General features: G+C 39.2%; 6 protein-coding genes across 11 annotated transcripts; 5 read left to right on the top strand and 1 right to left on the bottom strand.

Moving 5' to 3' along the window:
* Nucleotides 1-39,720: 39,720 nt before the first annotated feature.
* Nucleotides 39,721-66,420, top strand: LOC127411541 (tau-tubulin kinase 2-like). Of its 2 annotated transcripts, XM_051647205.1 has the most exons (16): nt 39,721-39,932; nt 42,636-42,786; nt 48,588-48,735; nt 55,783-55,856; nt 56,368-56,508; nt 56,665-56,769; nt 56,874-56,939; nt 57,055-57,147; nt 57,236-57,361; nt 57,473-57,630; nt 57,748-57,952; nt 58,045-58,256; nt 58,380-58,926; nt 60,708-61,037; nt 62,078-62,976; nt 63,769-66,420. In XM_051647205.1, exons 2-16 carry the CDS (start codon nt 42,718-42,720, stop codon nt 64,214-64,216), a joined length of 3,621 nt encoding a protein of 1,206 aa, XP_051503165.1. In that variant the 5' UTR covers nt 39,721-39,932; nt 42,636-42,717; the 3' UTR covers nt 64,217-66,420. The 2 variants fall into 2 exon arrangements, with proteins under 2 accessions (XP_051503165.1, XP_051503166.1); XM_051647206.1 differs by lacking the exon at nt 60,708-61,037.
* A 2,730-nt stretch (nt 66,421-69,150) lies between these two features.
* LOC127411140 (NADP-dependent oxidoreductase domain-containing protein 1-like) lies at nt 69,151-75,771 on the top strand. The gene is made up of 6 exons (XM_051646486.1): nt 69,151-69,406; nt 69,499-69,662; nt 73,090-73,270; nt 73,387-73,544; nt 73,649-73,838; nt 73,938-75,771. Exons 1-6 carry the CDS (start codon nt 69,225-69,227, stop codon nt 74,083-74,085), a joined length of 1,023 nt encoding a protein of 340 aa, XP_051502446.1. The 5' UTR covers nt 69,151-69,224; the 3' UTR covers nt 74,086-75,771.
* A 1,858-nt stretch (nt 75,772-77,629) lies between these two features.
* On the top strand, nt 77,630-85,198 carry LOC127411351 (protein TMED8-like). 2 transcript variants are annotated; one of them, XM_051646871.1, is made up of 7 exons: nt 77,630-77,708; nt 78,163-78,271; nt 78,376-78,475; nt 80,408-80,498; nt 82,049-82,339; nt 83,735-83,979; nt 84,567-85,198. In XM_051646871.1, exons 2-6 carry the CDS (start codon nt 78,165-78,167, stop codon nt 83,950-83,952), a joined length of 807 nt encoding a protein of 268 aa, XP_051502831.1. In that variant the 5' UTR covers nt 77,630-77,708; nt 78,163-78,164; the 3' UTR covers nt 83,953-83,979; nt 84,567-85,198. The 2 variants fall into 2 exon arrangements, with proteins under 2 accessions (XP_051502831.1, XP_051502830.1); XM_051646870.1 differs by having other exon boundaries at nt 83,735-85,198.
* Nucleotides 85,199-86,238: 1,040 nt separating this feature from the next.
* Nucleotides 86,239-98,587, top strand: zgc:163014 (uncharacterized protein LOC100038766 homolog). Its single transcript, XM_051646468.1, has 12 exons — nt 86,239-86,399; nt 88,207-88,312; nt 88,481-88,591; nt 91,623-91,733; nt 91,855-92,035; nt 92,930-93,052; nt 95,184-95,371; nt 95,515-95,711; nt 95,791-95,882; nt 96,025-96,079; nt 97,640-97,737; nt 98,352-98,587. Exons 1-12 carry the CDS (start codon nt 86,239-86,241, stop codon nt 98,585-98,587), a joined length of 1,659 nt encoding a protein of 552 aa, XP_051502428.1.
* An 18-nt stretch (nt 98,588-98,605) lies between these two features.
* LOC127411363 (maleylacetoacetate isomerase-like) lies at nt 98,606-109,492 on the bottom strand. 3 transcript variants are annotated; one of them, XM_051646888.1, is made up of 9 exons: nt 109,350-109,492; nt 106,633-106,799; nt 105,091-105,559; nt 103,575-103,626; nt 103,388-103,440; nt 103,203-103,274; nt 103,016-103,117; nt 101,319-101,394; nt 98,606-99,280 (listed from the first exon to the last, which is right to left on the bottom strand). In XM_051646888.1, the coding sequence occupies exons 3-9, from the start codon at nt 105,130-105,132 to the stop codon at nt 99,270-99,272; spliced, it is 408 nt and encodes a 135-aa protein (XP_051502848.1). In that variant the 5' UTR covers nt 105,133-105,559; nt 106,633-106,799; nt 109,350-109,492; the 3' UTR covers nt 98,606-99,269. The 3 variants fall into 3 exon arrangements, with proteins under 3 accessions (XP_051502848.1, XP_051502847.1, XP_051502846.1); XM_051646887.1 differs by having other exon boundaries at nt 98,608-101,394; nt 105,091-105,398; XM_051646886.1 differs by having other exon boundaries at nt 98,608-101,394; nt 105,091-105,400; nt 106,687-106,799.
* A 271-nt stretch (nt 109,493-109,763) lies between these two features.
* LOC127411326 (methylmalonate-semialdehyde dehydrogenase [acylating], mitochondrial) lies at nt 109,764-143,376 on the top strand. 2 transcript variants are annotated; one of them, XM_051646835.1, is made up of 13 exons: nt 109,798-109,901; nt 120,544-120,582; nt 121,894-122,038; nt 122,559-122,633; nt 123,169-123,330; nt 128,943-129,021; nt 129,647-129,949; nt 130,096-130,217; nt 130,918-131,107; nt 135,573-135,754; nt 135,934-136,113; nt 140,162-140,260; nt 142,422-143,376. In XM_051646835.1, exons 4-13 carry the CDS (start codon nt 122,571-122,573, stop codon nt 142,524-142,526), a joined length of 1,485 nt encoding a protein of 494 aa, XP_051502795.1. In that variant the 5' UTR covers nt 109,798-109,901; nt 120,544-120,582; nt 121,894-122,038; nt 122,559-122,570; the 3' UTR covers nt 142,527-143,376. The 2 variants fall into 2 exon arrangements, with proteins under 2 accessions (XP_051502794.1, XP_051502795.1); XM_051646834.1 differs by lacking the exon at nt 121,894-122,038 and having other exon boundaries at nt 109,764-109,901.
* The last annotated feature ends 803 nt before the right edge of the window (nt 143,377-144,179 follow it).

The raw sequence follows: 144,179 nt of genomic DNA, 5'->3' as shown, positions 1-144,179 counted from the left end.
CAATACTCGACAAAAGACAATGGCAAATATGAGGGCTTAAATACATGAACATGGGAACCACAAGACAGAGACAACCAATGACGAGACTAAACTAATAAATATTATAACAAGGCAATGAAACAAGAACAATGATAAAACAGAACTGATAACAAGACTCATAAACAGACCAATGAAGAGACAGGACTAATAAACATAGTGGAAAAAGAGGGTCACATGACAGTCACATTACAAGGAACCAATAAGAACAAAATGCATGAAACATGGTGGGAACAGGAAATCACATAACAAGAAAGAGGAAACAGGAACAAGGAACTAAATTTTCAAAATATAAGACATGAACACAAAACATGAACAAAAACACATTAAAACATGACATATCCCCCACAAGGGGGGGCTCCCAATGCCCAAACTAACAGAGTTCAATAGGGAGCTGGGGGGGGTGGGGTCCTTGAGGCATGGCCTGGCGAGACAGAGCGTGGAGCATGGCCTGGTGAGACAGGGCGTAGAGCAGGAGACCAGGGCAGAGCTGGTGGTGGGTTTGGTAGCGGCTCCAGGAAGGGAGCAGGGTCCGGCGGTTTGGGGGGTGACCACAGGGCAGGGACAGGATGCCTGGGAGGTGGCCACAGGACAGGGCCAGGAGGCATGTGAGGTGGCCACAGGCAGAGGGGACTCTGGGCTGCGGCCGCTGGACAGGGTTCCGGAGGGAGCGGCTCAGAGGGCTGAGCCGTGGAAGACTTGGGCACTGGCCATGACAGGGGAACAGACTTAGTAGCTGTGAGCACAGACAGTGACGAGGGAACAACCTCCATGGTCATGGGCACTGGCATTGATGGGGGAACAGCCTTTGTGGCTGTGAACACTGGCAGTGACAATCTTCCGTGGTCATGAGCACAGGCAGTGAAGGGAACTGTCTCCGTGGCCATGAACACAGGCAGTGCCTAGGTTGTAGGAGTCCTCCTCCTCCTCTTCCGGACAGCTGTGAGCACAGCTGTGGGAGAATCGGAAGGCGGAGCCATCGGAGGCTCGATGAAGGAAGGTGGAGCTGTGGGAGACTCAGGGGACAGAGCCGTGGTGGGCTCAGGGGACAGTGATGTGGCAATATGGCAAGGCAGGGCCTCTTGACTAGGCATAGCAGGCGTGGTAACATGGCATGATGTGGCAGATGTGGCAACATGGCATGATGAGGTAGGAATGGCAGGCATGGCAACATGGCATGACGAGGTAGGAATGGCAGGCATGGCAGCATGGCATGACGAGGTAGGTATGGCAGGTGTGGCAACATGGCATGATGTGGCAGACATGGCAACATGGCATGATGAGGCAGACGTGGATGGACGAGGCTTGCAACGCTGGCTCCGGGACGGACGAGGCTTGCAACGCTGGCTCCTGGAACGTGGCGGCCATGACGGGGGACTCAGGTGTGGCGGCCATGACAGGGAACTCTGGCGTGGTGGCCATGATGGGGGACACTGGCATGGTGGCAACTGTAGGAGTGCATAGTTCTCTTTCATCATCTCATGTTCGAGATCCACCTATAGGAAGGGCATCTGTACCTGACCTCTGCAGAAGCATCCAATTGCACCAAGTCTGGCTAGACAGACAGAAGGGTGTGACCTATGCCCGGTAAGGACCCGTCCCCTTACCTAAGAGCATATAAGGACCTGCACGCGCTGCTGTTCCTCAGTTGACATTTGCTTCTCTTTGTTTCTCTCAGCTGGGTTGGAATTGGACTTTCACAATTTTGTCTACAGGAGGACATATCATTCAATTCAGCCTCCGCCAGACGTGACTATCTTGCTTCAGCCAGGTTAGCTGTTTCTGTTTGCTGCAAGCCACTCACGCTTGCTCAAACTGCCAGTCAGGCTGCCCGCCTTTCTCTCTCACCACTTCCCCTGCTCCACGGCTGCTCGCCACGGATTTGACGGAGTTCTTCTCTAATATGGCACTTTCCAAACCTATGGCTACACCCGGGGACAACCTATCACATGCCAGCCTGGCCGCGTGCAACACACTCATCGCCGCCAGAGACCCTCATCCTTTCTGTGTTGTTTGCATGAGTCTCAAACATGCAGAGGAGGCTCTAGAATTCCCGGAAAACTGTAGCCATTGCCTGGCGCTGCCCAAAAAACTCCGGTGCTGGAGGCTCAAGGTTGCCGCTACCCAGTGTGCTGACCCTGAACTTTCCGACTCTGACGGGGGAAATGGTGATGACAACGCACTCCTGGGTGCCTCCCGGGGCGTGGTCTCTCTCAGCTGGACCGATCAAAGCAACCCAGCGTTCCCTGAGGACATTTTCTCAGGGGATCCCTCATTCGCCAATGAGCCAGCTGGTTCTGGTGACGAGGACGATGCGGGCCTTCTTGAGGGTTTGGAGGATGAGGAGGCCATCCCGTCTTCCATGACTCTCCAGGCTAACACCCCCACGGCCTTGCCCCAGTCTGTCCTCATCGAGGTTTGTGAGTGAGCGGCCGCTCACCTCGATATCGAATGGCCAGCCCTACAAAGTGCCACTGACCAAGAGAGTGATGTGTATGACGGGAAACTCCTGGGACCCCCTCCCGGTCTGAGAAAACAACTTCTCCCTGTCCTCCCTGCATGTGCTAAGCATATGAGGCATTGTTGGGGAGACCCGCTCAACCTCAAACACGGTCTCGCTGGCCTCGAAGTGAAGGATATGACGGCCCTTGGCATGGGTGACCCCCTCACCATCGAGCCCTCTGTCGCCAGACACCTTAATCCCTCTCAAGATGGCCTACTTGCCCCCCCCCAAGCCTGTTCTCCCCAACAAAATGGACCGCTTTTCTGCCTCCATCCACCAGGCCTCTTACAAAGCCCCAGCCTTGGCTGTCAGGGCCCTCAACGTCTCCTCCCTCCTCTCTGCATACCAAGCTGAACTCCTGATCAACATGGGGCAGCAAATAGAGAAAGGGACCCCCACGTCCTCTCTGTGGAAGGAGATTGTCACAGTTAATGACCTTGTCCTTCATAACGCCAGTCAGGCCGTCCAAGCCTGCGGCCATTCCATGGCTCTCAGTGGCTGGAGAATGTGTGCTCTGGCTTAATCTGTCGGGCCTCCCTGACAGTGAGAAGTGACGCATCACGGGTGCCCCAAGGCTCTCTTTGGCACTGCTGTCGCCTTGATGCAACAACGTTGTGACGACAAGAAAAAGAGGATGAAGTGCTAAAATTATGCCTTCCTAGGAAAGCAGCACCGCGCCTGGCACCCCCGCGCAGCCACCCAACCCTCCTGCCACGGGGCGTCCTTTCCAGCACCCTGGTAAGGCAAAGACATGCAACAAATCATCTCCTCAGCTGAGTAACCCACCCTCCGCTAAGCCCTGGGGGAGAATGTCTTTCGCTGCAGCTGCAGCCAAGAAACTCCCCAACACTACCACCTCTGACTCTAAACTTAAACGGCCGGCCTGATGCATGGCCTCAGGGGGCTTTGAGTCCACGTTCTCGGGCCGCCAGCCCCCCGGACTCCTATCCTGCCTCCAAGTTCACCCGTTCAAAAAAAGGAGGTTTTCTCTCAGTGGGGTCAGCCCCCCCCAACCAGTGGGTTCCCACCCTGTGTATTCAGTGCAGAACAATGTGTGTTCCCCCATCCAGCTCATGTCAGGGAGCCTTCCTGTGCTGGAGGTGTTTACAGTGAGAAAAAGTACACAAGCAGTGTCACCATAACGCCCCTATTACATTTCTCTCACCCATTCAATAAAGGCTTCGGCCCCAGTGTTTCCCAACACACACACACAAAAAAATGAATTTGTTACAGAGAGAATATCTCTCTGCAACCCCACATGTCACCCCTAAGTTGTCCACTAGATGGCGCTATTGCATCACAAATGAGCAAATCGGGCATAAACACAGCTATGAGCACTTCCCCGGTTAATGTGGGGTCACTTGCGAGTCACACAAAAGCTTGGCAGGCTGTGTCGGCTCCGGAGTGGGTGATTTGAACCATAATGAATGGGTACAGACTCCAGTTTGGAGTGCGCTGCTCACATTCTGAAAGAGGAAATCTCCCTCCTCGGAAAGGGGGCGATTCATGTAGTACCCCTAGATCAATGCAATCAGGGGTTTTACTCCCATTATTTCCTAGTTCCAAAGAAAGATGGCTTTCTCCATCCTCTTCTGGATCTCAGAGTGTTGAACAAACATTTGAGCAAATACAATTTCAGAATGTTAACACACATGTTAACACACGGCACGCTCGCTCTATTCATCAGAACGACTGGTTCACATCAGTCGATCTGAAAGATTCTTTTTTCCACATCAACATTTACCCCCCGCACAAGAAATTTCTTCATTTCGCCTATCAGGGCATATGTTACAAATTCACAGTCCTTCATTTCGACCTCTCACTGAGTCCGAGGGTGTTCTGTCTATGTGCGGAGGCGGGCTTAGCGCCGCTGAGAATAACGGGTCTGAAGATCCTAACATACATAAACGATTGGTTAATCATAGCCAATTCCAAGGAGAAAGTGGTGCAAGACACTCGGTGTGTGCTCGCGCACATCATATCGCTCGGGTTCAGAGTGAATGTGAACGAGCAATTTTACACCCGCTCAGAATGTTATATTCCTGGGTCTGGAGCTGAATTCAATCTCCATGCGCGTGCACCTCTCACAAGAGTGCGTTCTCTCTCTAATGAATTGTCTATCACAATTCAAGGAGGGGGCGAAAGTGCAGGCAAAGTGCAATTTCGCACATGTCTCATATTACAGGGTCTTATGGCATCAGCTATTCAGGTTTTGCCTTTGGGCCTTCTGCGAATGAGGGCATTCATGAAATGGGTTTTATAACTCCACTTCAGCCAGGTACGCAATCACCGTCACTCTGTTACAGTGACGTGCTTGTGCACAGCAGCCTTGCGCCACTGGAGGAGCGCAGAGTTTTACGCACATGGGACCCCTCTTGGGGCTATTATGTTGTGAAAAGTGGTAACGACAGACAGGGTGGGGAGCCACTCAGGAGGGCGGGATGGTGAACGGTTCATGGCCGAGTGAACTTCGTTCAGCCCACATAAATTATTTGGAGCTCATGACTGTATGGAAAGCTCTGAATCATTTTCTGCCCCGCTTGCAGGGGCATCATGTGCTCGTTTGCTGCGACAATACCACAGCATTGGCACATATCAATCGCCAGGGCGGAATGTGCTCGCCCAAGCTTCATGCTCTAGCTCATAGGCTTTTAGTGTGGAGCAGGCGGCACTTCCTGTCGTTACACGCGACCCATGTTCCAGGCATTTTAAATAGGGGTGCGGACCTTCTGTCGAGGGGGAACCTGCTCTACGGAGACTGGCGCCTCCACCCTCAGATAGTGGGCATGTTGTGGGAGAGATTCGGACAGGCGACCGTAGATCTCTTCACCTTGCGCAAAACTCCCATTGTCCTATGTTCTTCTCGCTAAAGGATCAGGACGCGCCCCTCAGCGTGGACACACTAGCCCACCCGTGGCCCAAAGTTCTGCTCTACGCATTCCCTCCCCTGTGCCTGTTAATACCCACCCTGATCAGGGTGAGAGAGCAGGGCCTGTCCCTCATTTTGATAGCACCCAGATGGCCCCTCCCTCTGCGCACAGACCTGTTGTCTCAAGCAAATGGGGAGATACATCACCCCCACCTGGACAGGGTGGCTCTTTGGGCTTGGCACCTGAGAGGACAAACTTAAGCTCGATGGGGCTCCCCCCACGTGTGGTTGCCACTATACAGAACGCTAGGGCCTCCTCCACAAGTGTTTGAAGGGTGGTGTGATGAGCGCGGTTCCACATCATATCAGTGTTCAGTCTCTGATATTTTGTGTTTTTTACAAGACCTTATGAATAAGGGCAGGTCTTTTTCCATCATTAAGGTCTACTTGGCGGCTATTTCTGCTTGTCATTTTGGGTTTGATGGCTCAACGGCAGGGCAGCACCCCCTCATTCGTAGATTTATGAAGGGCACCCACCGTTCTCTCCCAGTTACTAGGAGAACTGTTCCTGAGTGGGACCTCTCTATGGTGCTGGAGGCTTTATCTCAGCAGCCTTTTGAGCCCCTGGGAAGCATTTCCCTAAAATTGCTGTCTTTAAAGACAGCTTTGCTCCTGGCCTTAGCATTAGCTAAACGTGTCAACTTGCATGCACTCTCTGTTCATTCCTCGTGCACTATATTCTCTCTTAGTGGAGATGAGGTTTTCCTTAGGCCCAACCTGGCCTTTGTGCCTAAATGCTTCCCAGCGTTCTCATGTGAGGTAATGGAGCTTTCCGCTTTTCACCTTCCTCCTTTTTCCTCTGCGGAGGATCAGAGGCTGATTGTTCTGTGTCCTGTCCGTGCCCTGCGGGCATACTTGGATAGGACCAGTGCTTTTCGGAAGAGTGATCAGCTCTTCATCTCTTGGGCCCCCCCCTCACACGGGAAATCCCATTTCTAAGCAACGCCTCTCGCATTGGCTTGTGGATGCTATAATCTTGGCATATTAATCTAGGGGAGTGCAGCCTCCAGGAGGCCTCAGAGCCCACTCCACGAGGGGCATGGCCGCCTCTTGGGCTCTGTTTAGGGGAGTTTCATTGCAGGACATCTGTTCTGCTGCCAGCTGGGCTTCTCCCCATACTTCTGTACGTTACTACCAGCTGGATGTTACCAGGACCCCGGTAGCTCATTCTGTCTTGGGGGTGGGTTCTTCATAGCCCTTCTCCTGTTAGCTCCTTTTCTTTCTTTATATATATATGTGCCACTAACATGTTATTCATGCTCTGCCTGTGCACAGTTCTCACTTGTGTGCTTTAGGGTTGCCAGGTGTGTGATTATGGAATGTGTCAAGCACCACCTCTTTGAGGTGACCATTCACTTAATGGCTTGCAGGGCCTCACTGTGAGTGTATTGGGCAATCGGGGAGCACAAGATGATGAAAGAGAACAATAGGTTACTAGCGTAACCCCGGTTCTCTGAAACATCGAGTGGAGAAATCCACCAAGCTTGCCCCGCTTGCTGCACGAGAAGCGAATATACTTGAACAGCAGCGCTTGCAGGTCCTTATATGCTCTTAGGTAAGGGGGCGGGTCCTTACCGGGCATAGATCACGCGCTTCCGTCTGTCTAGCCAGACTTGGTGCAATTGAATGCTTCTGCAGAGGTCAGGTACGGATGCCCTTCCCATAGGTGGATCTCTCCACTCGATGTTTCAGAGAACTGTGGTTACGCTAGTAACCTATTGTTCCTCATCAGCCACTTCTACAGTGAAAGATGAACCGCTCAGTTGCAGGGCAAAATCGATGTATTGAGCCAGATTGAAAGTTATCCAACTGCCAGGCATCATGGAGTAGACAGGCTCATTCAAGCCTGCCCGAAAAAAGTCCTTGAGGGCGATCCCATTAAAATCCACCTTGCTGGCCAGAGCGCAGAAGTCTTCCACATATTCCTCTATGGAACGGTTTCCCTGGCGTAAACGCAGTAGCTGAACTGCTGGGTTAATTTTGTGGTTGAGTATTCTGTAACATTGAGACAGGCTGAAGACAGGAACAGACGATGAAGAGTGAACCCAAGTGCAGTATTTATTAACAACATGAAATCCAAAACGAAACAAACATAAATTACTTGACTTGACAACATTATACCAAATCAATACTCGACAAAAGACAATGGCAAACATGAGGGCTTAAATACATGAACATGGGTAACCACATGACAGAGACAACCAATGACGAGACTAAACTAATGAACATTATGATAAGGCAATGAAACAAGAACCAATGATAAAACAGAACTGATAACAAGACTCATAAACATAGACCAATGAAGAGACAGGACTAATAAACATGGTGGAAAATGTTTAAAACACATTAAAACATGACAATATTATTACTGTGATAATTCCCAGTAACAAATAAGTAGGACATCTGTGGTATTTATTTTTTCAAAAAACTCTATTATAATGATCCCCAAGTTATGTTAATGCTGTCATAAATTGTTTTCTAAACTTAGGTATATTCACTACATTTCCATTAACAAAATTTATGACAAATTCATAACAAATTGTCCAACAAGAAAGTTTATTGCTATTATTCTATATTTGTATTCCTTCTGTAAGACTATTTTAAACTAATTTGGGATTTTCTTTAAAGAATGTGACAGGCAAGTCAGTTTACAGTGTTTTTCATTTTATTTCAGTAAATAACTGAATAAGTTGTTGCTAATGAATTGGCTTTGAGTGACATTGGAGATTTTAAGGGATACAGTGGTTTTAATCGATGGTTGTTTCAGTCAGGACAATTTGCATCAAGTGTATAAATTTTACTTTCGTTTGAAGTAATAATTTCATTGTATGCTCCTTTTCTAGGCTCTCACTGCCCAGACATTCATGGGTAGAGCAGGGAGAACAGAACTGAATTTATAGTGAAAGTCCAATCAGAGAGCAAATTCATTAAATCAGGGCAAGGAAAACGTAAAGTAGCATTGGTCGCAACAGGCAGGGAGACAGAAAAACAGATGAAAAAGCCTTAATTTAGAGACACACAAGGAACATACAAAACTCCCTGAACAAGTAGCAGGAACAGACAGAAAGCTGATGGTCTAACACATGATAATCTAGCAAAAAGCTAAATAACAGGCAGAGTATAAATTCATAGGGGAAAAGAAGACACTAGCACAATAATTATGTGTTGTTAGGGGCAGTGGCCGCTCAGCGGTTAAGGCTCTGGGTTACTGATCAGAAGGTTTGGGGTTCAAGCCCCAGCACTGCCAAGATGCCACTGTTGGGCCCTTGAGCAAGGCCCTTGACCCTATTCGCTCCAGGGGCGCCGTATCATGGCTGACCCTGCACTCTGACCCCAGCTTAGCTGGGATATGTGAAAAAAATTAATTATTTTTATAAAATTAATTATAATTATGGGTGGAGGTGGAAAAGCACAACTATTTATTTTGTTCTAAAATAATTCATTATTGTACTCATATTGTTATAAATAGTGTAATAATCTCACCTGTAGTAAGTCCGTCTATCCTCTGGGAAGTTACTACACCCTTTAGAATGAGAAAATATCATTTTGGTGAATTTTAGTGATTTTTTTTAGTTTTTTCAAAATAATTGATTACTGTACTAATATAATTGATCATACTGTAATAATCTCGTTACTACAACATTCTGAATGTGAAAATATAATTTTGGTGAATTTTAGTGAATATTTTTCTAAAATAATTGATTACTGTACTTATATAATTGATCATACTGTAATAATCTCACCTGTAGTAAATCCATCTATCCTCTGGGAAGTTACTACAGCCTTTAGAATGTGAAAATATCATTTTGGTGAATTTTAGTGAGTATTTTTCTAAAATAATTGATTACTGTACTTATAATAATTGATCATACTGTAATAATCTCGTTACTACAACATTCTGAATGTGAAAATATAATTTTGGTAAATTTTAGTGAATATTTTTCTAAAATAATTTATTACTGTACTTATATAATTGATGATACTGTAATAATCTCACTTGTAGTAAATTCATCTATCCTCTATGAAGTTACTACAGCCTTTAGAATGTTAAAATAGAATTTTTGTGAATTTTAGTGATTTTTTTTTCTAAAATAATTGATTACTGTACTTATATAATTGATGATGCTGTAATAATCTCACCTGTAGTAAGTCCATACATCCTCTGGGAAGTTATTAGAACAATCTGAATGTGAAAATGTATTTTACTGTTTTTTTTTTTTTTGTTTTGTTTTGTTTTGTTTAAACTTGCACGTCAATTGAATGAATGAGTGTACATCTCCTATGTTTTAGCGTAGTGGGTGGAGTTTTCAGACGGTCCCTTACATATGCTAGGCAGTCAAAGCGCATCGGAGCATTTAAGGCATAATTTTGCAGCCACACCAAGCGTTACATATCCAATTTTTATGCCCATATAGTATAGTTGTACTCCCTTTAAACCAACTGTGTTAATGACATCTTTGTAAGATTGTCGACTGAAGAGATCGCGGGTGAGCGAAACCGAATATCTACCGAATGTCGAACGTCAAACTAACTTTACAGCGGTAAGGTACGTTGTCTTCTGGTTCGGGATCAGACTTTGGCTCAAACATGTATGGCTGAATTTCACCGGCTGCCATTTCTCAACATCGGAAGTTTTCAAAACAATTCCACACGTGGACTGACGGCGTTGAACATTTTTAAATATGCAAAACTGTTAGCCAATCATACCAGTGGGCGTTTACTTCTGCGTCTACAATCCGCCACGCCTATTCAAACGGTGTGTTACTTTGAGGGGGGTCAAAACACGACACAAAATAGCCTATTACTTCTAAATTATGATGTTTTTTGATGTAAAAATATAAATGATAAGTGGACCTCAGAGAACAGTACAAAATAAAAAAGGCAGTTCATGACCCCTTTAAGTTTGTGTAAATGTACTTGGGGTTCGATGTATTTTTCTTTTTTCAAATTAATTTCACACGTGTCTATTACACATATGTGGTCTTGTTTCATGAATTCAGCTTATACTTTTTCGCAATCTACCTCGAAAAAAAGAAAGTAAATTGTTACAACGTGAGGGGCACATTGGACCATATAACAGCTTAAAATCCCCCTCTAACAACTGTATCTGATATAATTAAAAATCCTAGAAGATAAACAAAATTTTCATGTCAATAAAAGCCATTTATTAACTTTGTGGCTCCTGGTGTAATAGATGGAGAAAAGATGAACTCCATACAAAGTAAAAGCAGGAGCAGTAGATCCCAGTTCCTGTTGCCAAGTGGAATAAGATCGGCAATCATTACAGGCAGCAATCTTAACAAGCACCACATTTAAGAAGCAGACTGGTGCATACCCCTGTCAGGGTTACGGAGCACACTTTTGCTGATGGGGGTGGGTTGACTGCACTTATCGCAAAAGCCGTAATCAAAGCTGGTGATCCTGTAGTTCAAGGTATAAAGGGAGAGATGTTTTTCCTCAATTAGAGAATTTAGAACTAGCTTAACCTCAAGTGGCCCTACTCCTTCCAGGATGTCATGCATGATGTCAGGTGTAAAATGATCAGTGACATAAAAGAAGTGCAAGGAATTTAGTGCACTTTCCTCTCTCACACCTGTACCTGAAGGATTACATTCACAGAGATCAGCTTTGTAATTTTCTGCATTACAAAGTAGTGACTGGTCCTCACTTGTCTGTACCCGTAACACATCTCTGTGAGCCCTGCACTACCGGCACACATAGATGCCCGAAAAACTCTGTGTGTAGCCAAGAATGCCATTCAAGCCCAAGTTATCTCCACACACCTGAGCAACTCCAAACTTTACTGTGCCTTGGAAATGAGTTATGCCTATATAAGCTCAGCAAAAAAAAGAAACGTCCTCTCACTTTCAACTGCTTTTATTTTCAGCAAACTTAACATGTAAATATTTGTATGAACATAAAAAGATTCAACAACTAAGACATAAACTGAACAAATTTCACAGACATGTGACTAACAGAAATGGAATAATGGGTCCCTGAACAAAGGGGGGGTCAAAATCAAAAGTAACAGTCAGTCAACTGCATTAAGTACTGCAGTGCATCTCCTCCTCATGGACTGCACCAGATTTGCCAGTTCTTGCTGTGAGATGTTACCCCACTCTTCCACTAAAGCACTTGCAAGTTCCCGGACATTTCTGGGGGGAATGGCCCTAGCCCTCACCCTCCGATCCAACAGGTCCCAGACTTGCTCAATGGGATTGAGATCCGGGCTCTTTGCTGGCCATGGCAGAACACTGACATTCCTGTCTTACAGGAAATCATGCACAGAATGAGCAGTATGGCTGGTGGCATTGTCATGCTGGAGGGTCATGTCAGGATGAGCCTGCAGGAAGGGTACCACGTGAGGGAGGAGGATGTCTTCCCTGTAACACACAGCGTTTAGATTGCCTGCAGTGACAACAAGCTCAGTCCGATGATGCTGTGACACACCGCCCCAGACCATGACGGACCCTCCACCTCCAAATCGATCCCGCTCCAGAGTACAGGCCTCAGTGTAACGCTCATTCCTTCGACAATATACGCGAGTCCGACCATCACCCCTGGTGAGACAAAACCGCGACTCCAGTGAAGAGCACTTTTTGCCAGTCCTGTCTGGTCCAGCGAAGGTGGGTTTGCACCCATAGGTGACTTTGTTGCCGGTGATGTCTGGTAAGGACCTGCTTTACAACAGGCCTACAAGCCCTCAGTCCAGCCTCTCTCAGCCTATTGTGGACAGTCTGAGCACTGATGGAGGGATTGTGCATTCCTGGTGTAATTCAGGCAGTTGTTGTTGCCATCCTGTACCTGTCCCGCAGGTGTGATTTTTGGATGTACCGATCCTGTGCAGGTGTTGTTACATATGGTCTGCCACTGTGAGGTCAATCAGCTGTCCTTCCTGTCTCCCTGTAGTGCTGTCTTAGGCATCTCACAGTACAGACTTTGCAATTTATTGCCCTGGCCACATCTGCAGTCCTCATGCCTCCATGCAGCATGCCTAAGGCACCTTCACGCAGATGAGCAGGGACCCTGGGCATCTTTCTTTTGGTGTTTTTCAGAGTCAGTAGAAAGGTGTCTTTAGTGTCCTAAGTGTTTATAACTGTGACCTTAATTGCCGTCTGTAAGCTGTTAGTGTCTTAACGACCATTCCACAGGTGCATGTTCATTAATTGCTTATGGTTCATTGAACAAGCATGGAAAACATTGTTTAAACCCTTTACAATAAAGATCTGTAAATTTATTTGGATTTTTACAAAATTATCTTTAAAATACAGTGTCCTGAAAAGGGGACATTTCATTTTTTGCTGAGTTTATATGCCTTCTGTCTCAAGGGACTTTAACTCATCAATGATGGGATTCAGCACTGCACCAAGACCGTAAGTTTTGGCATCATCAACCTTATAAACTGCCATCAGAAAATGAGAATATAAACTCGACAACATCTCTGGAGGTAAGCTCTTGTGAAGTAAAGGAAACCAAGTTTGTGGACTACAGTTTTGGATCCTAAAGGATTGACTGTTTCACAATCATCATTGTACAATACCAAAGGAATGGTAAACTCTTTGGAGAATAGTGCATGTACACGGCAAATCTCCCCATCATAAAAATCTTGTAGGACATCGGCGTTGTACCTTTGCTGCCACTGGATCGCTCCTTGTAGTATGCCTAGACATTCAATGATTTTTGTCAAAAGGGGCATGAGGGGCACCCTTTGAAAAGTATCCAGCACTGTCGTACTGTGCCTGTGTTTGAGGCCCTTTCATGTATATACGACACACCAGGAAATGCTTCTTCAATTGGCTCAATGAAATTGCCTGACTGAGTAAAGTATGCCATCTGTTTTGTATGAGACTCAAGACCTTTAAATGGTTCAGATGCAGTATTAAATTCCTCCCTGAGAATTTTTACCTCAGGTATTTCCTCCTGCTCTAATCTCTGAAAAACAGACATTGTTTTATAAATCAGTGACAATGTCGTAAATCAAAGATGATGTTTCTTGAACCACATAATTGACCTGGCCCTCAAACAGACCAAGAATAGGGCAACCCTGTTGGTGACCTCCTCAGGCCCAAGGTCATCGCAATCATCATTTGAACCCTCCTCATCTGGTTCCAGAACAGCAGCAACAGCCGTAGTTCTGGGCTGTTCCATTTCAGGAGCACTAGGCCCATCTCTTTCATTACACTGCTCATGCTGTAGAAGGAGCCGTTTATAGGACCTCGTGTAATAAATGTCCTACAGCCGTGTTCACGACACTTAAAATGTGTACTCGCTGATGTTATGTTATACACTGCTCCTTAGATGTGTGAAAATACTTTTTAAATCACCCAGTATGAACAAATCACGTTTAAAACATGTGTACCCCATATTTGTTCATAAGATCTTGGTGGTACTTCATAAACTTCAGGCAAACACCAATTTTTGGTATGAGATTTGCAATTGCAGGCTCGTCAAGAAGTATTAAACTTTCCTCATCTATTTCCTCATCTGCAAATCAAAATAGAAAAAATACACATTAACAGGGATGGTTTACATAAAAATGCTTATTCATCTACTCTAATCATCTGGTCACTAAGTAGCATTTCACATTTATCCTCTATATTGTGTGACCCCTACTACTCGCCCTCATGTGGAACATAAAATGTTTTTTTAGCAGAACATTTTATCAGAAAGTAATGTTAGAACAAATTAAGCTTTAATTTAATTTCCAAAATATTCTGGAGTCATCTTTAAGCTGTTCAAAAGAGTATCGTGTTTTTACGTTCTTTTTTTTTTTTTTTTTTAGAGAAAAAGTTTAATTGTCTTTAGGCCCCTAGTGAGCAAGCCAAAGGCGACTGTGGTAAGGAACACAAAACTCCATTAGATGATTATAGTTCATGGTTTCTGATTCGTGGTTTATGGAGAAAAAAACCATGGGAGAAAACAGGCTCACCGGGGGAGCCAGTTCCCCTCTGATGAACAGCATGGATAAAATGCTGATGTTAGTTTTCTGTCTCTGAAAGTCATGGATTATGTGAGTAAATTCTGTTTAAATTTGAGATTAAATAAAATTATTTTAGTATGAACTGTAAGATTGATGATTAAGTCTTTTAGTCAATTTTGAATTAATTGCAGCAGTGCAGATAGATGAAGTATACTTTGATGTTTGGATGGTGAAGGCTTTAGTTGACAGCAATTTAAAGTGCAGGTTCTCCATTTTATCAGAGAGTAGTAAGGTGTTGTAATGTAAAAGTTTATAATAGTGGCAGAGGTCAGCAGCGTGTCGCCATTCTAACAGGGTGCTTTCTTCCATACAAGTTGTTTCTGAAGCTTGACAATCTCTGGTCACTGTTTGCCTTATACAGTGACTAGAGACTGTCAAGCACCAGAAACAATAAGAAAAGCACCGTAAAGTGGTTCACTTGACTTATGTGCAATATTTGTAGTCTTCTCAAACCTAAAAATAGCTTTGTATGAAAAACAGATCCAAATTTAATTAAAAAAATGTGGTAATCAACATTATGCCACGAATGCTGTCGATTGACCTTAATTTGTAGTGAACCTGCAATATCCCTTTAAGAACTTAGATTTTACTCTGTTCCACACACAAAGCTATCTTATGACTTAAATACACTATATTGCCAAAAGTATTCGCTCACCCATCCAAATAATTGAATTCAGGTGTTCCAATCACTTCCATGGCCACAGGTGTATAAAATGAAGCACCTAGGAATGCAGACTGCTTCTACAAACATTTGTGAAAGAATGAGCCGCTCTCGGGAGCTCAGTGAATTCCAGCGTGGTACTGTGATAGGATGCCACCTGTGCAACAAGTCCAGTCGTGAAATTTCCTCGCTACTAAATATTCCACAGTCAACTGTCAGTGGTATTATAACAAAGTGGAAGCGATTGGGAATGACAGCAACTCAGCCACGAAGTGGTAGGCCACGTAAAATGACAGAGCGGGGTCAGCGGATGCTGAGGCACATAGTGCGCAGAGGTCGCCAACTTTCTGCAGAGTCAATCGCTACAGACCTCCAAAGTTCATGTGGCCTTCAGATTAGCTCAAGAACAGTGCGTAGAGAGCTTCATGGAATGGGTTTCCATGGCCGAGCAGCTGCATCCAAGCCATACCTCACCAAGTGCAATGCAAAGCGTCGGACGCAGTGGTGTAAAGCACGCCGCCACTGGACTCTAGAGCAGTGGAGACGCGTTCTCTGGAGTGACAAATCACGCTTCTCCATCTGGCAATCTGATGGACGAGTCTGGGTTTGGCGGTTGCCAGGAGAACGGTACTTGTCTGACTGCATTGTGCCAACTGTGAAGTTTGGTGGAGGGGGGATTATGGTGTGGGGTTGTTTTCCAGGAGCTGGGCTTGGCCCCTTAGTTCCAGTGAAAGGAACTCTGAATGCTTCAGCATACCAAGAGATTTTGGACGATTCCATGCTCCCAACTTTGTGGGAACAGTTTGGGGATGGCCCCTTCCTGTTCCAACATGACTGCGCACCAGTGCACAAAGCAAGGTCCATAAAGACATGGATGAGCGAGTTTGGTGTGGAAGAACTTGACTGGCCTGCACAGAGTCCTGACCTCAACCCGACAGAGCACCTTTGGGATGAATTAGAGCGAAGACTGCAAGCCAGGCCTTCTCGTCCAACATCAGTGTCTGACCTCACAAATGCGCTTCTGGAAGAATGGTCAAAAATTCCTATAAACACACTCCTAAACCTTGTGGAAAGCCTTCCCAGAAGAGTTGAAGCTGTTATAGCTGCAAAGGGTGGGCCGACGTCATATTAAACCCTATGGATTAAGAATGGGATGTCACTTAACTTCATATGCGTCTAAAGGCAGATGAGCGAATACTTTTGGCAATATAGTTTAGATAAAGAACAGGTTTCATTGTAATTCTTTTACAGTCAGTTTTCATAGTGTGGAAAAGGGTAGTGTAACTATTATGCAAAAGCTCTTGTGTGCTCCATAGTCAACAGTCAAACGTGTTTCATGAGGATGAGTAGAATAAAAGTTTTAGTTTATAATTGTGTATAATAAACCTGAACTTACCATTAAACCTGTCCACAAGACTGGGTAACTGCCACTCTATAAGTTTTCCCCTCACAAACTCATCCATGAGATGTTCTGACTTGAAAAGACATTTTGAATTACACTTCTTACCTAAAACCTTAATTAATGTATGTAAAGAAACCACTCTTGGTTACAACAAGTGAAGCATGCATACCGGTCCTGTCACACTCAAGCAGCGGCGCACATTTTAAGAGTCGGTGCGTGAGCGATCTTCTCTGTAACAACCCAGCAGTTGGCTAAAACAACCCAATGAAGTGATCCAGCAGATTTCACCCAACACCTGTTAAAATGTATCTACCCAAACAGTGTTTAACATGTGCTAAAATAACCCAACAAAATGACCCAGCAGACTCAACCCAGCGATGTGCATCATAAGGGGCTCTCACGTAGCCTAAAGTTTTGTTTCTTTGGCTGGGACCTGAACAGATGCACAAAGAACAGGATTAAAATGACGGACATCAGTAGGCTGAACTATAGACCAGAACATGTGAGCGGAGCTGAGAGTGGCTTTTTGAAGATTCCGCTCCGCTTGCTCAGGCCGCTCAGCGCCGCTCGCTCAACCCAGAATGCGCTTCGTGATATGCTGGTTTGGGAATCTGCGAAATAAGCAATAGGCCTGAGGTTATGGAGTTCAAACATTGTTTTAGTGAAGTTATAAAGAAATAATTTATGTTTAGAAGTTATGAAATAAATGCAAAGTATAAATCACAGCTATGAACAAGGAAATCAAAAGGGAGTGTGGAGAGACCGTGAGAATTAGCAAATATTCCTTTTGGAGTCGTATGTGTCACATTGCCAGAGAGCATGAGGATGTGCTACGTGAACATAGTAGCGCAGCAAAAGGTGAGCTAGTAGACTACGCTACTCTTCGATAATATATTAATAGATAGTAAGGTATCTTGTTGTTTTGCAACCATGTCAGTGCAGCTGCCAGCTAGATGCAAGCCCGATTCTGCAGGGGTGCGAAAGTTAGAGCACCCTCAATTGAATATGTATAAGCTTAATAATACTGTTCATTGGCAAAGCATATTTCCTTGATTCCCGGCGAACACACACACACAAAATCCCTGCATCAAAACTAATAAACATGTATAATCTTGCGTATAAGTGTGTCCTAATTTGCATGTGCAGCATTTTGCTTTCATGCCTCCATTGTACAATTGAGCATTTGATTGGTAAAGATTTCTGCTCTCACATAGAGAATTTCATAGAAGAATTATCTCACTTAATCGACCGCCCATTGCTATCGATTTCTGCTCCAAGATAAAGTGACACATAAATGCTGATCAATTTCCCAAAGCCAAATCCACACCTTAATGATTAGTGAAACGTAAAAAATCTTCGACATCGCTTGCTGCATTCATGCGAAGAAAAAAAAAAGCTATAAATGATTGTACATTAGAAAAGGCAGTGTAATTTGTGAATTAAATAATAAAAGAAATTGTTTTAGGATCATTAAACATGAAACATGGAAACATTTAATCTAATATATACATATATTGTACAAAATCTCACTTTATGCAGGACGAATATTTTTTATTTGTTAAATCCATGGTTAAATCTTGCTGTACATATAAAAAACACATGATCGTTTGATGCAAATAAAATCCAGATTCACTTTATAATGCTTTAAAAATATCAAGGAAAAACAAAGGGGGCACATGGTATTGTAAATTACTCTTACAATTTGAAAAAATGTTCAGAACTTCTTAAACTACTTCAAAGAGTTCTCATCAAAAAATCCTCCACGTGCAGCAATGACAGCTTTGCAGATCCTTGGCATTCTAGCTGTCAATTTGTCCAGATACTCAGGTGACATCTCACCCCACACTTCCTGTAGTACTTGCCATAGATGTGGCTGTCTCGTCAGGCACTTCTCAGGCACCTTACACTCTAGCTGATTCCACAAAAGCTCAATGGGGTTAAGATCCATAACACCCTTTTCCAATTATCTGTTGTCCAATGTCTGTGTTTCTTTGCCCACTATAACCTTTTCTTTTTCTTTTTCTGTTTCAAAAGTGGCTTTTTCTTTGCAATTCTTCCCATAAGGCCTGCACCCCTGAGTCTTCTCTTTACTGTTGTACATGAAACTGGTGTTGAGCGGGTAGAATTCAATGAAGCTGTCAGTTGAGGACATGTGAGGTGTCTATTTCTCAAACTAGAGACTCTGATGTACTTGTCCTCTTGTTTAGTTGTACATCTGGCCTTCCACATCTCTTTCTGTCCTTGTTAGAGCCAGTTATCCTTTGTCTTTGAAGACTCTAGTGTACACCTTTGTATGAAATCTTGACCTAATATTGACCTTAAGACATCCCAGTCTATTACATACTGTGGCAACTCAAATGTTAAGCTTCATTTAATGAACCTAATAGCTTTCAACTGTGTTTGATATAATGGCAAGTGATTTTCTAGTACCAAATTAGCAATTTAGCTTGATTAGTCAAGGATACGGTGTTAGAGTGATGGCTGCTGGAAATGGGGCCTGTCTAGATTTGATAAAAAATGAAAAAAATTAAATAAATAAAAATAAATGTCCTGACACTAGTGAATTAAAGTACCAATTTCCTTCCGAAACAGCAAAATCTGTGCATTATTCCAAACTTTTGGCTGCCAGTGTATTTCTTTCATATCGCCCAGCTCTACTGTGCACTTGTAGCCTTACTGCCATTATGCAGCATGCAATTTGTGACTGCCATGTAAACAGACTAGGGCATGGATCAACAACCTATGGCACGCATGCCAGCATTGGCACGCGGAGGGGTAATCACTGGCACGCCAGCAACGGCGAGAGAGGAATAGATTATTTTATTTATATAAATTCTGCACCTGCACTCCAATCTACATCTTGATGTAATCCTACCTCATGATCACGCTGCGTGTTTTTATGAGCTGAATGGGAGGCTAAACAAAATGTTAAAATGTGACGACAATGCAGCATACCCAACAGACTCGTGCAGCGCGTGCAAGCCATTTGCGCATCACGAGCAGGTAGCGCTTCACTTTTTGTTAATCGCACGAATAAACGCGCCCGCTTTGCTTCAGTCAGTCTGTGTGGATGACAGCCTACATTCTGTGTTTCATTTGTTTCTTTTTGCTTTCAGAACAACATGTGATATAACAAGGAAAACACCACTATTAATCCTTGAGATTTCCAACCCAGCATACAGGCACACCCTCCTTAAACCATGGTCACACTCAAAATTACGTTAAACGATTAAAAGAAAAACATAAACCCACATGGTGGGGTTCAAAAATCTGAGTCTATTAAAAATATAAATAAAACCTGGAAATAAAGTTTTAGGATTTTGCAGGTGCGATTACCTGAAAAGGGCTAAATAGTTGATCGGCTAATGAAAAATAAACGATTAAATTAGAAAAATGCAAAATAGAAACATTTTCACAAGGGGAAAATGGCATACATGTGCATGTGTCGGCATAGCTATTGACCAGGAAAATATAAAATGGCACTCCATGTCTAAAAAAGTTGCCGACCCCTGTACTAGGGCCTCGTTTCCCAAAAGCATCATAAGCCTAAGTAGATCGTAGAATCCATTTTACGATTCATTTTAGTTTTGCGGCCCATTTTCCAAAAGCATCGTAATTTAAGTAGTACTTCAAAATGCTCGTATATTCACGAGTGCTCTGGAGTTATCATACAGCGTTAAGAACATTGTAAGGACACAGACTTATGCAGACACCTTCAACAATTTACACCTAATACAATTTAAACACCCATAGCTACACTTTATGCTCATTTAATATCAGTATAACTACACTACCGTTCAAAAGTTTAGGGTCACTTAGTCATTCTTTATTTTATTTTTTTCACATTTTTGAATAATAGTAAAGTCACGACAACTATGGAATAATAGAAATGGAAATATGGGAATTATGTTGTTACTAAAAAAATCCAAAATAAATCCAAAATAAATCAAAACTGTGTTATATTTTAGCATCTTCAATGTAGTCACACTTTGCCTAGAATTTGCAGACATGTACTCGACATTTTCTCAACCAACTTCTTGAGGTATCACCCTGGGATGCTTTTTAAACAGTATTGAAGGAGTTCCCATCTATGTTGGGCACTTATTGGCTGCTTTTCTTTATTATTCAGTCCAAGTCAAAGTCCAAGTTCAAAAACGTTTTTTTTTTTTTAAATAAAATTTTAGTTTTGTAATTAAATAAATTAATATGTTGGCACAATTATATTTTTGTCTACAAAACTAATTTAAAACATTTAAGCATATGCCTTCAGATCAAAATGTTTTTAAGATCATGAGAAACATTTCAGTCAAGTGACCCCAAACTTTTGAATGGTAGTGCATGTGTTATTTTATTTATTTTTTAACTGAAAAGGCTAATAATAATAATAATAATGATAATAATAATTAATGCATAAAATGGTTAGTCAATATTGGATGAACAGATAAATTAATAAGTAAACAAATAAAAATTATTTGTGGACTAGTTGGTAACAACAAAGTGGTGGCATGATTGTTGCAGAGAACTGTAAAAATTACAATCAGAGAGAGAAGGAAAAAAGTCAATAACTTGCTGCCATGCATGAAAATCGTCCGTACAGTATATTGGATCCTCATCCTCGTCTCCTCTTCCTCTCTGACACCTAAGGGCGCTCTCGCCCACGCCACGCGTTGTGCAGTGCCGCACATGTTGTGAAGCATTGCTGTTACCATTATCACTTTTTGGAGTAAAGAGCAGACCTCCCATCGATTGGTGAATGTCCCTAAAGCGCAGCTTCCATGTGTCTCCTTATTTTGTGCTGTGTGATAACACTGTGCACCTCGTTATATTCAATGAATGCTTGTTGTCATTAGCAGGACCATACACAGGGCCTCCGCTGTCTTCATCTTAATCTCAACCCACAGAGCAATTTTTTAAAACAAAATATTAAAATGCACATCTGATGAACGAAGCAGTGATTGTGTAAAAGAAAAATATACTTCTGCACAAAACAAAAATGTAATTAGGCCTATGCAAAACAAAATGCAATTATGTGGTGAATTAAGTTGTACATTTAAGAAAATATTTTTTAATATTTCCAGCGAGGTAAATTACAAACGTTTTTAAAGTTACGCAACAAATATAATGAAGTTGCAATGACGAACAGCACTGTATGGTCACATTTCAGCACTTCACGTTTATGGAGCAGGTGGCGCAGCTGTAAATACCTAAAGAACTGAGATCTGGGAATCCTGAAACGTTGGACCAAAGTTTCAAACAATCTCAACACTCCACTGTCATATAGGTCACAGAGCATATTAACCTCCCTCACAATCCACTCTGACCAGCAGAAAGGGTACTTATTAATATGTAATTTAGGGTTCAGCCACATGCTTGAGGCAACATTTAAATAAATGTCCGAATTAAACACTCTGGACACTTTTGTCCATACTGCGTGCAAATGCGAGATAACGGGGTGTGATTTAACTTCTCGGGTTAGTTTAATAGAAAGACTTTGCAGTGGCAAAATAGGGGCAAGGACTTCCTGTTCAATACCAAACCAGGGAGGGGCTCTCTCAGGTGGAAGCGACCAAATGCAAATTAATAAAACAAAATCTTGGGTAAGCCTAGACCACCTTTGTCAACTGGCCTATGTAACCTATTGAAATATAATCTGGGACGCTTACCATTCCAGATGAAGGACTTCGCTATGCTATCAAATTGCTTGAAGTAAGAGAGGGGGTCATCTACAGGGAGAGATTGTAACAGGTAGTTGAATTTTGGAATACAATTTTAATAACATTTTAATAACATTAACCTTCCCAATCATAGATAAATGTAATGAAGCCCACCTGCCCACATCGCTCAAAAACCTTTTTATTAAGAGGTCAAAATTAACTAACTAAATCACACAAATTTGCTGGGAATAAAATGGCCAAATATTTAATGCCCTGTTTGGGCCATTGGAAAGTGCCCGGCTGAAAAGCCATTACTGGGCAGTACGCTGTCAGAGCCAATGCTTCGGATTTAGACCAATTGACTCTGTATCCTGAGAACTTAGAAAAGGAATTAATAATTCTGTGCAAGGCATAGATCTAGTGGGGTCGGAGACGAATAATAATATATCATCTGCGTAAAGCAAAAGCTTATGTGCCATACCTCCTGCCATCACCCCTGGAAAATCATCTTCCCTTCTTATCGTGGCAGCTAATGGTTCCAGGACAAAACAGAACAATAATGGGGAAAGAGGGCAACCCTGCTAGGTGCCCCTGTCCAGAGTAAAATAATCTGAAATTAATCCATTTGTTTGTACCACCGCTACCGGGTGTAGCTTAATCCATCCAATAAAAGTCTTCCTGAACCCATATATTTCCAAAATCTTAAAAAGATAATCCCATTCTACCATATCAAATGCCTTTTCAGCGTCAAGTGAGATGGCAGTGACCGGAGCCTGCTCATTCGCCATTGACCACATGATATTATTTAGATGCCTGATGTTATCAGAAGAGCTGTGGGCCCGAATAAACCCCACCTGATCTATATGTATAAGAGATGTCATAACTTTACTTAATCGGTTAGCCAAAATTTTGTACAAAATATTAACATCTAGCTGGATCAGGGAAATTGGACAGTAGCTCTTATACTCGCTTGGATCTTTGTCCTTTTTAAGAATCAGACTGGTACAGGCTTGTGTCATGGTTGGTGGTGCTTTCCATTCTTTAATGATTCCGTATAAACTTCTAGCAAAAGTGGAGCCAGTACTGTAGCATAAGATCTAAAAAACTCAGTGGCAAAGCCATCTGGCCCCAGAGCCTTGCCTGTAGGCAAGGCCTTGATTACCTCACCAAACTCCTCCAAGCTTATCTCAGAATCAAGATAATTTTTTTGCTCAGTCATCAGTTTAGGGAGTTCTAATGGTTCCTCAAAGTTTCTAATATCTTCATCGGTGGACGAAGATGTGGAACTATAAAGATCAAGATAGAAATCTTGATCTTTATAGTTAAAAGCATTATTAAAATCAATGGCTGAGGTAAATATTTCACCACCAGCAGATTTCACTGAGGGAATGGTAGAAAAAGACTCTCTCTGCTTTATATAACTAGCCAAATGCTTCCCTGCTTTGTCCCCAACTCAAAATATGACTGTCTTACCCTGAATAGCCAAAACTCCACCTTCCATGACAAAATAGTATTATATCTGTATTTCAGTCGGGTCAATTCTCTGAGGCCATCAGACGACATTCGATGCTTCAGCTCTGCCTCAGCATTTTTAATATTCCCTTCCAACTCCACAAGTTCTCGTGCTTTGGATTTTTTTATGAATGCGGCATACTGTATGATCCGGCCCCTAAGAACTGCCTTAAGTGCCTCCCAAGCCATGCCCACAGAGGATACTGAGGACCAGTTGGTCTCCATATAAACATTGATTTCAGCCTTTAACATTTGTTGGAAATCAGAATTTTGCAAAAGGGATACATTAAAGCGGCAACTATATGATTTCTTTTTCTCCGTATGTGGCAACACCTCTAAACACACCAGGGTGTGATTTGAGACTAAGATGTTTTCAATTGAGCAATCAACAGCTGATGAAATGTGGGACTTAGATATATAAAAAAAAATCTATTCTAGAATAAATCTTATGGATGAAAAAAATGTATAGTCCCTCCCAGATGGGTTTAAATGTCTCCAGATATCTGTAAGACCAAGATTTTTTACACATCCTGTGGAGCGTCAATGTTGCTCTAGGGGGCTTACACACTTTTGCTTCACTATGATCAAGAACTGAGTCCATCAAAAGATTAAAGTCTCCTCCCAATATTATATCATGAGGGGTGCCAGTGGCTTGCAACATCCCTTCAAGATCTATAAAAAAGCCCTGATCATCAGCGTTAGGTGCATAAATATTAGACAAAATCAACCTTTGCCCCAGAATTTCTGCTAAAACAATAATGACTCTTCCTAATTTGTCTTTAATCTGTTTGAGACATTTGAATTGTAGATGTTTACTTATCAATGCTCTTACTCGAGCCAGTGCTAAAGAAAACATGTCCACCCCATATCTTCCCAAATTTTTCAGCTTCCTGCGGGGGAAGATGTGTTTCTTGAAGAAACACTTTATCAAGTTTCTTACGTTTAAGAAAAGAAATAACCTTCCTTCTTTTTATGGGGTGCCCCAACCCATTTACATTCCACGTGGAGAGAGATAATCCACTCATATTAACATTTGACATTTTGACATACACTATATTGCCAAAAGTATTCGCTCATCTGCCTTTAGACGCATATGAACTTAAGTGACATCCCATTCTTAATCCATAGGGTTTAATATGATGTCGGCCCACCCTTTGCAGCTATAACAGCTTCAACTCTTCTGGGAAGGCTTTCCACAAGGTTTAGGAGTGTGTTTATGGGAATTTTTGACCATTCTTCCAGAAGCACATTTGTGAGGTCAGACACTGATGTTGGACGAGAAGGCCTGGCTCGCAGTCTTCGCTCTAATTCATCCCAAAGGTGCTCTATCGGGCTGAGGTCAGGACTCTGTGCAGGCCAGTCAAGTTCTTCCACACCAAACTCGCTCATCCATGTCTTTATGGACCTTGCTTTGTGCACTGGTGCGCAGTCATGTTGGAACAGGAAGGGGCCATCCCCAAACTGTTCCCACAAAGTTGGGAGCATGGAATTTCCAAAATCTCTTGGTATGCTGAAGCATTCAGAGTTCCTTTCACTGGAACTAAGGGGCCAAGCCCAGCTCCTGAAAAACAACCCCACACCATAATCCCCCCTCCACCAAACTTCACAGTTGGCACAATGCAGTCAGACAAGTACCGTTCTCCTGGCAACCGCCAAACCCAGACTCGTTCATCAGATTGCCAGATGGAGAAGCGTGATTCGTCACTCCAGAGAACACGTCTCCACTGCTCTAGAGTCCAGTGGCGGTGTGCTTTACACCACTGCATCCGACGCTTTGCATTGCACTTGGTGATGTATGGCTTGGATGCAGCTGCTCGGCCATGGAAACCCATTCCATGAAGCTCTCTACGCACTGTTCTTGAGCTAATCTGAAGGCCACATGAACTTTGGAGGTCTGTAGCGATTGACTCTGCAGAAAGTTGGCGACCTCTGCGCACTACCCGCTCTGTCATTTTACGTGGCCTACCACTTCGTGGCTGAGTTGCTGTCATTCCCAATCGCTTCCACTTTGTTGTAATACCACTGACTGTTGACTGTGGAATATTTAGTAGCGTGAAAATTTCACGACTGGACTTGTTGCACAGGTGGCATCCTATCACAGTACCACGCTGGAATTCACTGAGCTCCTGAGAGCGGCCCATTCTTTCACAAATGTTTGTAGAAGCAGTCTGCATGCCTAGGTGCTTCATTTTATACACCTGTGGCCATGGAAGTGATTGGAACACCTGAATTCAATTATTTGGATGGGTGAGCAAATACTTTTGGCAATATAGTGTATCAGAAAAAATAGATTGTGTGTCAAAAATTAAATTATAAAACCACATTCCAACATAAGTGCAACAGTCAGACCCCGAACTTCCCCCCGAACCAAACAAACAGAAAAAAGAAAAACATGCGCATTAACCCTGCGCACGACAGCGCCAAACAGCGTCCATCCTTCTAAACTCAAAAAGTCCATGTACGCCTATGAGAGTCCCTGCAACAACTTTGCCGTCGGATTGCTCAAGTCTGGTGTTTCTATACAAATTCTGCGAGACAGAATTACATAACAGAAAATAATCTATAAAACAAACTCCAGCCAATAGGCAGAATAAACACAAAGAACATATAAAAAAACTGTATCAAAGGTGTGTTCCTCCACAAAACAAACTCCAGCCACTAGCGGAACCAGCACAAAAAAATAAATAAAAGAAATTCTGTTCCATTTCCTCGGGCAGTCAAACGAATGTTTAGTAAGCCGGCTGTTTCATAAGTGCAGCAGATGACCTAATCCTTCCAATGTCCTGCAAAAACTGCTCCACAAAACAAACTCCAGCCAACAGGAGGCACAAGCACAAAGAACGAGCAGATTCATCCACAAATGTTTCGAAGGAGTGTTATTTCACAAAACAAACTCCAGCCACCAGGCGGAACCAGCACAAAAAGAAACATAACATGTGCCCAGATTCCTCGGACGGTCAAGTGTATGTTCAGCGAGACAAGCTCACTTGGAGGCAATGTGAGAAACACACTATGACTTCCTCAGTCCGTTGATTTTATGAAAAACATCGCTTGTTGTGGGCATGTAAATATTTTGCAGCCATCCTTAGTATCTATTCTCAATTTGACCAGAAACATCAGTGCAAAAGCGATCCTCCGTCGATGCAAGAGACTCTTGAAGGAGTTTTACTACACAAAACAAACTCCAGCTGCTAGGCAGAACCAACACAAAAAGAAACAAAGTGGCGCCCAGCCTCCTCAGACAGTCGAGTGTATGATCAGTGAGTCAATTCACTCGGGGGCCACATGAAAATCACCAAATGGCTTACTCACCCCATTGTCTCTATGAAAGACAATGCTTGCTGTGGGCATTTAAATATTTTGCAGCCATCCTTAGTATCTATTCTCAGTTTGGCCGGAAACATCAGTGCAAAAGCGATCTTCCTTTGATGTAAGAGTTTCTTGCATTCTTTGAATCAATCACATTTCTCTCGTCGAATTCGCAAAGTCTGGGAAGAAGAAAATGCTGTGATTCTTCCAAGAAAGCTTTCCTTTGCTCCTCGTGCAACATGAGATCATTATTGGATGATCTCAGAAATTTGGCCAGAATTGATCGGGGCCTGTCTCCCTCAGCAGATCTCCGAGCCAGGACTCTGTGAGCTCGCTCAATTTCCAGCTTATGGCCTGTTATGTTGAGCAGACTCAGGAAGAGCTCATCTAGGAATTTCAACATATCTCGACCTTCTTCATGCTCAAGAATTCCAACAATTCGGACGTTGTTTCACCGGCTACGATTCTCCAAATCCTCCAGTTTTTCCAAAACACATTCCAAGTCTATCTTGGTCGCTAGCGGATTTGCAGCTAATTCCCTCTCCAATGACTCCAGATAATCAATCCGTCTCTTGACGTCCATGATTCTTGTAACCAACTCTGAGAATTTTGTTTCCATCGCAGTAATCGATCGACGTATTACAGCAAGATCCTCTAAGTCAGCAACAACCTTTGTCAGCATCACAGATGCTGCCAGTTGCTGCTGAATTTCTCCCACCGCACCGTCCAAACCAAGACCCTGGTCCGTGGGCCTATCCGAGGTATCAGCTTGAGCACATAAGTGTCATTTAATATCTCCAGAGCCCGAGGATTTTGAATTCTTTGCCATGTTGACTTCAAAGAACAGATATGTAGCAGGGTGTATCGAATCTCACCGGTTTATGACATAAAAATAATTAAAAACTAGCAATGTGCACAGAGCTTGCCATTTCCATATCCACCCCTTGCATGGTGTCACCCCCGACAAGTAGAAAATGTTCTTAACCGTTAAGATCAATTGTTATTGGGAAACGAGACCTAGCCTATGACTATTTGAATCATCCACTGGAGGGAGGAAGAAGAGGAGGAGGAAGAGAGAGAATGAATCACTCATTGCACACTCTCACCCTCCTTTGTTAATCATATTTTACTTATTTATTTTGGCCTATTTAAGTTTTAAAAGGCAGCATCACATTACACATCTTCTAAGCAAATCTCTTCAATAAGAACATATCTTTCTGTTGCCATTACAATTATGCTTATCAAAGAAGGCAAATAAAACGTTATACTGTATTATGTGTCATGTAAATTTAGATCTAAATTTAGACCTAACACCTATCACGTGGCATGCACAGACTGCAGAGACTGCAGAGACTTAATTCTTCCCTTACTACCTGTTTCTTGTGTCTGCAGAGACACATACACAGTTCAGTTCAGAGAAGTACACAGAAGTATTTCAGTGAATTTCAGTGTCTTGATTTTGATTTAAAAAAATATTTTGTAGTTCAAATTTATTGTAATAATTAACCAAAACATGGTTGTTACTTGTTACTTGAAAATATGTTTTTCCTTTTACTAGTCTTTGTCTTTAGACAGTTAATTTAACTTAGTGAAGACCCTGTCTGTGCACAAATAAAATAAAGAAATTGCAAAATGATATTAAAGAATGATTTTTATTACATTTTAATGAATGTTGCAACTGTCCCTGTGGACTGTTGCAACCGTCCCCTCTTATGGGGTCAGTTGCAACATTTGACTTTGTCTATTCAAGTATAAATTGTATGTATATTATCATATGTACGCATGTTACAGCAGTGTGGGTGGGTAGCTGAGAGATGTGGGTTTAATGTATTACAATTTTGGCTTTCCAACACAAACAGTCACTGAGAAACTGAAGGAAATGCAAAAAGTGTTGCAACCATCCCTGCCTCCCCAGCTATACTTCACGGAGAGATTTGGTACATCTTGATTGAGGCATGCTTACTTATTAATGCCATTATGGAATCGGCAATAAGTGACTGCCATGCTATAGACTACTGGACCAGATTTGAACCTGCCATTGAGGAGGATGAGAAGGAAGAGAGGGAGCGGAGAGGCGTGGATTAAACACATTCACTCAAAAGTTCTTTGTAAAATTAACTTATTTAAATGTGCAAAACAAGAGTCACATATTTGTGTGAAATATAGTTATAATATTGTTATTAAGAATATATCATTGTCCGCAATTAGCAATTATCAAATTAAGCCTACATGAACTTGTTACTTGCATGCACATATTGCGTAGTCATTTTAAAGGGGTTTAAAAACTTTTTTATTTTAATTTCTTAAATATATTGTAGGATACACTGACTGTGCAATAATGAAAATCCATTAATATTGTTTATTTTGTGTCCCTTTTGTCTCCAATAAACAGTGAAATAAAAGACAATGATCTTACCATTTGGAGCAATGCTCTTATTAAATTACAAACGGTTCTACAGAACGTTCTACTTATGATTTTAAGAAAACAGACCGTAGACTCTGAACAATTTACGTGCTTCTAACGTTCTGCTACGTGCTTTGGTAAACACAGAAATTATACTTTACAATAACATGCCATTAAAAGTATAACATATTGTAACAATATAAAGGATGGGCAAGGAGGAGGTGGCCCCGCCCTCCTCCTCTTCACACATATATATAACATATATAACATAATGTATAGCCTACTCATAAATGTATTACATTTGCCCGTTTGCCTTTGCCCAGCAGCTCCATGACGCCTGCCGGTGGTGGGTGCTGACCAAGGAGGACAGCGACGCCGAGGTTGTCATCAACCTGGTGGTGCTGGAGCAGTTTGTCTCCTCTTTGCCGAAGGGGATGGCCGAGTGGGTCCAGTGCCACCGACCAGCGTCGCTGGATGAATCGATCCAGCTGACGTGTTCTCGCCTCTCCCCAGTGGCACTAATCTCATAAAACACCACATCGAGAAAACCCTAGGGGTAGTGGTATGTGGTCATCCCTACCAACTACCCGAACACAAGAAACAGGTAGTAAGGGAAGAATTAAAGGCCTTGCTCGATATGGGGGTAATAGAAGTATCCCACAGTGATTGGACCAGTCTGGTGGTCCTGGTACCTAAGAGTGATGGCTCGGTTCGGTTCTGTGTAGATTATAGGAAAGTCAATGCGGTGACGAAATTTGATGTTTATCCAATGCCTCGTGCTGACGAACTGCTCAATTGGTTAGGCACGGCTCGCTTTTATTCGACATTGGATTTAACAAAAGAATATTGGCAGATCCCCTTAACGCTGATGTCTCATGAAAAAAACAGCCTTCTCCACACCGTTTGGTTTACACCAATTCGTGACCCTTTCATTTGGTTTGTTTTGGGCCCTGGCTATGTTTCAGCCTCTTATGGACAGGGTCCTCAGACCGCACGCTGCGTATGCCGCTGCCTATTTGGATGATATCATTATTTATAGTAATAATTGGCAGCGGCACATGCAGCATCTGGGGGCCGTTCTGAAGTTGCTGCGACAAGCGGGGCTCACAGCAAACGTAGAGGTACAGTATCTGGGTTTCCACTTGGGTCATGGTCAGGTGCGGCCCCAAAATGATAAAACCGCAGAGATTATTGACCTGCCCGAGACCCAAGACTTAAAACCAGGTGAGACAGTTCCTGGGCCTGGCTGGCTATTATCGAAGGTTTGAACATAATTATTCGGACGTCACCAGCCCACTGACTGATCTCACTAAAAAGGGAGCTCTGGACCCGGTTTGTGTTTCTTTGCATATTAAAGAGTACTCCCAATTAGTTCCACACAATAATGTAAAGATATTCTAAACTGATTATGCACAAAAACAACACTGGTATCGGCTTGGGATCGGTATCGGGCGATCAGAGGCAGTTTAACAGAGACCGACCACTGGTGTTAAAATTAATGGGAGAAACTGGAATGCCCAATGGCCAACGGATTCAGAAAAGAAAGTCCTGCCTTACAGGTAAAATAACCAATCATATATTAGATACAGACATCACCTGTCCATCAACTCGAGAACACGCATGCGCATTAGCTGAACCAGCCTGGAAAATAGTGTTCCTTTATGATTCAGTTCACTCAACATTGCGTCATGCTGACGCATAAAGGAAATTCCTTATCTGACGACCTAGTTGAAACCCTTCTAAAATAAATGCAATTCTAAGATTGGCCATGGTGTTTAAGCCCCGCCCTTTTATGGCATGCAAACACCATTTCTCAGAATTTTTTTCCTTTAAGACAACGATTCGTCTCTCGTCTTAGATGCCCATTCTACAGCTCGCCATTAGATGCTTTGTTGGTGAACGGGTCCTCGCTTCAGTGACACACATACTCCACGCAGCACTTCAAGTATCCTTCATTGCTATATCTGCTATATTTATATATATATATTATATATTATATTATATAAAAGAGCCGCTTGCATGTTAACGTCTTTTTAAAGATGTCATTCTGTAAGTGTTCCTTATGCAAGGGGCACATCCTGCCGTCAGATCAACATGAGAGCTTTGTTCGCTGTCTGGTCGAGAAGGATAAATTTGAGGTGGACCTCGTGCCGGCACACACCTGCGAGCCCCTCAATCTCCATGTACTGCGTCTGTGCAGGTACACTATATGTGTGATGAGATTCACCCTCTGCAGGAGCACACAACCTCGTCACATTCGGTGGTTCTGATGATGGGGATGATGCTATGTCTCTCACTGCATCTAACACTGGCAAGTGGTCAATGGAGGACGTTGCTGCCCTTTCCCCCAGCGAGGGTGAGAAGCGTGCATGCGCCACTGACAAAGAGATGCTTTGTGTCCTTTCAAGGGTGGTCGAAGAGCTCGGTGTCGTGTGGTCTCCTCCAGAGGAACTGGAAAAATCTCACCTTGATGAATGGTTCCTGCAGTCCGGACATCGAAAATGACAATGTCCCGCAGATCTGCCCCGTTCTTCCCGGAGGTTCATAACGAACTGACAAGAACCTGGCATGCACCCTATTCAGCTCGCTCGAACAGCGATTCCAATCTCCTCACTTATGTGGACCACGGGGAAGACAAAGATTATGCCCAACTACCCCCTGTGGAAGAGGCAGTAGCAGCACATCTCTGCCTGGCGAGTAGCAGGGCGTTGAATCATGCCACACTCATCCTTCCAAGCTGTGTTGACTAATGTCCACACTGGCTGGAAAAGCATACTCAGAGTGGGCCAAGCTTGTTCAGCACTCCATGTGATGGTGGTACTCCAAGTTTTCCAAGCTAAGCTCATCAAGCAAATGGACGAGCAAGGCTATGATCCAGATATATTTAAAGAGCTCCACACCGCTACGGACTTAGCGCTGTGGGCCACTAAAGTCACTGCACAGGCCATTGGCAAATCAATGGGCAACCTTTTGGTCCTGGATCGTCACATCTGGCTGACCCTCACAGAAATGCTTGACATGGAAAAAGCCACCCTCTTTGATGCTCCGGTGTTTCCTGTCGGTCTATTTGGCAGCTCTGTGGATGGGTTCGAAAACCCCATGCCTGCTGCCTCAGTGTCGCCAAAAGTCACTGCCGAGCCACTGGTAAATCCGCACAAGCCGTGGCCCAAACATAGGCAGCCACTTCAGCGCAAGCCCTACACCGATGGGAAACCCCCCCCCCACGCAGCAAAAGTGCTCCTGACAAGCACAGCCCTATGAAGCGGAATTCAGAGCTTGCCATTCCTTCTGGACCTGTCCCGAAGAAGGCTCGATTAGAGACACACAACGTTGTTTCCCTCTTACCCACTGCTGTTTGCCAGGAAAGGAATATTGTTGTTCAAAATGTTCAAAATGTTGTTTCTGTGTCTCACATTCAAAGAAAGAATGTAAAAAAAAAGAGTACAGCGCTCGTTGCACATGCGCGACACGCTCACACTTCATCAGTAAAGAGCTCTTTTCCACTTCAAAGCCTACACATTATGCACAACCGCTTCCCAATGGCATTATATCATATAATGAACGAACCAAATCGCCCTCTGTGCTGTTACGCGGATGCGTGGCGAGCTCTTACGGGCATTTCCGACTGGGTGCTAAAAATGATCGAACATGGTTCTATGATCAAATTTGCATGTTGGCTGCACCGTTTCAATGGTGTTCTGTCTTCCACGGTTCCGTCTGAAAATGCCAGTGTTACGAGCCGAAATACACAATCTTCTTGCAAAGAACGCAATAGAGGTTGTTCTAGATTGCCAAGCCCAAAAAGGGTTTTACAGCCGCTATTTTCTCCAGAGAAAGATGGCAGGCTTTGGCCAATTTTAGATCTGAGACATTTTAATCATGCACTTGCAAAGCGTCCATTCAGAATGATTACTCAAAAAAGGATCTTATAGCATGTCCGCCCATGTAACTGGTTTGTGTCGATAGATCTGAAAGACATGTACTTTCACGTACAAATTGTACCACATCACAGGATGTTTTTGATATTCGCGTTCAAGGGAACTGCGTATCAATTTAAAGTCCTGCCCTTTAGATTATCCCTGGCTCCTCGCACGTTCACAAAGTGCATCGATGCAGCACTCACCCCTCTGAAACTGAGCGGGCATGCGCATTTTGAACCACCTCGATGATTGGCTGTTATTGGCCCAATCAGAGATTCTATTATACCAGCACAGGGACTTATTGCTCCAACATCTTAACAGCCTGGGCCTCAATGTCAACTGGGCGAAGAGCATGCTCTACACCAGCCAACAAATCTCCTTTTTGTGAGTCCGTCTTGACTCCATGAGTGAGCGTGTGCATCTTATGAGTGAGCGCGTTCAGCCCTTTCTGCAGTGTCTGTCTCAGTACAAACTGGGGAGAACACATCCACTGAAGCTGTTTCAAAAAGCATTGGGGTATCTGCCATCATTCCAGTCCAGTCATTTACACATGAGACCTCTTCAGTACTGGCTCAAGCACCATGTGCTATATCTCGCCGCTGTCTAGCTGCTAAAGCACCTTGGACAGCTCCTGCTTTCTACCAGCAAGGAGTCATGCTGGGGCTGGTTTTCGGGTGGAAAGTGGTGACCATGGACATTCCAACACAGGTCAGGGTGCATTGTGTGACGGATGCCCGGCCTTTGGCACCTGGACAGGTGCAAGGAGGGCGTGGCACATCAACCGCCTGGAGCTGTCGGCTGTTTTCCTAGCCTTGAAGGAACCGACTCAGTCGGTTATGAACACCATTTTACAGGCTACAGTGCCGTCTACGAGACGCCTTTACGCACTGAAATGGAATGTGTTCACTAATTGGTACTTTTCATGCAGCAAAGACCCAGTGAACTGCCCCATACCTGAAATTCTTACATTTCTTTAAGAGCGACTGGACGCAGGGCTCACTCTGTCAACGCTCAAAGTCTATGTAGCGACTATCTCTACGAATCACGCACCTGAAGCCGGCACCTATACAGGCAAACATGATTTAATCATAAAGATCCTTAGGGGAGTGAGGCGGCCAAATCCCCCTTGCCCGGCTACAGTCCCGACTTGGGACCTAACTTTGGTTCTAAAAGCGCTCATGCGGCCCCCCTTCGAGCCTTCGGACTCTGTTGAATTGCGTGTGCTTTCTCTTAAGACCACATTACTGCTGGCTCTAGCATCAGTAAAACGGGTTGGTGATTTGCACCATTGTTGTCAGTCAACAATTCATGTCTTGAGTTTGGTCAAGGTCTTTCAAAAGCCACCGTCAAACCCAGAAAAGGCTTTGAGCCTAAGGTTTTATCCATGCCTTTCAGAGCTCAGGTGGTTCACCTTCAGGCCTTTTTCCCTCCTCCATTTAATTCGGATGAGGAACAGTTCTTGCATTTGTTATGCCCTGTGCGAGTGCTACACACATACGTTGAGTGCACCCGCCAGTTCAGACTGTCTGACCAGCTGTTTGTGTGCTATGGAAGATGCACAAAAGGAATGTCCGTCTCCAAGCTAAGACTTTCATACTGAATCGTTGATGCGCCCTGGCTTATGAGTTGCAGGGTGCGAACTGCCCAATTGGTGTTAAAGCACACTCAACTAGAAACATGGCTTCTTCATGGGCATGGATGAATGGTGTGTCCTTACAAGACTTGCTGCAAGTTGGTCTGCAAGGTTTCGCAAGGTTTTACACATTACGTCTGTCTAGAGCGCTTGCTATTTCGTTGGCCAGCTTATGCCCCCCTTTTTAAGTACGGGCTCCCTCTTCATTTTACACAACCCCCTGCATTCAGGCCATTGTAATTCCAATAAAGTCACAAGCACTTTCATTATTAATAAAACTTCCTTCCCAACTGGGTTAGTGAAAGGGTTAATTCATACTATATGACTATAGTTCATATATCCATTCTAAGTGCTCCCCTCTTGGTCAGTATGAGGGTTATATACTTGCGGCATACTCATGTAGGTAGCCGTCCCGCTGGACTGCGATGTCATGTTCTTTTGAGCATCATGCTTCGGTATACCTCTCTGGGAGGGTTATGTTGTGTAGTGCGGAGTGATGGGACTCTGTTTCCCATATGCGTCAGTATGACGCAATGTCGAGTGAACTGAATCGTAAGGGAACGTCTCAGTTACGGATCTAACCTTGGTTCCCCGAGATGAAGGGAACGAGACATTATGAAAGCTGGCCGCACTACAGACTCAGAGTTTTTTTAGTTGTGTGCAAAGCGCTCTTTGTCCCTCAGTCAGAAAATTCTGAGAAATGGTGTGTGCGTGCCCAATTATATACCGGAAAGCTTCGTGCCTAAAAGAGCGGGGCTTAAACACCATGGCCAGTCTTAGAATTGCATTGTTGTAGAAGGGTTTCAACTAGGTTGTCAGAAAAGGAATTTCCCGTATCCATCAGCATGACACAATGTCTCATGGAACCGAGGTTACATATGTAACCGAGATGTTTTTTTAGTGTGATCCAAGCTATAGAAATACAATTCATGATACCATTGTTGTCAGATTTAAAGGAATATGCCGGGTTCAATACAAGTTAAGCTCAACCAACAACATTTGTGGCATAATGTTGATTACCATAAACATTTATTTTGACTTATCCCTCCTTTTCTTTAAAAAGAGCAAAAATTGTGGTTACAGTGAGGCACTTACAATGGAAGTGAATGGGACCAATTTTTGGAAGGTATAAATGCGGAAATGTGAAGCTTTAATTTTATAAAAGCACTTACATTTATTCTTCTGTTAAAACTCATGTATTGTTTGAGCTTTAAAATTGTTAAAATTGTAATTTTTACAGTTGTTTAAGGGCAGGGGTGGGTAACCTTTTTCCTATTAAGGGCCATTTAAATATTTACAAAATAATTTGCGGGCCATAAAATAGCTTGTTAGATTGTGGATTGAAATTAATGCACACATTCTGTTACGTGCTCACGGACCAAGAAAAAAAATATCAAAAGGTCTTTCTATTATACAATAAATTATTTTTAATCTTTTTTTTTTTTTTAACAGTTAATGGAATCATCTTTTTTTTTTTTTTTTTTTTTTTTTTTGCTTTTAAAATTATTAAATGGCTTTAGGGACTGGGTAAGATGATCTCATGGGCCTTATATGGCCCTGAGGCCTGACTTTCCCCACCCCATTTTAGGATTTGTTGACATTACATCATCATGGCAACAAAGTTGTAAAATTGGCTATAAATTTACACAGAAAAGGTTAGTAAGCTATTTTATCACACAAAAATCATGTTAACACGCATATTGTTTATGTCTTGTGGTTATACCTTTGAAACAGTTTAACGTTTACAGATTTAGTTCCATAAACCTTATTCACACTAGCACCATCTTTGATATTTAATGGGAATTTATAGGCTGTGAGGGATAGTCTTATAGTCTCTTCAATGGACTGCACTGCAGTTTAAAATGTTTATGGCTCGTTCCGCGGACAAAACATTGATAACATATCTGTCCAAAAACATTAAGTATACAAAGAATTCCAGACAACATGAGCTGTGGAATATCACATGTGATCTAGGAGATTTATACAGCTTTATACCATTCGTGCCATTGAAGAGACTGTAAGTCTATCCCTCACAGCCTCATTGTCATTCCCATTAAAAATCAAAGATGGCACTAGCATGTAAATCAGAATCAGAATCAGAATGAGCTTTATTGTCAAGTATGCTTACACATACAAGGAATATGTCTTGGTGACAGGAGCTTCCAGTGTTCAACAAAACAAAAACAATACAAAAACAGCAGCAAGACATAGATAATAATAAAAAATAAAAAATAATTATACACATACGTACAGACACACATACATACATACACACATACACATGGGTAGTGCAAATCTAATACAATCTGTTATGTACAGTGTAAATACAAATCTGTTATGTACAGTGCAAATGTTTTTTTTTTTTTTTTCAGAGGAATGAAATGGCAGAAGAGGTTGGATGTGTTGGATAAATATAAGAAAGACTAAACTGTGTATTGCACATAGTTATTGCTCAGTGGGGCAGTTTAACTGTTCATGAGATGGATAGCCTTAGGGAAAAAACTGTTCCTGTGCCTGACGGTTCTGGTGCTCAGAGCTCTGAAGTGTCGGCCAGAAGGCAACAGTTCAAAAGGTAGTGGGCAGGGTGAGTGGGGTCCAGAGTGATTTTTCCAGCCTTTTTCCTCACTCTGGAAGTGTATAGTTCTTGAAGGGAGGGCAGGGGGCAACCAATAATCCTCTCAGCAGTCCGAACTGTCCTTTGTAGTCTTCTGATGACTGATTTCATAGCTGAACCAAACCAGACAGTTATTGAAGTACAGAGGACAGACTCAATTACTGCTGAGTAGACCTGTATCAGCAGTGCCTGTGGCAGGTTGAATTTCCTCAGCTGGCGAAGGAAGTACAACCTCTGCTGGGCCTTTTTCACAATGGAGTCAATGTGGGTCTCCCACTTCAGGTCCTGTGAGATGGTAGTGCCCAGGAACCTGAATGACTCCACTGCTGCCACAGTGCTGTTTAGAATGGTGAGGGGAGTCAGTGTTGGAGTGTTCCTCCTAAAGTCCACAATCATCTCCACCGTTTTGAGCGTGTTCAGCTCAAGGATGTTTTGACTGCACCAGACAGACAGCTGTTTAAACTCCCTTCTGTATGCAAACTCATCGTCATCTTGGATGAGGCCGATGACAGTGGTGTCATCTACAAACTTCAGGAGCTTGACAGAGGGGTCCTTGGCGATGCAGTCACTGGTGTAGAGGAAGAAGAATAGTGGGGAGAGCACACATCCCTGGGGGGCACCAGTGCTGATTGTACAGGTGCTGGAAGTGAGTTTCCCCTGTCTCACAAACTGCTGCCTGTCCGTCAGAAAGCTGGTAATCCACTGACAGATAGACATGGGAACAGAGAGTTGGTGTAATTTATTCTGGAGAATAGTTGGGATGATGGTGTTGAAAGCTGAACTGAAGTCCACAAAAAGGATCCTTGCATATGTCCCTGGTCTGTCCAGATGTTGCAGGATATGATGCAATCCCATGTTGACTGCATCATCCACAGACCTGTTTGTACGATAAGCAAATTGATGGGGATCTAGAAAGGGTCCAGTGATGTTTTTCAGGTGGGCCAACACCAGTCTCTCAAATGATTCCATTTCAATGATTTTCTTTACAGTCCTTAATACAGGCTTAGCAGATTTTAATTTCTGCCTGTAGGTTGGAAGAAGATGAACCAGACAGTGATCAGAGAGTCCCAAAGCTGCTCTAGGAACAGAGCGATATGCATCCTTTTTTGTTGTGTAGCAGTGATCCAGTATATTTCTGTCTCTGGTGGGGTATGTAATGTGCTGTTCGTATTTGGGCAGTTCACGTGTGAGGTTTGCTTTGTTAAAATCCCCAAGAATAATAATAACTGAGTCCGGGTATTGTTGTTCCGTGTCTGTGATTTGATCAGTCAGCTGTTGCCTCACTGGAACCCAGATTTTTACTTTTTTATTCATTCAAAATTAATTTTTGTTGTAATCAATATTATGCCACTAATGCTGTTGATTAAGCTTAACTCGTACTGACCCTGTAATATTCCTTTAACAGCTGATTTGAAATATTTTCTTTGATTGTAATTTTGACCAACCGTTTTGGAGATTTCTATCTTTCCCCATTCAAGTAGATAGAGGCTGTACTTTTATGCCACTCGTTTACATAGAAAATCACTACCCGGGGCGTTCCACATATGGACTGACTTGCCTTGAAAAACACTTTAGACATTCTACTCATTCTACCAGTCCGTGATTTTTTTAAGCCGAAAATGTTCGAATTTTCTGTTTTAAAAATCATATATATTTTTAATGTTAATATTGAGATAATATTTGTCCCAGAAGGAAAATAGAAGGGACATTTGAAGTATTATATGATTTGTTTTACTGCTGCGTTACCTTCCAAATATACGTGTATATATATATATATATATATATATATATATATATATATATATATATATATATATATATATATATATATATATATATTTATATATATTTTCTTATTAATGGCTTCAGATGGACAAATTTCTACATTTCAATCTTTTTGTCTAGTCAGTTTCCTAGCTACAACAAACAAGAAACCAGACCAACTGTACCATTTGAGTTGATAAAATCCCGCTCCCCAAGGGTTGAACAGCAGAGGGCACCATTCTCTCAGATTTGACCAGCTCTCAGGCACGCGCTCGGACAGAAGTTCCACGAGTACACGCAGAATGGAATGCTCGTTCACGCGCGTTCTGTTGCGAAGGGCAATAGCGTCGCGAACGAGCGCGCATGCAGCAGGCAGACGGATTAGAGGCACGTCACGAATCTGCAGAGATGCTGAAGGAGCCGCGAGAATAAAGGGACATTTTCAAAAACACGCTGCTGTTTGAGCGTATGTCAGAGAAAAGGATACCTCTCCTCGTCCTCATGGATGGACAGTCCGCGTATTTATACCATTTGACGTCTTTAACATGATTTTAAATCGTATTTTGTGAGATTTAACAACCACACCCGGCGCTGAGAGGATCTGGATTGAGGTGAGAAACATGGATACAGACGCACGGCTCTATGACATGCCGTCACTGACAGCTGCTCTAATAGTAATGCAGTTAAATGTGAAGGATGGGGTCTGTTTTCCAAGCTCGTTTCCTGTGAAAATAATATGTAAAGTGTATGGTGTGTGTGGAGCTGATTGTTGTGTTTGTGTGTGTTGACTGTAGCAACACAACATCATCGAGCCGAGCTGCACGGATCACATTTCAGCACAGCAGGCCGCTGCCATTAAACCAGATCGGCCTTTAACAGACCAAATGTTCATATTTACTCTGAGGAGTAAAGGGCTGTGCTATTTATTAAGAAGGAAAAGTCGTCTGCCCTGAAAGCAGCATTTGCAGTGCTCAGTTTCCAGGTGCAATGACCTGATAATTAAAAAAATTGCTCGCACTCAAAAACATACAGCTCTTAAAAACCTTTAATACATTGGCTTCGTAGATTTCACTCATGATCGGCCGTCAGTTAGGCCTGCCTTAACGTGTTAAGCATTACTGACGGCTGTCAATCACTATAAGCTCTTTAAACGCAAGAAGGCTTTATCTCACTTTCTTCTTATGCAAAAATGCGCCGAGAGAAAAATAACACGCTTATTCATTTAGTATACGCTTATATCCAAAGCGCTTGTAACTGTCATTTAAGTACATGATCATACGATTTGCTAAGTATCATTTACTCACCCTCATGCCATCCCAGATATGTATGACTTTCTTTCTTCTGCAGAACACAAATGAAGATTTTTAGAAGAACATTTCAGCTCTGTAGGTACATACAATGCAAGTGAATGGTGATCAAAACTTTGAAGCTGCAAAAAGTCACATAAAGGCGGCATAAAAGTAATCCATAAGACTTTAGGGGTTTAATCTGTGTCTTCTAAAGCGAATCAATTGGTTTGTGGGTGAGAACAGACCAAAATCGAACTCCTTTTTCACAGTAAATCTTGCCGTTGCAGTCTCTAGGCACGATCATGATTTCAAGTTCTAATACACTTCTTAGCGCCTTCTAGCGCTCTGCACATGCGTCAAGCACTAGGAAGTGTAATCAAGCTTGAAATCATGATCGTGCCTAGAGACCCACGTTTGTGTTCGGGAGAAGAAAGTTATATACATCTGGGATGGCATGAGGGTGAGTAAATAGACCTTATTCACGCTAGCTCCATCTTTGATCTTTAATGGGAATGACAACGAGGCTGTGAGGGATAGACTTACTGTCTCTTCAGTGGGCTGTACTGCAGTTTAAAGTGTTTTTGGATCGTTCCACAGACAAAATATTGATACAATATCTGTCAAAGAACATTCAGTATACAAAGAACTCCAGACAACATGAGTTGTGGAAAATCAGATGTGATCTAGGAGCTTTATTCAGCTTTATACCGTTCGTGCCATTGAAAAGACTAGGTCTATCCCTCACAGCCTCATTGTCATTCCCATTAAAAATCAAAGATGGCACTAGTGTGAATAAGTTCTATGACGAGAGAATTTTCATTTTGGGGTGAACTATCCCTTTAATAGAATTCTGTGGCGGAAATGGCAGCGATGGAAATTTTTTATGTTTAAAGTATCCTAAATACACACACAAAAAAAAAAAAAAATTCACACTTTTTGCATTTGTCAAAGTTATGTCTTATTAGTCTCATATTTCATTTTAAGCATGTTCTACACTTGGATTAGTATACTTATTTAAAATAAATATTTGGGGAAAAATTGTTTGCTGTAGTGGAAATGACACCACAGCTGTGGGACAGTTGTAATTTTTGAAAGAATTGATAGAAATCATTTTCACAAAATAAATATTAAAATGGTTTGTTTATTACACTTTTTTCTTAGATTATCATAGTTTTAAACATGTAGTAATTTGTATTTTTATAATGAATTTTCATAATTTAATATTGAAAGTCTGGGTCTGGCACAAGGCTAAAACATAAAATAAAAAGAAAAACATTGAAATCTGTTTATTTTATATATATATATATATAACTATTAAACACAACAACAACAACCCCTGGGACATGAAAGTGCGATGACTATTATCACATCACTAACTAGTTTCTTTGCGTGCCCAATGAAACTAGTTAGTGATTTAGTGAACCCAGTCACAGTGTAATTTTATGCCATTAATCTAATATAACTTGTAGAAGCTTTCACTAGAAAGGCCATCATTTGAAAGTGTACTAATACTTTGAACATGAGCTACTGTTCTGTAATGTTCAAGGAAATCAAACTCCTCGTAAAACAGGCCAGCCCCTCTTGACGGGATGTGTTGTCAAGCATCAGCATTTCCTTGTTTGTGTTTGACTGGATATTGAGTTATACATATTGTTGTGTCTATTCAGTTGAGTGTAGTGTCCCATTAAATGAGGCCTCCCTTAATAATGTTGTATGCATGGGACAGCGGCAAGCATCAGGCCTGACAACTGCATCTCGGTCACTCAACAAATCAACTGCTGCTCTCTCAGTGATCAGCCTCCATCTTTCCATTTAACTTCCATTAGTCCACAATGCTGCTTTACAATCGCTCACGACACCAGGTTTTAACATGCGCAAGCATATTTTGGGTTGAGGTATTCCTTTAAATACTATCTGACATAAGTCGTTTGAATTTAGGCTTTGGGGACAACTAAATTCATGTTTTCATATCTCACTCCACAGTTTTGATTGATGAATTGTTCATCTTCTGGGTTTATGTTTCAGCGGGAACCTTAAGGCTCCAATGCCTTATCCAGGCCCCTGTCGCTGGTGTTAGGGCACAGGCTCGGAGCAGACCACAGACAGGATGAGTGCAGGGCTGGAGCAGACAGACATCCTGTCCACAGGCATCCTGGTGAAGGAACGATGGAAAGTAGTAAGTCTGCTGTTCTCACTTTATCTAAAATGCTTCACTGTAGGACAGCCCTACTGGAAAAACTAGCTTCGACAATTAATTTCTCTGCTGGTCCAGGCAGTTTATGCTGGTTTGGTGCTGGTCTAGAAGGTGGACAGGGAAAACTTGGCTGTCGGATCTGGATAACCATAGAAGTCTTGCTGGTTAAGCTAGTTAAGAAGCCTGGTTGAGACACCAGCATACAAAACACAACATATGTTGGTGACCAGTTATGCTGGTCTCTTCAGCTTGTTAAAGGGTTCACTCAAAAGTGAAAATTCTGTTAACATTTACTGTGTTTTCCAGAATATAAATCTTTTTTTTTTTTTTTTTTTTTTTCATAATCCGAAGATACTGGAATTCTGGTCAAATACATCCTATTTTCTATGTGTAAATATAGCTGTCTGAGCAGGGGTCCTCCTGGAGTATTTTGCGGTAGCCAGTGCGCAAGAGTCATTCACTATAGAAACCGTTCTCTCCTCTGCCAAGTTGAATATTTATATCTCCTTCCAACATCGAAACTCCTGTAAAAGTAAAGTAAATGTTTTTGATAACTTTGTCTGTTGTTTCTCTCTCTCTGTTGTGCTGTGATAAGCTTTAATGCTGAAACTGTTAGTTTAACTATATTTCCCAGCTGTAATGTAGTAGTAGTAGTAATCTGAGCGATCATGGAGTGAGAGACAATGGCGATGACTTCAAAGAAACCGCTTGCTGACTGAAGTGTGCTTACTCAACGCACATCAAACTCAACTGGCTCAAGACACATAAAAATGGTCTTTTTTTGCCACCTGTTGGCTAAAATCTTTAATGTCACTTGGAAAAGTGAAAGATACACGTCTAGCTCTTTTACACATCTGTGCCGCTCTTACAATTTAGTTTAGAACGCCACGAACACAAGCAAAGTGATACAAACCAGGGCTGGGTGATACATCGAACACCCACGATATAATCGCGCTGATTTTGCTGATGATATAAAATTCAACAATATCGTGAATATCGCGATGATTTTAATGAGCCTTTTATTTGGCCATTAAGTTTCATAGAGTGCATCAGTAGACTAATTTCACGATCCTTCAAGGCTGTATAATTAATTAAAAAAAACATCAAAATGGAGATATGATCATATGTGATTATTTAATAAGTGAAGTAGTTTTTGCACACCTTGTTCATTCACAAAGAAATATGTTTTAATAAAATATATGAAGGTAAATAAGATTTGTATTAAGCTTCCATAAATGATTGTATGTTAAATATATCCTAGGTGTAAACATGCAAATCAATGAAAATTATTACATTTTACTCTCCCTTGTCTTAATTTAGTGAAAAACTGCAGGAAACATGCCTTCATCATTTTTAAATAGATTTTTATTGAATACCTTTGAAATATTAATTCTACATGGCTACATGGCAGTTTAGATGAAATGATGGTTCCTCTGATTAAAAAAAAAAAAAAAAAAAAAACACATACTATTTCAGAGCAAAAACATAATTATCGAGATATATATCGAATATCGTCAATTTGCTGAAAAATATTGAGACAAGTTGTTAAGTCGTATCGCCCAGCCCTAATACAAAATGGTGTGAGACATCAGTACTCATGGAACGAATCTCATCCAATCAGATTCGAGGACCGGAACTAACTGTTGTATAATTTGAGTTATTTTATCCTTGCAGTAAAATAGCAGCGGGGTTCGGCAGTTTGTTTGTCTACACTCTTAATAAATTATTGCATGTAAAGAGTTTTTTATGTGATATTTTATTTCGAGCTTAGTCCAAACAAATTGCCGAACCTCACTGCTATTTTTAATGCCTGGATAATAAAACAGTAGCCTGTAGTCACCCTGTAGCTCTGGGCTGGTTGACCACTGAAGCTAAGCAGGGTTTAGCCTGGTCAGTACCTGGATGGGAGACCTACTGGGGGAAACTTACGGGGCTTTTCCACTGCACGGTACACCTCGACTCTGCTCGTTTTCTGGGGGGGTTTTCCACTGTGGATAGTACCTGGTACTTGTTTTAGTACCACCTCGGTCGAGGTTCCAAGTGAGCCGAGCCAGTACTATATGTGACGTCAAAACCCTGCAGATCACTGATTGGTCAGAGAGAATCGTCACTACCAATGTCACTGGATTTGTGACACGGGACATCAACCCGCTAGTTTTAAAGTTAGCAACAGCGACAGCAATATAATTTGTAATTTGTAATTTGCTGTGCGCAAAAACCACGCCGTGGTCCATAACGAGGTGCAGACGTTCCTCTCGTTAGCGACGAACGAAACGACGCAAAACGAAAAAGTCTTTCAGGAAGTGTCTCAGCTGTTGGCCGCACACGGCTACTACCGGACCTACCAACAGTGTAGGGAAAAGTTTAAAAAACTTAAAAGTGACTACAGAACCATCAAGGACCACAACAGCCGGAGTGGTTCAAACAGAAGAAAGTGGAAGTGGTTCGACCAAATGGATGCTATCTATGGCAATAGACCGGCGAGCAATGGGAGGGAGAGTGCCCTGGACTCTGCGTTGTTGAAGTCCACGATGGAGGATGGTACGTTTTGTTACGTTAATCCTATATTCTGCTTGAAAGCTTTACTTTATTTAGTTGACCAGCTACTGGAAAGCTTGCTTCTAAAACAACCAGGCAAAATCACCATGCAATATGCTTTGTGCAGCACAATGAGCTAGTAGCTAACAGCTGGCGGTCGTGTTATTGTTTATGGTCAGTAATGTTTGTCGCGTTTAAGATGATGTTACAGTAGTAGAGGCGGCGCAACTATGACGATCAGCCTATAATCCCACCCATGTTGAGGCGGCACTAAACTGCAGTGGAAAAGCAAGCTCAGAAAAGTAAAGCGAGCAGATTCGAGTCAAGTCGAACCGTAACATGCAGTGGAAAAGTGCCATTAGATTGCTGCTGGAAGAGGTGTTTGGGAAGCCAGCAGGGGGTGCTCCCCCTGCAGTCTGCGTGGGTCCTAATGCCCCAGTATAGTGATGGAGACAGTCTACTGTAAAGAGGCACCGTCCTTTGGTTGAGATGTAAAATCGAGGTCGTGTCTCTCTGTGGTCAATAAAAATCCCAGGGCAATTCTCGAAAAGAGTAGGGGTGTAACCCCCCCCATTGGCCCTTATCAATCATGGCCCCCTAATAATCCCTGTCCATGAACTGGCTGTATCACTCTACTTTCTCATCTCCACCAACAGCTGGTGTGTGTTGAGCATACTGGCATGCTATGACTGCCGTCACATCATCCAGGTGGACGCTGCACACTGGTGGTGGTTGAGGAGAGTCCCCTGTACACTGTGTAGTGTCACAAAAGCACTATATAAATGTAACGTTCATTAATTCAAATATTCTAAAAGTAAGAAACTATACTATTTTTTTTTCTTGAATAAAGAGTTTTGTGCGGGAGACGATTAAAAAAAAGCACAACACTTGTGTGTGGTTCTTGAATCATTTTTCGTGATTAGCGCCCCCTCTCGGCCTGGTTGTTTTTCCATACAGTGAAAGTGAATAGTGACTGAGACTAACATTCTGCCTAATATCTCTTGTTGTGTTCCACTGAAGAAATTCATACAGGTTTGGAACAACATGAGGGTGAGTAAATAATGACAGAATTTTCATTACTGGGTGAATCAACCCTTTAAATGACCAAACATCTCAGTTATGGTCTTGGGTAGCTTTTAATTGAATGATTTATGCCACCATATAAAGTGAAAGCATATAAATATGCTTTCTTGAAAGCTACGCTTTGAGACTTAAACTGATCAGCTGTGTGTGACTGTGTTCAGCAACTGTGCAGTGAATAGTGACAGGTAGTGACTCACTCCTCATGCTGCTCTCATAGTGCCATGTATGTATGTCTATGGATGTGTTCTGCTGTGTGTGTGCAGTAGTGCGATGCTTCCTTTGATGACACTGCTTGTATAATCCCACTGCTGATTCTATAATGTAGGCCTAGAACCCCCAGGGAAAGCCAGATCAGCCTCTGTACAGAGAGATGTGAGGGAAATGGAAGTGACGAGGGAGCAGAAGAGTTAGTGGCACAAAAGCAGATGTGACGACAAGAGAAATAAGTTACGGAATTTGAAAAAAGGAATCAGATGCCAAAGGAAGTTTATTGTATATAGAGTAAACAATATGCTGGGATGATACTACAGATGGTACATGCATGCCTTCATTTATCCATTTTCATTTTTAGATCTAAACGCAGCTTTTATTTTGAACAGTGATTATTAATTAACTTTATTTTTACATTTTCTGAGGACCAGTGAGTGAGTATCCATCCAAAGTATCCATTATTTTTAATCCTAAAACGAAAGTGGTTAATTTAGGGTTTAAAATCAACATCGAGTGTCCCTGTACTATAGTGCATCATCGCGTCATCAGTGTCTCATAAATATTAATGAGATTGCGTGGCCTTGTCCTAATGAGAACGGGCTGTCTCATGATTATTCATTAAACCAAGTGACCAGCGCTTCAAACTCTCAAGAGCCTCGGGGTCAGTTGACAGAATTGATAGTACCGACTTGAGTGCACCGCATGGTGCTGATAGACGGACAGGTTAGTCTTTCAATCATTGCCAAAACCTTTTAAATGCTCGTGCAGCACACATTTATTAACATGAGTGTTTTGAGATATGCGTTGAGGTGGACTATCTCTGACTGGGGCTCATTTGAAACGCAGTATACATTGATTGTCCCAGACACACAAACCCTGTCCATCCATCCGAGACATGTTATATGTCGAATGTTAATACTTAGGGTTAGGGATTTACACAACCTGGGTAGGGTTGCTCCAGCTGTGCGTAAGTTCTCACGTAAGTTAGGACATTAAGTTCACACTAAGGGCTTAGTAACTACTAGTTAGTTTGTAACTAAGTCAGTGCTTAATTTGGTTGCACCACCTGTTCTTAAGGCAAGACTTAACTAGGTCATAAGCTCTCTGTAAAGTGATGCGTAGTCACATAATATGACGTTCACCTGTATTGATCCAATAAGCAGCCTTCAGAAGTATTAAAAAGCCGTGCATTTTAGCTTTATCTTGTTACGGTTGGTGTTCAAACCTTGTAACCCGTAACTGTCAGCTGTAATAAATTATATCCCCTTTAATATACGATATGTAATAAAAGAAGCTACATTCGATAAATAGTAGATTTGCCCTGTGTAAATAACAATAAATAGGAACTGTATCTAAAATAAATAAGGGGTGATAAATAAATACTAATACAACAGGCTGGAAAAATAGACATTTATTCATTTTAATATCTTATATATATTATATATATATATATATATATATATGTTGAAACTTGACACCGGGCGACACATCCTGAAAACCGCACCATTATCGATCAGTTTCATGCTGAATAGCTGCTTAAAAGTACGTTTTTTTTTCTCTCTCTCTCTCGTAAATGAACTGAGTGTAAATGTCAACATTATCATGTGTCGAAAGGATTGAAGCCTGTCACGCAAAACATGAGCTCACTGATGTCATTAAATGAGTCTGCTTCTTTATTCCATCCGTTACTCCTGGTCAGAGGCTTCCATAAATATTTAGTTTGTACGTAGGGTTACGTCCTACCTAAGATTAATGATGCAACTCTCAAATATTTAGTTGTGACTTAGTGCCCATTTACGCCACAACTAGGCTAAGTTGTAACGTACGTATAGCTGGTGCAACCGGCCCCTGCTAACCCGAGGTATGACTGATAGTAATAGTGATGCAATTAACCAACAAAATGTACACATAATGGATGCAACTCTGATATTCGGTTGCTTTTGACTTTACAGCTGAAAAAAATTGGTGGCGGTGGATTTGGAGAGATCTACGAGGCACTGGACCTGATGAACCGGACCAGTGTAGCTCTGAAAGCAGAGTCCGCCCAACAGCCCAAGCAGGTTCTGAAGATGGAGGTGGCGGTTCTGAAGAAACTTCAAGGCAAGTTGTTAAGTAGAGCAGATAAACTCTTTATAGTGTGAATTGTATAAATTCACCTCCTTCCTGATTGCTTGCACACATAGACACCAGTGTTGAGAAGTACCTAGAAATAATAAAACCATAGCAATGATACTAATTTACCTCAACATTTTTTCATACTATCATGGCATTAGCATAGCTGTCCAGTAACAGACTATTTTTCCAACAAATAGTGAAGGAGTATGATGACACATTACATAGCATATTTTTTTTGTCACATTGCAATGCGCAAGCAAACCCTTCACACTACTGATTTAAATGGCTTTAATGTTGTTAGCTACATTTTCAGCACCTTTATATAGAATTGAGATATGTTTGAGGACCCAGTGAGGGAATATGCAAACAGCAGTTTCAAATTGAGAAGAGCATGGCTATGTTTGCAAAACAACTCCTTGCTCTGTAAGAATCTGTTGGTAAGCTTGAAACCAAACCATGTCTTCTAGAGATGAACCGATGTATCGGCCACCAATTTAGATTGGCCGATTGTTGTATTAAATCTGTGATCATGCCTAGATTCAGGGCCGATCTTTTTTTAATTGCAGCACATACAATATCACATACTGCTACCATAATGAATGAGCTCTTGCTCAGCAGTAACTGGAGGAGTAGTTATTGGCAATTCTAAGAATTCACAAATTGACACTTTCGGACATGCTGTAATTTAGATGAATATGCTGGTTTGTTTTAAAAATGTGTATGATTTACATGTGTATAAATATTAAGGTGCCCATTTTAAAGAGTCATTACCGTAGTCATTCTGACTCATTTACATCAGATAAATTACATCAGAAAGCAGATACACATCTGTCTGATTTTATTGAATGTAATTCTTACTCACTGAAAGCTGCATATGGACATACGCGTTCTACGGCAATCCTCGAATGGATAACTACACTATCATGCACTTTCACAAGGTATGTTACTCGATGAATCACACACCTGGCTCGTTTGCAGTATTTGTTTCAGAACCTGCTGCGTTTTCTCCACTGGTTTGTTTCGTATCGGCATATATGAACACGTCAATTACACTCAACTCGGCACCAAAACAATCGGTCCGAGACCACCTGGACGGAGAAGAAATCTGTAGGTCAGCTCGTCACTATAATTCATCATCAAAACGCAGATATAGCTTTTGGCGGCTTTATTTTAAAGGTCGATCTTTACGATCGCTTCTCTCTTTTGGATAGTGGCAGAACAGACACCGGTAAAAACATGGCTTCACTCTTTCTGTGTATGTGTATGTTTGTATGCGGGCGTGGGAGGGAGAGAGAGAGAGAGCTCCATGACCGTGAGAGCAGGTACTTTTCAATGCAGAAATAATGCAAAATCAACTAATGTTGTATAAAAATAACGACAACTGAATTTTTACAGTTTTAGTCCATTTTAAAATATAACCTTTTGAAAACCATGAAGAAAATGCACCATTGTAACCATTTTAGCCCCTGTTTCGGAACAAATCAAGAAAGTTACAGGTCTGAAAACACTCTATATAACTCTATTACAATTGTTTATGCTCATACGGTACTCCTGTTGTTATTTCAGTGAGCTTCACGTGACAGGGATTATGAGAGAGAAAGAGAGTTGCGGTGAATTGATATGTTTGTCACCACTCCACCATTTTGCAAGTGTGTCATACCTCCAACTGAAGAGAGCGAGATCTTAGCAAAACCGAGTTGTTTGGAGTCTGCTAGTGTGGCGCAGATGGTGTGTGGAGTGATAGAGACAGTTTGAGCGATTATGCATGCTATCAGTGTCACTCCTTCCAACATGCGCATTCTCTTTGTCAATCAAACATGCGCACTGTCAATCTCTCATCAGTCACTCATCCCAGCACTATTTTGTGAGAACCCAGATTTAAATCAGATAATGTACACGTATTTGTCACAATACCATTAATAACAGCAATAACAGTTTAACCTTCAATAACGGCACTGTGTCTTCATGTAGTTGCTTAATAATTAGTCATTTGCGTTACAACAAAACATCAAAGATGGTAAACCCATCATATATACTTATGATTTCTCACTGGAGCAGTTTTAAAGCTTGTAATTGATATATCTGTCTTCAATTCAAATAACTGTCAGCATTTCACAATAAATGTACATTTAATGTAATTGTACAGTATGGGGCATTAACATATAACTGCAGCATATAACATGTAAAAGTGTGGCAAAAGGCGTTTTTAAAAGAAAGATCGGTGATCGGATTAGTATCGGCTGATCACAGTGTTAAAATATCGGTGATCGTATCTGCCTCAATTTTCCTGAAAGGTGCACCAGTAGTGTCTACACTTGTACTGGGAAAAGAATCAACAAATCAATTAGCAGGCCTGCAATGACATTGTCATTATCCTCTTTCCCTCCCTTTACAGTCTTCCTCCATAATATCTTCAACTTCTCCCCTCTGCTTCAGAAAAATTAAATGCACTTGTATCGTGTTGCCGGTGATATGGCTGTATGATGGAACGGAGTGGTTTTTATCTCTTCCTGAGGGAAAAAGCTTAGTACCAGAGAGCTTTTATCTGTATTACCCTCACCCAAGAAAAATAAACAAACTTACTGTTCATTATTTCTCATTTAAAGAGGCCATTGTCAACATTGTTGTAGCATTTTTGTAAACTTTTTTGTAGCATTTTATTTTAGATATAATTCATTATTAATGTGATAAACAGTGATTTAGTATTATGTAAAAATTGTTTGAGCGTTAAACATGCTTTTTTGCTACTGTACCTTTAAGATCTTTGGCTAACCTGAGTAACAATGCCCCACCAAGTCAGTCAGTCAGTACATTGACATGCACAGTTATAATCGAGCTAGAGTGGATTTTGCATAGTTAAGCTAGTCTTTATATGTCTGTCTAATGACACAATGTATAATATAGCTGCAAGCAGCGATGACGGGCCCAAGCTCAACTGGTCCATTTCCACCCGGTGGCTTTCGGAAAACAATGCAAGGTGGACACATGCATTTGACATTATTCTAAGCAATTTTGAAGCAATTTGGGTAAATATAAGAGAACTATTTTAAAGTCTGTTGTAAGAGCCACACTTCCTGCTGCCAGGTGGTGGCGCTATGACCATGATTCCAAATAGTCAAATCCATGTGATTAGCCCCCAAGACTAAACATACATCTCAATTTTGATCTAAATCACACATTGTACAGAAGATATTAGACACTTCCTGTTTCCCATTTCTCGCCTTTAATTTAATACCTCGCCATGGCAACACCATTGGATATATCAAAATCTGTTCACAATTTAACATCTTCAATGTCTCTGCATAATGTTGTCTAAATATTGTGACAGTCTCATGAATCACCTAGGAGGAGTATTTAAAAGTTCAGAGACTGCAATATTCAACAAATCCAAAATGGCCAGCTTCCTGTTGGGTGGACCTAATGACTATAATTATGAAAGTTGTCCGGCTACAGAGCCCTCCCTGCAACTTTGCCCAGCCCTAATGGCAGATGACTCTGATGTGTATGCAAAATTTCAAGAGTTTTCACACATGTTAAGTACCCCAAATGTACCGAAAACCTTGAAAAGAATAATAATAATAATAATCCTTAGAAGAACAATAGGGCCTCTGCACTTTCAGTGCTTGGGCCCTAATAATCCTTAGAAGAACAATAGGGCCTCGCACTTTCAGTGCTTGGGCGCTAATAATCCTTAGAAGAACAATAGGGCCTCGCACTTTCAGTGCTTGGGCCCGAACAATATTTGAAGGAAGCTCAGCAGCTGAGGAACTGTACAATTTTTCATGTCATGTGTGTCTTTCCTCCGAACACAAAAAATGGCAATGCCAGTTGTGGCATTAACTACAGTAAAAATACATTATCTGTTAGTATGAGAGAGAAAAAGCAGACTGGTATGATTTTAGTCTGGACTAAAGTACATGACATTTTAAGTAGAGGTAGACCGTTATATCTGTTTTACTGATTAATCGTGCTGATAACTTTTTAGAACTATTGTTATCAGCAAAAAATCTATGCCAGTAGTTGCAGATATTTTTCTTTATTCCTTTGTGTTCCTCAGTTTGGCACTGGAGGACTCTACAGTTAAAATGGCTTGGCTTGGTTCTGCAGTATAACAGTGGCCTTTAGAGGTAATAAACATTATGGGTTTTATGTACAGTATATATAATATATTTAAAACCCACCATGTGGTGAATATATATGCTATAAAATGCTTAATTTAGTAATTGATTATGCATGAAATCTTTATTTTTTCAGTTTTTATTAGGATTTTGTTTGGACAATTAACTACATCTGGGATTTTATTAATTTTGGACTCTTGGGTCTGTGGCCATAGTAAGGAAGGCCTAAGATTTTTTTTTTTAACATTCTATAAATCAATTTTAGAAACTATCAGCCGATTAATCACGTATCAGCCTTTTACACCACCTTAGTTATCGGCAGGGTTGGGGAGTAACAGAATACCTGTAACGGGATTACGTATTTAAAATAGAAAATATAAGTAACTGTATTCCACTATAGTTACAATTTATATAATTGGTAATTAGGATACAGTTACATTTCAAATAGTATTTTGATTACTGAAGAGATTACTTTGCATTTTATTGTCATTTGTTTCATTTAATATTTAGTCCTTTCAGATGGAAAACATTTATACATATAAATGATGCGATCCAAAGTGCATTTGAACAGCAGTGAAACACTTTCTTTTGTGTGTACTATACGAACAGACAGATAAGTACGTTTGGAGCAGAAGAAATAGAAATAAACCTTGTGTAAATTGTCAGCTTTACGCTAAGCTAAAATGCTATTTCTAGCCATTTTATATGCACGTTACCAGGCACGATCATATTTTTTTATCAAGAAAATACACGTTGGATCATAATTTCTCTTTTCTAGTAAGACTTTTGATATTAGGACAAAAATCTTATTCTTGATAATTATTTTGTATTGTTTTCCTGTAAAAATATCTAAAAATCCTTAAAACAAGATCAATTTGATTGATCTTGTTTTAGAAATAACACTGCATAAGATATTTAGGTTTTTCAGAGAATGTATTTTTAACATGTGTATTGTGTCTTACTGTACTGGCAGAGTTTTTATAGTCAAAACAAGTGAAAAAATTTACCAGTGCTGAAGAAGTAATCCAAAGTATTTAGAATATGTTACTGACCTTGAGTAATCTAATGGAATACGTTACAAATTACATTTTACAGCATGTATTCTGTAATCTGTAGTGGAATACATTTCAAAAGTAACCCTCCCAACCCTGGTTATTGGTATTGGCAAAATCCTCTTTCGGTCGACCTCTTATTTAAAAAGACAAATTATTGTTTTGGTTTGACTGACATCAGACTTTTAAAGTGCACGTGAACACACTGAATGAAAACTGAATAGGCATTTATATATGATATAGATATTCGGAATGACCGGTTTTTGCTGCTTAAGCTGGCTCCAAACTAGCAAACTCAGAACATCTCGATTTGGGTGAGGGGTGTCACACTTAGTGACTGTTTTTGCTGATCTTGCCCTCCTAGTCAGTGAGCCTGTCACACTTACCAATTAAAAATGGAGGGAAGGTGTCACACTTAACGACGGCCTTTGACTTTCTCAACGCATCAATATCAAGGCCCATTTTCACAGCCAATCAACCTGAAGCTTTTGAATGCACAGTATTTTTCAGTATTACTCCATGAGACTGCAGCATCTGCTATGTTTGGCTGTTTGTTAAAGACATGTCCTATTGAGAATGAATAGCAAAAATAAATTGCATCCTTTTCTTTCACACATTTATTGTCACATTGTGCAAAGAGCTGGGCAACAAATGTGTGTCATTTGTGAGAAAGTGAACTATTCAAAAGTATATTAAAGCACCATGAACTAAAATAAAACAAAAGTACAAACTTGTAAGGAATGCATATTTATACATAATGTTATATAAATGTAGACTACAATATATTTATGTAATCTAAAGCTGTATACAAATATAAAGCTTATGTTTACGTTATTAAATGTAAAAGGTTTTACACATTTATAGTCACGTTGTACAAAGATCTGGGCAGCAGAAATATTTTTCTTTTAAGAGTATGTCATGATATGACATTAGATATGTCATACAAACATACTTGTTGACTCCAAAGAGCAATAAGGTTCGGTCGGCTTTCGCAAGGTTAGATTTTAAAACTGACAAAAACTGGAAACTTTACGTTGTGGTTATTTTTATCTGTCATTAGTTGCTTATGCATTATACTGTATCTGCACTGAAAAGTACCTGTTTTTACAGCCACGGAGCACTATTTCTCTCTCTCTTCTTGTTTCTGTTATGCCACAATACAAAAGAAGTGATTGTGAAGATGGAGTCACTTTTCCTAGTGAAAGTGCGTGATTGTTTATTTATCCAATCGAGGCTTGTTGTAGAACGCATGTCCACATGCAGCTTTCAGTGAGTAAAGAAATGCATCCAATAAAAACAGACAGTTGTGGCTCATTTTAGTGTAAAAAAAAAAAAAAAAAAAAAAAAAGAGCTTGGTGACAGAATCTGAGTGCGATGAAAACATTCATATCAGCTTGACGTCTTGTCTGTCAGAGCAAGTGACAGAATGATTTTTTCAAACAAAACGGATGTCTTTTTTTAAGCCATTAACTCAGTCAAGTGATTAACACCTCCTGCTGAGAGATGCTAATGGACACTCTGTCTCCCTCTGCCTGGCCGGTGATTGTTAATGAAGCTAACACCTGAAAGTCATTGGAAAAATCAGCTAGTGAGATGCCGCCTTTAGTTTCCATAATTGTTCTGGGTGTACCGGGAAGGGAGCATTACACTGTGAACATCATTCATAATATGTTAGTAGTAGTTTTATATTAACTATTTTGTTTCAGAAGAGCAAGGAAAATCTTCTTTTCCATGATATGACATCTATGTATTATTTTGCAATCAGTCCTCACTATTTTTGTAAATGTATATTTTTGTAGAACTTGTATATGACAGTATGTGGATAAGTAGTCCAGTAAAGTACAATATACTCAAACTTTCAGGAAAAGATCACGTTTGCCGATTTGTCGGATGTGGCCGCAATGATCGATTCAACTATGTTGTCATGGAGCTTCAGGTAATGGGGTTATTCAGCATTATGATCTTGATATGTCTTTTACTCTATGGCTCTAATATTAGAGAGCATTTGTGATAATGATCTGGTACAGTGAATATTTCTATTTAATATGAGAGTATAGTAACATGTATAGAAATCTATTAAAATAATATATTGACAATGCCGACTGTAAAAAAAAAAAAAAAAAAAACACTTTCCTAGTACAATAAACAAACGATAGCAATTAAATTATTTTTACTGCCTTAAAGTGTCTTAATTTTTACAATAGCATTTTTGCATTAAATATTTATGAGCCACATAATTTAAGCAAGCAAGCATGCATTCAAAACACACAAAGTAAATATACCACTAATTGTATACAATAACTATTTATTGTGCATTATGATATGCATTTGGATGACTCCAGGTTTTGCAGCAGTGATGGATTTATTTATGGCTGTATTTTAAACCTGCCTTTCAATCATATATTTGCAGCCCTAATTGTTAACTGTTATCTTTTTGGCTCTTTCAGGGCCGTAATTTAGCGGAACTGAGGAGGAGTATGAACCGCGGTACTTTCACAGTCAGCACTACACTCAGACTAGGGCTGCAGATACTGGAAGCCATTGAGAGCATCCATTCTGTGGGCTTTTTACACCGTGATATCAAACCAGTGAGAAGTGTCTAATATTAACACAATTAACAGTTTTTCACTGACTGACTAGGTTTTTAATAATTATAGACCATCTAAAAAAAAGGTTGTAAAAAATGTATAGGTCTATTTTTGTGTTCCTCGTTGTAATGCATGGCTTGTCAACTCTGTCTTTAGTCCAATTTTGCGATGGGCCGATTCCCCAGCACATGTCGGACCTGCTACATGTTAGATTTTGGTTTGGCACGCCAGTTTACCAATTCATGCCAAGAAGTCAGACCGGTTAGTATCAAAACTCCTTTTTTTATGCTGTGTGTGTGCGCATATACACTTGCATTTGTTAATCTGAAGTCCTTGTGTCACTGGGTGTCTCTTCTCTCTCTTAGCCCCGTCCTGTTGCAGGGTTTAGGGGTACAGTAAGATATGCCTCAATCAATGCTCATAAGAACAAGGTAAGACTCCCTCATCTTCATTCAGTTTTTCTAGCACAGTCTGTTTTATCTGTAATGTTTTAATTATCCAGATGTTTCGGTTCTGAATAGTTTTGTTTTGGTCTTACTGTTACAGGAGATGGGAAGACATGATGACTTATGGTCTCTGTTCTACATGCTGGTGGAGTTCTTGGTCGGGCAACTACCCTGGAGAAAGATAAAAGACAAGGTGCTGATCAGGCTGTATGAAGAAATGCAATGAAAAGCCTTTTCTTGCCTGTTGGGAAATTATGATGATATTTGTATTTATTCATTAGGAGCAAGTAGGGAAGTTAAAAGAGACATACGATCATCGGCTCATGTTGAAGCACCTGCCCCCAGACTTCAGTGTCTTTCTTGACCACATTAGCAATGTGGACTATTTTACCAAACCAGACTATCAGGTAAGAATTCTGTACTTTGTGCCTTTCTTTGAGTTATTTTTGATAGAGCCATAGAATATGTAAAAGTTATTGTTCAACCTGACTTATTTGTTACATATCTTCCCATTGTAGCTATTGAGGACCATTTTTGAGAATAGCATGAGGACCTATAACGTAGTAGAGAATGACCCATATGACTGGGAAAGGATGAGCTCAGACAACTCGCTTATGATCAATACTGCGGCAAACACTCCACAGCACCACACACGCCTCACGCCAGCTCACATGGGGTAAATCAATGTCACTACCTAAGTTTATTTGTTGAACTTATAGTAGAAAAATCTACCTTTTGGTAGTAGTAGTAGTTTTAGGATAAATAGTTCACCTGTTCTTTTGTTGTCTTGCAGCATTGCAAATGCCTCCTTGGTGCCTGGAGATCTTCTGAAGGAGAACACAGATGAAGTTCTGCAGGATGAGCAGCTCAGTGATGGGGAAAACGCCCAGCCGGAGCACCTTCCTGGATCTCCCAAACTTCCTCACAGGAACCAGGAGACTGATGTCTGGGAGGACTTGGACTGTAACCGCAATCGAATCTGTCCTGCTGTCTGGAAGGTACCAGAACGTTGTACCAAGTGTTGCCTTATTCATAAACATCTTTGTTCTTTGTGTTGGGTTTCATATTTTATGTTCTCCTTTCCTTCAAGCTGGGAACAGAGGAGGAGCATATTAACCAAGGCAATCAGAGCCCTCATGCTGGGCCAAGCATGGGTTCCCCAGTGCGAGTCCAATCAGAGGTGGTGCCCTCAGATAGAGACACTCCTCTTTTGAGGAAACTGCGCAACATCCACAGCTTTGAGCTAGAAAAGAGACTAACTTTGGAGCCTAAACCTAACACGGAGCGCTTCGTGGAGGCCTGGTAAGTCTCTTCATAATCCCAGTGCTCAGCATTGCCTTCCTTTATCTCTGACTTACCATTTTAACATTTGTTTTTATTCTGTACAAGTATGTTCTGCAGCTTTTAAATCTGTTTTTGAAACAGTTCTGGTAAGCAGCCACCTGGTCCAATGAAGGAAGGGAATGGTGATGGTGTCCCGGGCCTGGCCATGTTCAATGCAAGTCACACCGAACGTGTTTGGCACTATGATGAGGAGTTCCGTTCTGGTGGTGGCTCACCCAAGCCTGCCTCCCCGGGCGACGGTGCTGCTAACAGTGGCTTTGTTGCTCTAAACCTGAGCTCAGGGCTGCAAGATATTGAATTGCATGAATGGGTGATGGTAGAGAAGGGCTCTGACCTGCAGGACTTCAGAGAGGCAGCAGGAAGTAGTCCTGGTCGTGAAGCCAAACTCACTAGTAGCCCATCAGATGAATGTGAAGAGGAGCCAGAGATTTTGCAGCCAATGGATGAATCACCGGATAAAGAATTCACTCCTAGTCCAGTACAAGGAAACACTCCCACAGCTCTGCATACCGTGCAGGGCCCCGAAAGAATGGACCAATTGGAGCTGAGTGTGATCCCTTCTGCTGGTGGACCTCCTGTTACCCCCACCAGTCCTGGTGAGGCACTGGCTGAAGGAGCACTCACACAGGTAACTACCTCTAACTCAGAAAACAATTGTTTTTATTATTCCTCCTTAATAACCAAAATTAGGTCAGATGATCTTCAGACCAAACTTCACAAAGGTTCTCCAATGGATTGTTGATTTTCAAAAACATTCCCCAGTAATGCCCTAACAAATTTGTCGGCAAAGACGTCAGACAAGAACTTGGTGTGTACCTTTGCAACACTTTAGACTATTGAAAACAAAATGTGCGTATCTTTGGCGTAATGCCCTGATGGTACGTGAGGGTTTAGTGACAGTGTCACTAAAGTTTAGGCTTAAATCTGATCATCGTTTTTTAAACAAATGGCCTAAAACCATACTACTACTTTGATTTTTTTGAATCATGCTTAGTAAAATGCTGGTTGTGCTTGTCCTTGTAATTGTTGCTTGCAGCTTTTTCATCCATACATTTGCTGATTATGTGCATGTATTTAGACTGCACCCGCAGCCTTTGATTAATATATTAGTTTAAATTAACTTTATTTTCATTACTTATCTTGAAAACATTAAGTTTGTATCCTTGTATCCTTGCTCTTGTATCCTTACTTCCCAGGTCAAGACACTGGGTCTCATTCACTTACTGTGCGTGTGCACATATTTGTCTGTAAATCCTGTGTGCAAAAGTTTCAACACAGAAATCCTGATTCATCAACAAGTTCACACTTAAATTTATCCTAAATTTTAGAAGCACATGTACACAAAAATCACAGACTCCTGGTGGCCTTAAAAACATGGTCAAAATGTTTTTTTAACCCCTTATCTGGCAGACCCACATGTGGGCCAGGGTAGACATAGCTATTATAGGGTTAACCCTACTCTGTAAAGGGTTAACCATGGTATATGTCCACACAATAGCTGTGTCCACCCCGGCACACCGGTGGGTCTGCCAGATAAGAGGTTAAATTATATAATAATTAGAAATTGACTAAGTTATCCTATGTCTTGTTTCAGAGTAACAAAATTATGTGTGTTATAGCTCGATCTGAGATAGGTTCTGCAAATCAGTGCAGCTAAACACGTGTAGTCTAGACCAATATAAAAGGTATTTACTGGTTTTGAGAACAGCACACTTGGCTTTACTTATAGATCTTGCAGCATGTGCTCTCAGGCGAGAGTGTATCTTTAGAGAGCGCAATGATATGTTTGCATAGAGTGATAAATGGTTGTAAAGCAGAGGTTGTGTTGAAAGATGCGGGAACACACTCCCTTATTTCGAATAATTTCAATTCATCAACATAAGAACTAGGGTAAGAACAAATATACAGTATGTGTGTACGCAACTGTGAATCCGGTGGAAATTTTTTGTGAGAACCTTTCCTGCACACATACAGGTAGGTATGCAACTTGGACACCGTTATTAGTGAATGAGATTGTCTGAGGGAGGAATGCTTAAATGTCACCAGAGCTGGCTTTTTTATCAGATTGCTGCCAACATAAGCACAATACTGACCCTCTTAAAGTTAGATTTTAGTGCAAAGGTCTTTAGAAGATGTTTCTGCATTTTATAGAATCTGCATTCTTCCTACCTAGATGTATGCTGCTGTTCACACCCCTTTTCTGATGTACCCATTTGCTTCGTCTTGTTCCTTTTTTACCTCCTTTCTTATATCTTTCCACCAATTTTTAATCAATCTCTTTACTTTTCTGAATCCTTTTCTTACTCACTCCTACATCTTTTCTACTCATTCACCTACCTTAACTTGCCCGATCCACCTTACTAAACCCTCCTCACTTCCCTTTCACCATTCTTCGCCTCCCTTTCCTAGCTGCCCACCTCTCCTGCCTCCCAACCTGAGGATCTTTTGTCAAGGACATGCAGCCCCATGCATCTGCGCTCCCCCAGCCCTCACACCCTCCTGACCACCCTGTCGGACCCCCTGCACCAGCGCACCCCACCTGGGTTGCGCCGTAGCCAGTCTGCAGACCACCAACACCCTTTCTCTCCTACCTCCTCGTGCCACACCTCGCTGCCACTTCCTTTCCAGCCTCGTGCCACCCATTCACCTGGGCGCAGGAAACTTCCTGCCATTCCAGTAGCCGCTGCAAACACAAAGTTTCCTTCAGTCATTAGAATCACTCGTGCTCAGCTTCAGCAGGTGAATAGCCACTCACTTTCGTGCTCCCCATAACTCTGCCCTCTTCTAACAGACCCCGCCTACCAAACATGTTTTCTTTCGAGTCCTATTTTGTGCTACATTCTGTATGTTTTTTTTTTTATTTTGTTCTTGTGTTAGTAATCATTCTGTTTTTGGATTGCTCTCTCCTTCGAGAATCCAGGAATACTGTTCTGTAACCCAAACTGTGCATGCTCAACAATATTTTAACTGTGCATGCTCAATAAGTCTGGGTTGTGTCCTGAAAGTAGTGGTTGTCTTTGTGGCATTACCTCTTGTCGTTGTGTTTTGATTCCTCTGAATTTGTGACTAACCACCTCTTATGATTTTTAATTCTCTGACAGACATTTACTTTTCCTCCAAGGTAAAGAAAGCTGGTGTATCAACAGCCAACTCGAAACAATGCAATAACAAAAGTGAATGATATCACACCTACCGACTGTTTTTGCTCAAATCTAGCCTCCATATTTGAGTTCTTTCACATTAACAGATGAAGAATGGAAGAGCGGTGACAGATTAAATGACTGTCACTGATATTTTTCTGATTCCTGTATTTTACTGTATATATACAGTATATATCATATATCAGAGGAAAGGTTTGGATCAGATCTGAGCAGGATCAGAGCTGTTTCAGTGTGAAAAGACGGCCACATGAGTCCACTCCACCAACTGCCAGTTATGATATCAAACATGTTAGATGTTGTCACTAGGGCCATTAAATCAGCAGGGAGTTAAGTCGCAGGGGCTTTAAACAACCATCCAGTGAGAGATGTGGCCACATGCACTAACTCCCTTTGATTTTTAAATGACTACGAGATTTGAGATGCTGCATGTGGTTTTAAAAGAGCAGTTTATATCTGCATGTGTGTTAAATGTGTGTGGATATATGTATAATACATAAATTCATATGCAGACTTTAAAAGACTGTACTGAAAAGTTCCCTCCACTCATCTTTCTCCTTTAAGATCTGGGACATGAATGTTTATCTTACACTTAGTTAATTATCTGTCTCCCTTTATCAGTTGACAGCTCAGCGGCCCTCTGTGCTGTCCTCCCAGTCTGCATCTGACAGCGTTCCACTGGAGAGACATGATAATGATAATTGTAACAATGAGATTCATCCACAAGACAACACAGCTGACATCAACTCTCCACAGAAGCAGGTCCCCTTTCAGCCCACCAGCCCCTCAAATGCTGAGTTGGATCCTTTGCTAAATGGGAACATTCCTCAAAAACCTTCTTGCCCAGTGCCAAGTCTGGTGGCGTCTCCACGTACACCACCTTCTCCGCGAAGCCCAGTTATAATGAACGGACATTTTAGACCTCATTCAGATGCTCAGAAAGACGCCAGCGAAATGCTTCCCGAATTTAAAGACCCCCAGAGTGTTTCTGTCTTCCCTGATCGCTCCATTGAGCCCAGCCTGGAGGAGGAGGGCAAGGAAAATACTCCTGCCAGAAACTGCAGTCCTACCCCTTCTTCTCCAGCCTCCACTCCCAAACAAGACCCAAGTCAACGACACAGCCGTATCCCAGTGCTAGAACTTTATAGCCTTTTGGATCCACCACCGGGATCTGCTAAAGAGAAGTTGCTGCAGAAAAGGGTTCACCACATTCCTCTTTCACCTTCTGCTTCCCCCTTATTGCCCTCAGAGAGGCGTGTAATCATGGCTGCCATGCAGCGGGACCAGCTTTCTTCTGCCTCTTCTGAATGCTCTCAGGATGACGAGTCACTTCTGGGTTCTCGCCCCGATCATCAGGGTGATGATGCTCACTCACTGTCCTCCTCCTCCAGCCCAATTATACGGAAGAGCAAGATCCCCCGCCCCGTTATTCCAACAGTTGGCACAGACACCAGCACAGCACACTTTGTGCCTCACCCACCCCCAGGAAAACCTCCTAGCCGCTCTGCTATGGATGGAAGGTAAATATGTTGGCTTGACAAATTGGATGAATCACAAAGAGCATTTTCAGCCCTTGAAGGGCAATTCGGAAAGGGGATGCCATTTGAAGGGTTGTTCCAAACGAAAGTGAGCAACTAAATCCCTTCATGAAGGGCCCTTCCACAAGGCCGTTAATTAAGGGTACATTCATACAGTAATGGCATGTGCCCTTCAGAGTACCTACTGCAAGGAATCTACCCTTTGGTGTGAGTAGGGCATAGGGATGCTTGCATTTTATTGGGAAAATTTAGCCCATTCGTTACTGCACTGTAACCACCCAGAACACGTTAGCAACTGCACAGCAAGACTCTAGCTACCACCTTATAACTGCATAGCAAGCCACTCAGAACACCCAAGCAACCACTTAGCTATGCCCTAGTAATACCGAAGCTATCGCCTATTAATCACACTGAGAATAACAAAGCAATTACATAGAAACACCCTTGGAACCACTTAGAACACCTTAGGTAACTGCCTATCAACCACCCAGAACACATTAGCAACAGCTTAACAATGCCCTAGCAACCACCCAGAACACCTTAACCACATCTCCACTATCTGACAATCACCCAGAAAACTGTTGAAACCACCATGCACTCACTCAGAAAATTGTAGCAACTGCCAAACAGCTCTCCAGAACACCATAGCAATCTGCTAGCAACTCTTCTTTTCTAGACTTCTTTTTGATAATTTTGGGAGTTTTTTTGGGTAATCTATTTATTCTTCATCAATGTCATGTTCCCTATTATAGATTTGTCATTTGACTTCTCTAGGCTACGGCGGTACAGTATTCGTGCTGGCAGCACCAGTGACTCGGACCTGCTGACCTGTCTGGCCCAGCTAATGCAAGCCAGTTCACCCCGTGGCTTTCAACATCACAGCCGCTCTTCCCCCCAGCACACGGGCGCAAGACATGGGTTCGTCAGTCCCAGCACCGCTGCTCACCACCTCCTCCAGCGCAGCTCTAGCGCCTCCCCTCGCAGCTCCTCCTCATTGCAGCGCTCCGCCAGCTCTTCCCCGTCCCGCCACGAGCACCGTGGGAGCTGTCTGGGCCGCAGCCGCTCTCCCCCCAGTTTCTCTGGCTCACCTCCTTTGCGCCGCATTCATCCTCACATGCAAGAAGGCTGCTGTGGGCGACAGGCCCGCTCTGCTACTGTACACATCCAAAGGGGCAAAATCAGCAACTGTGAGGTCAGGTGCTCCATCAAGCTGAGCAGATAGTTAACCACAGGTTTCAGACAATGGTTGAGGAAGTGAATGGGTTAAAGGGTGCTCATCTGCCCCAATGACTACGTAATTTGTGATAATGTCTACTTCTAATTTCTCTTGCACATCTGCAACTTCGCCAATGTCCTTTTAATTTTTAGAAGCTCCCTTGCCTTCCATCTGTCAGTGGCCTCTCTAGTAATAATACTAAAATTGTAACTAGTTAAAAATCAGGGGAGGTTATTTGTGATGCTTACTGGCCAGTTCTTTAGAATATTTTTGTTTTAAATCATTCCAGAGCTTTTACGAAGATTGTATGTGTTCATGAACTACATGGGGGTTGTCTGTTTGCATCAAGCATGGCTGTATTATAGTATTTATTATGTTATTTATTTGATGCACATTGCAGCCCTCTCTTGAGTGCAGTGGCGGGTACACTAATAGATCATGCCATCATTTTTATGGTCGCTCTTGCTCTGAGCTTTGTCTACTGTCAGCACCTTGAGGTGGTTTGTTTCTAAGGCCTGAAACATACTCAAGTATGTGATTACAGATGCTTTTTAGCTACACAAGCTCATTTTTGGGTGTTGTTGCATATTGAAATGTCAAAATGCAATTCAGAACGCAACTTAAGTGAACATTGTATTCTCAGCATTGCCACATGGGGTGCAACAATCTTGTTCTATGGTGAGTTTTTTTTTTTATTTCAGGATTGCTATTGTCATTACGGGGCAGTGGTTTGAACAGAATCTTGCTGAGCAAGTTAAGCTGGGCACAAAATGATTTTTATGGTCCTTTACAAATCTTGCTTGTCCAATTTTACGTTATGATCCCAGTTAGATCTTAGGTAAAAGCCATGGCACACTGTATGTCATTATGTCAGACTGCATGATACACATCGTAGCCAAGACAAGGTCCCAATAGTCCTGATTAACATGCTGACTGGCTGTTGTATCACATCTTGTCATCATAGGAGCAGTCATACTGTAAAACTGCAGTGCAAAATTTCGGACACTGCCAGAACTTTACACCAAGACCTTTTTTTAACACTATGATTCATTGCAAATGCATTTAATTGGCCATCTATGAACATGCCACACTAAGCATGTTCTATCAAAGACGGCTGATTTTGCCCTTTGACAAGAGAAATCTTGGTTGCTTTTTATTTTACAGTACGTGTATATTCAGTATACTTACAATGTACTTAAAGTACAGAGTAATATTAGGTAACTACATGTACTTAATATGGGTTAAGGTTAGGGTTGGAGTTAGGTTTAGGGTTAGTACCTAGTAATTACTGTAGTTGTTATAATTATATAGTACTTAAATATAGAATAGTACTGTAAAATAAAGTGCTACTGAAATCTTTTACAAGCAAAGAAAAAAAAAAAAATCTTAGACAGCAAAACATGGCCAAAATCATTCTGTGTGAAGCTACATAATAATACATTCATTTGGCACAGACATTTGAAGGAAACTCTATTGCACCATTGAGTGTTGAGGTTTGTTACCAACACACCGAAACAAGAATGCATGCTTCAAGGGTACTGTGTGCTTGCAGTGCTTTATCCAAGCAGTCGCTTCTGCATTTGCATACTCATGTGGGGAGTATGTTTTTGGCCTAAAAGAGTGTGTAAGGCATAAGAGGAACGCCAGAGAAACTGGTCTTCCTTTTCCAAGAGATGGTTAACAATGAAACAATAAAAAACAAAAGTGTTCTTGTGATTTGACATGCCTAAAGCAGGTTTACTTTGGAATATATACAGGGCAGACTCAAGCTTTGAGAATTTGGAGTCACAAACAAAACTTGATTGCTGGGTTTTTTTTTTTTTTTGACTGTTGAGCACCTGATATCCCACATCATTATGTTATATTGAACACACCCTCACATAAGTACGTGAATTTAAACATGTATTACTTAATAATTGATGTATTTAATTTTTTTATTGGTTATTTGCAGGCCCACACAGAATCTGCACCTGCAGAACTCCATATTTCAGAACACTAGGCTCACACATTTCAGCAGAATTGGAATGCTCAGCTTTCACTAAGTTCTGCACTCCATTTAATACATTCTACCATGTTTAAATCCATTCTGCAGATTTTACCCCAAATTCATTGCCGAAAATGCGTATATATATATATATATATATATTTTACACATATACACACACACCGATCAGCCACAACATTAAAACCACCTGCCTAAAATTGTGTAGGTCCCCCTCGTGCCGCCAGAACAGCGCCAGTCCTCATCAATGCCACCTCAATTGCATTCTGAGATTATACTCTTCTCACCACAATTGTACAGAGCGGTTATCTGAGTTACCGTAGACTTTATCAGTTCGAACCAGTTTGGCCATTCTCTGTTGACCTCTCTCATCAACAAGGTGTTTCCATCCACAGAACTGCTGCTCACTGGATGTTTTTGTTTTTGGCACCATTCTGAGTAAATTCTAGAGACTGTTGTGCTTGAAAATCCCAGGAGATCAGCAGTTACAGAAATATTCAAACCAACCAAAAACAAAAAACATCCAGTGAGCAGCAGTTCTGTGGATGGAAACGCCTTGTTGTTGAGAGAGGTCAACAGAGAATGGACAGACTGGTTCAAACTGACAAAGTCTACGGTAACTCAGATAACTGCTCTATACAGTTGTGGTGAGAAGAAGAATATAATCTCAGAATGCAGTTCTGAAATGCGGGTTGGTGCTGTTTTGGCGGCAGGAGGGGGACCTACACAATATTACGCAGGTGGTTTTAATGTTGTGGCTGATCGGTGTATATATATTTTGCAATTTTAAGATTCCTGATTTCTGATACAGTAGCCAATAATAATTAAACCTATAGCTCTATATATATGTGCCACATGAGATATTGAACAAAACAAAATAGTTTTGCATTCCAAAAGCGTGGCATATTTTGTCTGATATTTGCCTTTGCCATTACTCACAAGCTGTGTGTGTGTGTTTTGTTTGTTTGTTGGAAGCATGCGGCTTAATTCCTCTTAGAAGAGCAGCATTAACTTACAGAGCTGTCTTTTTTTCTGCTACAACGCTGTAATATAGCTTCAGCTTCCCAAACAAGGCCAAATCTTTGCATGTGCTGCATACAAATACTACATTTCTACAACGTACAATAAAACAGCATACACGTTTTCATTTACCTGGAGTTTGTAGCCTGAAAAGAACGGTCAGCCTGTATATAGGGACTAAATGTTTTTATTATTATTATTATTATTGGTCCGATCTGATTTGGGTCTTAAATGTATTACATTAGTTATTTTTTTTAACTTTCTATCAGCACTTACAGAGATTTTGTTGGGATATCAGCAAGTGGATAATTTATGTTAATACTTTCATGGCAATTGAATGATGGGAATGGAAGGAAATAGATTTTCTTCATTCACTATCAAAACCCCCACTCTGTCCTAAGACACTGTCTAGTTAATCTTTTTAACACAGAGGTTATCTAAGGAACATCCCTGCAATAACCTTTTTAGGGTTGAGACCAAAGGAAAGAACATGCAAACTTCTCCATGGCAAAATTTCTATGTTCATCAGGTCACGGTTGAATAACATACAGAAAACAACACACATTTTCCCAGGATTCCTTGAAGTGTTTCTGCAAAAGGCAGGGATAAGCACTATACAAGTACTTAAAGTAAAAGCTGCTTGAGTGTATTCACTACTCTGCTGCTTTGAAAAATGTCTTAAAATAAAAGTTAATCAGAAAGATTAAAGCGTGCAATAGGACAATAAGAGCACTAAATGTGCACTGAGGGAAATTGTTTTCAAGAGTTTAATTGCTTTTGAAAATTCATGATTTATGGCATCTACTCAACAAAACCTATAAAATGTAGGCTATTTCTGGAAATCAGTTTAGTGATTAGTAAAATAGCACAGCTGATCCCAAATGATAGTCTCATCAAAAGCAAATGTCCACACACACACACTGCTAAATCCTCTGGACTTTGCTTTCTCCATCAATTTCTTTGTATATTAAACACTTACATTGCACAGTATTATGTTTTAGTAATGGACAGAAAAGTGTGTATGGTTTCCCTGTCTGCATTTTGCATCTCTGAGGATTTGATTAGCAAAACTATAATGTTGCAAATGTTCCAAAGGGTGAATTAATAATCGCTGTGGCAACTGTCACAAAACGATGAGTTATAATGTGACCGTTTAAAAGAAAATAATAGACTTGATTTTTTTCATATATATATATATATATATATATATATATATATTCATGATGTTGGCCACAATTTGTTAAATGTACAGTGTACAAAAGAATGGTATGGCGAGGGACTGCGTTGTACATTACTGTAATTATTTGTGTTAATTTTCATTTGTATCATAAATGCCTTGTACAATGTTTTTATTTTCGTCTTGTTCGTTGTTTTTATTTCTTTTTGTCATTTGAAATTATTTTATATTTTATTTTTATAAACTTGCTATGAATAAAATTTTCATTCAGCATGCTGATGACTCTGAAATGTCTGCTTTATAAATCACGTCCAAATGGGACCACAGACCTTTCTCACGCTCCGGGTTTTGGAACGCGGAAGTAAACGTTTGCAGGGTAAACTTCGACACCGGTGAATTGGAGATCACAGCAAATATTATTTACACACCCATTTACTCCAAGACCAAAAGTAAAAAATCCACTATTAAATTTGAATGACTTTCCAGAAGAGGAAAAAAATAGAGAGCGGTGGATTAAGACAGTCAGATGGGAGATGCCAAACTTACTGTTACTCTCTCAGTAACTGTAATAGAAGCCCATTCGCAGCTGTGGTAATTCGTTTTTTAAAACTAATTCCAGGGTAATATAACACAAAGTATAATGTTACACTCAATATTTTAAAAAAAATTATAATATTAAAAAGTTTGCTAGATTTAAGCTGCTAAATAAGGCGGAAACACGTCATCACAGTCTGTGGAAAAGGTCAACGGGGACTTTTAATTTGAAAAACCAAAATTAAACGAACGCTTCGAGGCAGTTGCCATAGAAACCGGCCATGTTACTTTACATGCATGGCACAATGTTAGACTTCACTGATAATTTAAACTCTCTCGGATTTGAAGCTGGACTCACTGAAGATGAGAAAATGTATCTGTATCTTCGCAGTCGGTCAGCTGGTTTGACTGTCAGTGGATGTGCGCATGCTCTGTTTGTCTGTGAACTGCTTATTTTACTACGGTAAGAGCAGCTATTGTGGATCTGATTTAAGACTCTTTTTTTTTTTCATCTTAACTCAGTTTATGGCTTTCATTTACATCTGCTTCATACAGAAAGAAACTATTTGCTGCGAATGGCTCCTCTTCCAAAACGCATCTGTCAGTTGGCATACTGGGTGGTGGACAAATGGGCAAACAGCTGGCAATGGTTTTACTGCATGTATCCAGCCTCAAGCCATTTAACATCAACATCTCGACCAAAAGACCTGAGACTTTGGGTTAGTATATATACACTACCGGTCAAAAGTTTTGAAACACTCTCATTCTTTATTATAATTATTATTATTTTTTTTTTATTATTTTTTTTTTTTCACATTTTAGAGTAATAGTAAAATCATCAAAACTATGGAATAACATAAATGGAAATATGGGAATTATGTTGTGACTAAACAAAATCCAGAATAAATCAAAACTGTGTTATATTTTAGCATCTTCAAAGTAGTTACGCTTTGCCTAGAATTTGCAGACATGTACTCTTGACATTTTCTCAACCAACTTCTTGAGGTATCACCCTGGGATGCTTTTTAAACAGTAATGAAGGAGTTCCCATCTATGTTGGGCACTTATTGGCTGCTTTTCTTTATTATTTGGTCCAAGTCATACATTTCAAAAACTTGTATTTTTTATTAAATGTTAGTTTTGTAATTAAATAAATGAATATAGTGGCACAATTATATTTTTTGTCTAGAAAACTAATTTCAAACATTTAAGCATACGCCTTCAGATCAAAAGATTTTTAAGATCATGAGAAACATTTCAGTCAAATGTTTCAAAACTTTTGACCGGTAGTGTGTATATGTATGTATGTATGTATGTATGTATATATATATACTGGCGGCCAAAAGTTTGGAATAATGTACAGATGTTGCTGTTTCAGAAGGCAATTGGTACTTTAAGTTTAATTGTTTCATTGTATATGGGTAGTTTATTAAGCAGATCTTGGTTGAGTTAAATGTCATGCATACCATTAACAGCCTAGTTTTGGTGAATAATGTGATTACCAAAGTTGCTGTAGTGTACTGTTTCAATCTTAAATGTATAGTAATTTAAGGTCAGATGAAACAAAAGAAACAGTGAAGATGCTGACTTTCTGTAGGCTTAGTTCATTGTGTTGACAAATATTATATGCAGATGCCACTCATTTGTGTTGCTTTCAATACTTTAAACATACCAATAATTTACCAGACTGCCTTACAAAGCCAAATGATACACCAACACTGTAGTATTTACACTGAATTATAAAAACACTGAAGTATTTACACTGAATTATAAAAACACTGAAGTATTTACACTGAATAATAAAAACACTGAAGTATTTACACTGAATTATAAAAACACTGAAGTATTTACACTGGATTATAAAAACACTGAAGTATTTACACTGAATAATAAAAACACTGAAGTATTTACACTGAATAATAAAAACACTGAAGTATTTACACTGAATAATAAAAACACTGAAGTATTTACACTGGATTATAAAAACACTGAAGTATTTACACTGAATAATAAAAACACTGAAGTATTTACACTGAATTATAAAAACACTGAAGTATTTACACTGAATAATAAAAACACTGAAGTATTTACACTGGATTATAAAAACACTGAAGTATTTACACTGAATAATAAAAACACTGAAGTATTTACACTGAATTATAAAAACACTAGTATTTACACTGAATTATAAAAACACAAGTATTTACACTGAATTATAAAAACACTGAAGTATTTACACTGGATTATAAAAACACTGAAGTATTTACACTGAATTATAAAAACACTGAAGTATTTACACTGAATAATAAAAACACTGAAGTATTTACACTGAATTATAAAAACACTGAAGTATTTACACTGGATTATAAAAACACTGAAGTATTTACACTGAATAATAAAAACACTGAAGTATTTACACTGAATAATAAAAACACTGAAGTATTTACACTGGATTATAAAAACACTGAAGTATTTACACTGAATTATAAAAACACTGAAGTATTTACACTGAATAATAAAAACACTGAAGTATTTACACTGAATAATAAAAACACTGAAGTATTTACACTGGATTATAAAAACACTGAAGTATTTACACTGAATAATAAAAACACTGAAGTATTTACACTGAATTATAAAAACACTAGTATTTACACTGAATTATAAAAACACAAGTATTTACACTGAATTATAAAAACACTAGTATTTACACTGAATAATAAAAACACTGAAGTATTTACACTGGATTATAAAAACACTGAAGTATTTACACTGGATTATAAAAACACTGAAGTATAGGCCAAAACATAAACAGAAATTCTGGCCCGGAATGGAAACTTCAAAGTAGAATATACTGGCTGTAGCATTGTTATCGGAGAAGCCAGTATTTCAACTTAGTTTGTTTCCTAATTCTCTAATGACATATTATGGTCATTTTATGATTTAATACGGTAAAAATATTACATATAGCACCTTATAGTGGGGTGAATAGATTTGTTATGAAAGTGTTCAAAGTAGGCTCACATTGACTGATCCAATCTCAGTGGAGATTAATTTGTTTATAGAATAATTGAGATGTAATGAAATGCCAAATGTGATTGAAGTTAACAGAAAATGGTGCACCCTTTTCTAAAGCAGTTATTTTGAAAAAGTATTATCTTAAATTGTCACTGATAAAAGCATCTTGCTGTCTCAAAAGTATTTGCATAAGCTGACAAATTTTGCCATATAACTATTGTCCCTCTATTTAAATATAATCAATATAAACCCCCTGAGGGGCTTTCTTGATACACTTTGCGACCTGAAAAAAAAAAGCACATTTTTCTTATGGTGTGCCTTTAGCCCTCTTGTACCCTAGTCTATATATAAAATACTTTCAGTTTACTTATTTACAACTTATTTGTTGATTGATTTTTAAATGTACATTACTTAAAATAGGCTCAATAAAAATATTTACAATGTGTGATTATTTATTTATTTATTTTAAATGTATATTACCTAAAGTAAATAAATATACAAAATATATACAGTTGACTTTTAAACGTGTTTTTTTATTTTTTATTTTTTTTTTAAACACACATTGGTTGCGTCTACCCCATATATTGTATTGTTTGCTGAACAAATTATTGAAATTATGCCTGAAACATGATTCATTTTTAAGTGCACTGTTATTATTATTAGTAGTAGTAATATTATTATTTTTATTTTATTTTTTAACAGTTTTATAAGTAGCTGTGCAACTACAGTATAAATATATATAGTAATTAATACTCAAAATGTGTGTGAAGTTATTGTTACGTAAGCTATTGCATTTCATTCAATGGAACAATTTGTGCCAGATTGGATTTATGAACAATTTACACTGAAATTTCTTCTGCTTGTGTTTCGTGTGTGAGGTTGAAAAGTTGTCTATATAACAGTTGTATAGCAGTTACTGTATATATTTTTTTTTTCCAAATGCGAAGGTCTACCTGCCTGGTGTCTGACCACCCGTAAAAAACGTAACCTGTGGCTGCTGCAAGTCACTGCTCATTGACAAAAGCATCACTGTTTACACTGTGTGAATAAGTCTTAATGATTTCAAGCATCTGACAGAAAGACCTGTTGGTCTGTTTAAGGTAATCTCTTTTTTCATGGATGCTCTAGGTGACATTTCAAAGATGGGTGTTGAGTGTTACTTTGACAACATAAGAATGGCTAAATGGGCAGATGTGCTCTTTCTCTGTGTGTTGCCTGCTCATCTACATCATGTGTGTGCAAACCTTCGCTCCCATATGCCTTCACACTGCCTCGTATACAGTTTCACCTCAGCAGTGCCATCAAACAGGTATTAAACCAGACAAGCTGAATGTGGTTAAATGTATGCAGACACACAAAATGTTTCTCCTTTTGCTTGTTATCTCACTTTGAATCGATGCCCTTTAAAGCTACTATTTTTTTCAGGCTTGCAATGCTCCTTGAACACAATTTTATTCTCAAACCGCAGTATGAATTTGTGGCTTGTGATGATGTAAGTAATATTTGGCACCTTCATAATCAAGTTACAGCCGCTTTAAGGGATAAGGAAGTGCTTGCGGCCTCAGTGCCTCTTTCAATGAGTGGTAAGGGAATTTTTTTTTAAGTATGTCTGTATCTACCTCATAGGAACTCAACATGCTGTAGTTCTTGTGTGGTGTTATAAGTAAACTTGCATTGTTTACTGAAGGTGGCATCTCCCTGGACCAGAGATGGGTGTCTGCTGTGCTGTACAGTCTCCTCAACATGTGTACGGCAGAAAAACTGGGGTCCGGAAAGGCTCTTCAGCTGCTCAATGAGTTGTTTGTGACCAGCATCTCGGCAAAGACATTTACTTTTGACTCATTCTGTGAGTCATCTGATCTCTCCAAGTCTGACGAGTGAGTCTCAAAAAATTCTCATGCAAATGCATAGGTTCTGAATGAAAAAATCTTTACCTGATGCCTAAAAGTTGACACTGTTTTTGTCTGTTTTTGCAGCCCTTTTCCCTGGATCAGTTTGGTTGATGTACAAACTAAAGAGACTCCGTTATCTGATTTGGTATCAGGAAATAAAGGCTTGCAAGACTGCATTTCAATCATGTACCACAGTGCATTTTCAAACCTGGCAGAAGGATCGAAAGACTGAACAAAAGCGTAATTCGTTCAAGGAGCCATTTTTAATTGCGCAACATTTAGTTTCACATTGTATATTTCTGTTCATGTAAGATCTGTTTATCATTAACCATCTGTTATGTGCAGGTGTTTGTAAAGTGCAGTCTAAAATCAGCGTTAATTAAACTCGGGGGAAGTGGGCATGTCAGCTGTTTCAACTCCTTTGAGAAAATGCAGTGCTATATTTGTGTGCTATTCTCTGTTGATCTTTGCTATTCATGATTTTTAAATGTTCTCCAGTACATTTGAGTAAGCTGAGATAACTAGAAAATGCTGAATTAAGGGAAAGCAAGATTGTAAGATTTTGCACAATCTTATTTTATTCTGTACAATGCTTACTTTATTCAGATTCTCCATAGAGAACCAATGTACACTAAAACATTTTTTTGCCAATTTTTTATGATTTACGCATTTAAATTTCATAACAAAATTCCATCACACTGAACTGTGTAATGTTTACAAAAATTCAATGAAATAAAACCTTTTAATTAAATTTGAAGGAATTTTTATGCGTAAATCTTAAAATATTTATTTTTTGAGTTTATAATCCCTACCGCATTGATTTAGCCATTATTCACTGTTTCGGATTGTGAAAAATGTAGGCTAACGCAACTAATGTAAAATAAATGTAAAACAAAATGCCACTGTTTTAGATATTTATTATATTAAATTTATTTGAAAGAAGAGCATTTTTTTTATATTGAAGCGCCAAAAAAAAAAAACAACCTCAAAAAATAAAATCATTTGATTAATATTTCATTAAAATTACAATTTCATTAAATATATATGAATATTTTATTAATATTTAATAAAAGATGATAAATAAATTACCTTTATAAATAAATAAAACAACATTTTAACTCTCCTATTGCATTCAGAATATGCAAACACCTTTTGTATTAGCGGGTCAATTTTGAATTTAAGTTTTAAAGGGATAGTTCACCCAAAAAGGAAAATTCAGTCATTGTCTACTCACCCCTGCGTTCTTATAACCTGATTTGACTTAATTAAATTTTCTAAACACAAAGGAAGAACTAAAAAAAATTGTGCTCACTGATGTCATACAATGACAGTTTATGGTGACCACCTCTTCAAGCTTCAAAAGGACACAGTCTAATAAATTATTCCATGAGACTCATGCCTTGCTATGAAAGCAAATGATATGGTTTGGTGAGAAATGACCTGAAATCAAAGGTATTATTTAGTGTAAGTCATCACTGACCATTGCAGTCCTGTGCGCGTTCATGAGAGTTCACCAGAGCAGCAGTTACGCTGTCCCCGCCCTCGAGATGGAACATTCAAGTGAAAACTCATTTTGTTGATCTAAAAACAGGTCCGCCACCGCAATAGTAACAACAGACAACAACACAGCTGCACAAAAACCAGAATACAACACTTTCAAAACATGTCTGAAGAGTTCAAAATCGAAGAGTAAACAATGACTGAAAATTCATGTTTTGGGTGAACTATACCTTTAAGAATTTAAGCTTATAAATCATTTTTAAATTCTTAACTGTCCATACATGTAAAAAGATGTAGATTTTTGGCATGTTAACTGACAAACATAAAACGTATTATTTAATAATGCTTTTTTTTTTTTTTTTTAAGATATAATAACATTTAGAAATTCTTTGACATTTCAAAATATACATTAACTACAGCCAAACCAGTGTGATGCATGAAGAGATATATATTTTTTCCAACATTTACATGAAATTGTATTTGAATATAACATAATATAAAATGTATACGAATATCTAATGTGAGAATTACTAATAATTTGAATGAATTTCCTATTACTCATAACTGCTCAGTTCAACTTGGTGGTCAAAATTTATGAAATACTCCTTTACTATGTTTTTAAACAATAAATATTTGGTTAACTTGCATGAACTGATGAGTGTTATTGCTTGAGTAGCTGGTTCATTTTCAATCAGCTGCAGAGTAAAATGTGCTTGAACCAGGGACTAAAAACTAAACGTTTTTTTATTTCGGGTTGGTTCTGAGCAGAAACTGTACTTTTTTTTGTTTCAGGTTCCGACGTTCCGCAGACTCCTTTCCAAATGGTAACCAGTTAGAAATAAAATAACGGTTAATAACAGTACTCTGTGCTAAGGGTGGGTGAAATACCAGTTGCAGTGTTGCAAGATCTCACAAGAGAATCACAGCACCTGCTTTGGAAAAGCAATCTCAAAATTAGGCACTTGCCTTACCCAAAATAAGCAAAAATAAGCGATTACATTTTTACACTTTGTGGGCGTGTTTGGACTAAATGTCACCTTTTGCGGGCCGAATGATTTCAATTTTTTTTACATTTTAAACTGGCGGTGTCCTTCAAAATCAAAGCACATGCTTATGTTCTACTACAAAGAGTAAAGCCCCATGTTTTCAGGCAACCGGAAGTGGTGTAATTCCGAAAATTTACTGTGATTAACCTTTTGGCCTTGGGTTATTGAAAAAATGATCGAAACAAAATTAACCAGTTATTAACCATTACCAGCATTTAAAAATAATGTTTTCACCAAAAAATTCGGTTTGTTTTTCGTTTTCGTTCCTTGAACCGTTTTTAGTCCTTGACTTGATCTTTTGCTTTTGCCACGCCCCTTTTAGGCAGTAGTTCCTTTGCTAAATTTTATTTGTTATGTTTGTTTACCTCTGTCATGTCTGTTTTGTACAGGAATGTGTGTGTGTGTGTGTGTCTGTGTATCAATGTGTGTGTATGTGTGTGCATGTTTGTAAACAGGGGCGTAGATTCCAGGGGGGATGGGGGGAGGTAACCCCCCCCCCCCCCACCCCAATAATAATAATAAAAAAAAGTGTTCAGGAAAGTTCATAGATGTACAAAAACAAATCTACATAAGCCACAGTTGATACCCGGATGTAACTAATTATATGTTTTAAATGGTTATATCTCTTTAAAATTTTATGCGTGTGTGTTTTTGATAGTCTTGACAAAGTCACAAAATTTGGTTTTCATCTTAAAAACGATGTGGTATTTAAAAATCGTTATTTACCTCTCCCAGTGTGCTGTCGATTTGTCCTAACTTGTCAGATTTCCCTACCGTAGCGCAAAATAATTGTTATATCTATCGATCCATCCTACCCCATTGAAAAATCCTACTGCGGGTTTCTGCTTCGCGTCTGTGAATACGTAAAATAATCCAGTGTAACTTTGCCGAAGATTCTTCTTAACCAATGGTAGGATGATTTTACAGTGCAAAATCTGTCAGAGGAGATTTTCATCTCTAGTCCCTGGACAGATGTTACAAAGTCACCTTAAAACAGATGATAATATAAAATTGAAATAAGATTAGTTATTTAGATCACTTATAATCACGCAGAACTATAATAAAAAGAAAAGAGAATATTAAAGTTAATAAAAAACATCATTCTGGAGACTACTACATGGTCAAAAATGAATGAAATGAATGATCTAACAATACAAATAGCCAAAACAGAACAGCCTTGAATAGCCCTTGTTATTTGGGGACTTTTATTATGTAGTGTGTCTGGTTCACAGCACATATTTACACATTAACGGACTTCCTGGGCGTCAAACATTATTCTGTTCTGTTGAGTATCGCACGCTCGCTGGAGGTACGTCCGTGTACATTATATTATACAACAATACTGTACGGCGGGTTTAAAACATACTTTTGTGTCGGTGGGTTTGACATGGAGTATAAATGCGGTTTGTGCTCGATCTTTTTCGTTCTGCAGAGATTGATGGTTTTATGGGTGATTTCACTGCAGTTTATCGATGTGTCAAAACTGTTGCTGCGATTCATATTGAATGTCAGTTGCGTTTTTTAATGCCGACTGCACGCGAAACGTAGCCTTGTTATTTATCTTGCACAAATAGTAATGCCGTTTCATCTTATGTAAGGAAACAATGTGTACTTTTTTCTTTCAGAGTTTGTATTATTAATGAGGTTATCTGACAGGCAGCAGTGAGTTTTCATCCGATTTGAATGAAGTCCTGCGCTTTGATCAGATGAGTATTGTGATGTGTATATGATGATTGATATATTGTGTGTGTTTGGTGCTCTAGAGATGGAGAAACTAGAAACATCAGAGCTCCAGTCTAGATTGACATCCCTGTCCGTTTCTTCTTTCCCTGGTATAACTTCAAAAAACTGTGAAGCAAACCCATTAAACAGGTAACAGGATGCTTTGATATAACCTTTTCTGCATATAGGAGCTCTACAATTATTAAATGGTTATTTTTGGGTTAAACATCTTACTTCCTATTTTGCTTTTGAAGACTTCAAAGCACAGACCTTTCCCGGACTGAAATCCAACCAGACAACCAAACCAAAATGGATGATAACAGCAATAACAGGGAATCTCCACAGTCTACAGAGGTATTTAAATTAAGCTCATAAGATATACAGTGTGTGTGTGTGTGTGTGTGTGTGTGTGTGTGTGTGTGTATATATATATATATATATACACACACACACACTACCGGTCAAAAGTTTTGAAACACTCATTCTTTATTACAATGTTTTTTGTTTGTTTGTTTTTTTTTGTTTTTTTTTTTCACATTTTATAATAATAGTAAAGTCATCAAAACTATGGAATAACATAAATGGAACTATGGGAATTATGTTGTGACTAAACAAAATCCAAAATAAATCAAAACTGTGTTATATTTTAGCATCTTCAAAGTAGTCACCCTTTGCCTAGAATTTGCAGACATGTACTCTTGACATTTTCTCAAACAACTTCTTCCCATCTATGTTGGGCACTTATTGGCTGCTTTTCTTTATTATTTGGTCCAAGTCATCAATTTAAAAAATTTTTTTTTTTTTTTTTAATTAAATTTTAGTTTTATAATGAAATAAATTAATATGTTGGCACAATTATATTTTTGTCTACAAAACTAATTACAAACATTTAAGCATACGCCTTCAGATCAAAAGATTTTTAAGATCATGAGAAACATTTCAGTCAAGTGTTTCAAAACTTTTGACCGGTAGTGTGTATATGTATGTATGCATGTATATATATACTGGCGGCCAAAAGTTTGGAATAATGTACAGATGTTGCTGTTTCAGAAGGCAATTGATACTTTTAATTCACCAAAGTGACATTCAGCTGATCACAGTGTATAGTCAGGACATTACTGATGTAAAAAACAGCACCATTACTATTTGAAAAAAGTCGTTTTTGATCAAATCTTGACAGGCCCCATTTCTAGCCGCCATCACTCCAACACCTTATCCTTGAGTAATCATGCTAAATTGCTAATTTGGTACTAGAAAATCACTTGCCATTATATCAAACACAGTTGAAAGCTATTTGGTTCGTTAAACGAAGCTTAATATTGTCTTTGTGTTTGTTTTTGAGTTGCCACAGTATGCAATAGACTGGCATTTCTTAAGGCCAATATTAGGTCAAAAATGGCAAAAAAGAAACTCGTCAGTCAATCATTGTTTTGAGGAATGAAGGCTATACAATGCTTGAAACTGCCAAAAACTGAAGATTTCATACAAAGGTGTACACTACAGTCTTCAAAGACAAAAGGACAACTGGCTCTAACAAGGACAGAAAGAGATGTGGAAGGCCAGATGTACAACTAAACAAGAGGATAAGTACATCAGAGTCTCTAGTTTGAGAAATAGACGCCTCGCATGTCCTCAGCTGACAGCTTCATTGAATTCTACCCGCTCAACACCAGTTTCATGTACAACAGTAAAGAGAAGACTCAGGGGTGCAGGCCTTATGGGAAGAATCGCAAAGAAAAAGCCACTTTTGAAACAGAAAATCAAAAAGAAAAGGTTATAGTGGGCAAAGAAACACAGACATTGGACAACAGATAATTGGAAAACAGTGTTATGGATCTTAACCACATTGAGCTTTTGTGGGATCAGCTAGACTGTAAGGTGCGTGAGAAGTGCCCGACAAGACAGCCACATCTATGGCAAGTGCTACAGGAAGTGTGGGGTGAAATGTCACCTGAGTATCTGGACAAACTGACAGCTAGAATGCCAAGGATCTGCAAAGCTGTCATTGCTGCACATGGAGGATTTTTTTATGAGGACTCTTTGAAGTAGTTTAACAATTTTTTCAAATTGTAATAGTAATTTTTCATGTTATTAATGTCATGACTATACATTGTGATCAGTTGAATGCCACTTTGGTGAATAAAAGTACCAATTTCTTTCCATAAGAGCAAAATCTGTACATTATTCCAAACTTTTGGCCACCTGTGTGTGTGTGTGTGTGTGTGTGTACTGTGTATATATACGGTATATGTTACATTATATGTATTGTTGTGGTGTTGTTAATAGGAGCCCAGTGTATCTCTTGGAGAGGCAGAGGCTGGGGACTCACAGGAGAGCACTACCAGTGAAGGGACCTCACCTCCTGGGGAGAAAAAAGGTTAGCACACCCCTTATTAGAGAAGTGAAGCTGAGCTCTGGAAACCCTCTCTTCATCTTTCATCATTGCCCCCAGAGAATGTGGCTGTCAGAACAAAAATAAAAGGTGTCATAAGCTTTGTGATAACCTAAAAGATTATGCCAGCTGTTTAGATTTAATGACAGTCCTTAAGTGATCAATAACATATTCAAATCAAATCTGCTATTTGTAGTATGTCTTAAAGTAATCATAGAGAACATGTGTATTGTCTATAGGGTTGGTGTATATTCTAATAAGTCACAGTAGGGTTGGTGATCGTGTGACAGTTTTGGGGAATACAACACTTTGAATCATTTTTGTGTACTATGATGTATTGTAGCTGTTTAAAAACACCATGCATTGTACATTATAGGCCTAGTTTTGTAGCATGCAGAATGCAGTACAAAAGTTGTTTTATATAACGGGATAGTTTCGACTCGGAAATCTCATGAGCCGTGATCAAAACTGCTGTCAAAGATTCAATATGAATGAAATACGCACAACATGTGACTGCACATCATATTGCTGTTGCCGGCATTTTATAAAAGCAATAAGCAAACTCCAAAAGCCTGTATGTTACAGTGATTTCACTTTAAATGAGGTTGTGAGAGCCAATGTGAAATTATGCAGCTACATTTCTCTATGATTAACTGCATGTTGCCTCACTTACTCTGACACCTGAATTTGAATAACTTATTTGGTTAAATTACCAAAACTGGGGCTTAAAGGGATAGTTCACCCACAAATGAAAATGTTCTCATCATTTGCTCACTCATGCCATCCTAGATATGTATGATTTTCTTTTCTGCTGAACACAAACAAATCTTTTTTGAAAAATATTTCAGCTCTGTAGGTCCTTACAGTGCAAATGAATGGCTACCAAAATGTTGAAGATCCAAAAGCACATAAAGGCAGCATTAAAGTAAACCATACGACTCCAGTGGTTAAATCCATATTTTCAGAAGCGATATGATAAGTGTGTGAGAAACAGATTAATATTCAAGTCCTTTTTTACTATAAATTCTCCTCCTTGCCTAGTAGGTGGTGATATGCGCTATCTCACGAAGAATTCAAATTGCCAAAAGCAAAAGAAGAAGAATGTGAAAGTGGAGATTGATAGTAAAAAAGGACTTAAATATTGATTTTCTTTTCACCCACATCTATCATGTTGCTTCTGAAGACATGTATTTAACCACTGGAGTCTTATGGATTACTTTTATGCTGCCTTTATGTGGTTTTTGGAAATTCAAAGGTTTGATCACCATTCACTTGCATTTTATGGACCTGCAGAGCTGAAACATTCTTCTAAACTCTTTATTTGTGTTCAGCAGAAGAAAGTCATACAAATCTGGGATGGCATAATGGCGAGTAAATGATTAGAGAATTTTCATTTTCGGATGAACTATTCCTTTAGGGTCCCAACGTGCAACTTTTGGTACATCCTCTGCGGGGTGAATAAAATGCTTCAACCTGACATTTTTAGTAATCCATGTGTGAAATTAAAAATTAATAATTGAGTGAAATTTTTGCAGCTCTTCCACCATTGAATCCAGCATCTACATGGACCTCCATGGCCCTGAAGGAGCTAAAGGCAAAGATGCGTCAAGAGAAGGACAGCGTGGTGACTGTCTACCGTGGAGATACAATGACTGTCCACATACCTACTATTCCTGAAGCCAAGCGTGTTTGCTGGGAGTTTGCTACAGATGGCTATGACATTGGTTTTGGGGTGTACTTCGACTGGTCACCAGTCACCAGCAGAGACATTACTGTCCACATTAGTGAATCCAGTGATGACGAGGATGAAGATGACGAGCTGGAAAGTGAGGGAGTATTTCCTGTCATGTTTCCTGCTTTTGTTCAGCCACATTGGCAGAAGTTTGTGTTGGTAGTGTTTTACTTGTGTCTTGAAATTGTTCAGTTTATCTACACAGTTCTCCACAATTGTAATGAAGAAATCCGTAAACTGTGCGAACCTTACAAAACCTTTCAAACCTTTCACATGCCGAGGTCATATTTCTCCCTAAAATTAAGAGAAATACATCAGAAATTATATTTGGCCTTGTGATGTCATTTATACAGAATCTAATAACATCACCATTGAAAATAATAGGATTACAAAAAAAAAAAAAACAAGTGAAAATGTGTGGCTGAATATGGCAATAGAATTTGGTCAGAATTGTGCTTAATTGTCATGAAACTCTTGTCACAATGACAATAAGTAAAAAAACAAATCTTAATGATCCTATAAATAAGCGTAAATTTCTTATTTAGTACTGTGCTTAGAATCTGCTGTACACATTTTTTACTATTTATCTATGTTTTCAGTGCAGTTGCACACAGATTGCCACTACATTATAATATATATATATATATATATATATATATATATATATATATATATATATATATATATAAATCCCCACAACGGGCTTTTATGTAAGGGAAAATGGTTGTTATCACAAAACAAAGTCTGACAGGGTGATCAGGACCCCGATGCGAAGCATCCGTCTGACTGCTCATTTCCAGCTTAATACAAGACTACTTGTCAAGAAAGAAAGAAATGCACACGAAACATTGATTTTAGTTGAAATTATTTAATTTGCTTACTTGTAGAGATCGCACAGTGATCCGAGAAGCAGGAAAGATGACTCACAAATTCGCAATTTGGAATGTGCAGTTGTTACTCATAAATATCAGACAGCTAGATGGCGCCATTGATCAATAAGTATCGAGCATTCCAGAGAGCCGTGTAATAATATGGTATAATATATCAGATAACCCTGCCCCTAAACGGCACATAATAACAAAACTGACTGTGATTTATCACATTACGTGTCAGTCAGACTGCAGGGTAAAGTCTACGTTTTTTTTTTTTACCTGACATGGTGTCCAAAAATGCGGTGCTCTAGCATGAGCAAAAGTCAAAGACGTCAGTCTAGTGCATTTCTACGTGGAAACAACAATTGAGTTAAGAAAACAGATGGACACAAATATACATTTGGTGTGAACGGCCCCTAACTGGGCGGTTCTCAGCCAGTTTGAGCTGCAGTATATCCCAGACCTTTTGTCAAAGTCAAAGGTCTGGCTACTTGAGACAAATTTAGGGCTGATATTTGTCCTGACATGTTTGTTGTTGTTTTTTTGTTTTTTTTTAAAGTGGATTCATATACTGTAACTAACACTTTCAGTGACAAGACAATTGTTTTCTCAAACAGGCCCTGTTGTTCCTGGAGATGTAGAGAAGGGCTCTAAATCAGTAGCCAACTCTAACTTGGGAGAGATCCTTCCAGTGTACCGTCAGGACAGTCATCTGGCAGTGCAGGGCGGCAGCCATGATTTTCCAGGAGACGGCACATACTTACTCAAGTTTGACAACTCCTATTCGCTCTGGCGGAATAAGACTCTGTACTACAGAGTGTACTACAGTGCCTGAGGAATCAAGTACATATTTCAAATGAAGGTCCTAGCGATACCTATTTTTGATCTTGTGTATTAAATTACAGTATATGTATAATTCTTGCTATAGTTGATTTGTGCTTTCATTTTATCTAAAGCCCCATCGTAGATCAAACAGTTTGCTTATACGTACAAAATGCGTTTATAAGTGAATGGGATCATGAAGCTCATGATATGTGCAGGTTTTGGTGTGTTGTGTGCGCTTAAGATGTTATGTGCAAATATTTCACGGGTCCATATATGTTTTCTGTTTGTATTTGCTGACACCACAACTGTGGCATCGCATATCAGGGACTGCTGTAGTAATCGGTGAAAGTATAAGGGTGGTGACCCAGGTCAAATGCTTTTCAAACATTTCCATACAGATCAAATGCAAATAAAAAACTGACCACAGTTTGTCAGGTTGTGATAAATGAGTAACTTTAAAGTCTATATATACTGTATAGATAGAGATTTATTGATGTGTATATTGCCAAGAGCGGAACTCTGAGGTCAGATATATTTTATCTTATCGAAATCCACAGCTGAGCTACAAAACTAGTTGAGATATATTAGAAACCTCATATTCACCTACATATGTTTTTATTGCAGTTGGAAGCTGTAGCAAGATGGCTATCAAATCAGTCACCAGGGATACTTCTAATGGCAGTGGTCACAGCCTGCTTGTTTATAACTAAAAGGAAACCATTTCCTGTCACAAAAGGCAGCTAAATTGTTTCGTAACTGATTCAATATTTACATGTTCCAGACTCTGATTCTGCATGAATAAGGGTTGTTTGGTGTCTGTTTGGAGATACTCAAGACATTTTATTCTTGGGAGAAGATTACTTAAAAGACCAACTTTATCAGAGTTTCATGATTTAGAAATAGTCATTTCTGTTTATGACGTGCAATACGCCACATTAAGTGCATACAGCACAGGTTGTAGTATAGTATTTACTTTTATTTCAATGTTTTTGATTGTATTACGAATACCAAATCACACTGCAAATATGCGATCTGCACACTTGCCCCCTTTACTAGTGAATTACTTTTGTACCTTACATTATTTACATGTCTTTAGAGACAGTTGCGTTGTGCTGCTGAGATACTTTATACTGCCAATGTGCTTTCCTGCCAGTCTTTCTGTGTATCTTTTTTGTATGATATGGATTTGATGTTTGCTTGTCAACCTCTTCTTGTTTTTCTTTTGCTGTTTGTTCACAATAAACATAGCTAATGAATCTCAGTTTGCAGTTGTGGTCTTTTACATCAATAGTTGTTTTAATATGGTGTTTTCCTTTAAAATATTGACTTTTAAGGCAATATATTGTGCTTCCTTGAAATAGTAGCTATATTAAAAGCCTTTCTCAGCATTAGTACAAAAAGTGCAGACTCTGAATCTCCTACAGAGGCACTGTAATACTGTAAATAATGATAATAGTAATAATAATAATAAAGCTTCATTTAATTCTGCATTGAAATCTCATACATTTTTGGAGGACCATTATAAACAGTATTTGAATTTAGATCTATTATATTTGCCAGTCAATGAAAGAGAATGTTCAGTCAATTTAACATTCAAATCTGCTGTTTGTACCATTATTCTTTCATTTATTTCAGTATGTGTATGCCTATTAATTAATTCCTATTAAATAGAGCCCATATGAAAATCCCTTGGCTCGAAAATGCTACTTCTCTAACGGGTTTTTGGACTACAAGCTGAAAAGCTGTATAATTTCCAAGCGTGATGACTTCAGAAGACTAGGATTAAACCACTGGAGTCGTATGGATTACTTTTATGCTGCCTTTATGTACTTTTTGGAGCTTCAAAGTTTTGGTCACCATTCACTTGCATTGTATGAACCTACAGAGCTGAGGCATTCTCCTAAAATCTTCGTTTGTGTTCTGCAGACGAAAGGAAGTCATACACCTTGGATGGCATGAGGGTGAGTAAATTATTTTGGGGTGAGTTACACCTTTAATTGGTCTTGACAGACACAGGAGATGATAAATGGAACCACCGTCACGCTGGTTCAACTTGCTGCAGTCTGAAGGGCCGCACGCTGAGTAATCCACTGGAGGAGTATTGCTGAACCTGGAAAGCAACAGCATGGGGAAAGTGCATTTTTATGCCCTTTGGTCCTTACGTGAAGCACCTCGTCAGTTTATCAGGTGGGTGCTTTTATTTAACATACTTCTCTCGTTAAATTCACGATGTTAACCAAACATTTCTTTGATTTCGTCGTTTCTTATGTACCCCATAAGAAATGTTAACCGCACGATGTACCAGGTTCAGATGCCGTTGCCTTTACCGAAGCAGCTGATAGTGTTTAGTTTAGGGGACTGGTCATCTTTCTCCAGTGATACTAAGATCTCTGTGGCGGTTCTGCTGGGTCCAGAGGTCAAGTCACAGGTCATTGGGATTCTTTCACCTCACTCCAGGCAAGTGAAACCAGTTAGAGTTTGCAGCTCATTAAAGGTCTAGTTTAAGTAGTGTAACTTAAGTGTTCTTCAGCTGAATTTAGTTTTAATAATTGTTTTTAAATACAATATATTTTATAAAATAATGTTTGACATAATAAGAGGTTCTGCTAGGGCTAGAGTGATTTGTCTGTTCACCCTGTGCTATATCAAAAGCACTACAACAACTCATTATTTTATGTTTTGCCTTGTGAAAAAGTTGGGGCAAGTTACATCATCCTTTCTTCCAATAGCCTAAGTGTTTGGGCACTGAAGACACAAGTTTAAGTTTAGCAAAGTTACATTTTCCCCATTCATTCATTATGCAGTTCTTCAGCTGGGCTATTGTACGGGGCCTTCGTTGCCGTATTGTGCACTTCATAATGCGCCACACATTCTCATTTGGAGACAGGTCAGGACTGCAAGCAGGTCAAGCACCCGCACTCTCTGCTTACACATCCATGCACTTGTAATCTGGGCAGTATGCGATTTGGAGTTGCCCTGCTGGAAAACCACTTCTGAATGCGCATGATGTCTGATCCCTCAGACATCACAGTCTTAAAAACTGGCATTCGTCTGTAATTGATATCATGACATGGGCTCTGGTATACTTCGGTAAACCTGTCAGTAAACACCATTTTCCGCTGCATTCACAGATGCAAGTTAAGGCTTTACTGTGCAAAGCAGAAGCCATACATCAGCACTGTCCAGAAGCACCGCTGACTTCTCTGGGCTCGGTCTCATCTGAGATGGAAAGTAGAAGAGTGGAATTGTTTTGTGGTCCAGTGAGTCCACATTTCGAATAGTTTATTGAAAAAAAAAAGCTGTTGTGTTTTCCAGACCAAAGAGGAAAAGGACCATCCAAGCTGTTATCAGCGTCATGTCCAAAAGCCAGTGTCTGTCATGGTATGGGGGTGTGTCAGTGCCAATGCACGGGTAACTTGCACATTTGTGAGGGCTCCATTATGCAGAAATGTATGTACAAATTTTGGAGCAACATATAGTGCCATCCAGACACTGTCTTTTCCAGGGACGTCCCTGCATTTTCCAGCATGACAGCGTCAAACCACATACTGCCTGGAGTGCATGGCTGGGAAAGCAGAGAGTGCGGGTGCTAGATTGGCCTGCCTGCAGTCCTGATCTGTCGCCAACTGAGAATGTGTGGCGCATTATGAAGCGCACAATATGGCAACGAAGGCCTCGTACAATTGCCCAGCTGAAGACCTGCATAAATGGATGATTGGGGGAAAAATCTGTTTGCTAAACTTAACAAACTTGTGTCTTCAGTGCCCAATAGCTTAAGTGATATTAGAAGAAATGGTGATGTTACACAGTGGTAAACATCCGACTTTTCCCCATTTTTTTTTGGAGAGTCTTCAAATCATCTGATTTGAAATGGGTGAATATTTAAAAAAAGAAAAAGAACAAATAAATTCACAAGGTAAAACATCAAATAATGTCTTAGTGTAGTGCTTTCAATATAGCACAGGGTGAATAGAATTAACAAATCACTTTTTGTTTTGATTTGCATTTTCCATACTGTCTGATCATTTTTGGAATTGGAGTTGTATTAAAGCAGCTTTGAATGGCAAGTAAATTGTACTAGAAAACTATAGCTAATATAGTTGAGTCCACTCTATGCTGTAATCCATTTATAAACCAACTGTCTTTATCAGGGATTTTTATTTATGTAAACAACCCCTATATTTAAAAAAAAAAAAAAAACTTTTTAAACCTTCCCTACATTTAATTTACATCATGCTGGGAAAACTATGTGTATACTATGAAGGTGTCTGATCTGGCAAGGTATTTGGACTCCTGAACTTCTCACTGAAGCCACGCAGAGAGGCAGGAGAGGAGTTTATGCCAAAGTGGTGCTCAACATTTGTGGACAGGTATTTCAATGCGAATGTAATTTTAAAGATTACTCCCTCATTCCTCTCTCAAATATCCCTTTGCCATAACAATGCCTTGTTTTTTTGTCGTAGTTTTTTTTAATTTAATTTCATGCCGTGACACATTGCAGATTTGTTAGATATTGCTAAACTCCGTTTTCTTTGAAGGTGAGAGCCAGTTTTATCAGCAGCACTCCACGAGTGACCAGAAAACGGCTCACACTCAGTCACTCCTCCAATCCATCCAGTACTCTTCTTAGTAGCGGAGAGAGTCATGATGTGAGTCACAATTTGCTTAAGTGAAATAACCTATTAATTGTTCTGTATTGGTTGGGAGAATCAGAAAGAAATGCTTATTTCTATCACTGCCTTTGTTGTTTACTGTGGTTATGGTAACTTCCTCTAAGGAAGGGAGGTCCAAACATAGCCGTTGAAGTAAATGGCATCAATCCAAACTTTATATGCTCGCTTTTGTTGTGACTGTTAATTGTGATGGCGAAAAAGGCATCATTGTCTCTACAAGGACAACCTTCAAGTTCATGTATTGTTAAAAAAAATAAATGTTTTTTCATTATTCCTATGATATGCCAATAAATTAATCGAATCACTTATATAAATATATGCTAAGGCCCCCAAATAACAATAGTTCAATATACTGTATAATGCTTAAATAATTATAGTTTTTAATAATTATAAATATAATGTATATTCTAAATATAATAATTCACATAGTTAAATTGCATTATTGTGGCAGAAAAGTAAGGCATTGATAAGACAATAAAAAAGTGGCCTAAGAAGGCAATATATTGTTTGTTTCCATATTATTAAACATACAGTTGAAGTCAGAAGTTTACATACACTTAGGTTGAAGTCATTAAAATTCATTTTTTTAACCACTCCACAGATTTTATATTAGCAAACTATAGTTTTGGCAAGTCGTGAGTACAAATCTACTTTGTGCATGACACGAGTAATTTTTCCTACAATTGTTAACAGACAGATTGTTTCACTTTTAATTGACTATCACAATTCCAGTGGGTCAGAAGTTTACATACACTTAAGTTAACTGTGCCTTTAAGCAGCTTGGAAAATTCCAGAAAATGATGTCAAGCCTTTAGGCAATTAGCCAATTAGCTTCTGATAGGCTAATTGGTGTCAATTGGAGGTTTACCCGTGTATGTATTTTAAGGCCTACCTTCAAACTCAGTGCCTCTTTGCTTGACATCATGGGGAAAATCAAAAGAAATCAGCCAAGACCTCCGAAAACAAATTGTGGACCTCTGGACAAGTCTGGTTTATCCTTGGGAGCAATTTCCAAATGCCTTAAAGTACCACATTCATCTGTATAAACAATAGTATGCAAGTATAAACACCATGGGACCACACAGCCATCATACCACTCAGGAAGGAGATGAATTCTGTCTCATAGAAATGAACGTAGTTTGGTGCAAAAAGTGCAAATCAATCCCAGAACAACAGCAAAGGACCTTGTGAAGATGCTGGAGGAAACAGGTAGACAATATCTATATCCACAGTAAAACGAGTCCTATATTGACATAACCTGAAAGGCTGCTCAGCAAGAAAGAAGCCAATGCTCCAAAACCACCACCACCACCACCAAAAAAAAAAAAAGACTACAGTTTAAAAGTACACATGGGGACAAAGATCTTACATTTTGGAGAAATTTCCTCTGGTCAGATGAAACAGAAGTTGAACTGTTTGGCCATAATGACCATCGTTGTGTTTGGAGGAAAAAGGGTGAGGCTTGCAAGCCGAAGAACACCATCCCAGCCATGAAGCATGTGGGTGGCAGCATCATGTTGTGGGGGTGCTTTGCAGCAGGAGGGACTGGTGCACTTCACAAAATAGATGGCATCATGAGGAAGGAAAATTATGTGGATATACTGAAGCAGAATCTCAAGACATCAGCCAGGAAGTTAAAGCTTGATGGGTCTTCCAAATGGACAATGTTACCTCCAAAGTTGTGGCAAAATGGCTTAAGGACAACAAAGTCAAGGTATTGGAGTGGCCATCACAAAGCCCTGACCTCAATCCAATAGAAAATCTGTGGACAGAACTGAAAAAGCATGTGCAAGCAAGGAGGGCTACAAACCTGACTCGGTTACACCAGTTCTGCCAGGAGGAATGGGCAAAAATTCCAGCAACTTATTGTGAGAAGCTTGTGGAAGGCTACCCAAAAAGTTTTACCTAAGATAAACAATTTAAAGGCAATGATACCAAATACTAACAAAGTGTATGTAAACTTCTGACCCACTGGGAATGTGATGAAAGAAATAAAAGCTGAAATAAATCATTCTCTCTACTATTCTTCTGACAATTCACATTCTTAAAATAAAATGGTGATCCTAACTGACCTAAAACAGGGGAGGTTTTCTACGATTAAATGTCAGGAATTGTGGAAAACTGAGGTTAAATGTATTTGGCTAAGGTGTATGTAAACTTCTGACTTCAACTGTAAGCTCATTGGCCTACAGTTCACAGCAATCCATTTTGCAACCGAATCTGACAATGTGTCCAAGATAGATCTATTTAATACAAGGGCTTTTCTAAGAACCCGTAAGTGTAAACGGGAATCAGATGGATGCTTTTGGAGCACTTCACTTTGGTTGTCATAAACGTCATACATTTTAAGGTTGCTGTGATGAGTTAAACCTAGTTTGAAAATTCGAAAAACACATCCCGATTCAACAATGTTTGAATGCAAGAGCATGTCCTCGTCTTGTGCTGCCGCTGGTGTCAAACAAGTCTGAGTGTCATTTGTTCTCTGTACAGCTGTGCATTGCCTGTACAGTTTCACTTGCTGTCCCCTGCTAAAAACAGGTAGTACTTTTAAGCATTGCTTATTACAGTCAGGTGACATGATTAATTGCGTAACTTTTTTTTAACGCGTTATTTTTTTAAATATAATTAAGCGCACTGAATTAGCGTGTTAAATCGACAGCCTTAGAAAAAATAGCTTCAAACCTTCTGAGAAGACGAGCATAGTTGGTGCGCTGGTGTTCCCATCAGGCTTGTTATCTAGCTTAACTAGCAAACATTTCCTTTGTCAACCAGCTTCACTAGATTGGACATGCTGGTGAAGAGCAGATCTACTAGTTAGACCAACATGAACAAGCCTGGACAAGCATGGAAATGAATTGTGATCTAAGATGATCTTTTCAGCAGGGGAATTTTTAGACAAAAGATAAGTTAGAGGGTAGATTAAATAAAAAGCATTTGTTATTACATGCCATACGACATGACTTGTGATGATTATGTGAAAGAATGACTTTCTTGCATCTCCATGAAGATTACTCAGAGATCACCTCCTGAGGGAAGCGTCAGCTGTGCAGTGCTGGGAAAGAGCAAAGTGGAGTCACAGGACAACACCTTACCCAGTGTTCAGGGTGTGTGGCCAATGGTAAGGAGTCAGAGTCATCAACAAACTAGTTCTTCAGCAAGTAGAGTTGATTGATCATCTTCAGTCTGTGGAGGCTTTAACTCTAAAAGCTTACCATTTCTCTGTTGTGTGGTTATTGAAGGATAAAACTCCCAGACGCACTGTTATTGGAATAAAGGGACTTATCTGGAGTTCTGAAGAACTGGAGAGTCCTCAGCATTCAAGCCGAGTTTCAAGCCCAAAGAAGCGCAAACTGTGTAAAATGCCCGCAGTGGATTTTGAAGATGAGACAGCCGGCAAACGTGTAAAGAGTTGCAGGGCTGGTAAATGTTCATTCCTTTGCTCAGATGAAACACAATTGATGTTTATTTACATGCTTGGAATCTTAATGTGTCCTGTGATTAAGGTGTCTTAGTTGTACAATTAGTTGCATTTTGAAAATGTAATTCTTTTATTATATGAGCTTTATGGTATTACATATGAAAAATAATTCATGTTTGCATATATTATGTTGGCGTTTTAAGAGAAAATGTGTCTTTGCCCTTTCTTTAGTTGTCAATAATATTGATATACTTAAGGTATACCAAACTGTTTCAAATAATGAGAATTGGATCCAAATTGGATACACTGGTTTTACTGAGTAATCAGTGCCTATAGTTGCTTTTTGGAAGTATCGGTTATTGGCAAAAATCTATGCCAAGAGTTGCCAATAGTTTTTTAATTCAATTCTTCATGTTCCCCCTCCGGAGGACTCTACAGTTAGAACAACTTGTTTCTTTTAATTTGGTAAATTCTTAAATATAGAGCATTTTAAGAGCCAAGTCTCTGCCATTTCAAAATAAGAGTCCCGAAATAAGTGTAAGTGTATTGCATGTTGTGTATATAGATAAAAGTCCCGCATCATGCACAAAACCTTCGTTTTTCTGGTTATCATTGGTATTTTGGTTGCACAATAAACAGCATCTGGGATTTTATTCATTTTGGACTCTTGTAGCCTCTACATCTGTGCCCCTCATAGAAAGGAAAGATGAAAGACAGCAATTTGTTTTTACCATACTATAAATTGATTTGAAACTATCGGCTGATAGATCTGTTTTCGGCCTTTTCCACCACTTTAGTTATTGGTATTGGCAAAATCCACTGTCAGTCAACCTCTAATTAATAATGAGATTTTTAGATTTCAGATCAGTATTTTATGTGTTTCTTATTGAACTCAGATCGTCCATCAAAGCGCTGGAGCCACGCGATGTGTATGAGTGATCCTGATACAGCCGTTCTGATTGGTGGAGAGGCTGATGACCTGGCCAGTTGTAAAGACTCTTTATGGAAGCTGGAAATTGGTGCGTAAATGTCAATATATATTTATATACCCATATAGAAAGATACTTTAAAATTTAGCAAGTTTCTCTCCCTGAAATGTGTAAGAAATATATTTTTTGATAAATGAACTATTGAACTATTTAAATTCATAGATTCTATGAAGTTTATAACTTGCAGGTTTGGGCAACAAGTATCCAACCAGAAATGTATGTGCACATATTAATATTTAAGGAAAGCATAATTTACCTGTATATTACATAATTATTTTTTTTTTCCTTATTTTAGTTAGATATGATTCATACAGGCCACTTTTACATGTTTCCTACGAGGCCCGGATCTAGACTATAAAACTATTTAAAAGTTTAAATATTAAACCATATAGAATAATGACAGTTAGAATGTAAAGTAAAACTATCAACTGTCAAACTTACTAATTTACTGACAGGTTGTCTTATTTAGCCTATCAGTGCGCACTAACCAGTCATGTTTTACATTTTGCAGATACCAAAAAATAGGGCCTACTAGGATCTATACAGTGTTGGGCGAGCTCAGATATGTAGCTAAGGTACCAACTACTCTAAAGAAAGAAAACTGACAAGTTGTAAACTAAAACGCTAAGTCCTCTACAAGCTACATGACTAACTTGCTTCATATAAGCAACTTCATATTAGTTAAATATGAAATGCTAAAAGTAATCAGCTGCAATTTGATTGTATGGTTATTCATCAGAAAACAAAAACATCAAAAAGAGGTACAGTGTCATGACATCAGATGGTACTTTGATATATACCTTGGTACTGAATTTTAAAGGGATAATTCATCCAAAAATGAAAATTCTCTCATTTACTTACTCTCATGCCAACCCAGATGTATATGACTCACACCTCACTGCAGAACTCAAACAAATATTTCGATAAGCATATCTCAGCTCTGTAGGCCCATACTATGCAAGTGAATGGTGACCAGAGCTCAGAAGATCCAAAAAGGGAGTAATGGCAGCATAAAAATAATCCATAAGACTCCAGTGGTTAAATTCATTTCATCTGAAATGAAATGATAGGTCTGGGTGAGAAACAAATCAATATTTAAGTCCTTTTTTACTGTAAAACTACTCTTTCACTTTAACAGTCTGGTGTGGAAATGACTTTCACATTCAGCCACCTACTAGTTGGGGCTGGTCAAAGGTGGAGATTTATAGTAAAAAAAAACAAAACAAAAAGGACTGAAATATTAATCTGTTTCTCACCCACACCTATCGTATCGCTTCTGTAGACATGCATTTAACCACTTATATGGATTATTTTTATGCTGCCTTTATGTGATTTTTGGACCTTCTGAGTTCTGGTCACCATTCACTTGCATTGTGAGGACCAACAGGACTGAGATATTCTTCTAAAAATCTTCATTTGTGTTCAGCAGATGATAGAAAGTCATACACATCTGGGATGGCATGAGGGTGAGTAAATGATGAGAGCATTTTCATTTTTGGGTGAACTGTCCCTTTAAGCATGTTCATATACTATATTTTCATAGTACTACAAGGTACAAAGTATACCATACTACTACCACGGTACATGTAATCAAGACCGGGTAATATCACGCTACTTTTTCATGTACTGTTTTGGTGGAAATATCTTAACCTACAGTTGAGTTGCGAGAAGTATTTATTAAGACTATTTTTATTGCTGTTTCTGCTATTGGCGACATCATCTCTTTTCCACATTTGTTTTTTGCCATATTTATGAGTTATGGTTTTGTTTGCTGACCAAAAAAATGTGTAAGGACAAGAATTGAACCCAGCCACTGGACTATACAGTCCCAGTCCCATTTATCACAATTGACAGTTATTTTGAACTGCGGTTTATAATCACGCAAGAAAATTATTCGGGCCAAAGTAAAAAGAAATGGAATTGAAATCAATTCCTTGGCTTGTGCTTGGGAGGGGGTGGGCAGAGGAATAATTTGGAGTGGCAAAGCCCACCCTAGCACCCCCCTAGATCTTGATTCATACCATGAATTGGGCCACTGTTATGGTATGAAACTTACAGTAAATATGAAATAAGTGGCAGAATATAGAAAGATTTGTGTATATATATATATACATGTATATACAACCACTATACAATTAGATTGGTGCTGTACTCTCCTCAGATAGTGATTTCTGGTTCCCCATGGATACCTCATCATCTGATGTCAGCCCACCGAGCTCTTGCGGTCATTCAGCAACCTTTGATCCAGAGTCTAAAGTTGTGTATGTGTACGGTGGTCTGAGAGAAGGTCAGCGCTATAGTGATATCTATGTACTGGACACCATAACATGGAAGTGGAAGCTTGTTTTGGTGAGTTTTGGACACAACTGTACACATTTCATCTAGATGTTTTTATGATTTGGTGTTCATGACCAATAGCTATTATAATGTGTTTGGGTGTAGCAGGTGATCACTCAGTTTCTGCTTGTATAACTTTTGGATTCTGGACACAGGCAAAAGGAAATATACCGTCATTAGCGTACCACAGTGCCATTGTCTATAAGAGAGAGCTGTATGTTTTTGGAGGGGTACAGCCCAGTCGATGTCCCGAAGGCAAAGTTTGCAGTAATGCATTATACATCTTCAACCCTGAACATGGTCTGTGGTACCAACCAATTGTGGAGGGTGACCGTCCTCTGCCTAGGTTTGGGTAAGTGCTTCTTTAATTTGTTTAACTGTAATATTAGCACACTTCTTTGGTCTAAGCTTGTTAGTGATGTTTATAACAGGCACTCCACCACACTGCTGTCTAACAAGCTGATCATTTTTGGTGGGAGAAAAACGGCAGCCTACCTCAATGATCTTCACATCCTGGATCTTGGTAATGACCCCATGCACATGGTATCCTCCTATATGTAAATATGAGCTTGTATGATTTGGAATGATCTTGTATGATCTTGATGTCTGGTGTTCATGTCATCACAGTATCATTGACTGACAATATTTTCTTTCTTGTGGAAAAGGCTTCATGGAATACACTGCTGTTAAGTACGAGACTATGCCACCATTGGCCCGTGGGTAAGACCGCTCTTACAATTATGCATGTTCTACTGAGTACTGCAACTTATTTTAAAAGCAAACTGTATGGAATGCATTAATAACAAGTGCATTTGTAAGTACAGTTCTGTTTCCCAAAGGCATTTTGTGTGCAAATGTGTCAAGTGTGCAGGTACATAGCAGTGCTTTGACATACTACAAAAAGACATAATTTTGTTCTCCTGTAGTCACTTGTTTAAATTTATCATCAGTACATTTTAAGGAATAGTTCACCCAAAAATAAAATTCATTATTTACTCAATTACTTGCTGTCATGATTTACACATGTCATTCCAAAACACTTAACACCTTGTAACCACAAACGACGGATTAAGATTCCAGCAACAAGCAATCTGTCTGTCTACACTGAGCTTACTTAAAGGAATAGTTCACCCAAAAATGAAAATTCTCTCATCATTTACTCACCCTCATGCCATCCCAGATGTGTATGACTTTCTTCTGCTAAACACAAACAAAGGTTTTTAGAAAAATATTTCCGCTCTGTTGGTACTCACAATGCAAGTGAATGGGTACCAAAATTGTGAAGCTCAAAAAGCACATCAAGCCAGCATAAAAGTAATCCATATGACTCCAATGGTTGAATATATATCTTCAGAAGTGAAATGATAGGTGTGGGTGAGGAAAAAGATCAATATTTAAGTCTTTTTTTTACTTGAATATTTATCAATCTCCACTTTTACTTTCTCATTCTTCTTTTGTTTTTGGTGATTTGCATTCTATGTGCATATTGCCACATACTGGGCAGGGAGAAGATTTATAGTAAAAAAAGGACTTAAATATTGATCTGTTTCTCACACACACTTATCATATTGCTTCTGAAGATATGGATTAAACCACTGGAGTCATATGGGTTACTTTTATGCTGACGTGCTTTTTGGAGCTTCAAAATTTTGGTACCCATTCACTTGCATTGTGAGGACCTACAGAGCTGAGATATTCTTCTAAAAATCTTAATATGTGTTCTGCAGAAGAGAGAAAGTCACACATCTGGGATGGCATGAGGGTAAGTAAATGATGAGAGAATTAATTTTTGGGTGAACTATCCCTTTAGGGGATCTAAAATATCTGTAAAAAAAACATTACTTAAAAGCTTAAACAAAATAAAAATGGCCCAAAAGTAAAATAAAGTTCATATTTGTGCAACTCATGCATTGTATTCCATGTCTTCTGGAAGCATTTGAAAATCGAAATTTAAATAATATTTTTTGGTGAAAATCTTGACGTCCGTTGCGCGTGCATGAGAGAAGCTCGTTCACAGTTGCATGCATGCTCACGCGAGAACTTTCATTGTTGTTGGCGCTAAACAATGCAAGTTCTCACATGAACGCACAAGCCACTGTGAATGAGTGTCTCTCGCAGCGCTGGTAGAAATTGCTTACAAGAACTTTTAACCTTGTTCAACACCCTGCTTATTCTGTTAAAACTTATGCTTAATTTATCTTAATAGACTTGCTGACAGATCTGCAGAGCATTAGACTGCTGAGGACTCAAATTTGTTTTTGACTTCCTTACGTTGGGCAGGTTTCACGCTGCTCTACCCGTGTCTGACAACAGGGTGCTGATCAGCGGAGGCTGCAGTGCTATAGGGGCCCTACAAGACCTCCATCTTTTTAATATAGGTCAGTCATTTTGTAATCATACAAATATACATATAACTGTAAGCAGTGTCATAAAACTGAACATATTCATTTTTAGAGCTAATTCTAAAAATTCAATACCTTAAAGACCCCATGAAATGGTTTGACCAACAAATATTTTTTTCCTGTGTTGATGTATTGGCTATTAAAATAGGAAGTTAGGGTGGGACATCGAAGGGCTTGTCACTATTGTTCTTAAATAGCCAATAGATTTCAGTTTACATCACAGCCCAGAAAAGCTATGATTTGCCACTTGCTATTGTTTGTTGGTATCAGATGGTATTAGAGGTTGCATATAATCTATACTCCATTGTATTGGACGAAATCGGTCCAGTTTGTACAGTATACACCCTTAAGATGATGTCCTAAGTGTCATCAATATTTTTGGCCCATTTTACCCAAAAGACAAAAATTAAATTTTACATATTTTTTTCTGCTGAAAATTTAACTTTTAAGAGCAACATAGTGATGGCCTCAGTGCTAAGAGGCATGGACTAAAAGCCACAAAACTGCTCCATTGATTTCAAGGGATTTTTAAGAGGGTCTTGGATTATTAATCAGAAAGGTTCGGTCTAAAACAATTGTGCGTTTTGCAGATACCAGCACGTGGACATCAGTGGTGTCCCCAGTGCTTTGCTCTATGCCTCGTGCAGGCCATAGTTTGATTAGCCTGGGTTGTACAAAGACTTTATCTTCAGAACTGAGGGATGAGAGGGACCACCATCACACTAGCCCCTTTCTCCAGTGCACCATTCTAGTGTTCGGAGGATCAGATTGTTCTGGGACATTTTACAATGACACTTTCAAATGCATGGTTGAGCTCCCTGTTTAGGATCAGGGACTACAGGACTTTTTATGTAGAACTAAAAATGTTTTGGAACCAAAAATTCTTCTATGGGATTCTCAATGGCGGAATTGGAATGCAAAAGCACGTATCTTAAATTGTTTTTTTTTTTAAGGTTGCATTGTTGCAGTTTTAGCGTTAACAGCTGTCTTACAGCTACTGTTTTTATATTGATTACCTTAAAAGCAAGCAAAGCATTCATTCTCATTTACATTTATTTCAGGTTTGTATTTAGCACATTCAGAGATTAATGGCAAACTCAATGTATTTTTGTGCAATAAATGTTTTATTTAATTTTGCACGTATTTTATACTTTTTTTTATTTTTGTCCACTTTGTATGTTTCCATGCCACAGAAATTTTCCTTTGACACTGAGATGTATAGCATGTTCACAAATCTCTGAAAGTTGCAAAATGCGATTACAATCTTTTCATCACCACAATAAATGCAGTAGTTTACAAAAACAAACTAAACTGTCTTAACTTTTTTAATGAGGAGTCTGGTGCAAATTCGTACCAAGAATTTTATTAATTTCAATAATGATCTTTACAAAATTATGCTCGCATGTCATCAGGGGTATCAGGCTGACAAGATGGATGTCTCACTTTGAAGGCCTCAATCTCAAGTAAGGTCTGGTTCAGCCTTTTGATAGTAGGGAATGGGGTCATATTTACCTTGAACCTTTGGAAAAGGACAGTAGATAAGTTAACATTTAAAGGCATAGTTCACCTAAAAATGGAAATTCTGTCATTTACTTAACCTCATGTTGTTCCCAACCCATATGACTTACTTTAAGTAGAACACAAAAGTAGATGTCAGACAGAATGAGAGCCTCAGTCACCATTCACTTTCATTGTACAGAAAAATAGATGCAATAAAAATGATTGCTAACATATTTTGCCAAACTACTTATGTGTACAACAGAAAGAGAAAGTTACACAGGTTTGGAATGACAAATGGGTAAGGAAATTAGGTGAGCTATCCCTTTAAGGTGCATTTTGCAGAACGCTGTGATGTTGAAAACAAGTGCAGAAAGCTTTAAAGAATTATCTTTCAGCATTGTAGACTTAGGACACAAGACAAATATCTGCCATGGATATCTATAAGGAACACAGTGTAGAAATGTAACTACATTTCCACATAACATAAACTGTGATTAGGAAATACTCTATGGTACTCCACTTATTACCTCATCACCTACACAGGACATCGCTGCCGTGTGTTTTAGGATTGGCTCCAGGGCTTCAAAACAGACACAATAAAATTCACTTGCACAGCAATTACATATGATGAGGAGAGTTAATATTACAACGACTGTTTACATGCACGTCAATATTTCTCTATTAATCAGAAAATGGCAATATTTGAAAAGAAAATACAGCGTAATAAAAAGGAAGAGCGAGCTTCTCAAGTATTTCCAGAAGAGAATAGCAGGAAACGAACACGCATGTCTTAGGGTGAATCTGAATCAGCTACCAAGTTCACTGATCAGGGAGTCGGCCATTTCTAGGGGCTGTCTCAACCGCAAAATCAATCCAGTGCACTGAAATGTTCGCTCCCTAAAATTTCCCAGAATGCACTGTAATAACCAGGGAGCTTTGTTGCTTACTATGTTCTGTTACTAGAAACGCCGTAAGGTTTTCTGAAGTCTTGCAAGTTGTTAGAAGACTAAGCTTTATTTTTTTCTTTAAAAGAGATGATTGTATTGTCTTTCATCCATAATGACCATGAAAGAAACAATTTTCTAAATAGTTGTTAGAAGTTTAAAAATACACTCCTTGGGGCCTGGGTAGCTCAGCGAGCATTGGCACTGATTACCACCCCTGGAGTCACGAGTTTGAATCCAGCCAGTGACTTCAGCCAGGTCTCCTAAGCAACCAAATTGGCCTGGTTGCAAGGGAGGGTAGAGTCACATGGGGTAACCTCCTCGTGGTCGCGATTAGTGGTTCTCACTCTCAATGGGGCACGTGGTAATTTGTGCGTGGTCGCGGAGAGTAGCATGAGCCTCCATATGCTGGGAGTCTCTGCAGCGTCATGCATAGCGAGCCACATGATAAGATGCGTGGCTTGCCGGTCTCAGAAGCGGAGACAACTGAGACTTGTCCTCCGCCACCCGGATTGAGGTGAGTAACAGCGCCACCACAAGGACCTAGTAAGTAGTGGGAATTGGGCATTCCAAAATTGGGAGAAAAGGGGATAAAATAATAATAATAAAAAAATACACTCCTTTTTTTTATTTGTATTTATGTCATTTATCTTTCATATAACACTGTACATTTGAATATCTAAATTGAAAATGTACGAGTCTGTCATTTATACAGCGATGTTGTTGATTAATACCAGCTGTGTTTTAATGCGCCAGCTCGTGGCTAATCATGTCAGGGGCGACTGAGTCATAAGCGTCTCAATGTTCAGTAGATAAACAACCTTTGCCAGTGCTCCAATTTGTTCACGATATACTGATTCACGACATACGGAGCAGATTGAGATGCACCCTTAGTTTATTCACAATATGCTGATTACATGTGTACAGGAATATTCCAATAGTTTTGAAGCATGTAAATGTCGCTTTCTGAATAAAGGCATATCCAGAATCAAAATGTGCATATAAATGTTGTCACTGAGTATAGAAAAATTAGTTATGGCAGAACTAAGATAAAAGCAAAATGTAACTGCACTGTATTGAAAAGACCAAAGGTGTCATTAGTTAAAAACTCGCCTTCAAATCCTCTGTTGATGAAATGTTGAGCCCACTGTACCTTCTCTGCTCCAATTTTCTGAATCACATACAGGTTCTGAAGTACAGAATTGGAAGTAATGCATAATTGGAGTCTTACATGTGATGCACTATTCTTTAACAGCACACATTATACAATGCTAAATAATTCAAACAGTTGTACCATATTGAGAGTTACAGATTCATGTACATGTAATCTGGAATATGTAATCAAATTATCAAACATCAAGTACATGCAATTAGATTAAATTACGTTTTAAAATACTCAATCAGATTAGTTACTTTTTATGGTTTACATGATTACATATTAATCAGGCTGCTGCAGTAAATTGTTCAAAATGTATTGATCACTCTGTGCGGCACGTTCTGAGACTTTTTTCTTTGTGACATTGATTCACAAATATACTGGTATATCTGTTACCACACATGGATGGCGTTTGTAATGCCAAAATGGCTGGAGTACATATTAAGTGCCTTTTTTATTTCACTCAGAAACAGGCAAATAGTGAGTAAAACACACACACACATAAATCATATTACTTCTCATATTTTGTTCCATTAAGTAAGTTTTCTTAAAGGTGCACTCAGTAACTTTTTGCTTGTGTCATCTTGGATTACAGTGGATGCAACATCATTTAAAATCAATAATTTTCAGTTACAGATGCCATTGTAGATATTCACTATTCACAATCAGCCATGATTAATTTAATCCAAGAGTGAAAGTGTCCAATAACAAGACGGTTACTTAGATTAATCAAGTAGTATTCAGCTGGTCATGTGATTCTAAAATGGCAGCCCCCATGAGGGCAGTTTTATAAGGTTACTGATATGACTAGAGTCCTCATCTCATGTGAGCGGTCATGATTTTATACATATGTTTCAAAATTACAATTAATTTCTTCAGGAGTAAAACTTTTTTAATGGAGAAAAAATTACTGACTGCACCTTTCAATGCATTTAAGTAACATTGTCAAAATGTTAGCATCTTATCCTACTCAAATGCATGTGATACCAAATAAAAAAGAATGTTGAGATGTTTCATTTCGCAGGTGGCATCCAGATATCATCTTGGAAATAAAAATGTTGGTTCCATTTTATAATAAGTTTCCATTCGTTAACATTAGTTAATGCATTAGGTATCACAAACAAGCAATCAACAATATATTTTAACAGCATTTTTTAATCTTTGTTAATGTTAGTTAATAAATATACAATTGTTCATTGTTAGATCATAGTGCATTAACTCATTTTAACAAACATTTTTTATTTAAAAAATGAATTAGTATATGTTGATTAACATTAACTAAGATTAATAAATGCTGTAATAGTATTGTTAATTGTTAGTTCATGTTAATTATTTCTGCAGAAATAATACATGTAGTTTGCGTTCCGAACTCTATCACCATTGTACCTAGAAAGGCTCTTAAAATCAGGTTACTCCTGGATGACTGGCCCTGCAATTACTGTACCATAAATAATTTTAAATGAAACATCTGTTATATGACAAAGTAAGCAAAGTTGTGTCTGGTTTAGATTTGCTGCACTTAGAAGTGTTCCAATTAAAACAAACACACAATAATTGGAGTTCTAAATAAGTATTCCCTGTTTGTACTGACAAGATCATACTCCATATGACCCATACACATAGCTGGTGTATGATGCTGTCAATAATTACTCACCTGGAGGGGCTCGATCCCAGAGGCGATGATGTCACAGATCATGCGGACCTGAGCATGCTGCTTTGGGTCTGCAGGCAGGAGGCAGGGCCCTGGCCAAGTTTCCTCAATATGCAAAAGAACAATAATGTAAATGTAAAACAATATAATTTCTGTGTGCTGAAAAGCAGTACAATCCATATATTCTTACCGAGTGAGACAAGGTGATGCCATCAGTGGACACTTGCTGCATTGGATTAAATGCTTTAAACTGATCTGTGAGCTAATGAGTTAAAGAGAAAACTCTGAATCGATGCCAGCATGTTACATATTATTTCAGATGTGCATTTAATTGTGAGATTTACAATTCAGTGCAGATCTCTTCTGCAATACTACCTGTTGCCCACCATCCTTGATGAGATTTATTGGTACTTGCTCAAACTCAGTGCCTTTCAGTGCAAAGGATGTTCAAAAGAAACATTTTGAAAACATTAAAATTACATTTGTGAAAGTTGAGACATAGAATTAGATGCATGTGAACAGAATATGTTTACTTGGGTAGATTTAGACTTTGGACACTCACCTGTCTGGACTCTCCAAGAGCAAGAACTTCTGAAATATCCTTGCAGAACAGGCTAGAACATAAAAACACAAGAGTCAAATAACTTACAAACAGTAACTCAATATAAGTTGTTTGAATATAAGTACGAGTTGTTTGAATCTTCATTTGGGTTGCCATGGTGTTCTGATAACTACTGAAACTATTCAAGGAAAAAAAATCTGCTACTTGCGCAACCAATAAGAGGCCACCCCAAAAATCCTCCTCCTGGTTGCTATAGTTTCACGTGACTAAGCAACTTTGAGCGACTTCGGATTATTTTAGGATAGTATGTGTGCATTATGTCTATCAACTCCTATCTGCATTGTGCAACCCAACCATTAGATGAGATTTAATTATTTACTTTCATAAAATGTGCAACTGAAGCACACATTTTTGTGATAGTGTGACCCTGGGGTGGTTCTAGACCCTTTTTAGGGGGGCTGTCATCTCAGCCCCGCTAAAACTCAACTATCAAACTATCAATTCAAAACTTATTTGAAAAATATCATTTTTACTTTTGAAAGTTTTTGAAAGTTTTTATTCTCTTTGCTATTCTGTGCATGCATGGTAACCCTTCGTATGTGCTTTGCCAGCAATTTGCTTCATTTGAATGGAGAAGCAGCTGTGCTGCATGTATGTCATAGATGCAGCCGGAGGCGGCAAACTTTAATCAGTGGCTTACTTTTTCTATGTTTTATGAAACATCCTGCTATGAAGGTATTTTCTATTTTTTTTTTTTTTTTACTTGTTTGCTAGCCTGCATCAATGCATTCAATGTCTACAATCATGGCCGTAGCAAGGTAATCTGGGCCACCTGACTGTATATTGCTCTGGACCCTTTTCCTATTAAAACTTACAGTTTAGAATTTGTTGTGGGGCCCCCTGGACCTTTGGGCCCCTAGAATCATTACCGCCTTTCACCCCACTAGCTACGGCCCTGTCTACAATGTCTCATGAAATTTGCCCACTTAAATTAGCTAGCAGTAGTTAATAATCATCCAGCCAGTTTATAATTCAAGATTGCTTGGTCATGGGAGTAAAGACGCTGACTACCACCCCTGTAGTCATGAGTTCGAATCCAGGGCGTGCTGAGGTGACTCCTGCCAGGTCTCCTAAGCAACCAAATTGGCCCGGTTGCTAGGGAGTGTAGAGTCACATAGGGTAACCTCCTCGTGGTCACTATAATGTATGGTTCTCACTCTCGGTGGGGCACGTGGTGAGTTGTGTGGATGCTGCAGAGAATAGCGTGAAGCCTCCACACACGCTATGTCTCCGCGGTAACGCACTCAACAAGCCACGTGGTGAGTCACTACGCCACCATGAGGACTTGAGCGCATTAGGAATTGGGCATTCCAAATTGGGGAGAAAAGGGGAGAAAAAATAATAAGATTGCTTGGTCATTGTAACAAGGTTAACGTTGGGAAAGGAGGAGGCGGGAACCGGCTGAACCGTCAAAATAATATTTAATGAAACAAAAAGACACAAAACATAAACTCACACACTGCAGCTGCATGTGGCTCTCTCTCCCGAACTGCCGCATTCCGCTGCACTTATCCCCCTCCTCGGCTGATTAGCCCAATTGGGGGCCAGGCATGCATAGTCACGGCCCGGCCCCACCCTCCTCCTCGTCACACTCCTCACTCCTTTGCCTCAGGCCGGGGAACCCCCGGCATGATGTACATCCCCCCCTCTTTTCTGGGAAAAATTGCTCACCAGTTCCCAGACACGCCGTCGCCTTGTCCTTGATCACTCCTCCACCCTCTGGCGGACGACAGCTGCTCCTCCCTGGGCGGACCGGAGCCAGTCCTCTGACCAAAAACAGTCATAATTTAGAAATACAATATTACCTTAATACACTGCCAAATGCATTTTCTAACCTGTTTTTTAAAAAAGCTTGGTTTTGTGGATGTTTCCCCTTTAAGGCTTCACTGTAACAACCCACTGTTCTGATTGACTCACTTCATCACCTGTGTGCAAAGTGGGCAAAGACATAATGTGGTGTGTTTGACTTCGTCTTGAAGCAATGCATGGTGGTTACAAATTCTGTTTGACTTTTTTGTCTGCACCTGCACAACGTCACGGTCACATATGTCATCAACACACTGCAAGAGCAGCAAATTCGAAAGCAGCCACCTGGCTCAGCCTCTGATTATCCATCTCATTTCATGTAATATTAATCTTATATTGTGTCATGTTTACCAAAATAAAATGTTAATAAAATAAAAAGAATGATAAAAACATCACACCGCTTTGATGGTGTTGAAATAATATAGGTTTATATTAAATATATAATTATATATAATGATAAATTATGAATTAATGCACATTAAGGTAAAACCATCGGTTATAATAATATAAGGGATATGAGCACATAAAATATCAGCAAAATTAAAAGAAAGCACAGGATCACTGTCTTGAAGTTATAACGGTTTGTATGCACTTGACATTATACTTGAAAATCTGAATCCCCATGTCATGACCCCTTTAAGATAACTGAAGAATGTCTCCATATAATGAAAGGCAATGTATTGAAGTTCCAAAAAGGACATAAAAGCATTGTAAAAGTTCTCCATGTGACTCAAGTTGTATATCCCAAATTTTCTATTGTGATACGATCACTTTGGGTGATGAACAGATCAAAATTCAAGTCATTATTCACTCTCAAATCAAATAAAATCAAATCGTTGATCAACTTGTGCATACACAGCCTAAATCAAAAATGGCAGCATGTTATTTTACATCAAACCTCATTGGTTCTTGGATGTCAGTCACATTTTTTAGAGAACCAATGCAGGTTGATGTTAGTTTTTGAATCGGGCTTTGTATGCTATGTTATGATTTGATTGGAGAGTAAACAACTTTTATTACAGTCTGTTTGTCATACAAATTGTTAGTATTCCTACAGTTGTGGCCAGAAACTTTCTGAAGCAAAAGACGCAGGCTGGTGGTGGCCCTAATGACATGATCACGGTGTATAACCAACTGGATGGGGACATGTTTCCATCCTTGAAAGCTCTTATCCAGGCAGCCATAACAATACCTGTCAGTAGTTGTAGCTGTGAATGTCATTTAGTGCACTATGTTGCCTCCACACCTGGCTCAGGGGAACAATGGGTCAAAACAGGCTCCATCACTTGGCTGTCATGTCAGCTGAAAGGCATATCTTTGGTTGCATAGACCAGGACAAACTTATTGACCGTTTTGCATCTATGAAAGACAGGAGACATAGCTTAACGATACCATCTAAAAACTAACTGGAAAACAAAGGGGAATTTGCCCAGATACAGGGGAAATGGTCATCTTCTCATTAGCTATTTTACTGTTTATAATTGTTTGCAAGGTTGTGTTGCATGCATTTAAAGAAACTGAGAAAACTATTTCAATTAGCCCACCACAGTAGTTCTCCTTATTTAAAGAGAGACATTTCTTTTAAAAATTATGTATTGTGAGTATTTGTGAGGTTGTATTTTATGTGTTTCTCCCACAAGTAAAAGGTTGTTGGAGGTAATAAAAAGAAACATCTTACAGTACAATCTTCATACAGTGCATCCGGAAAGCATTCACAGCGGAACCAATACTTATGTACATGTGATTTTTTTTTATTTATTTTTTTTTTATAAATGTGCAAAGATTTCAAACAAACTTCTTTCACGTTGTCATTATGGGGTATTGTTTGTAGAATTGAGGAAAATAATGAATTTAATCCATTTTGGAATAAGGCTGTAACATAACAATATGTGGAAAAAGTGAAGCTCTGTGAATACCTTCTGGATGCACTGTATATTACATTTTCAAAGTGTAGTATTGTTGTGTGAGCATTTTCAAGTTTAGATCGTGCATGTTTCTGTCATAGAAGTGAGATTAATGTACAGTGGTTTGTGTGTGGTTTTTATATAGTATATATTGTGTTGTCAGAATACCAAAATTTCAGTAGTCATACCAATACTAGTGAAATTTCACGACTCTTGATACATATTTTGGTACTGCAAATAATTAATTCATAATGTCATTAATAAAATGATAAAAACAATGGCATTGGTTTAAAAAAACACAAGTTAATATCAGACAGTAATACAATTAAGAAAAAAAGAAACACATTACAAGCAATAAAACAAAGAGTGCTAAGTTTTTCATCTAAAGGGTTTATTTGAGCTAAAGTAATCCAGCCATGAGCATCAATTTTGTCTTTATCTTGTGAATATTTCTTAATGTCTGCAGTCATACTGTAACTGCAACATGTTATGCACAGAGATTATGTTGGTTCTTCACATATGTGATTATTTGCATTTATATTTGTGCTATCGACATGCTGCAATACACAGCCACAACACTAGTTGGCGGTATCGGCAACAGTAGCGAAGCAACCGCACCAAGTACTTTTAGGCCAATATCGCCGATATCGATACCATACCAATACCTCTGTTAAATTACATTTTTATGAATTTTTTGGATAAAATATCTTAACCTTAAATATTATTTAAACGTTTTTTTTTCAGCGGAAGAAAAATAGTTCCGGTGCCATGCAACTATTTGCTAATATAATATTTTTTTTTCCACTTCAAAGCTAATGAGATGGATTCATATTCATGGCATCTAAATAATAAGATCACTAGTTAAAAAATATATATATTTTTATGTGAGGAACGATATTTTTGATAGCACATCAGTATCTGAAGTATCCCTAGCACACACATATAGACAGTTGTCTGTCTGTCAAACAGTACACGTGTACCGATTTGAGCCGGTAATGCAGAAGGACTGGTATTATTACATTTATAAAATTTTAGTAACGACTTGGTACCAAAGTACCAGTACTTTTGACATCACTTTATTATTTATTAATATAGCGGTCCCGATTTACAAAGAGGCACCACTTAGTCAATGGTCTCTTGCATCACAAACTCATTGAGGGCTAAGCCCCCCCTAAGGATGAAATCCTAGAATCGCCCTTGTGTGACCCCCGAGAAAAATTTGGCTTTAGAATGAGATGAATTATACAGTAATGATGTCCAAATCACGAACAACTCGAACGAGATACTTGTTGATGATTCGGTCGAACCGATTCGCGAGGCGCTTGTCACTCGGCTGAAAGGGATGACTTTTTAGGGGTAAAACAATGAATTTGTTAATAAAATGTTGGAACGACATGTGATACAACATATATAACTTACAGTTAAAAAAATTTTTTCCCAACATAAATGAAACGTAAAATGCTACGGGAGGAACATTTTTGAGTGGTGACTCAAGTGAATCATTTTCTTTAGAACTGGTTCATTCAAAATGAACCATCCGAACGAGCCGATTCGCTAAAATGATTCGGACTCCTCGACGCTGCTACACAATTTAATTCAAAATAATGCATTGACTTTATTTTGTCATTAGAAAACGGAAAGACTTAACTGAGTACTTGTTGTTCGAGAAAAGAATGCATAAAACATTGGGGTTTTGTGTCACGTGTATCGTCATATGACTTTCTAGAACAAACTTTTTTTTATTATATTTTATTAATGCTTACAAAACATTTACAATAGCCAGGAGGTGTGTATATATATATATATATATATATATATATATATATATATATATATATATATATATATATATATAAATAAAAATAAATAAATAAGTTTAAATAAAAATATCAATTTTATTTTACATATTTCAGTACACTTTACAGCTTTCTTGTTTCTCAAATTGGAAATTGTTCTTAGGTATTGCTGACCCTCTGAAATAATGGTTTATAACCACCATACTTACATTTATGAAGACTAAACTTTGCCAACAAAAGCAGCAAATTAATCAAATAATATTCCTTATGAAGAGACATGTCATACTGAAAAACCGAATAAAAAATTTTCAAAACAAAGCTGAAAGCTGGGAATTATATGATCTCACAATCGTGCAGAAATCAGACCAAAAACTTTCTAGAACAAACAAACCTCACGCTGTGCCGTCTACGCAAGTATTGATTGACAGTTTTCACACCCTATCGTTTCGTAGAAAAAAAGCTTTCACCTATCAGCGTGTTTCAGCACAGTTACGTCTTGCACAAACTCGCATTGCCATTGGTGCATCTTTTCACATGTCTAGCCAATAGATGTGATTAATTTGGCGGTGTATTTAGTTATAGCATATGATTGGTTCTTTAGACAGCAAGCCCCGCCTATTATTAAAGTAACAGCAGGCAAACGGATCCTTCTGCACAGCGTTCAAGTCGTGGTTGGATACACGTTAGAGGAGTAAATACAACATTATTCTACCAATTCCATCATGGCAGCGACATTAATGCGTTCTGTTCTAAAAAGGAGGGTAAGCAACATAAACGCATTACTTTTTTTTGCAGGGATACACAGCCGTGTGCTTTTGACGTTACATCATGTTGTCAGAGTGTCAACTTCACGGTCATACGCGACGATACTTGTTTGCACATTAGCCAGGATGAAAGCAACTCTGAATATAATGCGCTATAAAACACACTCTGAAAGCTGCTATAGCAGCTGTAAGGAGTTTTTAATCACCGAACTGCAATGACATTTCTATTCTTATTCCGAAAGTTTTCGGTTGCAGTCAAATCTGTCAAGTTCATGCACGCTAAGCGCTAGTGTTAAGCCTAGTTTATACTTTGAAAAAGCCGAACTTTTTTCTCCCGGACGAACTAAAGCACCCTAGTCGATCGAAGCCGGCGTTTATACCACGCGCGACGTCGTTTTAAAATTAGTTTGTTTAGGGTGACTTCACGGTGTTTAGCGTACTGTTCCAGCCACAAGTAAAGACAATAATGCAAGTTTTTCTCTCCGTGGACCGCCGCTTTTAACTTTGTGCCGCTTCTTTGCTTTATTAAACTTGTCACGGAGCCCCTTCATCTTTTAAAAACTCAGTCTCTCTCCACTCATTTGTCGCGGCCGTGCTGTCTTTGTAGAATTTGTGTTGCAAATCATGTAAAAAAAAAAGTATACTTCCACGCAGTCTCTGAGAGAATGGCTTCAAAGGTATCAATTTTAATGACAGTAACCTAGTTAACAAGTCCTCAGCGGGCACGCGCGATTGTAAATAAAAAGCGTCACGTCTAAACCACACCCACAATTACGTTTAACCAGCGCCGTTGAAAAAGAGAGTTGCGACACTATTTGAACTCGCCGCCACGCGGTCACGTGGTTCATGTAGCTCTCAATAGTTCCAAAAAATCCACGCTGTCAACCTGTTTGAAAGGGTTTAAGCGGGACGGACAGCATCAGCGCCTATATTTGCAGCAATTTCCGGTTAATATTAACGCATAATGTGCATTGATTACTACGCTGACTACATTTATTGTAGCATTTTTTTCTGGGCAGTGATGGAGAGATTTTTTTTATTTTTATTTTTTTATTATTATTATTATTTTGGAGGGAAGGGGGATTGCTCCCATAACGTAGAATACATTTACAGTATGTATGTATTAATATTTTTCTCGTGCTTCTATGGTCATAATTACTCACATTCTAATGTTACCTTATGTTAAGACATTCACATAAGCATGCACAACAAGAGAATGTCAATGAATGCAAGCAACTGCTCAGTTTAGCCCAAGAAAGAAGTTTGGTCAATAGTGCAAAATAAACAAGGCAACCAATTGCATTCAATAAAACATGGGAGAGGGTAGATCTGTTTTTCCTTGAATGAGCAGTCTTCATAGAAACTCATTCGACCTCCTACAGGGAGACAAAGATGGCAGAAAGCAGGCCAGGAAAGGCATAAAAGTGTTCAGAATAGCCATTGCATTTTTTCTTTCACCGCAACCGTAGGAAGAAAAGGTGATCTGGACACCTGGCCAATGAGCACTCCATAAACTTCACTGGATGATGACTACTCAAAACATCTCCAGACGCACATGCAAGAACCACAGAGTCAAATTCTTATCCATACAATGATAGCAAAAACATTCAAACTCCACACCACAAGTAATGCTACATTTACTTGAATTTTTGGGTGAGGGCATTCCACTGCCAGAAGCAGACAGTGGTGGAAGATGTATTCAGATCTTTTAGTTAAGTACTAATACCACACTGTAAAAAATACTCCACTACAAGTAAAAGTCGTGCATTCAAAACCTTAAGTAAAAGTATGTAAGTATTATCAGCTAAATTTACTTAAAGTACCAAAAGTAAAAGTACTTACTCTGCAGAAAAATGTTCCCTGTCAGTGTTTTACTATTATATGTGATGTTTTTGGATTAATATTACTGCTGCATTAATATGTATGTTGAATTTTACTGCTGTAGATGTTTAAGGGTGAGCTAATTTTAAATACTTTATATACTGTTGGGTAGTTTAATCTACAGGAATGCATCATATTCTATCATCATATGTTTGTAGTGTCGCTGTTCTGTGAGAACCATGTATCTAAAAAGTAAACTTTTCATCATCTCACAAAAACAGCCCTGTTTTCATCTTTGTGACAATGCGTTTTCTAGCTAATCCAAAGGGGTTTTAAATAATTTATTTATCTCAAGTAGGAGAATTTTCTCAACCCATAAAGGAACACTTAATCTTTCAGACATCACAAACATTCAAAATCACCACATTTGGAGATGCATGGTTTTCACTGGACAGGAAGGGTATGAAAAATTGTAAACTGAAAACTACTGTAGTAACTAAATCTGTCAGACAAATGTAGTTGAGTAAAAAGTACAATATTTGCATCTGAGATGTAGTGGAGTAAAAGTATAAAGTTGCATTAAATGGAAATACTTAAAGTACAAGTACCTCAAATTTGTACTTAAGTACAGTACTTGAGTAAATGTACTTCATTGCACTCCACTGGTAGCAGAACATGTCATAGGCCCCAGAGGAGATGGGGTCTTGAGTCGAGACTGTTGCTGCTGGAGAGAACTGGGAGTAGTAAAGAAAGATGAAACTGTTAAGGGTAACACATTGAAGGACATCGATTAAATACACATCGAAAGCCAATGTTTCCCAAAGATTTTAATGAGGTAGAGATTACAAAAGTGAGCGGATACACCTACAGTTAGGCCCATACGAATTTGGACATTGGCATGATTTCTGTCCAATACACTGAATCTGAAATTAAAGAATGACTATGGACTCAGCTTAAATTTGTGGGTATTTTCAGATGTATCAATTGAACCATGTAGTAATAATAGCCATTTGACAGACTGCCAATTTCAGAGGACCAAAATGTATTGCACAAGTTCCTATAAACCTACATAAAATGATCATATTTAGTACTTGGTTGCAGATTCTTTGAATTTGACCAAATAATACCCTCATACTAAAGCTGAAAGTCTGTATTTTAAACTCCTAATCATTGTTTAATTTAAAATCCAGTGTGCTGAAGGACAGAGCCAAACCAACCTTACACCTGTAGGCTATAGGGCTAAAACGATTAGTCGACGTTATCGACAACATCGATAATAAAAACACTGTCAACAAAAATGTTCATTGTCGAATAGTCATTTGATCTGATTTAATGTAAAATGAGATAGATATGAAAATAATGATGGCACGTGAGAGGAGCACTTTCATTTTGTTTTTTATATTTTGTCTTTACTGCACTAGCAGAAGAATGATCAAGTGAAAAAATACACTTATATACAAAATTCAATTATTCAAGATACATTCTCTGAAAGCAAGTCTAAATATCTTATTTGTTGTTTATCAGGTAACTCTTGTTTTAAGTATTTTTAGATATTTGAAATGGAAAACAAGACACTTGTTAACAATAGGATTTTTTGCAGTGAATTTTTTTACTGAATTAAACTTAGTCATTTGTTTTCCTGTAAATGAATGTCATTTAGAGGTACATTTGAAGTCAGAAGTTTACATACACAAAGTTAACTGTGCCTTTAAGCAGCTTGGAACATTCCCAAAAATGATGTCAAGCCTTTAGACAATTAGCCAATTAGCTTCTGATAGGAGGTGTACTGAATTGGAGGTGTACCTATGGATATATTTTAAGGCATACCTTCAAACTCAGTGCCTTTTTGCTTGACATCATGGAGAAAAAAAAAAAAGAAAATCAGCAAAGACCATTGTGGACCTCCACAAGTCTGGTTCATCCTTGGGAGCAATTTCGAAACGCTTGAAGTTACCATGTCAAAAATCAAATCAAATCACTTTTATTGTCACACAACCATATACACAAGTGCAATGGTGTGTGAAATTCTTGGGTGCAGTTCCGAGCAACATTGCTGTCGTGACAGTGATGAGACATATACCCAATTACAATAAACATCAGATTAACACAACACAATTTAAAGTCTAATATACACATACTTACACACAACACAATATACAAATAATAACATACACTGTACAGTATACAATACACACAATATAGATACACATTATTCAATAAAAAAGTATATATAGTATATATAGAATGTACAGTAGGTTGTATTGTACTGTATTGACAATCAGGCTGTCGGTTGATAGTAAGTTGTTAAGAGAGAATATAATATAATAATAATATAATTTATGACAGTCCGGTGTGAGATATAAGAGTAAGAGTAATAAAGTGCAGTGCTGATGTATTTTGATCGTGGGAGATCAAGAGTTCAAAAGTCTGATTGCTTGGAGGAAGAAGCTATCATGAAGTTGGCTGGTGCGGGTCCTGATGCTGCGATACCGCCTGCCTGATGGTAGCAGTGAGAACAGCCCATGGCTTGGGTGGCTGGAGTCTCTGATGATCCTCCGAGCTTTTTTCACACCGCCTGGTATATATGTCCTGGAAGGAGGGAAGCTCACCTCCGATGATGTGTCTGGCAGTTCGCACCACACTTTGCAGTGCTTTGCGGTTGTGGGTGGTGCTATTGCCGTACCAGGCGGAGACGCAGCCAGTCAGGATGCTCTCTACAGTGCAGGTGTAGAACCGTGTGAGGATGTGGCGGTTCATTCCAAACTTCCTCAGCTGTCTCAGGAAGAAGAGGCACTGATGAGCCTTCACAACAACTACAGTGTGGAAGGACCACGTGAGTTCCTCAGTGATGTAGACACCCAGGAACTTGAAGCTGCTGACTCTCTCCACTGGTGCTCCATTGATGGTGATGGGACTGTGTTCTCTGTCTTTTCTTCTGAAGTCCACCACAAGCTCCTTTGTCTTACTGACGTTGAGGGAGAGGTTGTGCTCCTGACACCAGTGTGTCAGAGTGTGTACCTCCTCTCTGTAGGCTGTTTCATCATTGTCAGTGATCAGACCTACCACCGTCATGTCATCAGCAAACTTAATGATGGCATTGGAGCTATGTGTTGCCACACAGTCATCTGTGTACAAGGAATACAAGAGTGGGCTGAGAACACAGCCCTGTGGGGCTCCAGTGTTGACGGTCCGTGATGAGATGTTGCTGCCTATTCTAACCACCTGACGTCTGCTTGACAGGAAGTCCAGGATCCAGCTGCACAGCGAGCTGTTTAAGCCCAGAGCCCGGAGTTTCTCATCTAGCTTGGAGGGCACTATGGTGTTGAATGCTGAGCTGTAGTCTACAAACAGCATTCTCACATAAGTGTGCTTTTTTATCAGGTGGAGAGAGCAGTGTGTATTGTAGATGCAATGGCATCATCAGTGGAGCGGTTGTTGCGGTAAGCAAACTGCAATGGGTCTAGTGAGAGAGGCAGCACAGAGCAGATGTAATCTCTGATTAGTCTCTCAAAGCATTTGCTGATGATGGGGGTCAGAGCAACCGGACACCAGTCATTTAAGCAAGTGATTTTGGATTGCTTTGGAACAGGCACAATGGTGGATGTTTTGAAGCATGTGGGGACTACAGACAAAGAGAGGGAAAGGTTGAAAATGTCCATAAAAACAACACGTCTTGTTCTGGTCGGAACGACGTCCTCTACGCACTTTCTGTTGAAATGCGTTACGCTATCAGCGTAAAGCTCGATGTCGTCATCAGAGGCGGACTGGAACATCTCCCAGTCCGTGTGATCAAAACAGTCTTGTAGCGTAGAGTCTGATCGGTCCAACCAGCACTGGATCGTTCTGAGGGTGGGTGCTTCCTGTTTCAGTTTCTGCCTGTAAGCGGGCAGAAGCAGAATGGAAGAGTGGTCCGATTTGCTAAATGGTGGGCGGGGGAGGGATTTGTAGAAGGGAGAGTAGCAATGGTACAAAACCCGGTCCCCTCGTGTGTTGGTGGTATTTTGGTGCGACTGATTTGAAACTGGCTTTATTAAAGTCCCCGGTCACAATGAACGCGGCCTCAGGGTGCGCGGTTTCCTGCTTGCTTATAATCCCATACAGTTCCTTGAGTGCCCAGTCTGTGTCGGCTTGTGGCAGGATGTACACAACAGTGATAATGATCACTGTGAATTCCCTTGGTAGCCAGAATGATCGACACAGAAGGATGAGAAATTCCAGATCAGGAGAGCAGAAAGACTCGATAGAATGTATGTTCCCCTGATCACACCAGGATTTGTTGATCATAAAACATACACCACCACCTCTGCTTTTACCTGAGAGGTCTTTCGCTCTGTCCGCTCGGTACAAGGAGAACCCCGCGGGTTCAATGGCTGAGTCTGGAATCTCTGCAGACATCCAAGTTTCTGTTAGGCAGATAATGCCTAACAGAATGCCTCTCGTTGGAAAGAGATCTGCGCTTTCAGCTCGCAGAGCTTGTTATCCAGAGACTGAACATTTGCCAGTAGAATACTGGGTAGTGGGGGTCGATTTGCATGGCGTCTTACTCTGAGTACGCCGGCTCTGTTTCCCCTTTTCCTCCTGCGTTTCCGTGGCCGGGTAGCCCAGACAAAGGGCTCCGCTTGCGTGTCTGTAAACAGTGGGTCGGCATTGAGGAATTTGAAGTCCGGTTTACGGTGTGTAATTGCTGAACCAATGTCCAAAAGTGTTTGTCTGTCGTAGACAATAAGGCAGACAACATCCAAGACAAAAAACATAAGAATTGTAAACAAAACAAACAAAACACTACCATGTTTTGTCAGAGCTCGCAATGCAGCAGCCATACTCGGCACCATCTTGAGATCGATGTTCATCTGTACAAACAATAGTATGCAAGTATAAACACCATGGGACCACACAGACATCATACCGGAAGGAGACATATTCTGTCTCGGAGATGAACGTAGTTTGGTGTGAAAAGTGCAAATCAATCCCAGAACAACAGTAAAGGACCTTGTGAAGATGCTGGAGGAAACAGGTGGACCAGTATCTATATCCACAGTAAAACAAGTCCTATATCGACATAACCTGAAAGGCTGCTCAGCAAGGAAGAAGCCACTGCTCCAAAACCACCATAAAAAAGCCAAACTACAGTTTGCAAGAGCCCATGGGGACAAAGATCTTACTTTTTGGAGAAATGTCCTCTGGTCTAATGAAACAAAAATTGAACTGTTTGGCCATAATGACCATCATTATGTTTGGAGGAAAAAGGGTGAGGCTTGCCAGCTGAAGAACACCATCCCAACAATGAAGCATGGGGGTGGCAGCATCATGTTGTGGGGGTGCTGCAGGAGGGACTGGTGCACTTCACAAAATAGATGGCATCATGAGGAAGGAAAATGATGTGGATATATTGAAGCAAACTCTCAAGACATCAGCCAGGAAGTTAAAGCTTGGTCTCAATTGGGTCTTCCAAATGGACAGTGACCCCAAGCATACCACCAAAGTTGTGGCAAAATGGCTTAAGGACAACACAGTCAAGGTATTGGAGTGGCCATCACAAAGCCCTGACCTCAATCCAATAGAAAATTTGTGGGCAGAACTGAAAAAATGTGTGCGAGCAAGGAGGTCTACAAACCTAACTCAGTTACACCAGTTCTGTCTGGAGGAATGGGCCAAAATTCCAACAACTTATTGTGAGAAGCTAGTGGAAGGTTACCCAAAACATTTGACCCAAGTTAAACAATTTAAAGGCAATGCTACCAAATACTAACAAAGTGTATGTAAACTTCTGACCCACTGGGGATGTGATGAAAGAAATAAAAGCTGAAATAAAACATTCTCTCTACTCTGACATTTTACATTCTTAAAATAAAGTAATGATCCTAACTGATTTAAGACAGGTAATGTTTTCTATGATTACATGTCAGGAATTGTAAAAATCTGTTTTAATGTATTTGTCTAAGGTGTATGTAGACTTCTGACTTCAACTCTATTTTTAAAAGATGATTTTGTCCTTTTATTATTAGTAAGCACTTTTATTACAACCTTTTAAATCAAGGTACAAGCTGAATAGTTGGTTAAGAGCTAATGATTAATCATTGCAATAATCGCAGAATAGTCGAATAATCGTTAGATTAGTCGATTATCAAAATAATCGTTAGTTGCAGCCCTAGTAATCTAGCCCAACACCTAAACTTCTCCTCGGATTTCTCGGACATTTTGGACATGGGGTGTGTTCCTCACCATCAGGGTTAATCCCTGGCAACATTTCACCAGTTCCCTCTACTCATAACCACTGCTAGGCAACACCATGCAGATGTGCCTGGTGACAAGCAATCTCCCTAATAACAAAAGTAACAACACAAAAACAATTCATTATCAGGAGTGCAAATTCATCAGGAGTCCAGGGGCATGGTCCCCCTGGAAGAAACGTTTTTAAATATCAGCTTTAAAATGTGGATTCACTGTCGATTTTAGCATGAGGATATAGTGAAAAACTCACCCTAGAATTAATGTAAGGCAGGGAAGGGTTAATTGGTACTCCTCCTCTGGAAACTGAAGTAGTATTCATAACATCTAACTTTTATAGATCGAGCTGCCTTGCTTTGGAGAAATTAACCTATGTGGTCAGAGGGAAAATAAATAAATTCAGTCAAGTAATGGACACTTTTATGCAGTTCCTGGAAAGTGATTAGGCTGAAATGAATGAGTGAAATTGATAAAACGACAGCACCTATAAAAAAAATAATTCACCTCTTACTATTATATATTATTTTATTTATTTTAATGTATTTTTTTCCCCCCTGAATGTTCAGCGTTGGGGGTGGGGGAGGGGAGTGTTTATAAATGTTATTGTATGTATGACTGTGATATATTTGCACTCCACTACTCTTTCAATATACAATTTTGGTATTTCTATGAAGCCTTTAAGCATATACAGCAGCTAGTTTATTAGGTTCACTGAGCTAAAACTTAATACAGTCTAACAGTCCTGCAATAAATCCTACTTTCATGAAGTTATAATGTTCAGTTTTTGTGGTTTAGAGGCGTTGATTCAAGATTATTTTGGAAGATACAGAGAGCTGTTTCTGACAATTACATACCTTATTGCTTTTTGGATCGTTTCTGGATAACTGGCTTGCTAGGTCATCAAAGTCAGTCTCCCATGGTTTCACATGTCAGCTCTTCAACAGAAAAATATATAAAGTAATTAGCTATCTGTAGTTATACTTTTTTTACTATGATCATCCACATTTGTGCTGCTGATCTTATCACCTGTCACTGATGCACTGTCTAACAAACAATGTGTGTGTAATGACTGAATTAACCAAGGAACAACCTTGCTAGATACAAGCTAGCCATGCTATCTTGTTGAGCTAGCTACCATTCATTGAAATTAGGTGTACTAATATGGTACGGTCATGTACTAAGTGTTGATAACTTTAACAACAAATCTAATCACTGAAGATAAACTTTGTATGTTAACGAACGCAAATAACTGCAAATAATTTGAGGTTAATGTAGGCCAACTGACATCTGATTATGGTAGCAAGTAAAGTGTTGCTCACATTAGCTAACTGCAATTAGAATTTAAGTAGTTATTATCTAACGATAAACATTAACTAGGGCTGGCTACATAAAATACCCCCCAAAAAATTGTTATTTGGACTTTCTCCACTTTTCTCTCCAATTTGGCATGCCCAATTCCCAATGTGCTCCAAGTCCTCGTGGTGGTGTAGTGACTCGCCTTAATCTGGGTGGCAGAGGACAAATCTCAGTTGCCTCTGTGTCTGAGACAGTCAATCCAGGCATTTTATCACGTGGCTTGTTTAGCGCGTTACCACGGAGACATAGCATGTGTGAAGGCTCATGCTATTCTCCGCGGCATCCACGCACAACTCGCCATGCGCCCCACAAAGAGCGAGAACTACATTATAGTGACCGCGAGGAGGTTAACCCAACATGACTCTACCCACCCTAGCAGCTGGGCCAATTGGTTGCTTAGGAAGCCTGACTGGAGTCACTCAGCATGCCCTGGATTCGAACTTGTGACTCCAGGTGTGGTAGTCAGCGTCTTTACGTGCTGAGCTACCCAGGCCCCCCTATAAAATACCACTATGGAATCGATTCACGAGAGGTCAGCTAATGCTTTAAAATTTCAAAAAATGCAGTCATTTCATCAACTTACCAGCGAGTGTGCTTGAAACACAAAAATGAATGGGGTTCAGTTCTGGAACTATTCGGTATTTGGAATTATCGGTTGCCCCACGATACGCATCACTTCCGCATCCTCCGATTACAACAGAAGTCTATGGCAGTGTCGCAACTCTTTTTCAACGGCGCTGGACCAGCCGAGTTATCTTGGGTCATGAATTTCAGAGATGTGCGCGAACAGGAGAAATCTCACCTAACAAACACCTTGGCAGAACAAAAGCTTCACTGCATTTCATCATCATTTGTAGGCGAACTAAGCGAAGCCTGTTCGCCCAGTAGTATAAATTAGCCTTCATCACATTCCTAGAAAGTCTGTGATGAATTTAATTCACCGGTCTGACCCTTATTGCCCCATTGACTATAAATGTGTTCCATTACCTATCAGTAAATCTGTTTTTCTGGATGCATTAATGGCAGGTTTCATATTCACCTTGTTTACATGCTTCATAACCCATTTCCTTTCTATGCTGATGATTAATCTTAACCATTTAGGTTAAGTACATGTGTACAGCTCAGACTTCCATGAGGTTCAATACTGTTTTATACTGATATAATGAAATGAAATGTGGCCAGAGGTGACAGTAAGGGATCAGTAACTGTCCTGTAATTTTGAACTCTTATGCAGGTTCCTCTTCAGATGGGATGCCAGTGTTACTCCTCTGTGGTAAGTTCATTGTATTAAGTTAAGACAGAGAGAGAAATTCAAGCGTGGTGCATATTTGTGGTACATTAAAGGAATAGTTCACCCAAAAATGAAAATTCTCATCATTTAATCACCCTCATGCCATTCCAGATGTGTATGACTTTCTTTATTCTGCTGAACACAAAGATTTTTAGGAGAATATCTCAGTTCTGTAGGTCCAGACAATGCAAGTGAATGGTGACCAAAAAGCACACAAAGGCCGCGAAAAAGTAATCCATATGACTCGGTGGTTAAACCAATGTTTTCTGAAGCAAACATCTTTCCATTGCAGTCTCTAGGCACAATCATGATTACAAGCTCAATTACACTTCCTAGTGCTTGACACATGCGCAGAGCACAAGATTGGGCTAGGAAGTGTAATTGAGCTTGAAATCATGCTCGTCTAGTATACTGCTGATGTCATGTTTTATAGTGAAAAAGCAGTTAAATTTGGGTCTGTTCTCACCCAAAACCATTTGGAATGCTTCAGAAGACATTGATTAAACCACTGGAGTCATATGGATTCATTTTATGCTGCCTTTATGCTTTTTTGGAGCTTCAAAGTTTTGGTCACCACTCACTTGCATTGTATGGACCTACAGAACTGAGATATTCTTTTAAAACGTTTCATTTGTGTTCAGCAGAAGAAAGTCATACACATCATTTACTCGCCCTCATGCCAACCCATATGAGAGAATTTACATTATTTACAACTATTCCTTTAAGGTGTTCAAGGCCAAAAGTACAAAATGCATTCATAAAAAGCCTATGTGTCATTCTAATGTTGTGTAATCTGAAAACATTGGATTAAAGTGTACAAAAACATTGTAGTCTTAATTCAGACTCTCAGGGACACTTCAATATAAAAAAAGCTACATTTTATTCTGTAACACTTATAATAAGTTTAATTTATTACATTAAAACATTAACAATAATTATGACATTAAGCATTTAGTGTGTGTGTGTGTGTGTGTGTGTGTGTGTGTGTGTGTGTGTGTGTGTGTGTGTGTGTGTGTGTATATATATATATATATATATATATATATATTACACACAGTATAAAATATATAAAATATATATATATATATATATATATATATATATATATATATATATATATAATATAAAAATTATAACATTAAGATTTTAGAAATACATTTATAGTAATATATTGACTATTTGTAGAAGAAATCCCATATGCTCTCAGACCCCTGGATGAAAACACTTGTTCTAGAGGCTTCTTGTTTCAAATTCCTACCCATCTCTGTTTCACATATCATTAATGAACTACAGCTTATTTTCATGCTTGAGTGTCAAGAAGGAAGAATGGGAGAGCACACCATGTTAAACTGCCTCGTACCTGAACCTTGTACTTGACACTGCACAAGTCAGATCTGACAGTGACTGCATAGACTTATGTGTGGAACAACATTTAAAGGTGCACTCAGTAATTTTTCTTTCTTGGCATTTATTATTTTACTTGCCACTTATTTTAAATCAAGCAGATGTTTTTATCCAAAGCACTTATAAAAGAGAAACATAAGCAAAAGTCCACAATATCTGCAGTATCGTACTAGCAAGTTCTAGCTAGAGCAGAAGAAAGAGACAGACAATGAAAGGTTTTTTTATTTATTGATTTATTTTTATTTTTATTATTATTAAATAGTAAGTGCCAGTATGCTTGTGGACTGGTTAAGTGCCCGTGGAAAAGATGATTGTAGCAAGACAAAAATTATATTCCTTAAAAAAACAACATATGATTACATAATAGCTTTACTGGTGTAGGGTGGTCTGCTTCTAGAGCTTTGCAGGTAGCTAAATGAGTTTCCATGTCCTCTAGTTGTGTATCCACATCAAGGTGTATCATGTTTATTACTGTTTTTATGCTTGCCAATCCATGCAATAAAATGGCTACACAAAACTATGATTTTTGTTTCTTTTTCTGTTTTTTTTTCCAGCCCATTACCAAGATGTTCATTGATGGAAAGTTTGTAGAATCCAAGAGTTCAGAATGGTTGGACATTCACAATCCAGTAAGTTAATGTTAACAGACAACTAATGCACTCTTGAGTTTAAGCCTGTAGACTTGACAAGACAACACCACATTACTTGGTTATGCTTAGTATACAGTACAACAGCATATTCTACAATTTACGTTATATTATTGACCACCTTTGTTGAATTACTGATTATTTAATACTACTACTTCTGTAAAGCCACGTGATCCATGTTTTTGTTTTTTGTTTTTTAGTCTCAAACTGCATTAGTGCGGAGAGTCATGCAGTAGAATAGTAGGGAGAAACATTAAAGATCTGCATTGCCAGATTCTTGAGCTTTGCTGGGTGTAGCCTAATCTACATTGCTCAGTAGAAAATAGAAGCTGTTCCAGCTGTTCTGTGAATGGTTGTTGCCAGCCTTTGACACCAAGCAGAATTTTACAAGGGACCTGCAGTATCTCCTCTTTACAAAGACCCTGGTTCAAACCGTTAGTTATAGATGAAATCACTTTGCAGCACAGAGTTTTATTGTCTCATTCACTACTCTTCACTATGCATGCTCTCTCATCAGGCCACCAACGAGGTCATTGGCCGAGTACCAAAGGCCACACAGGAGGAGATGTTGGCCGCTGTGGACTCATGCTCACGGGTGTACCACACCTGGTCTGAAACTTCCATCCTGTCTCGCCAGCAGATCTTCCTCCGCTACCAGCAGCTCATTAAAGACAATATTGTAAGTCACTGCTGCCCTTTCTTGACTCATTTGTTTTGCTTTTGAAATATAGGGTTTATTTTGAAACACCACCAGACTGTCTTGTTAAAATATACATTTAGTTCTCTTTTGTAATAGTGTATGGTGTACACGCGTGTTTTTTGTGCTTGTTAAATATGGACAGTAACAGTAGCACATTGTAGTAGCATGTTGTTTTTAGTAATTTGAGAACATTTTAATATAGTTATGATAACTAATACTGAAAGTACACATTTATACATCTTTATTGATTTATGTGAGTAGTTCCAATGTAAAGCTGTGAAGTAAAGCGGGGGGTGGGGCACTTATTTATGAGAATCAAAGTACATCTCTGTCTGCTAAATGTATATCTAATAGAGTTTGACCGACAGTGGATTTTGCTAATACTGAAAACTAAGGTGGTGGAAAAGGCAGATAACAGATTAATCGGCCGATAGTTTTTAAAATCAATTTATAGGATATTAAAAAAAATTCTTAGTCTTTCCTTACTGTGACAGGCACAGACACAGAGGCTACAAGAGTCCAAAATGAATAATCCTTCTTAGTCACAATCCCAGATACAGTTTATTGTTCAACCAAAATTCTTTTAATAACCAGAAACAAAATGAAGATGTGGGGCTTCCAAAACATGGGCTTTTAAAAGCCAAAAAGAGGCTTTTATTTTGAATTGACAGAGACTTTGCTCCTTACAATGCTCTATATTTAAGTATTTACCTAATTAAGCTTTTTTTAAGCCTGTATATCATATACCTGTATATGTCATTCAGTTGAGCTCAGAGCATCACTGAGCTGCACCGAACAAACCGACAAACATTATTTGTAGGGCTGCCCCTTAAAAATCGACCAAACGTTAGTCGATGAGAAGAGGCTTGGTTGACCAAGTTTTGGTTGGTTGCTTGCAGAAAAAAAAAAAAAAACTCCACAGGAAACCAACGAACACTGGTATTACCAATGGTTGGATGCTAGTTGTTACTATGGGGTAATTTTCATTAAGCAGGGTTAGGGTTAAGCCTACATAATAAAGCAAGACACATTGATTTCAAACTTTGAACTTTTTATTTATTTTAATTAAAAATTCAAATGAAACTGGAAAAAAATTAAGTGCAATTAAAATGTGTGTTGTTCAACTTTTTGAAAGATGGCTTTACAACAGCTGTGAAGGGCAACATCTCTCTGGCAAAGAACCTACTTCATTTGTGCATTCTCAACCGGTTGGGTATTTCGTTGTCCAAGAAAATACATTGTGTGTGAAATAGATTCGTTTTGTTCCCTCTTTCACTATATATATATATATATATATATATATATATATATATATATATATATATATAATATATTACACACACACACACACAGTACTGTGCAAAAGTTTTAGGCACTTGGGAAAAATTTTGCATAGTGTGGATGTCTTCAGAATAATGCCATCAATTGTTTATTTATCAATTAACGTCATACAAAGTCCAGGTAACATAAAAAAAGCTAAATCAATATTTGGTGTGACCACCTTTGCCTTCAAAACAGCACCAATTCTTCTAGGTACACCTGGACACAGTTTTTATTGGTTGTTGGCAGATAGGATATTCCAAGCATCTTGGAGAATTTGCCACAGTTCTTCTATCTGTTTCAGCTGTCTCAGTTGCTTCTGTCCCTTCTTATAATCCCAGACTGACTCAGTATTAAGTGGGGGGCTCTGTGGGGACCATGCCATCTGTTGCAAGGCTCTCTGTTCTTCTATTTGTAAAATAAATGTTTGGGAGTCTAAAATGTATATTTCCTATTGACACACTAAAGCTGAAAATATAAATAACCATCTTAAGACAAATATTTTTTGTGAAGCATCTTATGTGCCTAAGACTTTTGAACAGTACTGTATATACACACACTGGCAGCCAAAAGTTTGGAATAATGTACAGATTTTGCTGTTTCGGAAGGAAATTGGTACTTGATAATTGCTAGTGCCATTCAACTGAATATATATATATATATATAAGTAACCACCTTTCCATTTACCGTTAGGCAAGTATCCGGAGTTGCGGTATTGCAGGCGGAAAATTACTTACACAAATGAAGACGTAAAAATAATGATGGTAATAATCACTGAAATATAAATCCTGGTTCGAGGTGAACGTGTTTTTGTATCATTTTATGTTTTAATCACAGATGTTTAGGCTGCAGAGTTGTGGTCACAGTGAACTGCTCTGTGGAAATAAAGCGAACTGAACTCAAAGCACCTCCTGAGCTGAGATATCTGAGGTCATTTGCAGCACTCATAGATGATACTGTTCTTGCAAAAAAAAAAAAAAAAATTCAGAAGACAAAAACAAAGAAAGAGTGAGAACATTTTACATGAGCGTGTTCCATGAGACTGCACGCCTCCGAACAAACTACTTTATTTTAAGAATGATAAATGTCAGAATAATTGTAGAGAGAATGATTTGATTTATTTCAGCTTTTATTTTAGAGCCCGACCGATATGGGATTTTTGAGACCAAATTTAGAGGGGGAAAATTCACCAATTACTGATATGGTGGCCGATATAGTTAATGTTTGAGCTGGAATGAAAACGGACCTTTTCAATGAGGATTGTGCATCAATTTTGCACCAATATGACTATGCAAAGGTACTCAGAAGGCTGCTTTTTTAACAAGTATTTTTATCAAAGAATATTTGACATTATTATTATTATTATTATTATTATTATTATTATTATTATACATTGTCAACAAATTCTAGAAATGAACACTGAGAAAATAAAGAATAAATAAAAATACAATAAATAGCTAAATACAAATCAGTACTGTATGTTTAGTATCAGTCAATGGCTGACCATATATATAAATAATTCAAATAAAATAAATGGCTAAATAAACATCAATAGTACTGTTTAGTATCAGTTAAATGCTGACTATTTTAATACTGCCAGTCAGTTAGGGGCAGGTTGTAAAACGAGAAGCATTTACACCTGCCGAGTCAAGAGATAAACAGCGGCAGCGGTGTTACACTGTATTTTGCTATATAAGTTCAGGGGAAACTTTAAACAGTGGAAAACCAGACTTTTAAATATTACATTTTGTAAATGCAATGACTGGAATTGTTCGATTGAAGGGGGTACCAAACTGTGAATCCTGAACAAAACAGTTTGGTGAATACATGTTTACTCATTAGCTTCCTCTCAACTGACAAGGTATGAAAGTAGCTACGTGGTTAGCTAGTTAGCTATAAGCTCGTTGTCACGGAGAGTAAATGATGGACTTTATTTACTTTCCAGCATTGCGTCTCACCAACGTAGCATGAAATCAACACTCAACAGACACAATCCACCACCGCACCGTTGTCTGCTGAGCTGCAAAAAGATGCTCTGGTGCTTACCTTTCAATATGCTACGTTACTGACTGCACTGACAAAGAATAGCTGGCTAACATAGCAAACAGATGTGATAAACATGAGTGGCATGGTTGTCAGGGACAGGGTTAACATTATATAAGTTATATTAAAAGGGAAAATGATGGGGTCATTGTTTATTATCTTTCCAGTATGTATTTCACAAACTAATTAGCAACTTACTGTGAAGACACCGCTTAACTCCACCCTGTCTGCAGAACCACCGTCAGCTCAGCTCTGTAAACAGTGGAGTGGGAGCATGCTCTGCTGGACAAACTACGTTATGACACCAATTCTAAAGCATTGTTTTCTGCATTATATGTTCTGAAAAAAGTTTTCATATCTGTGCATTTCGGTATACATACGCCGATACCGATATTACTGTGAAAGGTTAATATCGGCCGACCGATAAATCGGTCGGGCACTTTTATTTCTTTCATCATATTCCCAGTGTGTCAGATGGTTACATACACTTTGTTAGTATTTGGCAGCATTGCCTATAAATTGTTTGTACTTGAATCAAAACGTAATGGGTAGCCTTCCACAAGCTTCTCACAATAAGTTGCTGGAATTTTGGCCCATTCCCCCAGACAGAACTGGTGTAACCGAGTCAGGTTTGTAGGCCTCCTTGCTCGCACACGCTTTTCAGTTCTGCCCACAAATTTTCTATCAGATTGAGGTCAGTGCTTTGTGATGGCCACTCCAATACCTTGAATTTGTTGTCCTTAAGCCACTTTGCCACAACTTTAGAGGTATGCTTGGGGTCATTGTTCATTTGGAAGACCCATTTGCGACCAAACTTTAACATCCTGGCTGATGTCTTGAGATGTTGCTTCAATATATCCACATAATTTTCCTTCCTCATGATGCCATCTATTTTGTGAAGTGCACCAGTCCCTCCTGCAGCAAAGCACCCCCACAACACGATGCTGCCACCCCCATGCTTCACGGTTGGGATGGTGGTGTTCTGCTTGCAAGCCTCACCCTTTTTCCTCCAAACATAACAATGGTCATTATCACCAAACAGTTAAATTTTTGTTTCATCAGACAAGAGGACATTTCTCCGAAAAGTAAGATCTTTGTCCCCATGTCCACTTGCAAACTGTAGTCTGGCTTTTCTTTCTTGCTGAGCAGCCTTTCAGGTTATGTCGATATAGGACTTTTACTGTGGATATAGATACTTGTCTACCTGTTTCCTCCAGCATCTTCCTTTGGTCCAAGGTCCTTTGCTGTTGTTCTGGGATTGATTTCCACTTTTCACGCCAAACTACATTCATCTCTAGGAGACGGAATGTGTCTCCTTCCTGAGCGGTATAATGACTGCGTGGTCCCATGGTGTTTATACTTGCGTACTATTGTTTGTACATATGAATGTAGGACCTTCAGGTGTTTGGAAATTGCTCCCAAGGATGAACCAGACTTGTGGAGGTCCACAATGTTTTTCTGAGGTCTTGGCTGATTTCTTTTGATTTTTTTCCATGATGTCAAGGAAAGAGGCACTTAGTTTGAAGGTATGCATTAAAATACATCCACAGGTACACATCCAATTGACTCCAATTAGCCAATCAGAAGCTAATTGTCTAAAGGCTTGACATCATTTTCTGGAATTTTCCAAGCTGCTTAAAGGCACAGTACACTTTGTGTATGAAACTTCTGACCCACTGGAATTGTGATATAGGAAATTAAAAGTGAAACAATCTGTCTGTTAACAATTGTTGGAAATATTACTTGCATCATGTACGAAGTAGATGTCCTAAACGACTTGCCAAAACTATAGTTTGCTAATATGAAATCTGTGGATTGGTTAAAATGAGTTTTAATGACTTCAACCTAAGTGTTTGTAAACTTCTGACTTCAACTCTATATCCGTATTTTATATATTTGAAGTTAAATATGAAAAAACTACGTAAGGTGTATGAAGCACACATGCACCTTAAGAAATATGACAATTAATCATGAAAGCCCTAAAACAGACTATTAATCATCATAATCGCAATTATTTTGTTTGACAAATAATTGTCAGCCGAATTTCATAATCGTGACAGCCCTAAAATACTATAAGGTTTCACCTCTAGAGGCCGCTGTTATACTTTAGGACCAAGCCGTTCTAATTGTAGAATCCTCCAGTGCCGCCGCAGAGGAACATGGAATAATAATAATAATAATAATAAATAATAATAATAAAATGATATCTAAGATGATTTGTGTTTCAGAAAGAGCTGGCCAAGTTAATAACTCTGGAGCAGGGTAAAACCCTGGCTGATGCTGAGGGCGACGTATTCAGAGGACTGCGTGAGTCTTTGGTTCTCTCAAAGGACCAGTTGTTCACTATATGTACTGTATATACTAGGGTGAATCTCACAAAACTGTTCAAGAACATGTCCTGGACATATTTCACCATGAAATCAAAAGAAAGATATGAGTTATATTTGGCTGAATTGTCATGTAAATAACAAACAATGCCAAAAATCTGAAAAAAAATTATTTTGTGAGATTCACCCACTGTTTCAACATTTTCCTTTTTTCCCCCTCTCTCTCTCATTTTATCAGACTGTAGTAATTCAGACTATAAAACATTTAAGAAGGAATATTCCAGGTTATTTTCAACCTAATCTCCAAGTACCTCATTTGTGGCATGCTGTCAATTACCACGGGTAATCATTTTGGGTCATTCCTTTGTGTTTGTAAACAAACAGGAAACATGTTTACAGTAAAACCCTTAAAATGGAAGCCTAGCAGGCAAATGGGTAGTACAGCAAATACACTTTTAAAATATGCAGCATTTACATGGTTGAAACATTGCATGTTTTACTTTGAGACAGGTATGATAGAATGGCTTATTCAGTCTTTTATCTTGGGCCTCAAAACTGTTTGCTTTCGCATTATGTACTCTTACAGTAGTTTGTTGTTCTTGCAGAGGTTGTAGAGCACACATGCAGCATTACATCCCTTATGCTGGGCGAGACTCTCCCCTCTATCACTAAAGACATGGACACATATACATATCTCTTGCCCATTGGCGTGTGTGCCGGTATCACCCCCTTCAACTTCCCTGCCATGATTCCTCTGTGGATGTTCCCAATGGGCATGGTGTGTGGCAATACCTATCTGCTGAAACCATCCGAAAGAGTCCCTGGCTGTGCCATGATGCTGGCAAAACTGCTGCAGGACGCCGGTGCTCCAGATGGAACATTAAACGTCATTCACGGACAGCATGCCGGTATAGAATGAAATTGGAAGGGTTGTCACCAGTGTTCATGGAAGAACATGAAATTGTATACTTAACAATTGATATCGGACACATTTGGGGTAAGTAACAACCCATATTCGGAGTGCAGATAACAAAATAGATTTTTGTCATTATAGCTGTGAACTTCATCTGTGACCATCCTGCCATAAAAGCAATCAGTTTCGTAGGCTCCAACCAGGCTGGCGAGTACATCTATGAGAGAGGCTCCAAAAACGGCAAGAGAGTGCAAAGCAACATGGTTCGTTTTGAACATGCATTTACAGTATGCACTCTGAAAATCACATTACAGGACAATCACTTCTAAGAATTTAGGATTTTCTTTTTAAAACTGTTTTCCAACTATCCAGCTGACTCTTCTACAGAACATTATATACTTCTCATATACATATGTGGTGTTCTATGTTAAAATTCCTTTTTAACATTACTTGCAGGGTTTCTCTGTACAACTGTGAAAATGGCCAGTTGGTGGCAGCATTTGGTTACAAAAGCATTTGCACAATTCTGAAGCCGTTTTATTCAGACTCAGGACTTGGGAAGGAAATTTGAGATTACCTTGACAATTGGTATGACAGTCTCAAAAATGATGTAAAGCAGCAAAATATGGAAAACTGCAGGAATATAAGCTTGCAGTATTTCCTTCACCATTAAAGAACATTTCACACTTTAGTTCTCAGTGCTGGTAAACAGTTAATACAGAAAAGAAATGTAATGCTTGTAATTGGACATCTTTGCATTTTTGCAAATGAACTTGTAAAAGATACTGTGTCTGCTCCCCAATATATTATTACTGCATTAATTTTTTTTTTTTTTTTTTTTTTTTTTTTTAGTTTTGTAGAGCAGTTTATGCCCTTAATGTTACCTTGCCTATTTTTACTCATTGCATAAGTGCAAGACTTGATTGTGGTGAAAATGAAGTTGAATCCCATTCTGTCCACCAGGGGGCGAAGAATCATGGTGTTGTGATGCCTGATGCCAACAAAGAGAACACACTGAACCAGCTGGTTGGTGCTGCTTTTGGAGCAGCAGGTCAGAGATGTATGGCACTCTCCACTGCTATCCTTGTAGGAGAGGCACGAAACTGGCTGCCTGAACTGGTTGAACGTGCAAAGAGTCTCCGTGTCAATGCAGGTGCTCAAGCTTTGTTGTGTACCATTGTTTCTTAATCATGCTCCTGGTGGCTCCCAGCCTTGTTCATTGTGGTGCAACCAGTTCAGGACATGGAGTGCTTTAACTAATGAGCCTGATAGGTTAAACCAAGTATTGCACTGTGTCCCAAAACTGCGTGATGCAAGTCAAGCAGCTTAATCTCCTCCATGTTTTTCTTAAACTAACAGCCACATTGATTATTGTGAACATTGCCGAAGACATTCACCCTTGCTCTTTTCATGCTATTTCCTTTTTTTGTAATTAAATTGAATTAATTTTACAATAATAAAGAAAAGCAAAAACATATATATATATATATATATATAATGTGGGTGTGTCTTTAAGACCAAGCCTATAAAATCTACAGGGTGTCCAGTAAAATCTATGTATAATCTTTAATTGCATAAGGTGCACCCTTGCATCTCTAGATGCAGACACGACGTATTTTAGAATCCTAGCCCATACTCCCTCCTCCAATACCAATAGGGGCTCTCTCAGGTGGAAGCAACCAATGAGCCAAATGTCTGAGACCGAATGCATAATAATTAAACAAAATTTTGGGTAGGCCTAGCCCACCTTTGTCAATCGGCCTATGTAACTTATTGAAATGTAATCTGGGACGCTTACCATTCCAAACGAAGTAGCTTTTCATGCTATTTCCTTGAGGAAATCCTGGAGATGCTCGCTCTTGCCATTTATTAAAGTTAATTTGTATTAATTCTGCTGTTAATCAACTCCTTAATTCTTATACACGTCCTTGACAACAGCACACAAGATTATGGTGTTTCACTCGTCTCTTGATGTTCATGTCTCCTTACTCCAAAAATGTTTTTTTGATTGGCCTTTAGCAACTGCCCGTGTCTTGAGGCCCACATAATTACTCATGTTTGGATATGTGCAGATATACACAGAATTCTGATAAATATATAGGCACATGTCAGCTGTCTCATTTGGAATTTCTTGAGACCAGAATATTGACTTAATTGGGTTATGGCAAGCAGGTTAACAACACATTAACATGACACAAAATATTCAAAATCTGACTAAATTCCGATACCAAGGGGACTTTTCATGTGAATGTAAATGTTGACCATGTTAAATAATGTCTCCCTTTTGTAACATGGACCACATTTACTGTACATTCACACGAAAAGTCCCCTTGGTTTCGGAATTTAGCCATATTCTGATTATTTGTGTGGCTATGTAAAGTATCCAAAATGTGCAGCTCTGAAGCCACCAGGATTGAGAAACACTGTGGTAAACTGTGCTTGATTTGTTTTCATTGATTTTGTCAATGATAAAGCTTTAATTGTGAACATATCACAGATCTTTTCACTGTTTCTACACTCATGTAGTTATCTTAATTTCATTGTATTCCTCAAACACACAATTGCCCCCATTGCTCAAACGTTGCCTTAAGTTTTCACCATGCATTATATTTTCCAAAATATTCACTGAATTAAGTCCCTTACCCACAGTCCCTCACTACTTAGTGTTCCTCCGAATGATCCCTGCTTCATGGAAATAACTTTATCCCCTTCTTTTTTGCTTTCTCGTAGACCACCCATGCCTTCATGACCACACCTCTCCCTGTGCTGCCCAATAGCGTGTTCCGCTCACCCAAAAGGATAGATGCACTATTTGTCTTGCTCATGCTGCAACGCAGAAGCACGTTTTGTGGTATAAAGGGACTAGAAATTAGTATGGGCCATTCAAATGTAAAACAAAAAAAAAGTTTGAAGATGAAAATTGTAATTGTAAGCAGAAAAGCTAAACCGCAGCAGCTATTCTAAAACCCCATAACAACCCCATAGGACAGATTGCCTCAGGGTGTCTAAAATTGTGTGTTTGTCTGTGTCTCTTCAGTATGTGCATGTATTTGTATGTGTGTGTGTGCATTGCATCTGTCAGCGATGGCCAAACCCCTTGGTCACAACCCATTAAAATGGGTCAAATTAAAAGGATGTCATCTTGTATTTAATTACATGTAACAAAACAAAGAAACCTCCAGCCTCTTTCTTTTTTTTTCTCCCCAATTTGGAATGCCCAATTCCTAATGCACTCTAAGTCCTCGTGGTGGCGTAGCAACTCGCCTCAGTCCGGGTGGTGGAGGACGAATCTCAGTTGCCTCCGTGTCTGAGACTGTCAATCCGTGCATCTCATCACGTGGCTTGTTGAGTGCGTTTCCTTGGAGACATAGCGCGTGTGGAGGCTTCACGCCATCCACCGCGGCATCCAAGTACAACTCACCATGCGCCCCACCGAGAGCGAACCACATTATACCAACCACGAAGAGGTTACCCCATGTGACTCTACCCTCCCTTGGATTCGAACTCGCGAACTCCAGGGGTGGTAGTCAGCGTCTTTTACTCGCTGAGCTACCCAGGCCCCCCAACTTTTGGATGTCTAAAATTTAGGGATGGGTAAAAATACATATTTTCATAAGCTAGTTGGCGGTCCTGTATAATAATATGGGTTTAGGGTAATGCCCACCAGACACCAATCACATGTGTTTCTTAAGGGAACTGACACTTGTTTCTCTTAAAAATGCAACACTAATGGTACGCGACTGTGATCAAACAGCGAGATGCGGCATAATGGACTAAGATGTCTGTGTCTATTCCTGCGTCACATAAAATATTTAAGACCTGTGCAACCCGACTCCCGGAAGTTGCATAAGGCCAACCAATCCGATTGCGAGATTTGGCAAGTGGTCGCCATATTTGTGTGCATTATGCATCTGACAGTTTGTGGTCTGTGGGCATGATGGCAGAGGCTGAGACCCCATTTAAACATGGTATTGAGATGCCTTTCGGTGGTCTGATCACAAGTGGTCAGCACTAAATAAAGGTGTAAATAGGGTGAAAAATGTTTTGTGATCGGATCAGAAAAACCACATATGGAGGTGGTCAAAAACGTATGTGATTTAAGCATTTGAAATGTAAACGCTAATCCGTCCTGAATGCTTCCCGTACAACAGTGAAGAGCCACCCCTCACCTGTCAATCAACCGCTGCTCTAACACAAGAGTATAAACTTTGCTGGTTACGAGCATCTTTAAAGTGAAATAACCATCTCATCTGAACATTTGAAAAAGCAAACACATATACGTGCGCAAGTTCTTCATCAAACTTCTTCAGTGTGTCTAATGACAAGCACACACATCTGAAGCACAGGTTAATACAGGTACTCTTCTAAAACAACGAATAATTCTGCTCAGAACTGTTACGTTTGTGCTTCGATTTCATTTGAACTGAATCTGGGAAAAACAGCCTGGTGGGTTTTATTCACACTTTCTTTGTCTTTTTTTATTACTTTTTTGCAGTAAATTATTATGCAGTTGCATACTTATGTCACTGATGTCTTAGTGAATTCAGAGGCCCTCCCTTCAAAATCTGAACACAAGTGGTCACAGTGGATGCATGTGTCACCTGAACACATGTCATTGGATCACCTGAAACACATCTTAAAGGGTTAGTTCACCCAAAAATGAAAATTCTCATTACATTTACTTACCTTTAAGCCATCCCAGATGTGTATGACTTTCCTTTTTCAGCAGAACCAAAGTGAAGATTTTTATAAGCAGATTTCAGCTCAGTTTGTCCATACAATGCATGTAAATGGGTGCCATCAGTCTGCTGGTTGTTTGATGGTCCAAAAGGCATATTTAGGCAGCATACAAGTAATCCACATGACTCCAGTCAATCAATTAATGTCTTCTGAAGCAAACCGATAGGTTGTTGTAAGAAACAAATCGATAATAAAATGTTTTTAACTTCAAATCATTGCTTCCGCCCAGTGCTGAATTTCTGTTTGAAATGAACTAACTCTTGCGTGACGTTTGTTCCTCTGTTGTATACAAAGCGCAAGCTTCCGACTTCTCGTGTGAATGCCCCATTACGCTTACGTCACTGATGCGTCGACTGTTGGCAGGAAGCGTTTTTTTTTTTTTTTTTTTTTACACATTTTAATTATCTATTTTTTACACAGACCTATCAATTTGCTTCAGAAGACATTCATTGATCGACTGGAGTCATGTGGATGTATTTTATGCTGCCTAAATATGCCTTCTGGACTGTCAAACAGCCAGCAACCTGATGGCACCCATTTACATGCATTGTATGGACAATCTGAGCTGAAATTTGCTTCTAAAAATCTTCACTTTGGTTCTGCTGAAGGAAAGTCATACACATCTGGGATGGCTTAAAGGTAAGTAAATCTTGAGATTTTTATTTTTGGGTGAACTAACCCTTTAATACCAGGTGTAAACGTGTTCTGAGACTAGTGGATGTGTGACTGTCTTGTTTGCATTAAAGTTTACATGCATTTTTCTAATCTACAATTTATTTATTTTTTTAAATCATGAAATCAAATATTTGATATTTCACTCCTTGGCTTCTCACTCATATGTAGTCTTTCCTTCTGTTGTTCCTGCTCTCATGTGTCAGGTGACCAGCCTGGAGCTGACGTGGGACCTCTCATCTCCCCGCAGGCAAGAGACCGCGTGAACAGCCTTATTCAGAGTGGCGTGGATGAGGGCGCCAAGGTGCTTCTTGACGGCAGGAATGTGAAGGTCAAGGGTTATGAAAACGGGAACTTTGTTGGACCGACCATCATTAGTGATGTCACGGTGAGAACCGACTTGGCAACCTGCATTTCTGAGAGGAATCATTCATCTCAATTGATATGCAATGTCTTAATGTAATTCTATGCAATGAGTGATACACTTACCTTAACATGCTATGTCCATAAAGTGCAACATCATCATGTACAGGTCATGTCTTATACCTGTTCGTTTTTTTATTTCAGCCAGAAATGAAGTGCTATCAGGAGGAGATCTTTGGACCTGTTTTGGTGGTCCTGGAGGCTGACAGCTTGGATGATGCCATCAAAATAGTCAACAATAACCTATACGGCAACGGAACTGCCATCTTTACCACCAGTGGTGCCGCAGCACGTAAATACTCGCATGAAGTTGATGTCGGTCAGGTGAGACGGTGTAATTTTTATATATATATATGTTGTGAGGTTGTTGCAGAGGGTTGGTAACCAGAACCAATTCTTTTTTTGGAACGGTTCTATTAAAAACAAAAAAAAAACAAAAACAAAAAAAAACTGTATGACTTTCTTGACATTTCATTCTGTTATTTTTCTTGAATGTGCATTTTCATTTCATATCAGTCTCACTGACCTGGGAGTTATGACTTCAGTCATGCCCAACTCGAAATGAACCAAGAACTGTTAGTGTCTTTTGTAATGTATTTAAAGGAATAGTTAACCAAACAATTTAAATTCTCACATCATTTACTTGACAAGCAGTGCACTTGACAATGTGTAGCTGAAGATAGGCCTACACATTGAATGTTTTGTTGTAATCACTAGGAGTTTATTTAAAAAAATTATATGGAAGCAAATTTTTTACATTTTATATGTAGTAACAGTGGGACCAATTACTGAATGCCATTTATGCCTCTAAAAAATCTTTGAAAAGTTATAAACTCTGTTCAAAAACATGCCATTTGGTGAAATCTGAAATGGTCTCATCAATTGTAATTTTTTATAATTATATTTATTTATCACACATTTGCACATATACAGTGAAATTCTTTTTTTTTTTTCACATATCCCAGCTAAGCTGGGGTCAGAGTGCAGGGTCAGCCATGATACAGTGCCCCTGGAGCAGATAGGGTCAAGAGCCTTGCTCAAGGGCCCAACAGTGGCAACTTGGCAGTGCTGGGGCTTGAACCCCCAACCTTCTGATCAGTAACCCAGAGCCTTAGCCGCTGAGCCACCACTGCCCCTAATTGGCAAGAAAGTATAAAAAAATATAATTCCAAATATTGCTTCCTCAAAAGAAAGAATCGTTTATGAAACCAAGGAATCTGAATCATTGAGGAATTGCAACCAGAACAGTTAAATTCTTTGATTCCCATCCCCATATATCACAATATTGCAATACATATGCCACAATTCAATACACTGCAATGTATCACAATATTAGAAATGGATCGCAATCAAAACTGCTGCCTTGACTGCACCGAGTAAAGTTGTTTTTACATGTACGGAATAAATAATTTTACTGACGTTTAAACAAACATTTTGGAGTCGACTAGTCTAAAAAGAAACCAGCCTTCAGAAAACAGTCAAAAAAAATTTGTGCAACCCATTTTATCTATTCCAGGTCCAACGCTAAATTCCGCTGAAAAGGGGCATTTATCTCACCTTATGCGCGCCTTGCATTATGATCATTGTACATTAAATATAGAACATGACATGCATTCACCTTTAGCAAATAGAGGTTTATTTATTGAAAACAATTGAATGAGTAGTGCAGGACCAATAGTGCAACCCTAATAGCCTGTTCTAAATGGAATTCACCAAGTAAAAGTTACTTAACATCTTAAAACAGTCAGGACATTGTTGAAAATAATTAACAGGTAGGCTAAGCCAAATCTACGAGAGAAAAAAATGCACTGAAAAGTTGTATGTATTTCATGATGTGCATTAGCCATTGATCTAATATGACGGTTGTTCTGTAAAGAACGTTAACCAATAACAGTTACGATGTAAAACAAAAAGCTATAGGTTAGAAAAAATAGGCCTGTGTTGTAGTCTACAATAAACCTACTATTCTAAATATGACGTGCACACAGAATAAAAGAGAGTTTAATCCGTTAAGCAGTCGCCACCTTGTTGAAAATAGCCTTCTTAATCAACAGATTTTAAAAAATGACATACCTAGCCTAAAACAGTTATCTTCTAGGCTACTTGCACAAAAGCATACATTTTTGGATGAGCAAAATGAACACGTGAACATGGTCCGGTGAAAGACGGGACTTGACTCACCTGAGGTGACAATCCTACACTTGAAAAAGCCAGCTCGGCGCGAAAATAATTTACAAGCACGCACCGATTTAAAGAAGACTCAAATGTGAAAACATCCATAGCGATATGCAAGCCAACGTTTCGGAAATCCGCTTCCCACACCACCACCGAAGTGATTTCTATAGCTACTTTGCTGACTTTGCTTGTCTAGCTAGAGGACATTTTCCTGCACGTGCCGCGAGTGAGAGAGGGAAGAAGTACACGCAGCCTGAGGTGAAATTAAACTTTGTATCTGCTCCAGATTTTTTTTCAATAATATTTGTATTATGAATTATATTTAAAATGTGTAACATTAATATGACAGTAATTTAAGTAGAGCCTCTGTAAAATAAAAAATAAAAATATTATATATATAAAGCCACGTAAATGTGTAAAATGTTAAAGTTTAATGGGGAGAAATATTAACAGACTAGTAATTCCAGTGTCAACACACCCCTAGTTTGCATACATGCATTGCTGCTTCATTGAACTTTAGGAAATAAGAATGCACATATAAAACAAATTACAGAAAAGCATTTATGCAATGTCATGAGAAAAAGAATAATGATGTATCTCTATATGATTTTCTTGGTGCAACCCTACTAATCTTAACAGTTATTCCACAATAACAATGTGGTTACATAGCTAACAATGTAACACTGTTGAAAGCATATGCATGTGACCTGAGAGACATGCATGCGAGAGTCAGACATTAGGAGACCTCGGTTAGTCTACGGCTGTGGAAAACTCCCTAATCATAGACGGTGTAGACATGTTCTTGTTCGATTATGTCATTAGGCACATTTATATGTCATGTAGGCTTTTGACAAGGCATTGTAGGTGAAGAGTTGCAGGCGCTCCTCTAGTCTAGAGTAAATATTAGAGCATGATGTAAATGAAATGTGTTAAATCCTTTGGCGCCACTCTTCGACCCAAAGCCGACGACTGTGGTTGAGATGCAAGTGTTGCCCCTTCAGCTGCCATATATAACGTGAAGAGTGACACAAACCCTCCCTTACAAAATGTATGTGTTTTTTTTTTTTGTTTTTTTTTCTCATTTTAAACTTATCTTATTTGCCACAGCTTTGAAAACATAGGAAAATACAGCTGCAACCACATAGCATGCAGACGCCAAATAGCTTACAGCCAAAATGTGTTTTTTAATCAAAAGAGCACAACACTGAAATATTTTGCTGGTAAAGCTCGGAGTCTGAAATGAACTCAAAAGGGATTCCTTGCAACCTGTTGATCTGGTGGTTACGCAATAGCGGGCCGCTTTTACCCTGTTTGTTTGCCCTTGGCGAGCAACTATGCCATGTGTTAGCAGTTAACATGCTGAAGTTCATGGCACGGGCCATGTGCTAAGCTGGCCTCCAAAAATTCTACACACAAGAACCTCCTTTTGCTCTCTCTCTCTCTCTTTCTCCCTCTCGAGTCACCTTTCTCCAAAAGGCACCACTTCTTTAACCACGTTTCAAACATTTCAAGACGCGCTGCCAGTTTCCAGCCTCACCCACCCCAAAAAAAAAATGTTTTTAGTTATTCTCTGCATTGATTTCTTTTCTCAGCTGGTTCACAAACAAATGATTGTGGCTTTCAGTTGTGTGCTGACTGCCTTGTTATTGAATGAGTTGGTAGTTGGGCCCTTTCCGTACACAGTTGTGGAAGCCCAACAGCAGCTTGTACTCCAAGCAGAAAAAGAGGTTAAACCTGACTGCTGTGACAAGCCTGCATTCCCTTGCTATCTTGTAAAGGTTAAAACTAATTTTATAACTTTAGTTTGTTAAACGGTCCTATATCTGGACATTGTAATTGCTACCTCTGCATTGAAATGCAGTGGGCATATTTTCTTCAATACACAATTAAATGTTGGAGCTGCAGTGATATGGTGAGATTTGTAAGTATACATTTAGTACGGAGACAAACGTGAAGCGCTATCGTATAGAATTTACAAAGTTTCTCCCACGCGGTGTGTAGCAATGTGAAGAAAAGTATATGGCTTTCTCCGGCAGACAAAAATGCATTTGCGTCTGCTGGTTATGTTGTCATCTTTGCTGTCATCAGGGTGTGAGTGTGTCATATAAGTGAGATGAGGCGAACATGACTGCTCGAGAGGGCAAGTGCAGCTGACCTCTGATATTCATGTTAATATACCATACTGTTACTTTTACAGATTGGAGTTAATGTACCAATCCCTGTCCCCCTGCCCATGTTTTCATTCACTGGTTCCAGAGGCTCATTTAGGGGCGACACCAATTTCTATGGAAAGCAAGTAAGTGTTCATTTCTCGATATTAGAATGTTTTGCTCTGTGGAATGGAATAGGTTTATAGTAGACACTGAAATGCAAAGCTCATTTAAGAAACTTCAACATTTTATATTTGGGCTGCTACAACTAATCAATAGAAATAAATAATAAAAATAATTGACTTAGAATTTCGCTATTGATTAGTTTGATATGTGCATTGACGTCACGTTACAGTAGGGAAACAACACATTTCTGTGTTGAATGAGGCCATGGTTGCAGTGCAAATTGTGCACAGCTCAAGTTGCCCAAAGCATCGGAGCACATATGTTTTATGCTTCTAAGAAAGATATAGTTTCATGTGGAAGGTTGCCATGTCAGATGCTTTACCAGATTCAGTGTGCTGTTTAATGCACTGGAGAAATGTTTTTCCACAGTGTAAAACCTATATTTTACTGTGACTTTAAAACATTTTCAGGTAAGAATGTGTATTTCTATTTTGCGAAACATATTGTCTTTAAGAAGCTTGTAATAAAATCGTCATAATGGAGTGCGCACTCGCACAATCATGTCAAGAGAAAGGAAGCACAATAATTTTGAGCTAAATATTTGTTGTTGGATGTGAAATGTAGGTCGTAAATTAAACGTATTTTTATGGCTTTCAATTTGCAACTCTAGGAGAACATTGGTGAAGATGTGAAAATGTGAAGAAAAGAAATCCAACCAGTTTTTCACAAAATAGCCTGAAGTTTGCTTATATCCTTTTAAGTAGGACTGTCACGATTATGAAATTTGGCTGATGATTAATTGTCAAATAAATAATTGCGATTATGATGATTAATTGTCTTTTTAGGGCTTTCACGATTAATTGTCATAGAAATTGTCATATTTCTTAAGGTGCATGTTTGCTTCATACTCCTTAAGAAGTCATTTTTAGATAACTTCAAATATATTGTATAACTGAAATAATAAAGTAGGGAATGAGTTCCTTTTTAAGGCTTTAAAAATGTATGAATGACATGAAAAATAATGTTTTAAATATCAAAATATTTCTTAATACTAAAAGTCTCTGGTCAACTTTAGTTTTTGTAAATTTTACATTTACACTGTTGGTTTTGGAACTCATTCTATATGATATTTTCTTTTATAAAAAAGATATACTTTTTTATATATTTTATTATACTGTATTATTATACTATACTATTATTATATTATGCAATAGTAAAATATTTCTGTCCTAATTTTTTCACTTTCACACATTATTTTAATGCTCTTTGAAACCCGCAAGCCCTTATTTCTCGTGAAGCAAAACCTTTGAGATTTAATTTCATTATTTTATCATTCCACAGAAATAGAGTAAGAGTTTGTATCCTCCTCTGTGTCACTGCGTGTATGAACACGCTATGTCCAGGAATATTTAGCATTAGATGGACGATTAAATTGAAGCTCGAGCGCTTTGCGTTCACTATCAAAGTTTGTATTTTCATGGGAGTTTGGCGTGCGCATAAGAGCGCTTGAAGCATTTCACACGCTCTTCCGGACAGGAGCTTCTATGGTTGACATCCACATTGCAGCTTGGAGTTTAACTGAATGACACACAAACGAGCCGTTGATGGCATTTATATATTCTCTTAAAATTCCCTTATTTGAGCATTAAAATGTGATTGGAATTTAAAGTGCAGAATAATCAGATCAAATAGCCATGGTCAGACCACTATTTAATAATAGCGAAAGGCCTACTATTAAGAAATAATTCACAGTTTTAAAATAGTTTAAAATGGTAGTTTGTTGCAACCCTATGGTGAAATTTTAAATAGAAGTGAAGATACTCTGATTTCAGGCATACGATTAAGTGAAACAATGAACCATGGAACACTGAGTCTTGTAAGGCCATGTCAAATATACTCACCAGAGTTTAAAATCAGGTTGTGTCAGGTCCATTTGGTTTAGCATTTTGAATGTTTGGCCAAGAAATTTGTTTTGGTGCAAGGTTTTTTCAGCTCTAGTTTGTCATGTATAAAACGATGACTGATGGCTCAATGGTGGTTTATTCCTTCTGCCAGCATAAGGTTGCCATCCACCTGCCATTTCTCATATGAAGTAATTGGCATTTTGGGAAGATAATAACAAGAAAATTACTAAAAACCTTGACTCATCGTTTTGTCTTTAAATTTTTACTTCCATCACAGGGCATCCAGTTCTACACACAGATAAAAACTGTCACTTCACAGTGGAAGGCAGAAGATGCTACATTGAAATCTCCTGCTGTTACCATGCCAACAATGGGACGTTAAGTGTGAATAACCTGTATAAATTCTGTCCTGATCTCCAACTCTTCAAAACTACAGGTTTTAACTACTGTACAGTTGGGAATTTTCAAATGAAACTGACCTTTTCACAACTAAGCTGTTATATGTAGTGAAATAATTCTATAAATGTGAATTTTAGTTAATGAAAGTATTGTTTCAGATTATTGTCTGTCTGAAACTTTTTGCCAGTTTGCCATCCTAACTTTTTCTAATATTTCATAAGGTAATAGCCCCCTGTAAATGTGCTTGGAGTGTGAAGGTGTTCTCTTAAGTCTGCAAAACGTTTGACTGCTACAAGTTCCAATATCTGTAGCTAGCTGCTTGGAGCATTAACTCCTTATTTTTTCTGAATTATTCATTTCTAACAGTACCTCTGGTTATATTTACATGTCTGTATTCATATACAACATTTGAAACTGTATACTTATCAACTGTGGTTGAATAGAAGACTGTTTTGGGCTGTTTGCCTCAATAAACCATAAAATGAATTTGTTCCTATGCAAGTTGTTTACTTCGCAAGCACCACTTAAATAAAGTAAACCACTGGTGGTGGTTGAGGAGAGTCCCCCTATCCTATGTAAAGCGCTTTGAGTGCCTAGAAAAGCGCTATATAAATGTAAGGAATTATTAAAGCATTTCTATTGCTATTTCTCAGGGGTTGAGAAAAACCCTAAGTATCAAATTTTGGCACAAAACTTGTCCTGCACCGTTTGCGCTACAGATATGAATGATACCTCTTATTGTGCAGCTTGTTGATGAGAGATGTGCTGTTAGTTTTCTAAATAATCAGACTTTCACCTTATGGAATAAAATGGCTGCAAAAAAAAAAAAAAAAGCCCACTGAAAGCTAACACTGAATGAAGGAGCCATAATTAGGGATCAGAATATCATAGAGACTTTGGCTATTTTTTCAATTGGGACAGTAAGCAACCAGCCAGAACTCTCTAGCAATGCCCTTGTAACAACCCAAAACACCTTATAAACTGCATAACAATGTGGTAACAACCACTCAGGAAACCTAAGCAACTGCAAAGCAATGCCCTGGTAATGACCCAGAACACCCTAGAATCCCAGTTGTGAGTTTTGCATGGACAAGTGCTGTTTAAATTTCCTTCAGGAATTTAAAAATGTTGTTTGTATTTTTTACTGTATAGCATATAACATTGTTTCTCTAACTGTATTACTATTGTGTTTTTTGGTACTGTCTGGTCTTTCACAATGACTTCTAATGTCAGTGGTGTGATTTTTATATCTATTTGCAGGAAAGACTACACCATTCCTAAAAGCAGTCCCCAAGTGCCACATATTGTAATGCAAAGCTGTCAAAATGTCTTTATTTAAAAACCCTGACCCTGGACCTCCCTGAGGACAGGCATGCATTATGCAGTTTACTCACATTGTTGTTTTGGCAGTGTTTTCTTTACATCATAATGAGAACAGAATCAAATCTGTATGTGGAATTAAAGATCAACTGGATATAACATTTAAGCAACATACACAGAAATGGACCCAGGTGATCAGCAGAATTGGTCAGCCACTGAGGTCAGAGGTCATATGGGTCATGTTGAATGGGTTATGATAAAGCTCATTATGAGATGTGATGTGATTCCTTAAGGATCCTGTTTGGAAAAATGGGCC

Source organism: Myxocyprinus asiaticus, chromosome 20 (genome assembly GCF_019703515.2).
Source record: "Myxocyprinus asiaticus isolate MX2 ecotype Aquarium Trade chromosome 20, UBuf_Myxa_2, whole genome shotgun sequence".
NCBI classification, from domain to species: Eukaryota; Metazoa; Chordata; class Actinopteri; order Cypriniformes; family Catostomidae; genus Myxocyprinus; species Myxocyprinus asiaticus.
This window is presented reverse-complemented; position numbering and strand designations above follow the sequence as displayed.

Coding starts and splice junctions, on each gene's coding strand:
- LOC127411363 (XM_051646887.1), bottom strand. CDS start 105,132: ATGCGGCAGTTCGGGAGAGAGAGCCACATGCAGCTGCAGTGT. Junction 103,275..103,387: donor TCAAGGATGGTGGGCAACAG/GTAGTATTGCAG, acceptor TTAACTCATTAG/CTCACAGATCAGTTTAAAGC. Junction 101,395..103,015: donor CTGGGATCGAGCCCCTCCAG/GTGAGTAATTAT, acceptor TCTGTACTTCAG/AACCTGTATGTGATTCAGAA.
- LOC127411326 (XM_051646834.1), top strand. CDS start 109,863: ATGGCAGCGACATTAATGCGTTCTGTTCTAAAAAGGAGG. Junction 129,950..130,095: donor CATTCACGGACAGCATGCCG/GTATAGAATGAA, acceptor TTGTCATTATAG/CTGTGAACTTCATCTGTGAC. Junction 131,108..135,572: donor GAGTCTCCGTGTCAATGCAG/GTGCTCAAGCTT, acceptor CTCATGTGTCAG/GTGACCAGCCTGGAGCTGAC.
- LOC127411140 (XM_051646486.1), top strand. CDS start 69,225: ATGTTACTTTACATGCATGGCACAATGTTAGACTTCACTGATAATTTA. Junction 69,407..69,498: donor GAACTGCTTATTTTACTACG/GTAAGAGCAGCT, acceptor TGCTTCATACAG/AAAGAAACTATTTGCTGCGA. Junction 73,545..73,648: donor AGTGCCTCTTTCAATGAGTG/GTAAGGGAATTT, acceptor TGTTTACTGAAG/GTGGCATCTCCCTGGACCAG.
- zgc:163014 (XM_051646468.1), top strand. CDS start 86,239: ATGTACCAGGTTCAGATGCCGTTGCCTTTACCGAAGCAGCTGATAGTG. Junction 91,734..91,854: donor TTCAGGGTGTGTGGCCAATG/GTAAGGAGTCAG, acceptor TGGTTATTGAAG/GATAAAACTCCCAGACGCAC. Junction 95,883..96,024: donor TCTTCACATCCTGGATCTTG/GTAATGACCCCA, acceptor CTTGTGGAAAAG/GCTTCATGGAATACACTGCT.
- LOC127411351 (XM_051646871.1), top strand. CDS start 78,165: ATGGAGAAACTAGAAACATCAGAGCTCCAGTCTAGATTGACATCCCTG. Junction 78,476..80,407: donor AATCTCCACAGTCTACAGAG/GTATTTAAATTA, acceptor TGTTGTTAATAG/GAGCCCAGTGTATCTCTTGG. Junction 82,340..83,734: donor TGAAGATGACGAGCTGGAAA/GTGAGGGAGTAT, acceptor TTTCTCAAACAG/GCCCTGTTGTTCCTGGAGAT.
- LOC127411541 (XM_051647205.1), top strand. CDS start 42,718: ATGAGTGCAGGGCTGGAGCAGACAGACATCCTGTCCACAGGCATCCTG. Junction 56,509..56,664: donor TACACCGTGATATCAAACCA/GTGAGAAGTGTC, acceptor CTCTGTCTTTAG/TCCAATTTTGCGATGGGCCG. Junction 57,148..57,235: donor GGAGAAAGATAAAAGACAAG/GTGCTGATCAGG, acceptor TTTATTCATTAG/GAGCAAGTAGGGAAGTTAAA.